At 40.7% G+C, this 144179-nt stretch overlaps 9 protein-coding genes across 18 annotated transcripts in view; 4 read left to right on the forward strand and 5 right to left on the reverse strand.

Annotated features, from left to right (window-relative positions):
* fyco1a (FYVE and coiled-coil domain autophagy adaptor 1a) overlaps window positions 1-14766 on the reverse strand; it is a 25614-nt gene extending 10848 nt beyond the window's left edge. Inside the window, exons 1-13 of one of the 3 annotated variants that reach the window (XM_017486661.3) lie at window positions 14664-14709; window positions 13714-14102; window positions 13503-13603; window positions 12512-12618; window positions 12111-12236; window positions 10393-10499; window positions 9060-9203; window positions 8714-8807; window positions 5567-8050; window positions 4753-4845; window positions 3105-3223; window positions 2054-2221; window positions 1-118 (exon numbers count right to left, since the gene is read on the reverse strand). The exon at window positions 1-118 is cut by the window's left edge and continues 35 nt beyond it. In XM_017486661.3, the coding sequence (XP_017342150.1) occupies window positions 1-118; window positions 2054-2221; window positions 3105-3223; window positions 4753-4845; window positions 5567-8050; window positions 8714-8807; window positions 9060-9203; window positions 10393-10499; window positions 12111-12236; window positions 12512-12618; window positions 13503-13554 (3612 nt within the window). In that variant the 5' untranslated portion in view covers window positions 13555-13603; window positions 13714-14102; window positions 14664-14709. Of the gene's footprint in view, window positions 119-2053; window positions 2222-3104; window positions 3224-4752; window positions 4846-5566; window positions 8051-8713; window positions 8808-9059; window positions 9204-10392; window positions 10500-12110; window positions 12237-12511; window positions 12619-13502; window positions 13604-13713; window positions 14103-14663 lie in introns of all 3 variants that reach the window. The other 2 variants (XM_017486660.3, XM_017486662.3) reach the window with 2 other exon arrangements.
* Window positions 14767-16408: 1642 nt separating this feature from the next.
* On the forward strand, window positions 16409-20537 carry LOC108275738 (chemokine XC receptor 1). Its single transcript, XM_017486671.3, has 2 exons — window positions 16409-16585; window positions 16816-20537. The coding sequence occupies exons 1-2, from the start codon at window positions 16582-16584 to the stop codon at window positions 17856-17858; spliced, it is 1047 nt and encodes a 348-aa protein (XP_017342160.2). The 5' UTR covers window positions 16409-16581; the 3' UTR covers window positions 17859-20537.
* Window positions 20538-27539: 7002 nt separating this feature from the next.
* LOC124628981 (chemokine XC receptor 1) lies at window positions 27540-41536 on the forward strand. Of its 2 annotated transcripts, none has more exons than XM_053686062.1 (3): window positions 27540-27631; window positions 38937-38971; window positions 39724-41536. In XM_053686062.1, exons 2-3 carry the CDS (start codon window positions 38959-38961, stop codon window positions 40743-40745), a joined length of 1035 nt encoding a protein of 344 aa, XP_053542037.1. In that variant the 5' UTR covers window positions 27540-27631; window positions 38937-38958; the 3' UTR covers window positions 40746-41536. The 2 variants fall into 2 exon arrangements, with proteins under 2 accessions (XP_053542037.1, XP_047016496.1); XM_047160540.2 differs by lacking the exon at window positions 27540-27631 and adding an exon at window positions 38468-38613 and having other exon boundaries at window positions 38875-38971.
* On the forward strand, window positions 27549-29208 carry LOC108262110 (chemokine XC receptor 1-like). Its single transcript, XM_017462755.3, has one exon. It carries the CDS (start codon window positions 27553-27555, stop codon window positions 28141-28143), a length of 591 nt encoding a protein of 196 aa, XP_017318244.3. The 5' UTR covers window positions 27549-27552; the 3' UTR covers window positions 28144-29208.
* Window positions 40003-67652, reverse strand: cc2d2a (coiled-coil and C2 domain containing 2A). 3 transcript variants are annotated; one of them, XM_047160538.2, is made up of 39 exons: window positions 67581-67652; window positions 67159-67288; window positions 66229-66304; window positions 65814-65870; window positions 63835-63915; window positions 63559-63697; window positions 62146-62237; window positions 61343-61444; window positions 60682-60771; window positions 60002-60202; window positions 59747-59903; window positions 58248-58384; window positions 56899-57030; window positions 55449-55658; window positions 55253-55359; window positions 55011-55151; window positions 54034-54190; window positions 53651-53898; window positions 52173-52350; window positions 51935-52088; window positions 51591-51738; window positions 51187-51325; window positions 50473-50676; window positions 50238-50330; window positions 49828-49919; window positions 48790-48957; window positions 48595-48700; window positions 47794-47903; window positions 47586-47685; window positions 46647-46745; window positions 45790-45966; window positions 45075-45278; window positions 44862-44951; window positions 44664-44777; window positions 44391-44525; window positions 44136-44258; window positions 43600-43658; window positions 42717-42894; window positions 40003-40135 (listed from the first exon to the last, which is right to left on the reverse strand). In XM_047160538.2, exons 2-39 carry the CDS (start codon window positions 67170-67172, stop codon window positions 40106-40108), a joined length of 4842 nt encoding a protein of 1613 aa, XP_047016494.2. In that variant the 5' UTR covers window positions 67173-67288; window positions 67581-67652; the 3' UTR covers window positions 40003-40105. The 3 variants fall into 3 exon arrangements, with proteins under 3 accessions (XP_047016494.2, XP_017342148.1, XP_047016493.1); XM_017486659.3 differs by lacking the exon at window positions 40003-40135 and adding an exon at window positions 41610-42590 and having other exon boundaries at window positions 67581-67651; XM_047160537.2 differs by lacking the exons at window positions 40003-40135; window positions 65814-65870 and adding an exon at window positions 41610-42590 and having other exon boundaries at window positions 67581-67651.
* A 1581-nt stretch (window positions 67653-69233) lies between these two features.
* Window positions 69234-75183, reverse strand: LOC108275740 (C1q and TNF related 7). Of its 3 annotated transcripts, XM_017486674.3 has the most exons (4): window positions 74452-75183; window positions 74060-74291; window positions 70989-71228; window positions 69234-70355 (listed from the first exon to the last, which is right to left on the reverse strand). In XM_017486674.3, the coding sequence occupies exons 3-4, from the start codon at window positions 71218-71220 to the stop codon at window positions 69727-69729; spliced, it is 861 nt and encodes a 286-aa protein (XP_017342163.1). In that variant the 5' UTR covers window positions 71221-71228; window positions 74060-74291; window positions 74452-75183; the 3' UTR covers window positions 69234-69726. The 3 variants fall into 3 exon arrangements, with proteins under 3 accessions (XP_017342163.1, XP_047016498.1, XP_017342162.1); XM_047160542.2 differs by lacking the exon at window positions 74060-74291 and having other exon boundaries at window positions 74573-75183; XM_017486673.3 differs by lacking the exon at window positions 74060-74291.
* Window positions 75184-75321: 138 nt separating this feature from the next.
* LOC108275733 (NACHT, LRR and PYD domains-containing protein 12) lies at window positions 75322-90168 on the reverse strand. 2 transcript variants are annotated; one of them, XM_017486665.3, is made up of 14 exons: window positions 90043-90168; window positions 88950-89094; window positions 85275-85385; window positions 85094-85177; window positions 84892-84961; window positions 84184-84385; window positions 82310-84092; window positions 82002-82175; window positions 80725-80892; window positions 80445-80618; window positions 78400-78573; window positions 78122-78295; window positions 77394-77564; window positions 75322-76186 (listed from the first exon to the last, which is right to left on the reverse strand). In XM_017486665.3, exons 2-14 carry the CDS (start codon window positions 89069-89071, stop codon window positions 76024-76026), a joined length of 3570 nt encoding a protein of 1189 aa, XP_017342154.1. In that variant the 5' UTR covers window positions 89072-89094; window positions 90043-90168; the 3' UTR covers window positions 75322-76023. The 2 variants fall into 2 exon arrangements, with proteins under 2 accessions (XP_017342154.1, XP_053542034.1); XM_053686059.1 differs by lacking the exon at window positions 90043-90168 and having other exon boundaries at window positions 85275-86232; window positions 88950-89089.
* An 852-nt stretch (window positions 90169-91020) lies between these two features.
* cpeb2 (cytoplasmic polyadenylation element binding protein 2) lies at window positions 91021-118333 on the reverse strand. 2 transcript variants are annotated; one of them, XM_017487989.3, is made up of 10 exons: window positions 117056-118333; window positions 113465-113728; window positions 109113-109203; window positions 107918-107968; window positions 102539-102703; window positions 102295-102384; window positions 99836-99954; window positions 98462-98576; window positions 97636-97817; window positions 91021-96491 (listed from the first exon to the last, which is right to left on the reverse strand). In XM_017487989.3, the coding sequence occupies exons 1-10, from the start codon at window positions 117992-117994 to the stop codon at window positions 96264-96266; spliced, it is 2244 nt and encodes a 747-aa protein (XP_017343478.1). In that variant the 5' UTR covers window positions 117995-118333; the 3' UTR covers window positions 91021-96263. The 2 variants fall into 2 exon arrangements, with proteins under 2 accessions (XP_017343478.1, XP_017343479.1); XM_017487990.3 differs by lacking the exon at window positions 107918-107968.
* Window positions 118334-141576: 23243 nt separating this feature from the next.
* Window positions 141577-144179, forward strand: part of ndnf (neuron-derived neurotrophic factor) — a 16395-nt gene continuing 13792 nt past the window's right edge. The window contains exon 1 of the mRNA XM_017488058.3: window positions 141577-142041. The gene's annotated coding sequence lies outside the window, so the exon portion shown is untranslated. The remainder of the gene's footprint in view (window positions 142042-144179) is intronic.

A 144179-nucleotide genomic window follows, 5' to 3' on the forward strand; every position in this document is an offset into this window, starting at 1 on the left:
GCTGTTGCAGTTCAGACAGTGTGTAGCCTCTCGGTCCACTAACCACCACTGTTCCTCCGCCCTCTGCTTCTGCTCAAACTCCAACGCATCAGACTTCTGCCACAGAATGTCCTTCTCTCTGCATCAGACACAGAGCCGGGGAATGAGATTATATATATATATATATATATATATATATATATATATATATATATATATATATATATATATATATATATATATATAAAGCATACAAAAACAGAAAAAGTTAAGGAATAGAAAGAGAGAAAGTAAAAAAGAAAGACAGCAAGAAAAAATAAGAAAGAATCAGGTAAACATAAGTATATAAAAATAGGAATAAAGTAATAATAGAAAGAAAGAAAGGTGAATGAGTACAAGAAACAATACAAATACAAAGAAAGAAAGACAGAAAGAAAAAGAAGCAGGTAAACAGATATAAAAAGCATATAAAATATGAATAGAAGTAAAGAAAAAAGAAAGAAAGAAAGGAAGAAAAACAAGGAAAGAAAGAGGTAAAAGAATATAAGAAACAATATGAATAAAAAAGGAAAAATGAAAAAAGAAAGAAGGAAAGAAAAAGAAAATCAGGTAAACATAAAAAGTATATAGAAACATGAATAAAAGAAAGGAAAAAGAAAGAAAGAAAGAAAGAAAGAAAGAAAGAAAACAGGAAGGTTTGTGGATGTTCCACATGTTAAATGTAACTAAAATACAGTACATGAATAATCACGAATGAAGCCTTGCTCTGTAACAAAGTAAAAATCTTTGGCAAATTGCTGTGGATTAAAACACATCAGGATGCTGTTTTTGGAAACCAATCTAATCTATAACGTTGCCGTGGTAACTCTCTCTCTATATATAAGTGTGTGAGGGAATAAAATGGCTGTAACTCAAGCTGGGTCCACTGCAGGAAATTTTCCTGACAACATCAAAATGGCTTGATACTAAACACACACACACACACACACACACACACAGCGCACTGATTACAGAACTCCATGGGATCGTCATATTGTCTGGTGCCATTTTAAGGCAAGAAACTTTGCTGATTGAAGAAATCTTCGCTGTTTTGTCCTCCCCATGGTGTCATTCTGATTATTCGGCTTTGTCTCAAATACGTTTTAATAACGCTTTTATAGTAAAAAGAAAAAAAACAACAACCAAAAAACAAGTAGCATACGCTCAAGTGCTGAGTCGAGGAGTGAGCGCAGTGTGAAACCTCTTATCACTACAGAATTAAAAGGTCTGTCTCTTTTCTTCCTGCTCAGAACACCAGAGTTCACACACAGTGTGTCTGTTAGACATGTCTCAATGACACACACATATACACACTACCATGAATTGTGTCTGTTAGAGATATCACAATAACTTAGACACACACACACACTACAGTGGACTGTGGTTCAGTCGGTGTTCCAGTTCATCCCAAATGTATTCAGGGTGGGGTTGAGGTCAGGGCCCTGTGCCGGACACTCGAGTTCTTCCACTCCAAACTTGGCAAACCATGTCTTCATGGAGCTCGCTTTGTGCACAGGGAGATTGTCATGCTGGAAAAGGTTTTGGCCTCTTAGTTCCAGTGAAGGGAAAGTGTAACGCTACAGTGTACAAAGACATTCTATACAATTCTGTGCTTCCAACTTTGTGGCAAAAGTTTGTGGAATAACCACAAATGGGTGTGGTGGCCAGGTGTCCACATACTTTTGGCCATAGAGTATAAAAACATAAAAAAAGAATGGTCAGGGAAGGAAAGAAATAAAGAAAGAAATAATCAGGTAGACATATAAAAAGTATATAGAAACAAGAATAAAAGAAATAAAGAAAGAACGAACGAGAGAAACGTAAAAATATATAAAACAGGAAAAATTAAGGAATAGGAAGAAAGAAACTAAGAAAGAAAGAATCAGGTAAACATAAGTATGTAAAAACTTATAAAAGAAAAGAAAGAAAGAAAAGAAAGGTAAAAAAAAAAAAGATTAAAAAAAGGAGAGAAAACATAAAATAAAGAGAAGAATGAAAGAAAAGCAAGAAGAAAGAAAGGCCATGTTGAACTTGCTTGATGAGCTCGATGAGCCGCTCCTCCAGCGTGGTCTTGGTGTGGTCGAGGTCTTCAATCTCGGCAGCCATTTTGATTTGCTCAGCTTGAGCGTCAGACTGTACCTTCTCCATCTTCTCCTTCAGCTCGTCTCGCTCCGTCTGCGCTAGCGCCAGAGCCACCTGCCCGCTGAGCCGAGAAAGAGGAAAAAAATGAGAGGATAGAAGGAAGAGAAGAACCGAAATATTACAAATGAAAAATAATGAAGTCAGAAAACAGACATTGTGTCAGTAGGAAACACTTTGTGGGAGGCAGACAGACCCTGCTGGGAACCCTATCCTCTTCTCCATCCTTTTCTCTGTGTCTCTACTTTGCATAACATCCAAACTTCTTAATCACTTTGATGACACGAATTCAGGAAGTTCACGAATATACATTCTTTCCTCGATTATCAGCATCCTGCTGCGTCAGTATCCTGCTTTAATTGCATTCGACTCTGACAGTTAGCTTTAAGAGCTCAATGCTATGCTAGCTCTCCTGCACCGTGCTTCGCCGAAAACTAACTCTCCTACTAGCAAAGCATGCGGTCACATCGCAGTTAAACATGCCTAAAGAAAACAAACGACGGCAGAACACCGCATCTTATAAAACACAATGTGCTAAATGCTAAACTTTCCTCAGGTTGTATTAACACACTTAACTAGCTAACCGGCTAGCCATGCATTATTATATTACGCTAGCTACCATTTTATAGCCTTGTCGATGTAAGACTGCAGATTTTACTAGCTAACACATGCTGATTGTGAAAAGATATACACTTGTAAAGGTTTTGCTGTTATAGTATCATGTCAGCGTGCTATTATGGTGATGAAGCACAATGTTTGATGAGCTGCTGCGAGGGATTCCCCCACCAGATTTTGCTTAGCAACCATAAGAGGCTACGTCCGGCCCGGTGCTGCTTCATCGTTACACCAGAGGAGATGCGAAGTGGAAATTTGGGAAGGAGAGGACGGGGGAGAAAATGCATTTGTACTCAGAAGTGTGTGTGTGTGTGTGTGTGTGTGTGTGTTACCATGTCACTCTCTCCTTCAGTTGATGTATTTCATCCTCTCCACAGCGAATCAGACTCTCGGCCTTGGTGATGTGCGAATCTTTCTCGGCCAACAGTCGAGAGCACTCTGAATTCACCGTCTGCAGAAACACAGACCAGGCTAAAGATAAGAAGTCTATTTGGTTGTTGTTACCCCGCTTTAAAAACTTTTACAGATGTCTTAACTGGATTAAAACAATTTTAAACCTTGACTGAGTAAATGATGTTTTATTCTACAAACTGATGTGTTTGCATGAAAAAAAAATTCTTAATCTATTTTTTCACACCACATTGTCCTTAATGGATAAACGTCCTTCACCATATTAATTAATGTAATTGTTTATTAGTTGTTGTTTTTTTTTTTTGGAGGGGGGGGGACAGTGGCTTAGTGGTTAACACATACGCCTCATGCCTCCAGGGTTGGGGGTTTGATTCCCGACATCACCCTGTGTGTGCGGCACTTGTATGTTCCCCCTGTGCTTCTGGGTACTCCGGTTTCCTCCCCCAGACCTTAGACATGTGTTGTAGGCTGATTGGCATTTCCAAATTGTCCATAGTGTGTGAATGTGTGTGTGATTGTGCCCTGTGATGGGTTGGCACCCTGTCCAGGGTGTCCAGAGTCCCCTGGGATAGGCGCCAGGCTCTCCGTGACCCTGTATAGGATAAGCGGCACAGAACCTGGATGGATAGATGGATATTTGGGGGTAGTATGCTCAAGCATCCTCTTCCTCATTAACTGTTGATCGAAGGAATTTTACATGTGTGCAACCACATATTTATACCCCAGGGAAAAAGTAAAAGTACAACCTCTACAGTGAACGCTCCACATAAACAGAATAAAAACATGTTGATGTTTAATGGTTCATGGAAGAAGTCTCCAGTGTCAGAGCTTTGTAACAGACAGAGGTAAAGCTCTAACTAAGTGTTCCGATATTTACGTAACATGAAGCTGTATTGACTTTAAGCGCAACTATAAACCGATAAAAAAAAGTCTTTATTTATAATATGAATTTTAATTGTTGTCGTGTTGCTGTGGTTAAAAAAAATGAATAAAAAGAAAAGAATTAAACACGTGGACGTGTCGTTATTGGAAAATATTCCATTTCTATTCATATGTGGACGCATTGCATCAGCCCGTCATTGATTATTGTCCTATAACAGCGTGACACAGTGTTTAATTCCTTACTTATAAACAACTCCTGGGTCATAATGAGAAAATAGTGCGCTCGAACACTCTATCATTACAGAATGGGCACTATTTTTCATCATCACACCATGTGACTGAGCCTTTCACACACAGACTCACATGCTAATGTCCTTCTTATTAGCTTATTAGCCAGACAAATGTATTATTAACCACCTAGACGGAACGGATATTCGTTTCAAGAGTCACATCAAGAATCATACTGCCATTTCAAGACCACAAGATCATAGGATGGTGAAAGACAGATTCGACTTTTAATTAACTTCAAGTAGGCTCTCTAAGGAAAAATATATTATTATTTCTAAGAAAAGCAGCACCAAGCACAGATGTTAAACAAAGAAAAGAAAAAAACAGCATCTTTTTAAACATTCTCAACAAATTTAAGCAGATTTTTTTTTTTTTTCATCAAAGTTTAAATATACAGACCTCAAGCTCTGAGACTTTGACCTCCAGGCTAGACGTCTTCTCGCTTTCAGATCTCAGCTGTGCTTTTAAACTCTCAAGTGCTTCATTTAAGCTCTGAGGAGAAAAAAACAAAACACTAAAACATTCAAAGTTTTTACAGAAAGCACAAAAATGTAGCACCTTGAGCAGGAAAATTTGAATATTCCCTGATCTATATACTGAATAAATATGCTGCGAATTGCCAGTTTATTAGATACTAGCTCTATTTCATTACTGTATATACTTATAGCGGTGGCTCAGAGGTTAAGGTTTAGTGGTTACGGTTCAGGCCTACTGATCAGAATGTCACGAGTTCAAACCTCCAGCTACTCCTAGCCGCTGCTGCTCGACCATCAACCTTCTCTGCTCCATGACTGACCCTGTGCTCTGACTTCTTCTCCTTAACAAGCCGGCACATGCAAAGAAACTAATTTCACTCTATACTACATGCATGTATACTCCTAATACTATTCCTAATAAAGTGGCCACCGAGTTGTGGATGTGGGAATTTTTTAAAATACCAATCCTATCAACTAATAAAGATATACGTTCTTTTTCTTATACTTCAATTCACTGTGGGTGAGATGGTAAAATAAAACAATATCCCAATATTGGAAGACATTTTTCTGATACACCATATGAGCTACTGGCAATAACTTGGAGACATGCTGTTATAGAAAAATAATCAACCTCATGGTGGTAGCAGAAATTCCATAACAAGCCTAGGTTCTTCGTTTTATGCATCCAGATACAGCCAACGTAGTTCCCTAGTACGTCTTTGAGAATCTCTGCTTACCTTCACGTGGTTTTGGTGCGTCATATTCTCCGTACTCATCTGAAACCTCATGGCTGCCGTCTCCTCACGTGCCACTTCTCTCTCACTCTCAGATTTATCCAGCATCTCCTTCAACTCCAGGACTGTTTCTGGAAGCTTCTCCACTTGAAGGAGCTCCTCTCGCAAACTGGCGTTCTCCTGCCGTAGTGCCGCCACGCTGGCGTTCAGCCGATCCTTTTCACGCTCTCCCAGTTCCTCCATCTCATGGATCCGGGTGCTCTCGGCTGCCCGGCGTTCTTCAGCTTCCTCCCGTTCCGCGGTCAGCTTGCAGATGGTCATTCCCAGCTCAGCCATCTCCATGTTGGCTCTGTGGAGTCCCTCTCTAGTCTCTGTGTTCTCCATGACCAGTCGTTCATTTTGGGTCTTTAGTACAGCCAGGTCCTCTTGAGCTGCAGTGAAGTCAGCTGATGTTTTAGCAAGCGCAGATCTTTCCACGTCTAGTTCGGACGATATCTCCTCCACGTGCTGCTTGAACTGTAAAAGTTCATTGACGTGATTTCGGTTCTGCTCCTCAGCTTGCATTTTAAGTTGTTCTGTCAAAGTCTGCAGCTCTATCCTAGACGCCTCTGTGATTACCAGCTTAGTCTGGACCTTTACTTTGTCCTCCTCGGAAAAAAGCAGTTTGGCCTTCAAGTCCACCACTTCCTCCTGAAGTCTGGACACTTCTTTCACATTCAGGCCCAGCTGCTCCTCCAATAGTGCTACTTTCGAGGCCATATCCTGGGCTTCCGTGGCATGGCAGGCAATCATCTCCAGCTGAGCTTTTTCCACTGCTTTCTTCTGGACCTCCAACCTTCCCATCATCTCCCTCTGCATCTCCAAGGCTCGCTCTGCCTCTTCTTTCTCAGCCTCCAGCTCTCCCTCCTGGGTTTCTAGTTCATCAAGTCTTTCTTGAAGCTCCTCACAAAGCTTCTCTCGATCCTCCAGCTGTGAGTGCTGTTCCTTTAGCTGCATGGTGAGGTTTGTCTCGTTATGTCTTGCCACCTCTAGGCTACTCTCGAGATCCCTGATCTGGTCAGTAGATTTACGTAGTTCTTCCTGTGCAGCTGCGAGAGCATCTTTACTCTTTAAGCACTCCTGCCTGAGATCAGTGTTCTCCTGCTCCAACTTGTGGACTACGCTTTCCGACTCCTTGATCTGCATGATTGATTTTTGGAGCTTCTTATCAAGGCTGCGGTTCTCATCACGCATCCGCTGTTCCCGCTCATCCACTGTCACTTTAGCGTCATCGAGTTGACCTCTGAGCTGCTTTTCAGATGCCCTCAGCTCAGCCAGATCATTTTCTAACACAGCCTTGCTTTCCATCAGCTCTTTATTGGTCTCCTTGTTCTTCTCGACTGTCTTGAGGAGCTTGTTGTTCAGCTCTGTGAGGTTGTTGCACTGTTCCTTGTATTCGTCAATCATCTTTCTCTGATCTTCAATGTGTGTCTCCAGTTTTACTATACTCCCACTCAGACCCTGTTTCTCTCCTGCTATCTTCTCAGCTACAGCCTCCAGGTGCTTGATCTTCTTCACACTGGAGATAAGTTCAGTTTCTTTACCTCTTAGTTGTGCCTTTAGGTTTTGCACCTGTCCTTCTAGGCTTTCTTGTAGGGAGCTCAACTTTTTCTGCAGCACCTCTTTCTCCTGCAAGGCCCTTTTCTTCTCTTCGGCAGCCTGATGCTCCATCACCTCCAGACAGCGCTGAAGGTCTTGCAGGTCTTTCTGAAGACTGCTTACTTCGTTCTCTCTCACTGACAGCTCCTCCTGAAGTTTGTCCATGGCATTACGTTGTTCTTCTGCCTGCTTTATGAGCTTCATACTCTTCTCTGTTAAAGCGGCCATTTTAGTTTCTCCGTCTCTCAGGGCTTGCTGTTTCATTCTGAGCTCCTCAGCCAGACGTTCTGCGTGCATCCTTTCCTCTTCACCGTGTGTTAGTGCTTCTATCCTGCCTTTCTCTGCTTCCTTCAGTCCATCCAGGAGTTCATGGATCTTTTGGGCCGAGTCAAATTGGCTGGCTGTCCTCTGCCCTTTCTCCTCAAGCACCTCGTCTAGTTTAGCCATTAACTCCACGTTCTTTTTTTCCGCAGCAGCTAACTTGCCCTGAATTTCCTGATCTGCTGCCTCTTTAACAGCCTCACGTCTCCTCAGGACCTCCAGATCTTGGGCTAGAGTCCGTTCCCTCTCTGCCAACACCTCCAGCTTGAGCTGAAGTTCCTGGTGGTTAGACTGAGCTGCTAATGAAATGTCCAGCTGCCTCTGCAGTTCAGCCACCACTTCACGGAGCTCTATGGCCTCGCTGCCAAGCTGTTGAACATGCTCCACCAGCTCACGCTGTTTCAGCTCTGACTGATCCAGCTCCAGACGAAGCTCGTCCACTGCGGTGATGGCAGAATCAGACAACGGCTCTGCAGACTCACTCAGCAAGCTATTTCCAAACTCTGGACTGCAGAGAAACTCCGGGGCCTGACAGAGTGATGATACAGAAAAAAAAGGTTAGTACTGGAGTGAGATACAGAAGATACTCAAGCATCTCAATTCTCCATCGAAAATAAATGAGATTTTCAATCTGAACTTTGACTAAAGTTGTAAGAATTTCAGCTGAAAAAAGTGCTGCTAAAAACAAATCCACAGGCATGGCCGATAATACATTTTGTCCAAATGTCATCAAAGGCAATGGTTCCCAACTCTGGTCCTGGACTAACTCTGCCCTGGATGTTTCCAAGATACGACTGTGTGGTTAAGGTGGTGGTCTACCGAAGACATGGCTGAAGACAACCAAACTGGCTGTGAGGTCAAATCCCAGCACCAATAACCTGCCATTGTTGATTCTCTGAGCAAGACCCTCAACCTTAAAACTGCTCAACTGTATCTTTAACAATTTGGATAAAAGTGACAGCTAAATGAGTAAACCTAAATCTAAAGGACTACTCGAGGGCCAGGATTAAAAATCACTGGCCTAAGAGAATAACGAGAAGAATTCTGGTAACTCCTGCCATCTACTGGAAACATGTAGTACTGACTTATATGGAAAGTATAACCATTTTTTTTTTTTTTTTACATTTGTTAAACCTTCTCTTTAGTCTTGTTAAAATTCCAGTGTAAACCCTGTGTTCTAAAGCACATCACCTGTGAGTATGAGCTGGCCAGGCTGTTAATGCTGGAGCTGCGGCTGGGTGCTTTCCACATGTGGCTTGGAGAGTTGGTCAAACCCAGAGTCCTCCTGTGGCACAAAACGTGAGCAGGATACCAGATTATTCATGCTCACAGATTGTACACAAATGCGGTGTTGTTCTCCAACTGCTGTGTAAAAGCGTGCCTCTCCAAAGTAACAGCAGTAACAGATGTGTACACACCTGACGCTACACTTACGTAACGTACACACTCCCTTGCACGCTCACTCACTCATTTTCACGTCTCTCCGAACCAGCTATACTAACACGTGATTGCGTATCGGGCCGTATGCTCTGCTTACCGTGCAAAAGTGGGCCAGGCCGAATCCAGGTCGTGGCCCCGGGACGCCACATCGAACTGGACTTCGTTGAGCTCGTAGAGAGTGTTAACAACGTCCACACTGAGATGAGGCTTCAGAAAGGGACTTCGGGAATAATACCAGTCACTGCGGATTAAACACAATTATCGGTTACGTGTGTAAGACTCGATCGGTTACACTTCCACCTGTAACCTGAAGCGTTTTTCAAATCACAATTTCACCCCAAATGTCAATTTTATGACCTTAGAAGCTTTTTAAATTGTATTTTTTCACTTTACATTTGCAAATTTTCTTCTAGATAATTAAAGAAGTGTAATAACCATAAGCATAGTCCATAAGCGTTACTTTTTGGGACACATCTATTGTGAATATTCCTGTACATGCTTCGATTTTGCATTGTCTCTAATTTAATACAACAATTTTTTATTACAAATTATACTACTAGACAATAACTTTAGTGGAAAGTAAACTCTCTGAAATAGTTATATGAATTTCAGAGCTCCTTAGTATTCGCTATGCCACCCTTTTTTTGCTTTAATGACAGCGTGCACTCGAGCATTGACACAAGTTTGATTCAATAGTCACGGTTACTGAACATTTACTTACTTTCTTTTAAAAGATTTTCAATGTGGTCTCAGACTTTTGGACCCCAAGGTATATTGTATAATTTTTTCGTGCTGTATTTCTGTTACCACATTGCAGTGCCGTACTGCAATTATCCCGAGTAGTTACACAGCCTTAAATCTTATGTTCGGATACGTGCGTTTTTAAAGAGAATCGCCCTTTCTTCGGTATAGGCAAAGTGTATGACTGGTATTGGATAAGTGAAATTAAAAAATGTTAAAAAATATGGCCATTTTTAGCCATAATCCTGATAATTATCAAGATTTAAATCATAATACAAAAACTGTATTATCTAGATGCATCCATGGATGATATGAACTATGGTACGTCACGTACACGACGTTACGCACCTCCAAAATCAATCCATACGCTTGTACTCGGCTGTTTACCTGCATGCGAGTATTATTCTACCGACACGTGAAAAGGACAGCTTCCGCTCCCGCTGATGAAACAGGGAAACGAATTTAAAGAAGTACAACTCGACATGGGAAGAGAAATTAACAAGGTAAAACAATGAAAGTGATCGCTTGCGTAAAGCCGAAGATTTACAGGAACATGGAACAGTGGTTTGACCAAAAACGACAACAACAAAAAAAAAAAACACAATTATGTGAAGAGAGGGTATCGCAGTTAACAAACGCAGGTGCTGCAGTGTTAATGAATGAACCCTTAGAAATATGGGTGTGGGTACCTGGTGACCTTTTGGTTCATGAGGCACTGCTGAAGGGTGTCAGCTAACCGCTGGTGCACCAGAGAGTATCGGATAAATGCTCTGCCTTTTCCCAGCGACGTCTTTAGCTGAGAGAGAGAGAGAGTGAGAGAAAGAAAGAGAGATGCAGAGAGGGTTGTTTCTATCACACATACAAAGTATATCCTTCACATTGAAATGAAACGATCCATCTCTGGTCTTCATGTTGATTTATCCAAACAAACACAGTCTTCACAGGTGAAACCCAGAGCGCAAACCAAGAGCAGATCAATCAGAGCTATTAATTCTTTAAACAATCAATTTAACAGGGCTCACCTGGGCAGCAAGAAACACCTGTCTGTCACGTTATACAAGATCGCTGGAAAAAACGGGTAGGATCAAACAAAAGGTGGCATGTTTTAAGTTGTTCAACATGTCTGAAATTCTGATCGGTTGTCTCGTATACATCCTTCGATCTCAAACCCAAAACTTTTTAACCGTATAGCAAAAACTAAAAGAATCTGCCCTGCCGTTCCAATACTTTCGGAGGGAACTGTATAATGTCTAATGCAACGTGTATTACAACTTTCCTCAGTGAGGAAGTAAAAGGAAGAAGCATATATCGTACGGCAACGTTGGGAAATTTACAGTTCTGTTAAGAAATACCAGGATTTCCACGAAGAAGAATAAAGTCCTAGCACTAAAGCATCGTTTGTAATAATTACAACTTATAAATAATCACGGCGATTCTTTTCTAAAACAGCAGCTTTGAGAGTAGTTCAGGCCACACATCACGGGCTAATGTTCATGCTCTTCTTCGAAAATGTTTTCGTTTTTGTAGTAAGAACTTACACAGGGGCTTGTATGGTAGATGTTCGACGTGAAGAGAATTTAAAAACGTGCATGGCTGTTGATATGTGAGACATTTTCTCTGAGGAGATTTAACGTACATTTAACATTGTAAGGAGTTCACGCTTCATAACAGTCAGAAGTAAAGCTGTAACTGGTAAGCTTTCAGGACAGATGAGTTTACACTTGTTTCATGGATGTTCCACAAGATTAAACGGAACTAAACATGGAGAGAAAAATTAGAAAGTGTCGCCCTTTAAATACATTTTTTTTTATTGTTGGCAAATTGCTGAGGTATAAGAGGAATAAAAAAACCCCAGGACATGCTAATTTTTAAAAAATCGGCAACTTCTGAGAGTTAACAGTAACTCCACTTCATCGCCCAGCCCATCACTGATTATTTTCCTATTACAGCACACCACACCAATGTCATGTTTTATTATTCCGTACATGTCCATCAGTTCTCAACAGTGGCTAGCTTCGCCCTTTTCCCAGGATTTACAGTTAGAAAATTTTGCGGTGAGACAAACAGGTTGCAGGTGTCCTGTTCTGTAATAAAGCTTGTACATGAGAGAACCTGGCATTTAAAGAAACGTTCCTTTGTATCAGCGTACAAATAAGGAAGAACCGATATTTCACGTTGACCTTTGCGTTTGAACAAGGCTACGCAACACGGAACTATAACAAACAAAGAAAGGTGTTGACGGAGCTAACCGGCAGGTCATCTTTGCATAACATTTGATATTGCAAATCTAACGCACTGTAATGTTAGCAAGTTAGTATTTCTTGTATATGTCACCCCGACCCATATAGTTGCCTAGGCTGTTGGTGAATAAACGGATTAAAGAGTGAATGAGTGAAGGAGGGAATACCTCAGGGATGGATTTGACAAAGCGAATGCCATCATTGGCGCCTTTTATTTTAGCCAGACAGTCGCTAAAGTAGTCCCAGTAATCTTTCCTCGTGCCCAGAAATGTGGTCTTCTCCTTCTGGTTAAACTGTGTGGAACAACAATGCACTGCTTTAATACCCAAAATAATGTTAATATAGAAGTTTATACTTTTTTCCTCTTCATATTTTCTCCACAGTTTGGACCCCAGCCAGCTGTACGTTATCATACAACAGCTGCGAACCACAGGGAGTAAAAGCTGATACGTACTTCTTCTGAGACACATAACGCCAGCCAATGACATCTCAGACATCGAACTGCTGATGTGTGTGGTGGAACAGTGTGTGGTGGTGGTGTGTGTGTTCTGTAGCAGAGAACCCAAACCTGTAGCAGGTACTCCAGCTTGTTGGAGAACTTTTGCAGGTTAGTGCTGTCGTCAGTGACTGGCTCTCCGTTCTCCTTGTACTCTTTGGTGAGCTCCGACACAGCGTCTGTTGAGCAAAATGTATGGCGGATTCGCTAACAGAAAAATACACAATCACTTTCAGGAAATGCTTTATCCTGGTAAGGGTCACAGCGGATCTAGAGCCTGGAACGCTGAGTGTGAAGCAGAAATACAGCGTGGGTGTGACGATATTCAAACCACGATTCACGTCTAGGAGGCAATTCAGTATAGACAATCCACAAATATTATTGGGAGGTGTGAAGAAACCGGAATACGCAGAAGAAACCCATGTGGACATGGGAACAGACACTAACCCAAGCTCAGGATTGAACCGAATCAACAGAACAGAGTTCAATAGGCTACTAAAGTGTAACACAAACAAAAACTAATAACATGTCGGTTACGACGACTGTCAAAGTTGGTGCTGTAGAAAATGAACTCAACACCTTCTGACCAATCAGAATTGAGAATTCAACAGCACTGTGATATAAACTGTTATATAACAATAAGTACTGCAGTCAGTCCCTGTGATCAGCGAATTTAAAAGATACAGATGTAATAACGCAACTGTATAGTGATAACAGAGTGATAAAGAGATATAATGCCTAACGAAAGGAATTGCACTTCTTTATGCCAAGTCTCTACGCCTCATTCTGACTCCACCCTCCTTGCTCTCTCACTTCCTCATTCTGTGCATCAGGTTCCATGCACGTACCTTTTATCCATCTAGAATGCAAGTGAGGGATGAACTCTGACCTCTCTCTATCTCTCAGGCTGCATGTCTTTTCCTACTTTCTGGGTTCATTGGATCTTATGTCTCATAACAAGAGATCACAGGAGTAAGTGGGTGAGGTTCACGTGCTGACTCTCTACCTTACTGTTACACTATGCCTCAACACGCGCACACACACACACACACACACACATTACCTTGCAGATCTCTGATAACCCTCTGCAGCTGGCCCTCTCCAGCTGTCGCCATGGTCCTGCTCACTCCCTGCCAACCGGGTCAAGAGGTCATGTGTGGTCTGCTAGTGAGGGCAGTGGAATAAAAACATAAAGTTATTTCTGTTAAAAGTTATAGAAAAGCAGATTCAAATTCTTCATGACTTCACAGATGAATGAATAAAAAGGCATCTACCTCAAATCAGACAGTTACTAAGGGTAACTTAGTGCCTCTTTCACCAGGAACGAGACCATCATGTGGTAGGAACGAGATAAGGACTTGATAAAACGTGATCATAATAAGTAGGTCGATAATCAAGAGCTACAAGGAGGAGAGGGAATTGATTCCTTTTGATTATTTTCAGCTCGGGATTATAAACTGTGCCGATATATCTAGGACTCACTACACCTTACGACTTAATTATGTCGTTATTATTGTTATTATACGGAATTAGAAGGGATGTCACAAAAGGGGCTCCGTTAGATATGGCACAGGGGTCGTAAATAAATCGTTGCAAATTGTTTTTAAATGTCAGCTTTTACACAACAGAGAACTGTTAAGTTATGTCGCTGCTCTTCTGACTTCTGCAGAGAAAAAAAAATGACTTAGGTGTTATTTTTGTTTACTTTTTGGTTGATGAATGATGTAAAAAATAAAAAATAGATAAAAATAAATTTGAAAAAAAGCAGCTAATATTTCTGCTTGATAGCCTGCGATGAAATTATTTTCTCTCAACATTTACTTTTATTCAAATCACACCACTGACATACTGAAACATAAAAATACTGAAACATTGAAACATAAAAATACTGAAACGTAAAAATACTGAAACACTGAAACATAAAAATACTAAACACTGAAACATAAAAATACTAAACACTGAAATACTGAAACATAAAAATACTGAAACATAAAAATACTGAAAAACTGAAATACTGAAACATAAAACTACTGAAACAGAAAAACTGAAAAAGAAACACTGAAATACTGAATATTGAAAGCCCTAATGTTTGTTTACAGTTTAACAAATAATACTTCCTGAAGAAGTCCACCAACTGGATACAATCTACATCATAAACCACCTCGTGGGAAGAAAATACACTTGTTTAAAGGTTAAAGATAAAAGTTCATAAACTTGAACATACTTTTGGAGAGGTCGAGCCTGTCCGATGTTTACAAACAGGTGAACAAACTTGCTAGTCTTGTCAAGCCGTTTGATTGACAGGTCAAAGACACAGACACACACACACACACACACACACACACACACACACACACACACGTGTCTAAAAGCAAACATTACTTAGGGTTAGGAACATTTAGGAACGAAATATTGTCTAGTACACTATACAGTGTTTAAATGTTTAAAAATGTTTTTTTTTTTTTTTTCGTGAGTGAAATTCTTTGGAAATACTGACATGTTTCTTAGCCCCAGTTTGACGCCCCGCCCACTGAAGCCTTTCAACCAATAGGAAAAAGAAAGCATGCTTGGTTGAACTAAAGCGACGTCATATGACAGCTGCAACCAGCAAAGTGTTGTTGTTGTTGTTGTTGTTGTTGTTTTAGTACCAACACAAGAAACAAGTAGAGGTTTCACAAACCTGACACAACTGCAACAAAATAATTCAATAAAAAAATTACACAATAGATTTTTTTTAATTAAAAAAAAATCACTGAAATAAAACAAATGAAACAAAAATTCAGAAAGTTCACTTGGAATCTTCACGAAACAAAGAGCTAAGCTTTTGGCATCGTTTTTTGGTCATATTCTTAAGTTGTTGTTGTTGTTGTTGTTGTTGTTGTTGTTATAAAACAGTAGGAAATTCAGAAATATTCAGAAATTCATCCAACTCTAGTGAGAACAAAATTTCAATAATAATAATAATAATAATAGTAATAATAATAATAATAATAAATGATGTAATACTACTTCCCATATACAGGCACTGAATACACAGAAGCCTAAATATTATTGTTCTAAAGGTACACTTTGTTCCACATTGATACACAAAGTTGATCTTTTCTTAACTGGCTTTATTTATCTATTTACTTATTTATTACAAAACCATATGCTTAGGTAACAAAACAAAAAAGCCTAAACTCTTCAAATAAACTGATAATATGATTAATGTCCCTGTGTTTTTTTGTGTAGTTATGCATATGTTTATAGTATGTATTTCTGTCATCCTTTCCCTTTTTTCCTGCTATATGTAATTTATCGACTTGAAGTTCAGGGTTCTGGGTTAGATTTTGCTCTCAGGTTCACATCTTCTCCACGTGTCTACGTGGGTTTCCTTTGGGTTCTCCGGTTTTCTTCCAGCTTCCAAAATCATGCTGGTAGTTGGACTGGTGACTCTAAACTGCCCATAACTGTGTGTGCTTAATGCGACCTGAGATGCGGCAAAGTGGATTATTTTTGGCTCAAAGTGTTTTATTCGTCTTATACCACAGCAATTTGCCGGTGATTACAAAGTTTAATGATTCAAGAACAACACATTGAACTTTTAACAGTTTCATATTTACATCCACTGTCATGAGACAGGTTACTTCCTGTTGTCACTTACGTTATAATAGCTACAAATAGCCGTTTCTTCATCAGCCACTTATCTTTTCTCTCTTTGTCTTGACGTTACTAAGACAAAAAACATACTGACCGTTACAAAGCACTAACACTGGAGACTGATCTATAACTCGATTGTATTTTCATTCCTACTCAACCTGAGTAGAGTGTGAAAAGCACACTCTTTCTGGCTTGACATATTTAACTTCCTATTTACTTAATAAAACATATGATATGGCTGGGGACTGATGCTTAGGGGCGGGAACATGATAACACTTGTAACCAACCAGTATAAAAACCCTGGCAACTGTTGGCGAGGTCAGATTTGTTCATTTTTTTCCAATCTAAACTTTAATATTTTTATTTTCCACATTCATCTTTTGGACAAACTTCAAACTATAAAAGAGCCATTTCATATTATTATTTTTTTTTTTAGTCATTCTTTGGATTTATAAGGAAGATATCAAGACCTTTGAACTGGAGCAATAACTTAAGCGCACAAAATGGGTATATTAAGTTATTTTAATCATTCTAACTGATCGTTTCATATGTATAAGCTCATCTGTAATTGAACACACATAAAGCATTGTGTTAATTCAGGGGTGGTGTAAATTTAACAGAACAATAAGTTCCTTTTTTTATGCATGAGGAGCTTATTGTAAGAGATTTAGCCTTTAGGGAAGCAAATGAGATAATATGTTTAAAATGTCTTTATTCGTAATGTTTTTGCTTTCCAGATGACAATTCGCAGTATGACTATGCTTATGTGGACAACATTAGTGACGGAATGTGTAACAAGGAAGACGTGGCCAAAATAGGATCCATCGTCGTGCCGTTATTCCTCAGCGTCGTGGTCGTGCTCAGTCTCGTCGGGAACATTTTAGTTCTTGTGATTCTCGCTCTATATGAGAATCTGAAATCGTTGACCAACATCTTCATACTGAACTTGGCTCTGTCGGACCTGCTGTTCACTTTCGGTCTGCCGTTCTGGGCATGTTACTACATCTGGGGCTGGACTCTCGGAGACGCGGCGTGCAAAACGGTCAACTTTTTCTTCTACGCTGGATTTTACAGCAGCATCGTGTTCCTGGTGCTGATGACCGTTCAGCGTTACATGGCCGTGGTGCACCCTCTCTCAGACTGGGAAAGAGGACAGGGCTTCGCTCTAATCCCCATTGTCGCTTGGGTGATGAGCATCGCAGTGGCGTTGCCAGCCCCAATCTACAGCTCTGTAGTTCCTGATCCAGCAAACGCTACACAACTCTACTGTGAGTATAATTCCACTGAGGGATATTTTACCGTCACGTACGAACAGAACTGGTTTTTTGTGTGCGCCTTTTTGATCATGGGGTTTTGCTACGTCAGAATCCTGCAGACCGTCTTCAAGACGAGGACGAAAAAGAGACACCGTACTATCAGACTCATCTTCTGCATCGTAGTCACGTTCTTTCTCGGTTGGGCTCCTTATAACCTGGTGATTTTTCTGCACACCTTTACTCATCATCAGATCGAGTTTTTCACCATCTGTGAGGTCACACATCATCTCGACTACGCCGAGTACGTCAGCAAGCTGCTGGCGTTTTCACACTGCTGCCTTAATCCCGTGTTTTACGTTTTCGTCGGCGTGAAATTCAGGAATCATCTAAAGGAGATTCTGCAGAAGATTCTTCAGACACCTCTGAACAAGGACATGCAACAAACACGAACTGGCACCATTCAGTCTCACGGCTCCTTGTGCTCAAACGGCAACAACTGCAGAGGCCATTCCACTACCGTCTGAGTCAGTGTAAATATATGCATGAATAATGTCAATGATTTATCTAATGCTTAAATATGTGGAGGCTGAAGCTTTTTTTTTTTTTTTTTTTTTTTTAAATACAAAGGATGTAAAGATGTATGTAAAGATGTAGCATATACAGCACTTAAAAAAATATTAAAAGTGGATGTCTGGAGTTTTTTTCCTTAGCTAAAAGCAAATTTGAGATTTCATTTTGATCCAGAATAACCATAAACTGCTTTTGAGACAACCTAAGTACATTGGTGCCTTATATAAAAACCCCACAATCGCTTTTAAAAAGGTGTTCTAATGTCATCTAGAGGGAAATCATAAACATGCATGACTGGGGTGTTAAAGGCATCTGATATAGTTTTGAGTGTACATTTCCATTGTGCGTATCTAAGTGACCATGTTGTTATTAGAGAACTCAAGACTTCCCATTTGATCAGCAAATAAATATACATAGATCCGATTCAGAAGCGATTCAATTAATGAATATAGATCCGATTCAGAAGCGATTCAATTCATAGACATAGATCCGATTCAGAAGCGATTCAAGTCACAGACATAGATCCGATTCAGAAGCGATTCAATTAATAGACAGATCCGATTCAGAAGAGATTCAATTCACAGACATAGATCCGATTCAGAAGCGATTCAATTAATAGACATAGATCCGATTCAAAAGCGATTCAATTAATAGACAGATCCGATTCAGAAGCGATTCAATTAATAGACATACATCCGATTCAGAAGCGATTCAATTAATAGACAGATCCGATTCAGGAGAGATTCAATTAATAGACATAGATCCGATTCAGACGCGATTCAAACTCAAGCGATTCAAACTGCTTCCTACATGAATATTCATGAAATCAAATTGCTTAGAACTAAACTTAAGCAAATGTTTTAGCTGAATGGTGATTAGCTGAGCACTCTTTACTAAAGCACATCCCCCTGTCTGATGAAAGGTTAAACCACATGATAACACATTTGTTGATGTCTTCATTGGTCATTTGGAAGGTAACTGGGTTCTTTCTTACTATACTTTGGATATATGCATTATATTTGAAAGAAAGAGAGAAACTGTACTCTCAATTTGTGCACAAAATGACATGTAGGTGTCCGATGTCGGTTTTAAATGTTAATGTTATTTCCCTTTTTATTGTTTTTGTATATATTTTAGTTTGTTTAGATGTGTCATTTCTAAAGCACTTTGGGCAACGTCAGCCGAGTCGATTTTTCCTCTATGAATAAATCTGACATGATTACTTTGTTCTGATTTCTTCCTTTCCTTCTGGCTGCCATTGTTCAACACAACACGTCAAACCGCAGCAAATCAGATAACAGGAAACCCGTGAAATGAACGAAACCACACAGCACGTGAGAAGACAGTGATAATAACTTTTGTCTTTTGTTAAACTGCCATGATCACTGATGGAGATGTAACACCAAGTGAAAATACTTCTCTCTAAACTGTAGTCAGCATGCATTATATCATGAGTCAGAATTAAATAAGTCAGAAAGCATACAATGGCTACCAGGCCCATCTACAAGGAGTGTTCCTGACCGGCGTGACAAGTTTAAACAACATGAATAATTCATGTCTGAACACTTTCCAGTCGGTCCTAAAATGGGTGGGTTCCTCTTGGCATTATGGCATGGGTTATCCAGGTGATTCTTACCACCTCTGGTGGTTAGGAGAGGAATAGACCTCTAATTATGTAGTTACGGGCGGGGGTTTGGTTCAGCAGGAGCCTACAGGAGGAGTTTGAGGGAATAAGCAAATTGTTGCTTATTTGTGGGTGCGTATTAAGAAGCTGTCTCTCTCTCTCTCGACTGGCTTGAGCAGACAGAACGGCTACTGTGACTCAAGCAACCACTCTTTACAAACACGGTGAGCAGAAAAGCATCTCATAACACATCGAATCATAAGGTTGGGCTGGGAGACAACAGCAGGCTTCCGCTCCTGTCAGCCAGGAATCTGGCACTAAAATGGATACAGAATCTGGATGGATGAAGATTTGGAAAAGAAAAAAGAAAAAAAAAACCCCACCAGCTGCTCTTTTTCGCACAAGTGAACTGGTGTTCCTAATAAAGTGGAAGGGGTGTGTGCATGTGTGTACTATTTCTGTTTTATAAAAATTAAAACGTGCATCACCTGTTAACGGTATCCTACACACTGTGAAGACGAACCGTGGAAGAACAAAGCAAGTTTATCAGTAAATTAAAACATATATGCCCGAGTTCAAATTTGCCTTAGTAGTTATATCATACACTTTCTGTCAAACTGTCAATCAAAGTGTTGTGTGTGATAATTTATGACCCTCTGTGCTTCCCTGACTGACAGGTCTGTAGGGGTGGTAACCCTATGGAGTTTATCAGATGATCAATCTGGCTCCTTTGTGTCTGGGGGTGTTGTGGAGAGGTGTGTGTGGGGGGAATAGCCCCCCTCCCAACAAAAGGTGTTTATGTTAATGAGTTTGGTTTTTGGTGGGGTGAAATACGTCTGAAAAGAAATAATGTTTTTAATATGGGGATGTGTTTGTGTTACTTTGTGGCGTTATTTCGTTTGTGTAAACACATTGTTAGAAAAGCATGATGTTTGAATGTGTACATATATGAGTAAAATATTTGTTTTGTGAAATAAATGAAAACAAATGTTGATTATGTTTTTAGGGATCCCGGTTTACTTTTGAATAAAAAATTTAGGAGTTAAAGCGTCTTAAAAAAAAAAAAAAAAAAAAAAAAAAGAATCTGTTTAAAATAATCGTTTGTATTACGTTCTAAACACAAACCTTTAGGATGTAAAAAATGATCAAAAGAGCTGTTTAAAAAGAATCCGTATTACTAGGTTTCCAAAAAAACACATAAAAACTTTAAGAGGTAAAAATGGTTAAAAGAGCTGTTTAAAAAGAATAGCGCATATTACACGGCTTCTAAACAAAGATCCTTACGAGGTAAAAATGTTAAAGTGCTGGCTAAAAGAATCTCCGTAATGTTTAAACTAGGAGAGAAGTATTTCCAGAGATGTCTTCCAGTCGCTGTGTAAAAGCAGTAATGAAGTTAAACTGAGACGCCTCACTCTCGCTAAACCCCGCCCACACATACGTGTTTTCAGACACGCCTCTCTCTCTCTCTCTCTCTCTCTCTCTCTCTCTCTCTCTCTCTCTCTCTCTCTCTCTCTCTCTAAACACACCCATTCACATGTCTTCATCGTAGCCAGTACGTTCTGTCAAAATGTCAATCACGGCGGTAGAACTAGAGGGTTAATTTATGGTTTGTGTTTTTCCTGACCGACAGTTCTGTAGGAACACCTAATTTATGGCCAGGGGTGGTAGGGGTGGTGGGGGTAACCCTATCCACTGTATCAGTGGGTCTTTTTGGCACCTGTATGTCTGGGTTGTGTCCTTCCTTTCCTGGGGGTGTGTGTTTTGTGTACTGTGGGGGATCTCCCCCAACAAATGTGTTTATGTTAATGACTCTGTTGTGAAACGTGTTTCTCCGTGAATTAATCACACACAAATGTATTCCTTTTTGTGGTATAAGAGAATGTTTGTTTCTGAACTTACTTTTGTGGTATTGTTTTATTTTGAAGCTTAAGGATGGTTTAGGTGAAAAATGTCTGAAAAGAATATTTAAGAATGTTTAATATGGGCGTGTGTTTGTGTTACTGTGTGGGTTATTTCGTTTGTGTAAACACATTGTTAGAAAAGCATGATGGTTGAATGTGAATATATATGAGCAGAATGTTTGCTTGTGAAATAAATGAAAACAACTGTTGATTAGGTGTTTGGGAGAACGGTGTGACTTTGAATAAACATTTACTGAAATAAAACCCCTGAAACAGATAAACCATCGATTTGTCCAAAGAAATGTAAAAAATGTTTTTACATATATTCTAAACATAAACCTTTAGGAGGTAAAACGTTTAAAAGTGCTGTTTAAAAGAATCGTGCGTTTTGTTTCAACTATAAACAAGATTTTGGAAAATGGTTCGCCAACGAGGATACTTACACAGAACTGCCGTTAAATACATATGATTTTGTCTATGCTTTGACATCCCATGTCCCCACTGGCTGACAGTCAAGTCGTGTACATTTAGGCCCTCTGTCACACTGTTTGATCTGAATGTGTGATCTTTCCTGGCAGTTGTCTGTCTGTGTGTGAGAGAGACGTGTGATTTCTGGGGGTTTTGCTGACCAGAATGCTTACAAATGTGTATATGTTAACGAATTAAGGAGAGAGTCGTGCGTCTCAGTGCTTAAATAATGGTTAAGAAGTTGTAGTTAAAACACAGAAGAATCCCTGCAACTATCTGTTACAATGGCTGCTCCGAGAAATCCTAATACCCCTAGAGGAATGCTGTGTATTCACCAACAAGAGGACCTGTTGAAATGAGAGAGGACCTGACTTCTGCTCCAAGAAAAAAAAAACCCAAGATGTTAGTTTGGCAATTTATTCATGAAGATATTGTAAAGACGTTGTTGTTTAACCCTGAGCAGGGCGTCAACAACTCCAAAGATCGTGTCTTAAGGCCGAGGGTTTTTTTAGGAGGTAGAAAAACATGTAAAGATGATGTTTTAAAAGAAATGGGTGTTTCGTCCATAATGGTAAAAAATAAAAAATGGTTGTACGGCAATGTGAAATAAATCGGTGGAGACATACTGAGTACATTTCTGTTCCACAGTCTATAAGGATCCCCACCATTAATGTAGTGTGAAAAATGTACATACCCCCCGTGACTACATTCTACATTAGTTAAGGTTTAAACATTTTTATTTTGTGATGGCAGAAAGACAAAACTGTTGTACATTTGGTATCTGGTGATTTTAGAATTAGACCCCAACTGTCAAATATGTTTTGACATAGAATGTGAATTGCTTTGTCAGGCAAAGAGCACGATGGTATGGAAAGAGTATGATGAGGTGATCTAATGCTTAGGAGTTCTACAGTACTTTGACTTGGGAACATTCCAACATGGCCCTCAGAGAGGCATTATCTAAAGTACGTACATATAATATAGATCAGATCACCAGTATGTCTTTACCCACTCCTGATCTGTAGTCAAAATGATTCGTTTATTTCCTTGTATGGGTTTTATGAGAGTGAGCAGTCATGTACACTATAAGCCAAAGTTATAGAAACAGGAGAGTTATTTGTAAAGGTTTCAAAATATTTTAACAGTTGAGGTATATTTCCAACAGAACAGAATATTAGACATTTAGTGTAAACTAGGGTAAAAAAAAATTCTCTGAAATATATCGGTGAAAATATTTTTCCATTTTTAAAGGCATCATATTAGAAACGATAGTACAGCCTTTGTTGATCAGTTACCAACTCATACTTTATAACAATCTGTTTAGGAGCATCTGAATCTGGCAAACAACTTTTATTCCATTTAGGCATGCAATAAAAGTTAATAAACAAATTAGGAAGAAATGACTTGTACACTACTGCTGCGGGTATCAAGTCAAACCATTTTGTTCAAACTTCAGTGTGATCCATAGAGTAGCAGAAACCTATGGCACCTTATGAATACCATGTGGAGGATTAAGTTGACTAGTCACTTACAGTTACAAAGGCATGTGCATTCGCACCAGCTTTGCCCACTGACACGTCTTCTACCATGTCAACATATAAGAAAAGGCAAAAAGTAATATGAGATGTATAAGAATATATTTTAACAAATATAAGACATTATAAGGAAGAAACATAATAATATTATTTAACAAGGTCTTCCAATCAGCCCTCTTAAGTGTAAGAGCATTATCAGTATTGTACGGCAGTTGGGACAGTAGTTAGTGGCAGTTGGGACAGTAGTTAGCTTTCAGATGTCAGATGAAAGACAACTTTTTGAGTCACAGTGATAAACTACTGGCAGAATATTTTGATCCTTCTTTTTCAGCATAAAGGACTGGCATTTATTTATGGCACAGCCGTATACTTGGTCAGAGGATTTAGGAATTTTTTTAAAGAACGGTTCGTTGTTTTTGTTCTTTTATCATAGCTTCAGTTTGTATACTTACTTTGGTTAGTGTCTCAAACTGTTTTATTAGGTGGTGACAGATTTGGTTAACAGGGAATGATGATAGGTGAAGATTAAGTTCATATGCATGTACAAAATAAAACTGTCTATATCTATATTTGTCTGCAATGTATCTGTTTAAGCACTACTTTATTAGCGATGAATAGCCCATTAACTAATTCATAGACCCCCTTTCTACCTTTTCAACTTCGTCATACATGTTTCGTTTCAAGCATTGTGTGCAGAAATTGCAAATCATTAATCTGAAGGTTAAGGGATCCTTAGACTTTTGCTTCTTCAGCGTCAACAAAGTCTAAACAAAGACTGTTACGAAACAGACTGGAGGCGGATGCAGGTGCAGGTCAGTCTTTATTACTTAAACCAGAAACAAATAAACAGGTAAACAAACACAGGGAGCGCGGTCTCTACTGACTATACTCACTCTGGTCCCCTAGCTACGACCGCTACCATGCTACACCTTAGCACATACCGGTATACTTCCTTCACTTGACGAACTAACCAACTATAATACTGCGCGAGGTGCGCAGTCACACGGGGGGTTTAACTAACAAACCTAATTAACTCAAAACATGTGCACCTGCGGCAAATCAGAGACAAACTTAACTCAGTGTCCAAGCGGGAAGTGAACGAAAACAAAAGAGTCACGTGACCAGTCAGCGGCCGTACCGCAGTGCCCTCTGCTGGCCGTGGCGTAACATACAGATTAAATACGTGTGAGCAGATGATGTAAACTATGGATCTGGTCCAGTGTTATTTTGGAACAAAGAGCAAGCTGAATTTTCTCAACATGAATGTTGTGTGTAGTATATCAGATTGTCTAGATGTACATCACACATCTGATGAACAAAGATTTCCTCTCCTATGCTGTAATGATGGCTGGAAACTAGGACTTAATGGCATATACTGTAGAAAGGTCATATAGAACATAGAGAAATCTCATTTAGCGCTTTGGGAGTGAAGTCACCTTTCACTTTGCTTTTTATTCTGATCACAACCAGACAGTTATATTGTTTCTGAGTTTAGTCTTTGTTTAGACTTTGTTGATGCTGAAGAAGCAAAAGTCTAAGGATCCCTTAACCTTCAGATTAATGATTTGCAATTTCTGCACACAATGCTTGAAACGAAACATGTATGACGAAGTTGAAAAGGTAGAAAGGGGGTCTATGAATTAGTTAATGGGCTATTCATCGCTAATAAAGTAGTGCTTAAACAGATACATTGCAGACAAATATAGATATAGACAGTTTTATTTTGTACATGCATATGAACTTAATCTTCACCTATCATCATTCCCTGTTAACCAAATCTGTCACCACCTAATAAAACAGTTTGAGACACTAACCAAAGTAAGTATACAAACTGAAGCTATGATAAAAGAACAAAAACAACGAACCGTTCTTTAAAAAAATTCCTAAATCCTCTGACCAAGTATACGGCTGTGCCATAAATAAATGCCAGTCCTTTATGCTGAAAAAGAAGGATCAAAATATTCTGCCAGTAGTTTATCACTGTGACTCAAAAAGTTGTCTTTCATCTGACATCTGAAAGCTAACTACTGTCCCAACTGCCACTAACTACTGTCCCAACTGCCGTACAATACTGATAATGCTCTTACACTTAAGAGGGCTGATTGGAAGACCTTGTTAAATAATATTATTATGTTTCTTCCTTATAATGTCTTATATTTGTTAAAATATATTCTTATACATCTCATATTACTTTTTGCCTTTTCTTATATGTTGACATGGTAGAAGACGTGTCAGTGGGCAAAGCTGGTGCGAATGCACATGCCTTTGTAACTGTAAGTGACTAGTCAACTTAATCCTCCACATGGTATTCATAAGGTGCCATAGGTTTCTGCTACTCTATGGATCACACTGAAGTTTGAACAAAATGGTTTGACTTGATACCCGCAGCAGTAGTGTACAAGTCATTTCTTCCTAATTTGTTTATTAACTTTTATTGCATGCCTAAATGGAATAAAAGTTGTTTGCCAGATTCAGATGCTCCTAAACAGATTGTTATAAAGTATGAGTTGGTAACTGATCAACAAAGGCTGTACTATCGTTTCTAATATGATGCCTTTAAAAATGGAAAAATATTTTCACCGATATATTTCAGAGAATTTTTTTTTACCCTAGTTTACACTAAATGTCTAATATTCTGTTCTGTTGGAAATATGCCTCAACTGTTAAAATATTTTGAAACCTTTACAAATAACTCTCCTGTTTCTATAACTTTGGCTTATAGTGTACATGACTGCTCACTGTCATAAAACCCATACAAGGAAATAAACGAATCATTTTGACTACAGATCAGGAGTGGGTAAAGACATACTGGTGATCTGATCTATATTATATGTACGTACTTTAGATAATGCCTCTCTGAGGGCCATGTTGGAATGTTCCCAAGTCAAAGTACTGTAGAACTCCTAAGCATTAGATCACCTCATCATACTCTTTCCATACCATCGTGCTCTTTGCCTGACAAAGCAATTCACATTCTATGTCAAAACATATTTGACAGTTGGGGTCTAATTCTAAAATCACCAGATACCAAATGTACAACAGTTTTGTCTTTCTGCCATCACAAAATAAAAATGTTTAAAGCTTAACCAATGTAGAATGTAGTCACGGGGGGTATGTACATTTTTCACACTACATTAATGGTGGGGATCCTTATAGACTGTGGAACAGAAATGTACTCAGTATGTCTCCACCGATTTATTTCACATTGCCGTACAACCATTTTTTATTTTTATTTTTTTTTTATTTTAAACGATTCTTTTAAACAGCACTTTTAAACGTTTTACCTCCTAAAGGTTTATGTTTAGAATATATGTAAAAACATTTTTTACATTTCTTTGGACAAATCGATGGTTTATCTGTTTCAGGGGTTTTATTTCAGTAAATGTTTATTCAAAGTCACACCGTTCTCCCAAACACGTAATCAACAGTTGTTTTCATTTATTTCACAAGCAAACATTCTGCTCATATATATTCACATTCAACCATCATGCTTTTCTAACAATGTGTTTACACAAACGAAATAACCCACACAGTAACACAAACACACGCCCATATTAAACATTCTTAAATATTCTTTTCAGACATTTTTCACCTAAACCATCCTTAAGCTTCAAAATAAAACAATACCACAAAAGTAAGTTCAGAAACAAACATTCTCTTATACCACAAAAAGGAATACATTTGTGTGTGATTAATTCACGGAGAAACACGTTTCACAACAGAGTCATTATCATAAACACATTTGTTGGGGGAGATCCCCCACAGTACACAAAACACACACCCCCAGGAATGGAAGGACACAACCCAGACATACAGGTGCCAAAAAGACCCACTGATACAGTGGTTAGGGTTACCCCCACCACCCCCACCACCCCTGGCCATAAATTAGGTGTACCTACAGAACTGTCGGTCAGGAAAAACACAAACCATAAATTAGCCCTCTAGTTCTACCGCCGTGATTGACATTTTGACAGAACGTACTGGCTACAATGAAGACATGTGAATGGGTGTGTTTAGAGAGAGAGAGAGAGAGGCGTGTCTGAAAACACGTATGTGTGGGCAGGGTTTAGCGAGAGTGAGGCGACAGGGCTTCGCTCTAATCCCCATCGTCGCTTGGGTGATGAGCATCGCAGTGGCGTTGCCAGCCCCAATCTACAGCTCTGTAGTTCCTGATCCAGCAAACGCTACACAACTCTACTGTGAGTATAATTCCACTGAGGGATATTTTACCGTCACGTACGAACAGAACTGTTTTTTTGTGTGCGCCTTTTTGATCATGGGGTTTTTCTACGTCAGAATCCTGCAGACCGTCTTCAAGACGAGGACGAAAAAGAGACACCGTACTATCAGACTCATCTTCTGCATCGTAGTCACGTTCTTTCTCGGTTGGGCTCCTTATAACCTGGTGATTTTTCTGCACACCTTTACTCATCATCAGATCGAGTTTTTCACCATCTGTGAGGTCACACATCATCTCGACTACGCCGAGTACGTCAGCAAGCTGCTGGCGTTTTCACACTGCTGCCTTAATCCCGTGTTTTACGTTTTCGTCGGCGTGAAATTCAGGAATCATCTAAAGGAGATTCTGCAGAAGATTCTTCAGACACCTCCGAACAAGGACATGCAACAAACACGAACTGACACCATTCAGTCTCACGGCTCCTTGTGCTCAAATGGCAACAACTGCAGAGGCCATTCCACTACCGTCTGAGTCAGTGTAAATATATGCACGAATAATGTCAATGATTTATCTAACGCTTAAATATGTGGAGGCTGAAGCTTTTTTTTTTTTTTTTTTTTAAATACAAAGGATGTAAAGATGTATGTAAAGATGTAGCATATACAGCACTTAAAAAAATATTAAAAGTGGATGTCTGGAGTTTTTTTCCTTAGCTAAAAGCAAATTTGAGATTTCATTTCGATCCAGAATAACCATAAACTGCTTTTGAGACAACCTAAGTATATTGGTGCCTTATATAAAAACCCCACAATCGCTTTTAAAAAGGTGTTCTAATGTCATCTAGAGGGAAATCATAAACATGCATGACTGGGGTGTTAAAGGCATCTGATATAGTTTTGAGTGTACATTTCCATTGTGCGTATCTAAGTGACCGTGTTGTTATTAGAGAACTCGAGACTTCCCATTTGATCAGCAAATAAATATACATAGATCCGATTCAGAAGCGATTCGATTCATAAATATAGATCCGATTCAGAAGCGATTCAATTCATAGACATAGATCCGATTCAGAAGCGATTCAAGTCACAGACATAGATCCGATTCAGAAGCGATTCAATTAATATACAGATCCGATTCAGAAGCGATTCAATTAATAGACAGATCCGATTCAGGAGAGATTCAATTCACAGACATAGATCCGATGCAGAAGCGATTCAATTAATAGACATAGATCCGATTCAGATGCGATTCAAACTCAAGCGATTCAAACTGCTTCCTACATGAATATTCATGAAATCAAATTGCTTAGAACTAAACTTAAGCAAATGTTTTAGCTGAATGGTGATTAGCTGAGCACTCTTTACTAAAGCACATCCCCCTGTCTGATGAAAGGTTAAACCACATGATAACACATTTGTTGATGTCTTCATTGGTCATTTGGAAGGTAACTGGGTTCTTTCTTACTATACTTTGGATATATGCATTATATTTGAAAGAAAGAGAGAAACTGTTATTGTTTTTGTATATATTTTAGTTTGTTTAGATGTGTCATTTCTAAAGCACTTTGGGCGACGTCAGCCGAGTCGATTTTTCCTCTATGAATAAATCTGACATGATTACTTTGTTCTGATTTCTTCCTTTCCTTCTGGCTGCCATTGTTCAACGCTTCAAACCGCAGCAAATCAGATAACAGGAAAACCGTGAAATGAACGAAACCACACAGCACGTGAGAAGACAGTGATAACAACTTTTGTCTTTTGTTAAACTGCCATGATCACTGATGGAGATGTAACACCAAGTGAAAATACTTCTCTCTAAACTGTAGTCAGCATGCATTATATCATGAGTCAGAATTAAATAAGTCAGAAAGCATACAATGGCTACCAGGCCCATCTACAAGGAGTGTTCCTGACCGGCGTGACAAGTTTAAACAACATGAATAATTCATGTCTGAACACTTTCCAGTCAGTCCTAAAATGGGTGGGTTCCTCTTGGCATTATGGCATGGGTTATTCAGGTGATTCTTACCACCTCTGGTGGTTAGGAGAGGAATAGACCTCTAATTATGTAGTTACGGGCGGGGGTTTGGTTCATGTTGGCTCAAATTTAGCCTATTACCCAAAAACATTTAAAATTCAACTTAGAAGCCAATACTCACATCTACCTCTGAGCCCAGTTGGAGATAGAAAAAAATACACCAGCTGTGAGTGAGAAGAAGTGTTGGCTCAAATTTAGCGTATTACCCAAAAACATTTAAAATTCAACTTAGAAGCCAATACTCACATCTACCTCTGAGACCAGTTGGAGATAGAAAAAATACACCAGCCGTGAGTGAGAAGAAGCAAGGGTCCAGCTTTACTGTTCCATTCCACCACACAAGATCCACACCGATGAGAATTCTCAAAAGTGATCCCCATACCCTGAGCTTAAGCTCCAGTATTTATACTGTACTTACACACTAAATAACCCATATGTTTCAAGAAGACTATGATCTCACTACCAATAGGGTTAAAAAAGAGCTCATTTACCTTACTCTTATGTTCCAGAAAAGGGCTATTTCACTTACACATAGAATTGAAACCAGGGGTTTTACGTTTATTTTATGACATTTTTTATCCACAACATTTCCCCCTCTGAGGCTATGAAGCCTCATACACTACCTTAATTAAGCGGGTATCTGTGGAGGAACTGGTTCTGCCGCACCCCATGGCCGTCCCCGCTAGCTGTCGGAGGATTACTCTAACGAAGCCATAATCCCTGCGCCAGTCCCCGTACTCAAATGGGTCCCTTACATTAACCACTTCTATGCAACACTGATCCGAATAGGAGCTGAGGAGGTTTTGTAGACCTGGTGGGAGACGTGCTAGTGTTGTGCGCCCCGGGGTCTCATAGTAGATTGGCAGCTGGAGAATGGGCCTTAGGACCCCCCTACATCCACTTTGCACCGGACATGTGTAGATGTACCTAGCCATAACTCTTAACCCTTAACTTACTTCTCCTTTTAACTATGTATATATATCTCATTTCGAATCTAACTACCTTGATTATACGTTTGTTTGCCTACATCGATTATAAGTGTGATTAACTGAGTTCCCCTAATCATTCAGTACTACTACTACTGCCGTACGTATGAGTGGCCACTACAGTAACTAACTACTTGATCTACACGTCCCTATCTTTCTCAACTAGGCCTGTCAGCCCACAGTTTTGTATTTGTCGGGACCTGCAGATTCTTGCTTCCCCTCAAAAACCAAACCCCAGTCTTTCGCAGTCAGGGGTGGGCGAAAAAACCTCTCACGAGGAAAAATTCCCACCCTGCCAGCACTATGTGCTCGGCAGCACCATTATACTTTTCTGTGCCTGATTGCGTCACACTTTGTTGCCCATCACATTACTTGTCATGTCGTGTCGCTGCTGTCACTGCTCATTGACCCCTGTCTGTCGCTGCTCATTGTCTCCCGTCGCATGGTCTCAATCACCACCCCCCGTTGAGGCGGTAACGCCTCACCCTTAACAACATACTGGCCAGAAAAGGAGGCTGAGGACATCACCATCCGCCGTGCGCAGGGGATCACACAGCAGGCCACCAGAGCTACAAGGAGAAGGAGGACGAATAGGGACGCTCCCAAGCAGGTCAGGGCAGCAGTCCAATCTCCAGAAAGAAACCAGGAGAGCCACGGCGGGAGGCGGAGACTAGACCCAAAGCCGGAGTTAGCCGCTTGCTCCGTCTGGAGGGCCTGTAGTTGGCCCAGGACCTTGGAGAGAGCTCCCTCAGAACCAGTGTGCAAAGGGATTGCAGCACAGCACTCGGGACCAATCATTGTACAGACACCTTCCTCCGGGGCTCGCATCTGGTCCAGGACAAAACGGTTCTGAGCAGCCATGAGGGAAGTGGCATGGAGCTGATCACGGACCAGTCCGAGAGCACTCAGCGAGTAGTTAATGAAGCGTTGCTCGTTGTACCACATGTAATTAATCCATGCCACGTTGCGGTTGATCTGCACGGCCGGGAGCAAAATTGATGCTACACCACTGCCAACGGCCTCCATGGCTCTGTAGCGAGCAGGAACGCCAATGGGGGTACCCCCAAAGTCAAGATGGATGGTCTCATCAGCAGCCCAGTCAGAATAGTTCGCTGCACCAGCGTCACGGACATACTGAGTCCATAGGGCCACGTCGCGGCGTGAACGGGACCGGCCGGATGACGGTCGGTCAGCCACCAACAAAACACGGGTCTTACCGTCCAACCTAACCGGGGTGCAGCATCCCTGCCATTCCGCAGGCAAGGTCTGGCGTACACGTTGGCCCCCGCAAAACCAGAAAACATCCGCAAGGGGAACAGTACCACCACTAAGATCAGGTAGGGGAATTTCCACGTTGGGGGTGCATGGGGGTGAATCACAAACAGAGGGGGTCTCAATTTGCAAATCATTAGCGAACAGGGAGACATTACATTGGGCAGACACATTTCCCACAGGATATACGCCAACAGAGGAGCAGAGGCAGACGGGAAAGAACGAGGGCAGAGACGGTTGGACGCGGACAAAAGTCGACACTTGGGTGGTTACAGGGTGAAACAGGCATGAGGAGCTTGCATTGTGCATCCACAATGGGCCAAAATCAGCAGAAAGGGCCCCAGGGAGGCACACAGTAGGACACAAAAAATCAACAGAATAGGGGTTGGTGAGGCATTCTGTGAGGTTCCCCATAAGCAGCATAAAATGGGGGGTGAGGCTACGATCATGACATACGAGACACGAGCGATCCATCACAGATCGAGCAGTATGGACCATCCATGCCATATACATGTTACTCTGCTCCTCCGTGAGCGAGGTGTTAGCGGTAGAGATTGAATAATATTGTAATTTCATTAATTTATGTGCGATCGGAGTTGACATCGGGGCAATGAGGAGGGGGTGGAGAGCCCGGGATGCAAAGGGTGACCCTGTACTATCATGGTAAGAACATGCCGTAGCCGAGCAAAGGAACGGTAGCCACAGGGGGCCAATCGTGGGCAGCTCGAAGGAGCACCTACTCGTCCGTGTCCTACCAGTAATTCTAAGATGTCCTACGCGAATCTCCACAGACCGAGCTGGGGAGAAAGTGAATGAGGCCAAATAGGGACTTCTCCCAATCAGGGACTCTTCATGGGCGAGTCTAAGGAGAGCTAACGCGCACATCGAGCTACGGGAACCTATAGTTGAGCCAGGGGCCGTCCAGGATCGAACATGCCTAATACGAGGATAGGGGGCTGTGCGGGAAGTAGCAGCCACTAGTGGGCGTAACGTATGATAGGAATCCAGGGCATTCCTTTTAAACATTGGGTCGTAGAAAAAGAAAAAGAGTGCTATTAGCCCTCCTGTAAAAATCACTTGACCCACATACGTGCTACCATTCTGTGGAGCTCGTCCCACCGGTCCCCTCCGGAACCGGGGGTAGGGGAGTGCGCAAGGATTCATGCGGAGACTGAAGTTCAGGAGTAAGCTCAGGTAAGTTCAACTGTGCTGCTAGAGACTGTAGCGTATCTGAGTTGATTAGGCTCAGAGGCAAAGCGGGGTCGTCAAGGTCCTGACAGAGAGTGGCAAACGTAGACAGAAAATCCTCCGTTGCTGGGGTTACAACTTCCTGTGGGCAGGTAACTACACCCGTCACTTCTACTCGGGGCGTGAGAACGGTAAGGCTACTAGCATCAGACTGAGACAGTTTATCTAGTTTTTCCACAGCTTGCCGCTTAGTCTGGGCTCGAGTGCCGTAGGCAGGGCTCAGGGATGCACCCGAATCACTGTCACTATCAGTGAACACCACTGCCCCAGTGGGCTTCCTTGTACTGACTAGTCTTGAGGTCGATGGTTATTCGTCGGTAGTGTCTTGCAGTAGCGGTCCCTTACCTGGTTCGGCGCTGCTGCAGTGGTTCAAGTGATACCAGTAATTCCTCCCCTCTACTTTCACAGCCGTGGGGGTTGCAGCGACCACGGTGAATGGTCCTTCCCGACGTCCCGCAAGGGGGCTCTTTCTCTTGAAAACACGAATGTATATCTGGTCCCCCGGTTCCACTAGGCGCAAGTCCTCCCGTACCTCGCTCTCTCCATGGACTGCCTCACGAACCTGTGAATACAAATGTCTATGGATTTTGGTGAGGGTTCGCACATAATCCTGCATTTCGTCCTCCAATTGTGCCAAAGACGGCCCTGTGTATGGACCTCGGGTGAATGCCATAGGCATTGGGCGCCCAGTAAGCATTTCATGAGGAGTCAAGTGTGTCATACGATTGGTCTGAGAACACATCTTCATCAATGCCAGTGGTAAGGCCTGTACCCAGTTCAGGCAAGAGCTCTCGCATATTTTTGCCAGTTTATTAACTAGGGTACCGTTTACTCGTTCTACCATTCCCTGGGATTGAGGATGATATACACAGCCTAGCTTATGATCTATCCCCAAGGCAGATGCCACATTGTCAATGACGTTATTCACAAAGTGGGTACCGTTGTCCGAACTCAGAAAATCTGGAATACCGAACCGGGGAATGACTTCGCGACATAAAAATTTAGCTGCGGTCCTCGCATCTTCCTTGGAAGTTGCAGCTGCCTCCACCCACCTGCTGAAGAGGTCTACTATTACTAGAATGTAGCGCTTCCCTTCTTTCCGGTTGTCTGCTCCCATGTCTACATAATCCATCATTATATGCCGGAATGGCCCCGTCGGCGGGGGAATATGTCCTAAAGGAGCAGTGAAGTTCTTTCGCACATTGTTCTTGATACACACTTCACATCTATTCAACGCATAGTCCACCATACTGGCCAGAAATGGGGACCACCATTCCTGATGGATTTTTCGGATAGTTTCGGTCCTATGGGCATGATCCAAGCCATGGGCTTCTTTGATCAAGAGTGGGAGGTAACAGTCTGGGGCTATACACAATCCTTCTATGCTGCACCACAATCCAGTACCCGCCTCTTTTCTCGCCCCCCGTTTTATCCACGCCGATACTTCAGCCACACCTGCGGTGTTCTGCAGCTCCACCAAGTGGGCCACATTGTCTACCTGCGGATGCCGCATCGGACTTTCCCCAGGCTGAGTTAGGGCCATCATCTGCCCCGGCCCTACGGCAGCTTTCTTAGCTGCCTATGTGCCCTGCATTTCACTACAGCTAATTTTGCGGGCAATGTCATAGCATATAGTAAATCTGAAATCGCGTCCCCGTGGGTCACGGCGGACCCATCTGCCCGCTGGAATCCCCTTTGAGCCCAGATTGGTCCAAACACATGGCAGACTCCATGAGCATAGGCTGAGTCAGTATATATAGTGCAACTCTCATTACGGCCCAAATTACATGCAGCTGTCAACGCCCGTAGTTCAGCTAGCTGGGCCGAGCAGTGTTGGGGGAGCGGAACACTCATCACTACCTCAAACGTCGCCGGGTTTCGTCGTGCTTCTACTACTGCCAACCCAGCCTTATTGCCCGTATCAGTACGATAACAGGAACCGTCCACAAAATACGTATGCTTAGCATTATCAATAGGGCAGTTCTCCAAATCTGAACGCGCTTTCAAAAATATCTCTGATACCGCTACGCACTCATGGGGTACACCATCTATCGGGGTTATCAGTTTATCGGCCGGATTCACCGTGGTGCACCATTCTATGGTGAGCTCCGGGGCTGACAGAATGGAGTCATATCCTGTTCGACGGGAGTTCGTTATCACAAAGGTCTGACTCGTTAGGAGCGCATGCAGTGCATGGGTCATATATAATGTAACTGGGTGCCCCATGGTGATTGAGGACGCTTTCTGATATGCAAATGCGGCCGCTGCCAAAGACCAATAACAGGGGGGCATCCCTTTTTCCACGTTATCGAGAGCCGTGCTGTAATAGGAGATGGCCAAAATTCTCAGTTACCTTAGGGCCTCAGAAACCATAATTCTCAGTTACCTTAGGGCCTCAGAAACCATAATTCTCAGTTACCTTAGGGCCTCAGAAACTTCACTTTTCAATTACCTAGAGGATAGAAGATGACGTAGACAAGACTAAACAACCGGGAGGGACCTCGGTCTTATCGTTATCTCGAGGGGGGGCAGTTTGACCCACCCTTATAACTGGCTCTCTTCATGGTTCTCTTAAAATTAAGGCTTTCCTTGCGAGACGAGAATCTTCACCATCTGAATCATGAGTAAGTTATATTTTTCCTGTATTTCTCGTTTATAATTTATTTTCATATTTGCACTATATTTCTTATTTTATATATATTTATACTACTTGAAAAGCGGTTTACTGTACTTCCAACTTCTTAATATCATTACAGTTCTACTATCCTGCATATCCTACTATTCTGTTTTTTATAGAGTTTCTCTATTACTACAAGATATTATTAAAGTTATTCATGTGTGTGTATGAGAAAGAGAGAGTGTGTGTGTATGTTGTGTCTACTTGCCCGCCCTTGACTGTACGAGCGTGTGTGTGTTTTTAGCACTCCTCAGCTCGTACACTTCTTTCGACTTTTTGACTAACAACCCATAAAGATCTTTAAAGTGTAATTCCAATCTGTCAATGTCCGCCTAATCCCGCTTCTATGTGTCTAGGTGCCCGTTTTTTCTTCTTCTCCCTTTTGCTGGATGATAGGTCTCCCTTACGTTTATTTTATGACATTTTTTATCCACAACAGAAGCAAGGGTCCAGCTTTATTGTTCCATTCCACCACACGAGATCCACACCGATGAGAATTCTCAGAAGTGATCCCAATACCCTGAGCTTAAGCTCCAGTATTTATACTGTATTTACACACTAAATAACCCATATGTTTCAAGAAGACTATGATCTCACTACCAATAGGGTTAAAAAAGAGCTCATTTACCTTACTCTTATGTTCCAGAAAAGGGCTATTTCACTTACACATAGAACTGAAACCAGGGGTTTTAATTTACACATAAAATCAGAACCCAGGCATTTCTAATAACCCAGAAAATAAAAACCCTGAGTTTCTAGTTACTCAGAGGATCAGAAACCATAATTTTCAGTTACCTTAGGGCATCAGAAACCAGAATTTTCAGTTACCTTAGGGCATCAGAACCCATAATTCTCAGTTACCTTAGGGCCTCAGAAACCATAATTCTCAGTTACCTTAGGGCCTCAGAAACTTCACTTTTCAATTACCTAGAGGATAGAAGATGACGTAGACAAGACTAAACAACCGGGAGGGACCTTAGTCTTATCGTTATCTCGGGGGGAGGACGATGACGTTTGACCCAGCCAGCCTTATAACTGGCTCTCTTCATGGTTCTCTTAAAACTAAGGCCTTCCTTGCGAGACGAGAATCCTCACCATCTGAACCATGAGTAAGTTATATTTTCCCTGTATTTCTAGTTTATAATTTATTTTCATATTTGCACCACACCTCTTATTTCATATATATTTACACTACCTGAAAAGCGGTTTACTGTACTTCCAACTTCTCAATATCATTACAGTTCTACTATCCTGCATATCCTATTATTCTGTTTTTTATAGTTTCTCTATTACTACAAGATATTATTAAAGTTATTCATGTGTGTGTATGAGAAAGAGAGAGAGTGTGTGTGTATGTTGTGTCTACTTGCCTGCCCTTGACTGTATGAGCGTGTGTGTGTGTGTGTGTGTTTTTAGCACTCCTCAGCTCGTACACTTCTTTCGACTTTTTGACTAACAACCCATAAAGATCTTTAAAGTGTTTTACCAATTTATCCACCTCTGACTAAAACCGCTTCTGTATGTCTAGGTGCCGGTGCCCGTCATCAGTCCCTTCTCTCTCCGTTACTGGACCTGGATCTAGACACTCATTACCAGCTTGTGCATCTCACGGCTGATATCATGATGCTACTTAACTATCTTCGCAGCACCCCCCCTAAGAATAGAGATCCGGGGTTCCCCCCTCTTCTTCGGTACAGAATCTGCCCCACGAACGTGCGTGTTGACACCTCGACACAGTCAGAACCAGAACCCCGCTCTAGCTTCCAATCCGAGGATGATGTTGTCTTCTCTGATCCGGGCCCCGACCATTCGTCCCTCTTCTCACCTACCAGTCCGCCCGACTCTCAGTGGTCCGTTCACTTCACCCACGCTAATTTCCCCATGTCCCCAGGATGCACCCCATTTTCTTCCCCCTCTTACTCTCCTCCGGACTACACACCCACCCTTCCTGTGAAATACCAATAAAATTACATTTTTACTCATACTCAATCTCCTTCATGTTTATTTCATGTCATTTTTTATCCACAACATTCAGTAGGAGCCTACAGGAGGAGTTTGAGGGAATAAGCAAATTGTTGCTTATTTGTGGGTGCGTATTAAGAAGCTGTCTCTCTCTCTCTCTCTCTCGACTGGCTTGAGCAGACAGAACAGCTACTGTGACTCAAGCAACCACTCTTTACAAACACGGTGAGCAGAAAAGCATCTCATAACAAATCGAATCATAAGGTTGGGCTGGGAGACAACAGCAGGCGTCCGCTCCTGTCAGCCAGGAATCTGGCACTAAAATGGATACAGAATCTGGATGGATGAAGATTTGGAAAAGAAAAAAGAAGAAAAAAAACCCACCAGCTGCTCTTTTTCGCACAAGTGAACTGGTGTTCCTAATAAAGTGGAAGGGGTGTGTGCATGTGTGTACTATTTCTGTTTTATAAAAATTAAAACGTGCATCACCTGTTAACGGTATCCTACACACTGTGAAGACGAACCGTGGAAGAACAAAGCAAGTTTATCAGTAAATTAAAACATATATGCCCGAGTTCAAATTTGCCTTAATTGGTAATTTGCCGTTTCATACAGGGTTTACTTCCTGTCTGTTCACGTCACTGCTGACATCAAGAACTTAGAATGCCATACGGGGAGGAAAAAAATAAAGGCTCTATAAGTTTCGGTAGATTTATTTTGGTTTAACCACAAACTCTTTTTTCCAATACAGTTACAGTAAAAGCTTTCTTACTACACGTCCCATATATACGCAGTACTATTCGTGCATGTGGATTACAGGTACGGTACGTGTATGCTTCAAATGTCAGTTTTGTATGTTAATCGTATGTTCTATACAATTTTTTAAATATAAATGAATATGTCGGCACGATTATATTTTTGTCTACAGCACAGATTTCACACATTTAATCTACACCTTCAGATCAAAAGCTTTTTAACATCATGAGAAACATTTCAGTCGAGTGTTTATAAACTTTTGTCTGGTAGTGTGTGCGCATTGATGTTGGGGAAAAAAAACACTAGTTTTCTGTTCTCTTTCAGATTTGAGGAAGAAGCACTTCAGCACTTATATTCAGGCTCATACAGCAGGCTCATTTTTCCAGTAATCCATTTGAAGAGGAACAGATGGATCTCGAAGGTCTGTATAAACAATACTTTTTCAAATGGGTATATAAAACTGTTAGATTTCCATGTATCCCAGGAATCTCAGATTATGCCTGTCAGATCTTCCGTCATGCCTTCCAGCCTGTTCTACAATTACTTCTATTAACTTTTAGTTCTGTGCTGCTATGAGCTAGAAAGTGTGATTTGCCTCAGAGCGTTTCGGATCGATCTGGAGAGCCTAAGCGAACACACACGGACACATGCATGTTCAAATAGACATCCGAGTTTATTCATGCAAACCAAGAGTATTTAAACACATTGATAACAAGCAGTGCGTGGACGGTTTCTACTGGTCCAGGTGTCAGACAGACAGTGCTGTGTGTTAAACAAAACACACAGCCATAATACAAAATAAGTCCCGTGTCATGTTGACATGGAAATATATAATAATATAATCAAGGATAGCAGTTAATCAGTTTATTTAAAGAGGTAAATAAATGAATATTCATCATAGGTATTTGATAGCAGTTCATAATATAAGAGAGTACATGATATAAGAGAATTTCCTTTCAAAAACTTCGTTTTTTAAAATTTTTAATCTATAGGCTATCCATCATTAACTGCACTTGTCGCATTGTATATATATGTTTACTGCCGATGCAATTCTGGGCATTTCTTTAAAACAACAAGGTTCATTCCTTCATGTATGAGAAGATATCGTAATGCAGAAACTAGGACAAAAACAACCTATTTTGCATGTTTAACAATACATGTTTTCCTTTACAGCTAGCAGTATGGCGAGCATGTTTGAATATATTGAAGATATCGATACCATTCCGGATCAACTGTGTCGCAAGGAAGACGTGGCCAAAATAGGATCCATCCTTGTCCCGTTATTCTTCAGCTTCGTGGTCGTGCTCAGTCTCACTGGTAACATCTTGGTTCTTGTGATTCTCGGTCTATATGAGAATCTCAAATCGTTGACCAACATCTTCATACTGAACTTGGCTCTGTCGGACCTGCTGTTCACTGTCGGACTGCCGTTCTGGGCGTGTTACTACATCTGGGGCTGGACTCTCGGAGACGCGGCGTGTAAAGCTGTCTGCTTGATCTTCTACGCTGGATTTTACAGCAGCGTCGTGTTCCTGGTGCTGATGACCGTTCAGCGCTACACCGCTGTGGTGCACCCTCTCTCAGACTGGGAAAGAGGACAGGGTTATGCACAGCGTTATGCAATCCCAATCGTCGGTTGGGTGGTGAGCATCGCGGCGGCGTTGCCAGCCCCAATCTACAGCTCTGAAATGCCTGATCCAGAAGACGCTACACAACTCTACTGCGAATATAATTCCACTTACGCAAAGCTCGTGATTACATACGAACAGAACTGTTTTTTTGTGTGCACCTTTTTGATTATGGGTTTTTGCTACGTCAGAATGCTGCAGATTGTCTTCAGGTCACGGAGCAACAAGAGACAGCGTACTATAAAACTCATCTTGTGCATCGCAGTCGTGTTCTTTTTCGGTTGGGCTCCTTATAACCTGGTAATTTTTTTACAAACATTTACCAATCTTAACATCAAGTTTTTCACCATCTGTGAGGTCACGCATCATCTCGACTATGCCGAGTACGTCAGCAAGCTGCTGGCGTTTTCACACTGCTGCCTTAATCCCGTGTTTTACGTTTTCGTCGGCGTGAAATTCAGGAATCATCTAAAGGAGATTCTGCAGAAGATTTTTCAAAGGCCAATCAACACGAGTACGCCACAAACACGAACTGCTAACGGTCAGTCCCTGGGCTCCTTGTACTGATACTGCAACGGTTACAGACGCAGTAATCGAGCTCTCTGATTCGGTGTAAATATCTTTAGAAAAGATTGATATATTTATTTGTGTAATAACTGGCACGCTGTCCAGGGTGTACCCTGCCTTGTTCCCGATGCTTCCTGGGATAGGCTCCAGTTTCCCTGTGACCCTGAAAAAGATAAGCGGTATAGAAGACGGATAGATGGATATGTATAATATCGAACTAAGTTTGTGCTGAAGTGCAAACTGTGACGTGGCGCTGAAACTTGTTAATAGTATTTATACGCAGAAGTACGGGAAAAAAAAACCCAAAAACACCTCGCTGATGAGACAGAGCAGATGAGAACTGACAGACCGTTCTGATCTCAGGACACGTCGTATCGTAAAGCGTGCTTCATCTCCTGCCAGCCACGAATCTGATGCTATAGTAGATACGAATACTCACCGAAACTGGACAGATGAAAATTGGGGGGGAATAAAACCCTCGTCAGTTTGTCTTTTTGCACAGGCGAACAGGTGTTTCTAATAAAATGGACGGTATAGTAGATGTCTGTACTATTTTTGTATTAAAGATTAAAATAATGCATCAAACGCTACTGTTCTCCTGCGCTCTGTGATTAGATAGAGGGAAAGAAGTGAATGCAAAGCCGTGAGTACGGTTAGCGCGGACCATGATTCCTACAGTGGCCGCAAATATTCGGGACCAATGAACGTACTTAGGGTTTACTTGCTCTCTGTTCACGTCACTGCTGAGATCAAAAACTTTCATAAAACAATTTCGAACACAATATGGAAAATTTTTTTTTTACTTTGGTTTAACCTTAAGCGCTTTGTTCCAGTACAGTTACAGTAAAAAACGCCTGCACATGCTTTGTGAGAAAAACACACGTTTTTATTTTTTTTTTTTTAGAGCTTCACACAGAAATGTTTTCAACCACACACACATCACACAGACAGGAAGTGTGCCGTTCATAAATGTGGGCGAATGACATTTTTCCTGTCTCAGGTAAACGAGGGTTAAAAACAACACTGTTTTTAACAGGCTGGCTGTTATCGAGAAAAAGAAATGTTTCTACATTTCCACAAAGCAGGGATAAGATTCCTCACCTACAATCATCTGTTTAAACGTTAATCGTAACGATTCGCTTATTGCTATAAAATAAGACAACTTGAAGAGGGTGTCAATCAACATTCTGCTTTTGCCATCACAAGCTGTCAGTTCACAAATCAAAAACTAAAAACAAAAAAACTAGATTCTACTAGAAAACTAAAGTTGCGGAACTACTGCCAGAGTCGTTCGTTTTTTCTTTCTTTCTATCGAGTACCATGGTATTTTATTTCAAATACTCTGGTAGCTTCACTAGACTCTTGACTCCTGCTCGATAGTGTTATGACACCAAAATAAATAAAATTTAAAAAAAGTTGTGCTTGTATAGCTTGATCACTGATATTAAAAATATATTTGAGATTCAAGTACAAATCTTCAGTATAAACACGGTCACAAAATATTCTTCTGTAACGGTATCTAATGTAATTATATACAAATAAAATGAACCTATAAGCAGACTATCTATAAGAAGTGACCATTTAAAAACGTCAATGTCATATAAAAAAAAAAGGAAGAGAAAGCTACATCCATTTCTGTGGGTAGGGTCGTGAGAGCTAGCGTGTGCGGACTAGCGAAGCGATATAAACCCACACGGAGAGTACATTACTGGGGTAAGGGTGGACGTACACGGCCAGCGCAAACTCCACGTTAGGAGCCTCGGCACTATGGACGCCTGTGCTGCGCACGGCCTCGATGATCGGCCGAATCTCAGAGAACGGAAGGTGCAGGGGAAAGCCGGAGATCTGACATAAGCAAAAAAAAAAAAAAAAAAAAAAAAGGATTACGGGATTAATTAATTAAGACAAACGCTAATCATTAATTATTCCCTACCGGGTCAACTGAAAGGCTTGGCTTGGTCTAATACTCACCCTGTAGTCTCCCAGCAGGCTTTGCAGCTCGAGCCGATGCTCCTCGGCGACCTCGCGGCCTCCGCTCCGTTCCAGTTTGGGCAGGAAGTGACGTAACGTGGACGTGCAGTACCGGTTCCAGCGAGTCGGGTGTCTCGGGCGCCATTCCATGATCTTCTCCCTCAGCACCTTTTCTATCCTATTACAGAACGTAATGTTGGGGAGACAAAAGCGTTTCTCAACCCTCAGGAGAACCCCCCCCCCCCCAAGTATTTTTAAATTCCCCAGGCTCTGTCATCAGGACAAAAATCAAATGATGGCGACCCCCAATATCCAATCGATCAGAACAAGCAGGCGGGTCAGATCAATCATCCTATCTGTTAATTCAGAAAGCTTACGTTAAGCTTACGTTAAGCGGAGGCAGCAGTCACACATGTACTAAAGCTAGCTGAGTTGTGGGCGTGGCTTTGGAGCAGCACTGAAAGAAGGGGCTGTATTGGTTTCATTGCCAAAAATCGCTTTTTATACCTTTAAGACAGAAACTAATGGTTTTTCCTGAGATTCTTGATTTTGGATGAAAAGTAAAAAATTGAAATAAAAATAAAAAAATAAAGTATTTCAACATCACATGCATTTAGAATATGCTGAAAAATATACTTTAGGGAAAATCCCAAATGGATTCGATGCTTTACGGTGTTTTACGGTGTTTAGAGTCGAACACAATTCCATACAAAGAGAGAGAGAGAGAGAGAGAGAGACAGCGAGAGAGACAAAGAGAGAGAGCGAGAGCGAGCGAGACAAAGAGAGACCGAGAGAGAGACAGCGAGAGACAGCGAGAGACAGTGAGAGAGACAGAGAGAGAGAGTGAGAGAGAGTTTGTGTGTGTTATGTTATGGACACATACCTGTCCTGTAACTCTGCTGTAGCTGCCTTGTCTGTCCGTCTGTACACCAGCTCCTCAGGCTTCACACACACACACACACACACACACACACACACACACACACACACAAAATCACAGACACAATTTACACCACAAAACTTCAGTTCTCCTCTCAAGGGGTGTTCATTAATTTATAGTATTTCTGACAGGTTTACAGTAATGCCCTCTTTCGTAGACATTATCGTTTCTATAGTAACAACTTGTACATGGACTTGCACAGCAGACGCTCTGCATTATCAGATTTACGGAATTGCCGATACAGTATGGCAAGCAGTCTCCAGTGTCGGTGACTTGTAAAACGTTCAGAAGTCCGTCACTGACTATTTGCCTGTAACAGCACACCCACAAGTGTTTCATTCCTCACTAAAACTCCAGAGACGTACGCCACTTTGTCAATTCGGACGAGACGAAAGCGATAATAATAATAATAATAATAATAATAATGACAGGACGGCAGTGTGTTGGTCTGAGCTTTTGATTTCGCTCTACCCGCTCACCTGTACGCTGGAGAGGCCAGGGTCGGGGAACGCTCTGGAGAAGAACGGCTTCCAGTACTTCGGCTTGGTGACGTCAAACCACATCCTCGTCGGAGTGGCGTAGGTCTGGATATTAAACCACACCTGCAGGAGAGAAATGACCAAAATGATCACGCCTGCATGGTTCTAAAGGAGGAAAGCCGGACACCAAACACCATGCCTTGGTAGATCTACTGTACATTTGACCTAAGAAATGCTGTGTGCGCGCGCTCTCACATTATCTGCGTTGACCAGGCAGCCGACAGTCTGTAGAGGGCAGAACGTGTCGTATTGTCCGTAGTACTGACCCGTACTGGGGTTCCAGATCACGTAGCGGTTGTGTTCTTGGGTCAGAACGTACGCTGTTGGCCCCTGCGACGGGAACCGTGCAGACATTAAATCACGACTGCGGCAACACTTCATCCTTATAATCGTTTAAAAATTCCATTCCGTAAACTCGCTTCGTGTCTCAATAGAATAATATATTTAGCGTGACGTGAAACCTCTCACCTCAGGGATGGCGGTTCCTATGATAAGCCATGCCTTTTTGCCCATGGACAGGAAGTAATTGCAGAGCAGGACGGCGTGCTCCTCCTCGTCTCCGGCTAGCAGCATCAGGACTTGCTAGGAACGTGACAGAACGAATTCTAGTATAGTGGTCGACAGCTCCGCGAGAAGAGAGAGAGCACTTTGTGGAAGTACACTTACGTCGCAGGTGCTCCATAAATCGCAGACGCCGGAGAAAGACACGCTGTCCGGCAGAAAAGGAACGAGGGACACGTATCGAGCGACCAGCTCCTGGAAAGAAGCAGAACAAAGAAAGATCTAGAGTGACCTTATTTTTTTTCTCATGCAACTGCTCATATTAAGTAGACGATCATGAAAAGACAGAAGTATGTTGTTTGTGTTAGCTGAGCTCACCGTCGCCTCCTGGGGGTTGTTAGGAAAAGCATCCAGCAGCTCCTGTGGAGGACGTAGCGCTCGGACGAAGCGTGTGACGAAGACGGTTTTGCCGTTCATATCCACCACGGTGGTGAGACAGGGTCGGTCCGGGAACCTCTTCGCCGCGTCCTTCTCGAAGCTCTCGCACGCCGACAGCAAACGCTCCGTTTCCTGCGTGTCAAACTTCACCGAGCCATAAGTATTCAGACCCTTTCGTTGTTGTGCACACTTCAAATTTACACACATAATGTACTTATAAACATGAACAGTAGAAAAGAGTCGCAGGACGACCTGAGAGCAGCAGGAACAAGGGTTTCGCAAAGGATGATAAGCAAGAAAGTGGGATTTGTGTTCCTTGAATCTGGAGCGTTTAAAGAGACGCTAAAGATCCAGGATAAAATGACTATCCAGACGGAGAGCTTTACTAAAACTGCACAGAGAAACTAATAGGTGTGTGAGAGAAGAAAAAAAAAACAATGCTGCACAGGCTGTACTGAAGATGCGTCAGTTACCTTTACTTTCTTCATCTAGCAAAAGAAAGCAGCAAAATAAGGACATGCAGAGAGAGAGAGAGAGAGAGAGAGAGAGAGAAAATGAATCTTTTACGTGTTGATGGAGAAAAAAAGCTATCCGAGTGAAGATGACCGTGAAGAAGACAGGAAGGAAGGTCGAACAGTGCTCTGAAGAGTTTTACCTTTTCTCTGACCGTGTCTCCAGGCACCAGCTGCGGTTCGATGGTGATGAAGAGGGTGAGGAAGGTGCCTTCGCTTAGACTCCGAACTGTATCGTAGCCGCCCTCGATGCCTAGGCTCCGCTCTTTACTGTAGCCTAGCAACACCGGGGGCGTGGCCACCTTAAACGTCCCGTCAATCTACGGTGACGAAATGAAGCTTTAAAATCGTTCCTAAAACGGTGGAATTATTCGTTTTCCTTTCATGTTTAATGATTCATTTCATATTTGATTCGATTTGATTAAAAATGACTCCACGTGAAGCTTTTACTGTGTCATCTTCTGAACGATGGCTCCCAAATATTTAACATCTAAATACATGCGTACCACTGTTTAATCTCAAGACTCTGAGATTACAGGTCTTAAATGTCCTCAAATGTTGCTGCTTTTTTTGGTAATATAAGTCATACTACGTAATGAGTATGAGTCAGTTTACACCATATCGTTTTAATATTTAGTTATTGGGTTGTTTTTTTTTTTTTTTTTACATTACTCCTTTAGGATCCATTTGCTGTGGCCTCAGCCTTAACTATTAATTTCTATTTTTTTTTTTATTTGTGGACCAAACTTGAATTCAAAGTGAGAATAATAAATGGAAATCTGAAATTCTCAGCCTTCTACGGCTTTTGAGGAGAATTAAAAAAAAAAAACAATACCAATAAAGAAAATGACAAGTGTTTAACTCTAAAATGTAAGAAAACCCATCCAATTATAGAAAGATCAAACTGAGACATTCAAAATCAATCCCGTGGCTCCTCCGGGAAGACTGAGTCAGCTTGAGCCTCTTTTCAGATGCAGATCTGAGATTTACCATAACGTACCCGTGACTGAAGATAAATTGTGCTGAAAGGAATCTTTATGGATCCCAGCCAGTGTCTCTCAATGCGTGTGTGTATACTGTTTCCTCTTTCTCTCTCATCCTGAAACAAAGGGCAACACACACACATACCTCTTTCAAAGAAGTGAAAGTGAAGTCTTAAAAAGGCAACTATGGCCAAACTTGAAAATAACTTTTAAAAGTATTTAAGGAGACCATTTCAGTGAACTGAACTGAGCGCTTGGAAAGAAAAAAAAAAACCCAAATACCGCAGCAGAACTTTTCATAAATGTATGAAAATAAAATGCTCGTAGTTAGCGACTCCAGATTTCTAGATGTGAATTAGTATGGCTTCCGGTGCAGATCCTCTGCATATATATATATATATATTTTCACCACATTTCATAATAACAATCATAATCATAATAATAATAATAATAATAATAATAATAATAATAAAGTCATTAAAACTCTGGAGTAACACAAATGGAACTATGGGAATTATGTTGTGATAAAAAAATCCAAAATAAATCAAAATAATTTAATATTTTAGCATCTTCAAAGTAGACATGCTTTTCACCTAGAATTTTACAGAAATGTATTGGCGTTTTCTCGACCGATTTCTTGAGGAATTTCCCAGCTAACTGTGCTAGAGACATTACCTCCAAAAAGGAGACTGATTATTGATTGCATGTATTCCTTCTCGTCTGACGACTTCGCTTGATTAAAGAAAGCGGAATGTTTAAAGATGGACAAGAGGAGAAGTGCGCGTTTATTCTTACTCTTCAGAGTCTGTACCACGAATCTGACAACACGAAGCAGCGCTACGAAACAAAACATGACCGTGTCTCATTTATAGCCGTAAAGTAATAACGATCACTGAAGCACTAAGAGTTAACCGCTAAGTCGGCGTTCAGTCACGTCAGCTCCACGTGTCTCTCACCTCGACCGCCTCGTCATACAGGACCTCGTCGAAGATGCTGATGAAGACCTCGTCGCGGACGGCCTGCAGGCTGGACGTGCTGTAATCTCCGTTTGGAGCGCTGATGGAACGGAGTGGACCGTAAGCGTTTAGAAACCGAAATGGTCCGTATAGTACGTGCTTATACGCGGCCGTGTCGTGGCACGTTAATAAAAGATTGCAAGGTCACCTGAACGGCAGCACCAGTTCTTCGTTCCAACAGGGGTTCGGCCCTTCGGCTGTGGACGTCTGCAGTACCGTACGCTGAAAAGAGACCTCGACGAAGGGCCGGATCTGGGGCTTAACATGCACACACACACACACACACACAGACTGACAGTCATTTGGACGGATTATAAACCGGCACCCTGCAAAAGCTTTCAATTTTCAAGAAGGAAGTCACTTGACCTGTCGCATACATTCAGTAACCATTTCTCTGCGTCTCCGAGACACCAGGACATCAGTCACAGAGAAATTGTACAGTATTGTTGGTTGAACTAGATATAAATATATCACTTACATTCTACAGGAAATACAGGGAGCATCTAGAACTAACACAGGTAACACTTTCAACGCATGGTATATCTGTAATAAACTACGAGCGTATTCGCATTCAGAAGGCAGTGTACGTATTGTGAGAATCCTTTATGTAAATACGGGATATTTTATAGCTATTTTATTGCGCGTTATGGATCGTAAACACGACGTGTTATAAGTGTGACACGTTATATCACCGAGTCGATATAATGAGAGCGATGTAATGTGCTGGAATGTAATGTGTAATGGGCGTTATAACATGTTATGACATGAAATGGAGTTATAAGTCGTTATAACGACGGCCTGCATAGAAAGCCTTATTCTGATACTACTCTCGCGCTCTCTCTCTCTCTCAGTAAAGTATAACTGTAACAATATCCCAGCCATAAACGAGGAAACCTGCTGAACTTAATAATAAATAAATAACCGACTGTGGACAGTAAAGGCGATTTACCTGTCCGAGGGGCCACTCGCTAGCCTGGAGTACAGCCTGAGAGGACTGAGCCGATGTAAACGGCTCAGCGTAGGAGCGAGCGCTCTTAGATGCCGCTGCAGGTTTGCTATAGATATAAAAACAGCACGGTTATGCAAATACTTGAGGAAAGAGCAGAAATGCTGCCTTACGTTACGTCCGTTAATCCGCGTGCACCTGGCGTGAGGTTTCCGGACAGGGATGTCGTAGCCTCTGATGATGTTCAGCAGCAGCCTGATGTCTCCGTCCGAAAGGTTCTGAGCCGTCACTTTCTTCCTCTCTTTTCTCCGAGGCTTCAGAGGACGCTTGGGCTCGGCCAGCCTGAACAGGTTCAGGCCTAAAATCCTGACGACGTGAACAAGAGTCACAGTGTAATTCTGATACGTACAGAGGTAAACGGACCTCTAACCATCTCACGGTGAATACGCGGTGAATACGAGGGACCGATCGAGACGATCTTATTTGCATAAGAAGAATAATAATTCATAGGTAAATACTAGCCGGTGGAGAGGTTTGTGTGGGGGGATAAACAAAACAAGATTTAGTGTGTAAATGTATAAATTTCTTAATAATTTAGCAGCGCCTCCATTTGTTAACAACCAAAAAGACCACACGTTATTGCTTTTTCCTCTACATTAAAGTCACCAAGCATCACCATAGTACTATATACTATATATATAGTATCAAGTTTCTTTATGCTATATATATATATATATATATATATATATATATATATATATATATATATATATATATATATATATATATATATTAAAAACACTCCTGAGAGAGGAAGAGAGGAAAACACACGTAGGGAATTAAAGGAAGTGGGAAAATATGAAAGCAGAAGAAAATATTCAATAAATGAATTTACACCAGAGTTCACCAAGATGAAGTCTCATCAGAAGCCCGTATCCCTTCGGTGGAATGATTTTTCCACCAGTTATGTCTAGGGACCTAAATATAAATACATTTGCATTCATGTCTATCGTTAAAAAGCGTTATACAAATCAAACCGGACAACACCACAAAGAGGAGAAGAAAATGAAATAAACGACTGAACTAACATGCTCCAATGAGCTGTAAGACACGTAAGTGCAGAACTGTCTTCACATCCTTGAGCAGCTGACTTGAGTTTAGTCAGGATAATAAACAGGAAGATGAATAAAATGCTAAAATGGCGGTGAACTAGTGGGGAGAGGAAGGGCGATTTACCCGATGCTCGGGACCTCCTCTTCCACGATCAAATCCGACAGAGTGTAACGATGCCTCGCTATGAGGAAGCGGTTAATGACGGACTCCTGCACCTGAAAGAAGAAGAAGAAGTAAGAAAGTGGGTGTACGACTGGAACAGTCAGGTGTATCGCTTCCGCAACCCGGAGAAAACGATTCCCAAACACCTCCTCCCAGAATCCTTCACCATATCGACGAGTTTATTTTTACTGCTGTATGCGAAGTTTCCGCCACACATATAGCTCCAGGTGTTTTCTTTATTAGAACGAGCACATCGAGATATACGGTATATAAACCTGTGATCTGGATTGCAGCCGGAACTAGTGCCAAAGCTGATGATGTAGGAAATGAATCAAAACCTTTAGACCAATCAGAATCGAGTCTTCACTTACTTTCTGTAAATACTTGGCCGCCAGAGCTCTGTGTGCGTCCATGTGCTCCTTGGTGTCGACTAGCTCTCCTTCCTTCAGCCTGCGCTCGTAATCCTGACATATTCAACAGAAGAGAAAAAAACGGTATCCATATATAACATCTCAGCCAGAGAGTGCAGAGAAAATGGCAGCTGTGAAATATGAACTGTGCTTGAATAAGGAATAAGGGTTTGATCTATAGAAGTAGAAGTTCAACCTCAAACACTTTCTCCGGGATCTCTCTCTCGGTGGAAGGCACGGATTTAAAATGGCGGAACTCGGCCACCTCCTGGCTCCTCAGCCGGAGCAGGCGAAAGCGGCGCGAGCGCTCCAGCTCCTCTTCAGACAGGAAGTTAAACTCCTCCTGCAGCTGCTCCAGTCGGAAATAATCCGGAACTGCTATCTCACCTCCACTCGCCACCTGGAGTGACAGAGGTGAGATGGTGGGTGTGTGTGTGCAAACTGACCTCTTTCACATTCCACCACAATGCCTTGCATAAGTATTAATGCCTTGCATAACCATAATCACAAAATATCTAGCATCTGGCGATGAAAAATATAAATTTTCATGATATAAAGTTGAATTAAACAAAACATTCAGTGCTCGCATAAGTATAAGTATTCTTTTTGTCAGCTTTTCACATCTGGATTCTGATATTTTTCATCTTCACTGAATTAAATGTAGACTCTTGACTCTTTCAAAAGTCATCTTGCTACAGATTCTTAAACTTCTTCCTCGTACATGAATGTAGAGCTTCTCGTTAACGAATTGCGGAACGTCGTCCGTCAAAACTATACGAACGGTCGGTTTTATCTACGGAAAAGAATCAATCCCGTGCTTGAAGTTCGACACGTTTGCTGTGTTTGTAAACCTAGCAGGAACCGCTTTAATCGGCTAACGTCGAGCTGACTGCTGTGCAAGCTCACGCACTGAGAGCAGCTGCATTATGGAGGAGTTGTTGGGGTCGTTGGGGTCGAGGCGAGATTCGGCTGCCCACTTCCCCAGCTTCTTCATGTCGTTTAGTCCAGACGCCCCGATGCACGCTATAGCGTCCATCTGTCTCAGACCACTATAGAGCGAGAGAGTGAGAGAGAGCATAAAAATGTGTTAGTATTGGATATCTGAGTCAGATTTAGCACTTTCCTATGCTCATCAAGTTTCGCTGTTTTTGTTATGGTTGCTATGGTGATGGAAATGACTTCTCGAACACTGACCTACACTTTCTCCATATCTCTGTCAGCGAGATTCAGGCGTAGATGTACTATTGCGCTCCAGAACGTGTGGGGTAGAAGTTGCTGACTGTGTGTATTGCGTTGTGTCTGTTAGCCTCTCACCTGTGTATACCTGCGCCGGGCTGCCCAGAGGCCGGAGCCAGGGGAAGGTCATCCTCTCCTACAGCCCACGACACACAGCAGGACAGCTTCCCTGAAGTCAGCAGAGTCTGCTTGTTACTGCCGTCAGCCATGAATGAGAACGGCACGTCTGACACGACACACATCCAACACGCAGTATTTTGAACGTGTCACATGTGTAAATGTTTAAAATGCAATCATGCAGTTTTTAATTTGGCTTAAAATAAATAAAAGGATCAGCTGATCAGTCTTTGCGTTCACTGTGTGTGTGTGTGTGTGTGTGTGTGTGTGTGTGTGTGTGTGTGTGTGTGTGTGTGTGTGTTTACCACTGCCGACACCCTCATGGTTAAACGCGACCCTCTGGTTGCTGCTGAACTCCATCTCTTCAGATGAAGCACTTCCCGTTAAGACGGAAGTTTCCGGAACCGGTACGCAAGCCTCCGCCAACAAATTGGTGGATGATCCGGCGCGCTCATATATCTGACATGCAGAATATGTAAAGTCAAACTATACACACACACACACACACACACACACACACACACAAACTTCAACACACACTACCTGCAGCTTGATGCTCTCGGGCCAGTTCACGATCTTCAGGTTGAACATCTGGCCGAAGTGAACCCGGAAGTCCATACTGAGCGAGCGACTGTCGGTTCTGGAAACTTCTTTGTTGTTGTACAGCACTTTAATGAAGAGAGAGCGCTTTGCTACGTCCTCCCTCCGTGCAAATTCACCTCTGGGAACAAGAGAAGACACAACACATGGGACACAGCTGGGGAAAGAGCTGCAAGCTCCGTTAATAAACAGGAAATTAATAGTAATACTTCTCAACAACTTTATAAACATGGGCTATTTCCTTCCATTACCATAACCACATGATATGGAGCTTTTTTGGTTCCTTGGTTGCTCTAATGCTTCATATAAAGACCAGGATTTTTTTTATTGTTTATAAATCAACCTTTATTTTGTTGGTTAACATATCGAACCGTCATATAGTATCTCACGTATCTTCACTTTGTTAATTAACTTAACTTGTGTTAACTTGTCTGCTTGTCTTTTAACTCTTCCTTTTGTAATTCCAAAATCGGAAGCTGACCACATAAGGTTCCTCTTTTTTTTTGAGTTTTGCTTCCTTTCTATTGTTCTTAAAATCTTTTCTTGTGAATGAGCAATTCCGCTGATTTCTGTAAAACCGCTTCGCGAGAAAAGCATTACATTACTCTTCTCTATGTTTCAAACCAAAACTTCTGTTGACATTATAAACTCGGTGGCATAATTGCCTATTTGTTCCCGTTCGTAAGTAATATTAAAGAAGATTTATATTTAAACAAAGTTCGATTGGAAATCAATACTTTTGCTTAATTACTGTCAATTACACTAGTGGTCAGATGTTTAGACACACTCATTCTTTATTATTAATTTTTCCCCCCACATTTTATACTACTACTACTACTACTAATAATAATAATAATAATAAAGCCATCAAAACTCTGGAGTAACACAAATGGAACTAAAGGAATTATGTTATGATAAAAAAAATCCAAAATAAATCTAAATAATTTAGTATTTTATCATCTTCATAGTAGACGCCCTGTTCGCCTAGAATTTTCCAGAAATGTATTCTTGGCGTAAACAGTATTAAAGGAGTTCCCACCGACGCTGGACTGAATCTTTCGCTCCAAGTCGTCTGTTTAAAAAAAAAGATTATTTTGTAAATAAAACGTTAGTTTTCTAATGAAAGAAACGAATACGTCGGCACGATTATATTTTTGTCTACAACACACATTTAATCATACACCTTCAGATCAAAAGCTTTTTAACATCACGAGAAACATTTCAGTCGAGTGTCCACAAACTTTTGACTGGTAGTGTGTATTTATAAATAAAATACTCGACGATAATAACCAAAATATTTTCCCCATCAGTCCCAATCATTTCCATTTATTTTATCTGAATTTATTCATGATATTTTTAACATCATGGGTGTGTGTGTGTGTGTGTGTGTGTGAAAGAGAGAGAGCGATCCCTCTGCTTACCGTGGACACTGCTCATTAGGAGTGACCGGGCTGGAAACAGTAAGTTCTGGAACCAAAACTGATTCTCCAGGTTTCCTGCGGATCTTCGCAGCTTTCACTCGGACCTGCTGCTCCAAACCGGCCATGTCAGGTTTTTCTGGAGGTTCTGGTTTCGCTCGCGCCTCTCCCAGCTCTTCCTCACTGTGCTCGTCCTCTTCTTCCTGTGCCTCGCCTTGCGACTGCTGTCTTCTCTTCTTCTTTACGGCTTTCTAAAATCGATAATACAAACGGCTTTGCTTAAAAAAAAAAATGAAGAAAAGGACGACACTGCTAGGTTAACTGTAACCTTACTCTCATCTTTTTTTTTTAATGCTGCTTGATTAATAACGGTGCCGCAACGGTACCTGTTTCCTCCTCCAGGACCTCCATTCCTCCAGATGTCTCCGGTATTCAACCATCTTCCTCTCATAATCCTCTGCAAGCTCAGTCTGCAGCTCGGCCACCTCGGCTAAGATCTCCGCCTCGTGTTCTCGTTCGTCCCGTCCTCGCTCCATCTCCTCTCTGAGGGGACAAGAGATAAAAATTGAGGAAAACCCTCCAATTTATATACAGTTAAAAACTTAAATGTCATAACACTACAGCTCTCGTTTGAGACCAAGACCATATGTAGTGAGAACAAAATCCGATAAGTCCGACGACCAAACACCAACATTTTAACCCAATACTTTTCCACAAACACCAATGACCAGTGCTTTTTAGCATTTGGTATCTGCTATATGAATGTTTAGTGTTTGTTAGAAAGTGCTGTATTAATGTGCTTGAGTTTGATTAATGGTGTTAGATTTGTTGTAGAGTACTGGATTAATGTGATGGTGATTGTTGAAAAGTGTTGATAAATTACAACAAATACTAACATGTGAATCCAACACTCAATGGTAAAACTCAACAATCAAACAGATTAATCATTAGTGTTTGTTGGAGAGTGTTGAATCCATGTGTTGGTGTTTTCGGGTAGTATTGGATCAAAGCGCCGCCGTAAGTACTCTATGGGTGTGTTGGTGCTTGTTGGAAAGTGCTGGATTAATCATTAGTGTTTGTTGGAGAGCGTTGTATCAGCGTGTTAGTGTTTACTTGGCGTTTGTTGGAAAGTGCTGGATTAATCACATAGACTGTAGCGTCGAGTCTGGTTTACTTTTATTGAAGAGTATTGGATTGATTTGTTTCTCTTTGCTGAATAGTTCATGTTGGATTCATTTCGGTGTTTATTTCGATGAGGATATTTGCTGTTAACTGAACAACAACATCGCGTATGTTGATGTCTTTTCACGAACGCTGGATTAGCTCTGTTGGAAAGCTAGCTGTCTTTAGCTGCTGTACGCACTTCCTGATGTAGAGTTTGTAGGGTGTGTTGGTGAAGCCCTGGAATTCCCGCAGTGCTTTGAGCTCTTTCCAGACTTTGATGATGGTCTTCAGCAGAGTTCGGTCCCTCTCTTGCTCTAAGTCACGGAGCTGACGAGTGTGCCTGAAGAAACGCGCGCAAAACAGACAATCGGTGTACGCAATTAGTCTTCATGCGATATTATATGCCGCATTCAAAAATATCAGAGGCTCAAATTTGCTGACCTTATTTCCTGTTTGTAGTCCAGAATTATTTGCTGACTCATCAGACTAAGGCCTTCTCCTGTATGCAGCTCCAGCATATTGTGAATCGCGTTTCTCAACCCGTTCAACTGAAGTCATGCATGCAGAAAAGTAGGCTCTGTATTATTTAGTCAATTTCTTATCGTGAAAGCCATGGTGATTGAGCAACAGATATTACCTTATCTGTCAGGAGACAGACGAAGTTTTTATGCCGTCTGCTGAGGTACTGGTCATACAGCTGGGCCAGCCGAGCCCCCAGCACATGCTCCCTGCTGAACAGAGGATGGTGGGAAAATATGAGCCCGGATACATCGACGTCCAGCTGGTAGTCTCCGTCTGGGACTCCGACTCCCGCCATGTAACGGTTGACGCGCTTGGATTTCAGCGCCTGCACGAAGAAAGACCAGGAACATGCTGGCTACCTTGACAAGAATTCGCGTCGCTCCAAATGCCATGTGAGAGCAAACTGAGAAGAACTTTAAAGATGTATGTATGATTTCTCTGTGTGCTTTGGGAGCACTGCATAATATGCGAAAGCAAAATGATATTAAAGTTGTAATAACTATCTGAAATATTACGACAAATCAATGTGCGTTCTGCCGATGGGAAACCGGTACGGGTTGGTACCGTTTCAATTACAATTCCACGAGAGGGAATTGTTTTTGTCGTGGGCTTCTCAAAGCATTACCTCAATGGACCCGAGGGCATTTGGATCTCTACTCTAATCTCTTATCAATTTTGAAAATTGTAGCCAGATGATTCTCTCTCTACGCACATATAGAAGCATCAGTGCTTCCGTCAGACCTACGTGTCCCCGGCCTGGCCTAAAACTGTCCGCTCTCAGCCCTGCACTAACGAAGAACCCAGTCCTCATCATTACATAATTGCCCGTCTGGAACCACTCTTAAGCGTCACCGCCACAAATATTACTGGCCGTCACCTAGAAACAGCTGCGTGCGAGCGCAGGAATGCCTGAGCTGGGTTTAGACTGTTCGATTACAGCATTCCTATAAGATAAATACAATAAAATCTACAACAGACCCTGTGTTAATGCGCACACAGAGAGACATTCTCCATGCCAGGTTATACTATGAAGATCATTCACTATGTTCTGCAATCGGATAAAATGCCATAATCAGGTAATAAGGATATTTATCATGTCCATCACCATTTTTACGTGTCCACATTACCATTACTGTAGCTACTGTTCTGTGAGTTCCACATAATTCAACTCCGTCCTCCTATTGGTGGATTTATTTTGAGGCTGAAAAATTGTACAATATGATGATTTAAACAGAATCTCCATTTCATCATGAATATATCATATAGTAAGCATAATCAAGCTTTATTCCTTGCAATCTAACACACACACACACACACACACACACACACACACACACACACATATATATATATATATATATATATATATATATATATATATATATATATATATATATATATATATACACACACATCATCATATTGTACAATTTTTCAGCCTGAAAATAAATCCACCAATAGGAGGACGGTGTTGAATTATGTGAAACTCACAGGACAGTAGCTACAATAGTAGTGATCTGGAAACGTAAAAAAACAACAACATGGTAATGTACTCATCAGAATACCTTTCTGTAGACAGTCTGTAGTGCCGGATCTAGCTCCTGCTCCAGATGGAAAAGGGGCGGTCTTGATGAGGACTCTTTGATTGGATTAGGCAGAGCCATGATCCGCCCATCATCACCAAACCACTTCATACCCTGAGTGGAAAGAAACGGACATCATGTTTCTGCGTAAATGCTACTGTATGGGCGTTAATTGTTTTACGAACATGTAAACAATTGGGAAAACCAAATTGCCTCTGAATACAATAAGTATCATAAATGATCGGGCTGGGTTTGTTTTTGTTTTTTTTCTTTTCATCGCTTGCGTTTAAACTTGACCTCTGTGTGACTGCTAAGACATTATACAGACCTGATTTCCTATAAATGGCTTGTACGCAGAGAATCGTAACTACGCATTTGTCGAACACTATGAGATAACATACGGTTATGAATATTGGGCTGATTCCACTATTGTGTGTCAATTTGAGCCCTAAAATCTTTTAAAAAGACACTTTTTAAAAATCATTGAATCTCTAAAACATGCAATTAATTCATTAAAATCAATCAAAGAACGTGTTAACCCATCTCAGGCAACAATCTAATGTTTCAAGGTTTCTTTGCTCTTAAATGAAGAACAAGGCTGAGTTTAGTCTTCTTTTTTATGGTAAAGAGTTTACAAATACACAAAACAGAGGATTTTTTAAAAAAAATCTATTTCTTATATTAATACTGTATTTCAATCTATAATTTGAGTAACAGACTAAAAGTGATTTCGTCAGTCAATTTCACATTATCACTGACAATAAAGAGGAAAAAAATAGAAGGTGAGAAATTCATTTTCTTCTTATCATGATCCTGTTGAACATGTACGTAACTTGTGGAATATTCTGTATATTTCATGAGTCAATGTGTTGAGGGAATGAACTAAAATAGTTTTTTTTATAAACTATAGCGGATGAGTCATGGAAATAAAAATGACCAAGTATGAGATACATGAGAAATAATCTGATTTTTGAGTATTTAATGATATATTTCAAGGTAATGTGTATTTATGGTAGGAGAGAATGGGCAAATATCTAGACTATGCTGTTGTATAGATTTATTTGTACATAGTTTATAACAAAATATTCACATTGTGAAACACACACAGAGCAGAAGTCTTTTTTTTCCCCATTCTTAAGACAGATATCAGAACCCATATGGTGCGAGATTAAATGCCACAAGTTATTAGGAAAACCTGCTTTACTGTGGGATCGTAATGTGGCACGATGCTCTGCAGGTGCTTCTGTTTTCATAAGGAAGTGTCCATCAGTCTCATGAATAAGTTCCTGTTTCTCAAACACACAGAACTTTCACACTGTTACATCGGTTACCTGATCTTGCTTCATGACGCGGTTTTCCAGAATGTTCTGATTGGTCAGGGAGACGTATGGTCTCTCCCCTACGTAAAGACCCTCCTCCTCCAGGTAACGGGGACGCACATTCTCCGGGAGCTTACTAGAAGCAGGCACTGAGGTACAAACACATGATGATGCCAGTCACAAACATCGCGATTACTGATTCTGTTGACATCGTCGGCTACAATGCTGTGAAAAAGTATTTGCCCCATCCTGATTTCTTCTGGTTTTTGTGTATATCTCATACTACATAGTATTAGGTCTTCAAATGAAATGCAACATAAAACAAAAGGCAACCTGAGTAAACACACAATACAGTTTTGATTTTTTTTTATTGAAGTTATCCAACACCTATGTCGCTTTAAACTTAAAATCTGGTTGGGCCACTTTTTGCAGCAATAACTACAATGGTGATGGCAGTGTGAAACAAAGCATCCCCACACCACCACACTTCCTCCACCATGCTTGACCGTAAATATGATGTTCTTTTTATGGAATTCTGTGTTTGGTTTACGACAGATGTAACGGGACTGCTGTCTTCCAAACAGTTCCACTTTCGACTCCTCAATCCACAGAACATTCTCCCAAAAGGTTTGGGATCATTAAGGTGTGTTTTGACAAAAAAAATTCAGACGAGCCTTAATGTTCTTCTGGGTTAGCAGTGGTTTTCACCTCGTCACCGTTCCATAGATGCCATTATTGCCCAGTGTCTTTCTGATAGTGGAGTCATGAACAGGGACCTTTGTTGATGCAAGAGAGGCCTGTAGGTCCTTTGATGCTGTCCTTGGCTCTTTTGTTATTTGCTGGATGAGTAGTCACTGTGCTCTTGGAGGAATTTTGGAAGGTTGGCCACTTCTGGGAAGGTTCACTGCTGTGCCGAGTTTTTCCATTTGGAGATAATGGCTCTCACCGTGGTCCTTTGGAGTCCCAGAGCCTTTGAAATAGCTTTGTAACCCTTCCCAGACTGATGTATTTCAATCACCTTCTTCCTCATCATTTCTGGAATTTCTTTCAACTTTGGCATAGTGTGTTACTGCGTAAGACCTTTTAACCAACTTCATGCTGCTGAAAAAGTTCTACTGAAGTGTTGATGTGATTGAACAGGGTTGGCAGTAATCAGGCCTGGTTGCGTCTAGTCCAGCTGAACCCTATTATGAATGCAGTTTCATAGATTTGGGGATTAGTAACTACGGGATTAGCAAATACATTTTCATACAGGACCAGTTGGTATTGGAGAACTTTTTTGCTTTAATAAATAACATCATCGTTTAAAAGCTGTATTTTATGTTTACTCAGGTTGCCTTTGTTTTATCTTAGATTTTGTTTTCATTTCTGAAACTATTTAATATGAGACCTACACAAAAACAGAAGAAATCAGGAAATATTTTTTCACAGCGCTGTACATAAGGTGTACAATCTGTATATAGCTTTTTTAATTCTAATATACAATTTCAGTATAAAAGGGGAGACTGTACCGGGCCTCATACTGGGGATGAAGAGAAGCTCGTTCTCTCTTTCAATGCGGCTGTTGTACTCAACATACTCAGCCTTCTTCACTTCCAGGAAGTCCTGAGCCGACTGAATAACGAACAGATCCTCTTCTCCATCTCCGACCAGCGGGGCGTCTTCATCCTGAGTTACAGGAGTTTTGTTTTGTAATATTACTTAAACAGGGCATGTTATTTTATTCCCGATATCTATTAAAGGTAAATAAATATGACGTGCTCCACCCTATCTGTGGTCTCCTCCTCTCCTTCCTTCTCAGCTTCGTGCTCTTCCTCCTCCTCCTCCTCCCCTCTTCCGTCTTCCCGTTCCCTCGCTTCTTTCTTTGTTTCGACCTTGGGGTGACGTTCTTCAGGTTCAGGTTCAGGGTCAAAGTTGAAGGTGAAGAAGTTGTACGCTTCTTCAGCAGTGGGCAAACTGCTTTCTGTCTGTTCGGTGTAAAGAACAATCATACAATTTACTCACACTAAAATTCTTACCAGAAAACAAAGCAAAGAATTACATTTAGTTTATAATATTTAAACATGGCTGCTGTAGTTAAAAAAAACAAAACACACTTTATTGGAATTCCTGTTCTAGGAAAACAATCAACAACGAGGTGGTGTGATGATGCCGAGTCACTCTTACCACTCTGAAGTTGATTGTTCTCTCCGTATCAATGATCATAAATTTTTAACTCGTTAAATTCTAACATTTAAAAAAAAAATTTTTTTATACACATAAACATGTTTACGATTAACCTTATTAACTACAGTGATGTTGTAGAAGTGAAAGTACAGTCTTTCTTGCACTTGGGTATCAGTCTCGATTTCATTTCTCTGAGTATACCATCATGTGTGTGGGTTTTTTTTTTTTTTTTTTTTTTTAAAAAATCATACCATTACAACAATACAGAATACTTCCTCACCCTTTTGTCTCTGGCGACACGTCTGGCAGCGTCCCGGAATTTCACCCTGGCGGCGAGGGAAGCGTCACCCTGGCCGAGAATGTCGTCCGACTGCAAGGTCAAAACGTCACTTCAGATGCATCATAAAGCTCTCGTTAACCTCTATAAAATCAATATGACTGAAATGCTTCATAGTGAAGGAGAAGCCTGAGAAATGGTGCCAGGATAAGCGAAAGGAATAAATAAGATGGATTAAGGAACCATATTTAGATCAGCGTTTCGGGTTCTGAAAGTGGGGTCTGGGGAGCCCTAGGGGATCATATTAAAACCCTATGTTACGGTAGTGGAAATCACAACTCACCGTTATCAAAGCTATTGTATCGATCATTACATCTTTATGATTATGGTATTAGCGAGTTTGACTGGTCATACGAATTAAATACATTGAATCCAAGCTTCGATAACGCACTCAGTAACTCACTCAATAACTAGAAAAAGGCTGCTCATTCTGATTTGGAAAAATCTGGAAAACTTGCGATAGCTAAAATGTTTACGAAATATTGAGCATAATATTTGAATAACTGGACCGTGCATGGGGGATATGAAATGTATTTTAACGTGAAACAGATCCCTAACTGAAAAAAAATGAGGTAAAGGAATTGGACGTAGCGAGCAGATGTACTTCCTGGTCGAATCTGGTCAGCGTGACTCTGTCTCTGAGGCTCTTCAGACGACTGGCCGGCTCCAGCGAAGCCTCCTGCTCCAACAGACTCGCAGCTTTGGACTGAAAGAGCAAATACATCACTGTTGAAAAGCACTGACGCTGGAGACTCCTTCCTTAAATGGTAAATAAACTCCTATCTCCTTACAGAAAACTCCACCACAGCAATGATTAAACATTTAATACATGAATAATGAAGTTCTTTACACAAACGATAGCGTTAATATAAACAGTCAGAGCTGATGTTACAGAAAATTAATCACCTCCTTATGACCAATCGGAATCAAGAATGGTGGCATTAAAAACTTTTTAAATGAACATTGTTGTCCTGAGGGTAATTTGAACACGCTGTTCCACAGCTAGCAGATTAAAAAAGATTTTAATGTGGAAAGAGAAGCCTGGACTGTTTCCTAAAAACCTTCATTTGATTAGAGCACAGCTGGATTGCAGAGAAAAATCCGAACGTGTCGCATTACTCCTTGAGTGCGAGTTACGTTGCTTACACACACACACACACACACACACACACACACACACGCAGCGTGTTAACTGGCCGTGTTAAATCTGTTTCACAGCCAGTGTAGTTTTGATCTTTCCATGTCACAAGCAAATACTCCAAAGCGCTCAAGTGAATGTTTTCATCATTCCTTTCTCGTTTTTCTCATCCCTCCTTTCGGTTTGCTCCAAAAAAGCTTTTCAGAACGCTGACTTTTTGACTTTCTGAGGTCACAGTTATTTCTGGCTGTCGTTTGAGTTTAACTTACCCTGGCCTCTCTCAGCTTCTCCCTCATACGCTGCCTCACGGAGCTCTCTGACAGACTGGAGTCGGCCCTCAAAACGGGGAGAGGAGGGAGGCCTGAGATAGAGAGAGACACACAAAGTGTGTGAGAGAGAGTGAGAGAGAGAGTGAGAGAGAGTGAGAGAGAGTGAGAGTGAGAGAGAGTAAGAGAGAGAGAGAGAGTGAGGCAGCTGCCAACATTACTAACAAGAAACTCCAGGCAGGAATGGAGGAAAGCCTGAAGTTCACTACAAAACAATAGGGTATGTTGGTGGACGGGATAGTTCTATGCCGTGTGTTAAGTGTATTAAGATTTTTGACCCTTGAATCCCAGTTTTTTGAGAACTTGCTACTCCCCAAGCAATAATGAAATGTATAAAACATATAAATACAAATATAGATTTTTTTTATATATATAAACCAAATATAAAACCAAACAATTAAAATAAACAAGCCTTTGCCCAGGGCTTTTACTGCCAATAATTAACAGCCTAATAATGAAAAAACAATATACAACCACGTGAAACAAAGTCTTACAGGTGGGGGTGTAAACCTCTTAGATGACAATTTGATATTTGACAATACAACTGAATCTACTACGATAGGACTTTGATACATAAGGGAACTGTTTAATATTTGACACTACCACTGAATTGGTTACAATGCAAAACAAAACTAGAGATTTACTGATAATATTTTTCCCGATATTTAAGCGGATATCGGTTGTGTATCGGTCGCTCTCTAAACAAAACGATTTGGTTACGATTCATAAGGTAATGATTTGCTATTTGCTGATTCCACTGAATCTGACATGATACAACACGATACGATTTTGGATTCATCAGACAACAATTTAATATTTGATGATACTGAATCAGTTGCAATACGATACATTTTCGGTTCTATGATTCAATATATCTGATATCCGTGAATCGACTACAATGTGACACAATCTCGAATCATACTCCAACAAGTCAATAGCTGACTCCACCACTGAATAGAATATGACATGATGCTATTTTGATCCATAAGGCAACGATTCGGTATTCGACAATACCACTGATTTGGAAGCAATACAATATGACAACATTTCGATCCATAAAACAACGATTCATGTTTGACGATATTACTTACACCACTATGATACAGTACAATTTCGATTAATAAGGAAATTAAATCAGTACTGGGGAATATTAATACTTGATGATAACCACTGAATTGATTTTGAAAAATATATATCTTAGACTTTATATTGAATTCTTGAGAACGTTCTCCGTTAGTTTTTGCTAAACTGGGAAATAAACTGTACACACAGACCTCTGCTACACAAACGAATGAATCCTAACTGTAATAGTGAAGCATCCTAGTCTAATCCTGATACAGACTAACAGTCCCTCACCTCTGTGTACTCGAGCCGAGCGATCTCGCTCAGCCCACGCATCTTCTAGATGCTCCTCCTGCAACTCCTGCACGACCGTGACCCCCTCCTCCACCGCCTCGTCCTCTGGAGGAACCTCCACCGGCATCTCTTTCAACAGCTGGAACAAGAAAGCAGAGGTCCAAGCTTAATGGACAACAAGAAAGACAACCGACGGACATATTGCTGTAAAGCTATACGCAGTACAGGAAGTGGCTTCACTAAACCTAGTGTGGCACAATGCCATGGCATTTGTACCTTCTTTTTCTTCTTCATTCTCTGTGCTTTCAGAGAGTGCCGCAGGGATTCACCCGGGTCCTCCACTCTGCCGGTCAGTTCCTGGTGTAGTATATAATGAAAATCAGACACTGCGTACTGTAAACTACAGCAGTTATACAGTCCCCTCTGAAACTATTACAACGGCATGACCAATTGAAGAGTTTCTGCTGTAGACTGAAGACATTTGGGTTTGAGATCAAAAGATGAATATGAGAAGAGAGTTTAGAATTTCAGCTTTTACTTCCTGGTATTTATATGTAAACGTGTTAAACGACATAGAGCACCGCACAATTTGTATCAGACTACCCAATTTGTAGGCGAGCTAAAATATTGGAACATGTGATGACCGGTGTTTCTGTTTACCCAGGTGTGTCCTGTTAGATTGACTAATTAAACAATAAATAACTCTGAACATCTACTCTTGGTTTTAGAATTCAATTTCACCTGCGAAGGCTGTCCTTGGGACAAAAGCCAGCGATCTTGAAGCTGAAAAAAGTGGGAAAATCTATCAGAGGCATTGCACAAACATTGGGCGTAGCCAATACAACAATTAGGAATGTCCTGATAAAGCAAGAAACCACTGGTGTACTGATCAACTGACACTGATTGGGTCGGCCAAGGAAAACAACAACAGTTGATGGCAGAAACGTTGTGAGAGCTGTGAAAAAACCTCAAAAACAACAGTCAATGACATCACCAAAAATCTCCACAGGGCAGCGGTGAAGGTATCACAATCCACCGTTCAAAAAAGACTTAGAGAGCAAAAATACAGAGGCCATACCACAAGCACAAACCACTCATGAGCAGTAAGAATCAGAAAACCAGATTGGAATTCACAAAGAAAAACAGACATGAGCCGCAAAAGTTCTGGAACCAAGATGAACCTCTACCGAAGTGATGGAAAGGCCAAAGTGTGGAAAAAGAAAGGATCTGCTCTTGATCCAAAACATACAAGCTCATCAATGAAACATGGTGGCGGTAGTGTCATGGCTTGGGCTTGCATGGCTGCTTCTAGAACATTCTCACTAATCTTTACTGATGATGGAACTCATGATGGTAGCAGCAGAATGAATTCAGAAGTCTACAGGAACATTTTGTCATTTTGCCAATTTACAGAGAAATGCATTCAAATTAATTTGGAGGAACTTCATCATGCAGCAAGACATTTATCAGGAGGAAAATTGGAAGGATTTAGATTGGCCAAGTCAACCACCAGACCTTAACCCAACTGAGCAGCATTTCACCTTCTGAAGACGAGACTGTTTTATGTCGTTTAACACGTCTAGATATAAAAACCGGGGAATAAAAGATGAAACTCCCATCTCATATCCATCTTTTGATCTCAAACCCAAATGTCTTCGGTGTAGAGCGCAAACGAATGAACTGGCCTTGCTGTTCCAATAGTTTCAGACGGGACTGTACAATACATTACAGGTACATTTATATTTCTTTTCAATTTTCTCGCTTCACGAGTGTTAAACTCTTAAGCTCTTCCCGTTTCAGTGGGGTATAAATACGAGGTGAAGCAGAGGCCAAATTCCATTAGTTCCTCATCAATACTGGGAAGATGAAAGAATATTAGTGAATACGCAAAACGGAACAAAAGTGTGTAGTTCAACTTCATAAATCGTTGTCTGAAATTTTAAATTGCTGAGTTGTCAGGTAAAACAGAATTCCAAGCTCTATATTATTGTATTCCTTTGTATCAAGAGCTCTATTAAGAGTTCGGTAAACAGAACACTTATCTGTGCACCATGAAACAAAGAAAGTCAAAGATTCATCTCACGCTAAAACACAACAACCAGTGAAGAAGGAAGTAAAGGAGAAAAAGCAAGGATTCGGAGCATCAGAGACAAGCAAAGAGCAAAAGGAGCGGTTCTAGATCTCGTTTGAAGTTTGAGGTATGAGTAAAGAAGAATCTATCATCTAGAACGTGACACGAGGAGAAGAAAACCAACCTCCACCATGGTGTGATCATTCTCCTTAGTGGTACCGGAGTCAGGGGGAACCAGAGCCTAGCAGGTAGAGCACACAGCGCATGGTCTTACCACAACGTGCGTGTGTGTGTGAGTGAGTTGATGCTTCCCAGAACCTTAGTGAGCATGTTGAGTCATGCTTTCTATGACTCTACGTTCTCCTCAGACAAAATGCTTGTTAAAGTCAAGCTGCGTGAAGGCGAAGTTCAAGGTCTGGGTTCTGTTTAATATTTACGTCATTAACTGAACGTTTCCCAATTCATCGACTAATATGCAGTATTTACTACATGCGGAGAAATTTGACAGCAGACGGCAAATAGTTAAATATTTACAAACAGTTTGTTTATCAGATTTCAGAAAGAATACCAACAAAACCCCAGCGAGTGAGATTGCAGACCTGCGTGTCATCCCGCACTTTCACCAAAGACTCCTGCAGCGCCCGGCGTTTCTTCCGCAGCTTCTCACGGATATCACTAGAATAAAAAGAAGGAAAAAAACAATGCATTGTTATATTCTGAATAACAAATACGTTCAAAGATTTAGCACACAAATAAATCTTTTCCAGTATAAGCTCTATGACGCTAATCATCAACAAGTAAAGAATAAAACACTTGAGGGCATGCTGTTATAGGTAAATAAAAACTTTGTGGTGGTAACAGTAACTCTGCTGCATCACACCCTCCTGTTGTTGATTATTTTCCTATAACAGCATGCCCCCAAGTGTTTTATTAGTCTTACACTGCAGAAAATTTAAAAAAATACTAATTCTTTTGAACGACACTAGTATACATATATATCCACAAATCAAGCTAGTTCCTGTATTCACTTACATTACAGCAGCAATTAAACAGTCATTCCCTAACCATAACCATTCTCCACATATAAGACACCTGATCCAACTCTAATAATCAAAACCTTCATGGACTGAACGTGGTGTTAGACTTGAGTCTTGAGTTAGGACTCGAGTTTAACGATCGAGCCATGATTCTGTCATATTTGTGACATAACGAGACAAAGATTTGCTCTCTATGCTCTTTAGAGTCATTTTGGAGAATATATAACGTGCAAAATTGTTCACAAAAATGAAAAACGGGTATTTTTCCGATCAAACGACATGTCGGGGAGCAGTTCCGCGGTTCTCGGTTCGACCCTGAGCTCGGGTTAGTGTCTGGCTGGGGTTCTGCATGTTCTTCTCATGTTCACATGGGTTTCTGTCGGGTTCTCGCGTTTCCTCCCAGCCCCAAAACCGAACCCTGACCAGGATAAAGCAGATACTGATAGACAGTAATGACGATGATTTTTTGGATGACCAACATGATATAATCACCTGGAAGTAGACATAATGAAGGAAGTTCCAATGAAATGTGTGTGTGTGTGTGTGTGTGTGTGTAATAATGTGTTATAATTCAGGAGAAGCTTGATTGTCAGAGTGGTCCATGCTTTCTAGCTCCGCTGTGCTGAATGAGAGGAAGAAGAGAAACATTTAGCAGTAGCTAAACTATATACAAGATGGTTTTATTATTAAAAAGCTTATAAATGATAGGAATAGTAATTTATGGTACCTTCAGAACACTACAACAACACAAACATTTGTATACACAAACTGCTGCATGCAAAACAACTACAACGTACTAAATAGCATGTTAAATAAAACAGCAAAGGGTTTTATTCATATATTAAAATAAAAAGACATTTTAACTTCATTTCAGTAAAACGTAAAGCTCAGCAGCACTAAAATAAACCTCTTACCGCCATCACGCCATCATCGCTGCTTAGTAACGGAAAGAAACTACGGCGCAACCAAACCTGAAAGCAGAAGCAGCGCAACCGGAGGAGGAACCGCGGTTTCTGATTCGCCAGATTTGTTGACGTAATGAGTGACGAGTGCGCAATGATTGGGTCGCTTTACACCAACACTGAAAAATTTGTGTGCGTTTTTGTTTGTTTGTTTACACTCCAGTTATCGCTTGAGGCGTATCTTAAAGAGCAAATAGATATTAAAGATTAAAATAAACTATAAAACGAAGGCAAACCATTTTGGATGCGTAAAAATTAGACTAATATTGTAGCAAGATACTAAAACGGGCATACTAAAATGAATTAATAGGTCAAAAGTAATAAAGTTAAACTACAGACTTAAAGGTGCAATAGTCAATATGTTTCATTTCTTACTAGTACAAATCATGTGGACAATGATGTAGATAAGATTACAAATAATATTGTACGGCATTGTCTCGAACAAGTGTGTTACGTCGCTGAAAGAATCCTTGTTTAGAAACATGGCTTCTGGTCCGGAAAGTTTGTTTGTGTTTGGATTGGCCTCCTGTCAATCATTTCATAGACACGCCCCAACACTCCTTCACATCCTCGTAAATCATTATGAGAAGTCGCATGTTTATAGACTTGTAACAGTCTGTGTGTCCAAGTGTGCTGGAAAGTGATGCAGTGTGCTCGAAAGTGATGTAATTACGGTTGCTAATAGTACCTCTAGTTAGCATGAACCGCCATAAATTTTAGGGGCGGAGCTTTGTGTACATGGGTGGAAATGAGGGCGGGCTCAATAAGTAAAAATAAAACTTTCACATCTTATAACTTTACTCATTCAACCGTTAGATACATATCGTACCTAATGCACCTTTAAAAGTACACCTTTAAAAAAAATATCTTCTTCAGATATCTCAGAAAAGTTTTCCAAAGTTTGTGAGGTGGCCATGGAAATTTAATCGAACTCATACAGTCCTGCCAGAAACACCATTTCTTCTTTCTCAAATATGTTATTAATATTGTTTAATTTCTCATCAAATACAACTGGACAAAATAACATTATGGGTGTTTTTGTTTTGCTACAAATAGTCACATAGAATCCCTTCATTTCTAATTCTTTGTATATACACTATAGGATTTAATAATTATTTCCACAGTTTAAACCTTATTATTATTATTATTATTATTATTATTATTATTATTATTATTATTGGTGTAGGCATTCTCACTTTATTTAGTGGTATATACAATAACATTTTATATACTGTCGAACATTTGCTCAAGGCCAGGGCGGTGCGGTGGGAAGTGTTGCCATCTTGCAGCTCCAGGGTTTCCAGGTTTGATCCTGAGCTATGTCTGTAGCTTCACAGGAGTTTTCTCTGGTGTTTCCAATTTCCTCCCACTTCCTGAAAACATGCCTGTAGGTAATTTGTCTTGCAATCCAGTTCTGATCTGTTTAGGAAATCGAGTTTGTCCAAGACAGTAACGAATCAAAACTTACTGAATAGATTTTTCACAAAAATAGAAAAGTAGAGTTAGTACACTTTACAGAAAATTCAGTTGTTCGTTATCGCAGGCAGTTACAAGCTTAAACAGAGAGAGCTGCTTGTCGGAACGGACAACATTTGGAGTCATACACACACCTGTAGTATTTTTATTGGACAGAAAATGCAGATTCCAGAAAAAAAACGATCATGAGAAAGAGAAAATGGCCTTATACATTTATTTTCTGCGAGTATAAACAGGACTCTTTAGGCCAGTGGCTCATTTGACATGCCTTTCTGTCCATAAAGATTTGTTTTTGTAAGAAAATGTGTACTGGAAATATTAACCTGGCACTATATACACATCAAGGGTCCGCACCACCGTCACAGGAGACAACCGGGGAACTTGTCCCGGGCCCAGGAGGATTTGGTAGTCCACTGACATGCAGAATAAAACTGCTTGAAATACATCTATTTGTTCAAAATAGTAATAAATGGTCAAAAATGAAGACCTATGTATCGTTTGCGATCATCACATAAGTTAATATCTCCCTTTTGTTATCATTTGTTTATGTTAAAAATAAAATTTTAGTCCGAGCCCGTAGAGTCCTTCATCTTAATAAAATATATTTAATCCTTACAGTGATTTAAGAATAGTCCTCTGATAGTGCATCCAGGTAACTAGTATCTGCATAGAGCAGAAACCCTGAAAAGAGGCTGTCAGCCCAGCTCGGATCCGAAAACAGACCGTTCTGGTCCTTAAAGAAGATCTCCAGCCACACCTCGTCCTCTGGGTTGAGGAATATCACCGTTGAACCAGAAGCGACGTCGTGATTCCCCGTGTTGGCATCATACGTCTTAATGCGATAAATCCCGTTCTGCACCAGGCCGATGGCTAAGTGCTTATTGGCCAGCGTGATGTCGTAGGAGAAGTAATAGATTCCGGGGTATGCGCATATGAATTTGCCTGTCTGAGGGTTGTAATGGCCGCCCTCGTCGAACAGGACTTTGTTGAACTTGATTGGCGCTTGCTCAGCCGGGTAGCTGCTGGTGATGGCCACGGAGAAGGCCGACTTGGGTACCAGGCTACCACAGAGGCACTTGCCTTGCAATCCTCGTGGGCCTCTTTGGCCCTTTGCTCCTCTCAGTCCAGCCCGTCCTTGGGGTCCTGTATGTCCCGGGTCTCCGCTCTCGCCCTCTGGGCCTCGCTTACCCGTCGGACCTCTTTCTCCACGCTCGCCGATTTTGCCAGTTGGTCCAACTTTTCCTTTAATTCCTATATAGTTCAAAGACAGGACAGTGAGACTACCTTCCATACCTCTCTGGGGTTATTACCACTGTACATGCTATACCATTCCTGAGAGAGCCACAATTCAATGGCTCATTAGGTGCAAGCTCACAAGTTCTAAAAACACCATCTATTTGGTTCCTGTTTGGCACAACTGTCAAAGATTTCACCCTTGTCGGAAGATCAAGAGTTTGAACCCTGACAATGCCAGTCATCCATACATATGTTCACACTAGCAAACTTACAAAGTGACTGGCTACCATTTATTTTCAGTGTGTGTGTGTGTGTGTGTGTGTGTGTGTGTGTGTGTGTGTGTGTGTGTGTGTGTGAGAGAGAGAGAGAGAGAGAGAGAGAGAGAGAGAGAGAGAGAGAGAGCCCTAGAGTGCAATAAATGACAGTTGAATTGAGATTTTCTCATTTATGTGCAAACAGAGAAAACTGATATCTACGGGAATCAACACGGAGCAAACATTTCAAGCTGATTAACTGAAATACTTGCCAGATCTGATCACTGGGGAGGGCAAATGTTTGTTCATTGATTTTCTGGTCTTGTGCTGCATTTCTTTCACTTCTCTGCAGAGTGTTAGTATAACTGGCTGTTTAGTTAAGCCCTGTGCCTACCCGTTTCCCCCTTCTCGCCTTTCTCGCCTTTCCGACCGTCCCTGCCGTCTCTGCCCGGAATTCCAACATGGCCTTCAGCCCCTGAAGGCCCGGGCGGTCCCGGCTTCCCCGGCGTACCCGGTAGACCTGGGACACTGCAAATAAATCGCGGTGAAGTGGTCTTCGCTTTGGCCTCCAACAGCTGACCGACTACACACTGGCACAGACACATGATGCCCACAATCGCCCGCATCTTCAGACCTAGAAATGACATAGACACGACATGCCTGTAAATGGTAAATCCTTCTCGGCTAAGCATCCTTTAGGGCTTTACTGATGAAGATTAGCTCTTCTTCTGAGTACAAAGCTAATGTAGCCAAATCACACATCACACTCCAGTCTAGAGCTTTATAGCAGGCACAATTTTACCTTTAAACATTGGGAGTTGGGGCCTCAAGGGGTGGAATGAAAGAATTCAACCACACATGTATTTTCTAGTAACAATTTTAGCTTAGATAGACTTCCATAACTTTTTAGGTATATTGGTCTTGTAGTAGTAGTAGTAGTGGTAATAGTAGTAGTAGTAGTGCATAGGACTGATTCACAGAAATTCTGACCAATCCCGCTTACTCCTACAGAAGGTTTTATCAATCCCGCCTGTTCCCGAAGGGTTTCTCACCAATCCCACTCACCCCCTCAGAAACTTTGACCAATTCTGCCTAATCTATTCTCAGATCATTTGAGAATCAGGGTTCATATGGTGCAAACGATCTCAGCCATGTTTTCTGTTTAATTTTTTCTCTCTCTCTCTCTCTCTTTCTCTCTCTTCCATGGTATTTTACAGCATGGGAAAAAAAAAAAACATCTTTCTGTTGGGAAAGAACAGGATTACACATCACACTTAGCACTTTGGCTAAGCCACACACCAAGGCCAGATGTGTGCTCGAACGGGTAGAACGATGTGTACCGGAAGCCGAGTTTGCCTATAAAATGCAAACACACACGCACAAACAGTCAGGGATTCCCTTACTGGCCTGCGTTCCCAGAGATGCATGTTTTCCCATGCATCTCTGGACCTCGCTGTTCTCTGGATTAGTGCTGTCTTGAGTTGTAGCGTCGATCATTTGCAAAGCTTTATCTGGTGATACAGTCCAGAACCGGGCTGCCGCAAAGACTCGGAGAGAAAAACACTCGGGGGTGTTTGCAATTTTAGGGTGTATATGTGGAAATAACTTGTTATTCCTGGGAGATGTTAGCAGCCATGTGCTGCGCTGAGGTCACAGGATATCGACATTGTTGTTGCTCCCGCAGTCACAATGACATTTAATATGAGAAACTGATCTCAAACATAACATATAATGGGCAAGTTTTGGTGTTCGCTCCTACGAACAAAAGACTAACAGCTTATTTTTGCTAATCCGCAACCTCCAGTGACACCCAATGTCATACTAATAAGAAATCCAGTGTAGAAATAGTCCCAGACTGCAATGCAGCTATACAATGCCGTTGCAACGAGAGACTCGATTCAGCTACAAGATGACAGCATTTATTATCGAACTAACCTGAAATGAAATAGCCTAGATCACTGTGGCTTGAACGGCCTTAAAGCCCTGAACATTTCTGGCGTTATGTGTCATAAGTTTGTTCATAAAGTATATGTAAATGGTTGTGTGAATTCTAATGAAACACGGTCTGGGGTAGAATATGTGATTGACGAGCGCATAAGAACCAACTTCAGCCACTTGAGGTTTACAAATCAGTTCTAACTGGATCAGAAACACGCTGGATCACTGGCTCTGTTTCCATGATATCATTCAGAACAAAACCTTTTAGTTGGACTCACTGCATTACTCGCTATGAAATGATGAACGATGAGGTGCGGCAGCTGTGATCCAGAAAGTGATTTATAAGCAGGATGGAAATGCAAAAAAAAAGAAGAAGAAGAAGAAACACGCTGTGTTGACAATGGACCGTAAAACAAGAGTTCTCCGTTTGTTATAGATGTTAGACTGATGCACACAATGAGCCTCATTTATCATCTGGCTATGACCTAATTTATTCAGAAAACATTTCCAGGAGCATTTACACAAGAAATGTGGGATTTTTGTGAAAATCCAGTTAGTTTGGAAAAACGCCTTCGAAGTTTGTGTAAATTTCCGTGTAAGCAGACACAGCTCAATCGTTCGACTTTAAATCACACACTTGCTGATGAGTTACTGCAATTTTATATATACGGAGTACACGTTGTCAAATCCAATTCATTTCAGTTACAGACGTGAAAAGAAATCCAATCTGAAACAAAGACATGCGTTGAGACGAATTAATCCAGCCATTCGATTCGGACAAAAGAAATGGCGCCCTGTAAAAGGAGGAAGACTACAGGCCTCGGCATACTTGACGTGGAGACAATGCAGACTCACGTGAAAACAATCGACGACTAGGTGGTACGGCATAGTTCCGAAGCGTTTTATACCACGCCCTCTTTCCTGAAGAGTTTCCCCATGGTGGGAAAACGTACTGGCTGATACAAAGCACTGACACTGGAGACTCCTTCCATAAAACGTTAAATAAACAACTTCTCATAGAAAACGTCACCATATCAACATGTTTATTTAGCAAAGGGAAAATCATAGAGATGGTGATGTTTTCTGTAAAGAAGCGTTTAACTCTCAGTGGTTTCGTATTCCCCGCCATTTACATTTACTCCAGTACTGAAGGTGGCGCTATTCAAATTTCATGACACTTTTTACGATCAGAATAAGTAGATATAATCGTCATCCAACAGGGGCAGACCTCATTTATATCGACCAATCACAGGCAGGGTCATGTAGCGGGCTCGTCCGTACAGTTCGCCCCAGGGCCTGTACACAGCATTACCTTTTAGCCATCGTTTTGTTTTCGTTCCCTGTCCGCTTTGCCTTTTATGGAGTTTTATAGGCGTGACGCAATGCAAGGGTGCCGTGAACATGTTTAATTCACAGCTTCGTTAGCATTTTATCGACATAAAATCGGTGACACTTTTGGTCAGTCTGGCAGGAATGTTTCATTCAGTTTGGCCTACGAAAACATTTACACACAACTGTAGTACTCACTTGATCAATGAGGCCCAGTGTGTCCATGCATTAAACAGCACGCGTTTCTGACAGCTCGTTCTGCCATGCAGCCGTGCATACACAAGCACGAGAGGGCTGTACAGAACTAATGCCTTCCCTTGAGTAATTCAAAAGACTTCTCACTGCACACCAATCAACTCAGCCAAGTTTTCAGCGTTCACAGCCAAGCACGATTATGCAGCACTTGTAGCGGAGCTCGTCATCGTTAACACTGTGTAATAGATAAAATCACTTCACACTATTACAATCTGATCAGAGTCCGGGCATTGCAATTTAAAATAAGTGTTATGCAGTTTCAAGTAGGGTTGAAGGTTGCACAGTGTTGTGATGTGATTCATAAGGGAATGAATGCCAAAAAACCCCCCGAGTACCTTTTTTGTTTATTTTCCCTGTAAGCTGTAGTCTAGTCTTGCTGCAGTATTGATTCCTACGTAGACAGTCCGTTTTTGCTCTTCTTATGTAGTCATGGGCATTTTAGCAGCTCCCTCTGACCTGTTCTGTCGGGACTCTTCTTCTCCTTGGTCATCTAGGTTCTGCAACATCTGTTTATGTGGCTCGACCGTTTGTTCAGCCCACACTGGAAAAGCAAGCGTCTCCAGAGTTCTATCAGCTGCTGTAATCTCCGCATCTGTGTAGCAGAACTCTGCCCTTCCCTTACTCCCTCTCTCCTCTTTTAGCTTTTCCTGTTCGTGCATGTCTAGCTTTTGATGCCCTGCTTTGACCCCTCCCTGCTCTTCGATCTCCTCCTCTTTCTGCGTCCTCGAGCCAGGAAGACGGACGGAACGATCATGTAAGGCTAGTCACTGATAATGAAGCTCACGCTGATATGACTGGTACAGTCCAGATGACTCGCGTTTGCTCTTTTAGAGTATACATCAGAGTAGTCAGGCTGGGATTTCTGAGAGAAGTGCAATAAGAGCAACAGTTATAGGAAAATAAAAATCAACGACTAGGTTCTTGTATTGCTCTTAGACCGTAGCCTCTTTCCTGAAGATTTTCCCGGGTCGGAAAACTTTCTGACTGTTAGAAAGCAAGGACAATTAATGTTGAATAAACATCTCCTCTAAGAAAAAATGTCATCATATCAACGATTATATGTTTATTTAACAAAGAAAAATCATTCATATGGTGAAGAAAAGAAACGTCTAACGTTTACCGAAGGAGTCTCCTGTGTCAGTGAGTTTTCCGACATGGGAAAGTCTTCGGGACTTGGAAAGATGGCAAGCTAGTTTTTGGTCGTATTAGCTTACGAACAGGAACACATTTATTTCGTGGACGTTCCACAACATGAGAAAAATGAAATAACACAACATAAAAAAATGCAAATTAAAAAACCATGACGTGTTGTATAATAACAAATGTAAAAAATTGCATTCATCAGAAAAATCCTGTGGTATAAGAGGAATAAAACCCTTCTGACCAATAAGAGTAACTCCGCGACATGTCAGGCTGCATCACACTACCCTGTTACTGATTAGTTTCCTGTAACAGCGCAACCTCAAGTGTTTTATCCCTTGCATATTCCTTGAAAAACTCTTAGAAAACTCTCCTTCTTTTAAAAAGATATTATTGTTTTTATATATACATACAAAGTTTAAAATGAGACCTTCTAAAGAATTTTAGCATGTGTAAGTTTGGGTTTTAACCGTTACATCATGTAAACTTCTAAAAATTCTTCCCCAAAAAGCTTACACAAACTCAGACACGGTATTTCCAGATATGCCAACGGATGATGGGAAAGAAATGTTATAAATGGACACCTCTGAAGAAAAATGACAGTATAATTCCAGGCCTAAACTCAATGTTCTTCCCATTTTAGTGTTTAAACACACATGTACCAGTTCATGAATATCTTGAGAATGAGACGATTAAAACGAGCTATAAAAATCATGCAAAGACACCGGTAATTGAGATAAATGAAAAATGGGGTTCAGCAGTTCTTATCACAGTGCAAGATTTATGTTTGATATCGAGCACAGGAAACTGGCTCTGGTTTCGCTGAAGCTGTTGCCGCTCAGGTCCAGCTCTGACAGGCCTGTGGTGCTCGAGCTTAGTGCAGGGGCCAAGAACTCACAGATGCTGTTCGTCAGGGAACAGTTAGCCAGTCTGCAAAGTAGAAGATGAGAGGACAACCGTTATACAACAGGTACACTGTCAAGAAAAACACAAAACACGTAGTAATGTTTAATATGGTAACGTGACTGTACATGACATGGCGTTAAGAAATTGGACTTCAAAGGCAAAAATCTGAAAGTGAACATTCGAGAATTTTTTGGTTTGCAAATGAGCAAAACTGGATTTTATCCTTAAGGGCGAGTTTGAATCTCATCAAACTCCAAAAAGAGCAAAACTGACTTCCTGACGCTCTTCCTCATCGATCACGGCGACGCTAGCCAGTCACGAAAGAGAACAGACAGGTTTTTTTTTTTTTTTTGCATATTTGCATAGTTGTTTATCTTTTAAACTTATGTAAATACTGTTCTGCTGCTACGTTGACTACGTTTACGTGCATGTCAACTTCCGTTCTCGAAAGGTCTATATTTACAGGTTGTAGAAATATAAAGAATACGACGTTTATACGCGTACAAACATGGGAATATTCATGTATACATGGTTGCTGTAAGTATGTCAATCTGTGCTTTTCCTTTCCTGCTGTTATTTCCTGGGAAATTCAAGATGCTGCCTTTGGTACGTACAATACCAGACTGAGCATGCACGTATTTCTCCTTTCAGTGGATTTTCTGAATAAGGTGTTTACATACAACACATTTCCGATTAAAACAGACAGGGGCGGGAATCAGAATTTGGGAAATCAGAACATTGTCTTAATCTGAATCAGACAATCTGATTGCGGCGTTTACGTGACTCGATGTTAATATTGTCTAATTCTATTTCTATTGTGTCTTGTCGGTTGCTGTAACACTGGAATTGATCCCGTTTACCCACCTGGGATTAATAAAGTGTTATATTGTCTTATCTTACAGCGCTTTCCTTCCTCTTCCGCATACATGAGCTCAAAGATGTCCATGACTGGCTAGGTCGGTATGATTGACAGGGAAGAGGGAGTAACATCACACCTCCCACTCACAGAGCACAGCCAGTTTTGATTGCAAAGATAGCTGTGGCATTGTCGGGATTCAAATTCACAATTACCAGATAAGAAAGTGAACGCTTTTTTTTTTGTTACACCAGTTTAGTACCTTTTTTACTAATCGCAGAGTTAATAAGTCATTAAAAGTTACTAGATCAAACTGGTAGAATGTTCAGTGGTGAAGAGGAAAGAAAGCTAAGCTGAAGTTGGATTCAACTCTACCTCAGGATCTTCAAGGAGCAACGTCCACTCTGTAGCCCAGAGAAGAGCATCCTTACTCCCTCATCTCCGAGTTCATTATTGCGGAGGCTCAACTCTGTCAGACTCGAGCTCTGGCTAAGGGTTTTGGCAAGGGAGGCGCATATTTCTGAGCCAAGGCCACATTGGTCCATGCTGTGTGAGCAAATTCAGTCATCAGTTAGAACCGTTTCAGTCATCATTTATCATTAAACATTTTCCTTTAGCGGTACTGGATTAGAAGGGCTTTCTGAAGACTAGAGACGAGTCGCTATGGGCTGCGACGTACGATATACTTTGTAGCATTCAGCTAGTTTGTTTGGTCAGAGTTATGATTATGCTAGCTAGCATTTGACAGATGAGGAATAACTCTGTTGTAAATTAGCCAATTAGCCTCAGCTAATGTTCGCTAATGTTTCTTGGTTCTTTGGTGACGGAGGCATTCATTTGGCATCGGTAACTAAAATCAGTGCGTGATTAAAATTGAGGCAGATAAAATTGGAATCTTTGTACTTTGACTTTTATTAGAGGATTTATGTACAGTTGTAATTGTGCTTTTATCCGAGTAAACAATTCGGCTATACTTTTAAACCTCTGGTCATTTATAGTGGCGAGCATTTTCATCCTGTCTATTTTACCCCAGCTATTTATGATTCATACTCTGACTTCCAATTCTTACAGCTGCAGTATAAAAACTGATGCACGGTGCTCACCACAACGTTTGAAGAGTGCAGGTGGACTGTCTCACAGCTGCACACAGCTGCTCCATCGCTGTCTTGCCAGGGAAATTCTTACTCAGATCCAGCTCTCTCAGGCATGTGGGGTTTAACGTCAGAGCCGAAGCCAGGGCTGAGAATCCTCTCTCGGTGAATCCACAAGACGAGAGCCTGGAGAAGGAGAAAAGTCTCTCAACAACTCGATCTCCTCATGGACAGATACAAAATGCACCTTAATAGAAGCCTTATGATATATTAAGGGATATTAGATAAACCTTAATTCCTCTAATTTGCATGTGGGTTTATCCAGTTCATAAGCAAGTTGTTTGACTCCTAAGTCCTGCAGGTCATTCTCACTCAAGTCGAGGGATCTGAGACGCCAGGACATCGAGCCGGACGCATATTCTAGCATGTTACAGCTTTTCCAAGTTATGTTGCATTTCGCCAGCCTGGAAAATAATTCAGAAAAAGACATTCAGGGAAAAAAGCAATAAAGGGTAAAAGGAAGACAGAAAATGAGAATGTGGGGAAAAGGGGAAAGAGAATGTGGGGAAAGTAACTATGAGATAAACAAATACAGAAAAAGAGAATACGGGAAATGGGAATACAGAAAATGGAAAATAGGAATAATGACTGAATAAGAAGAAATGGGAATAAAGAAATAGGGTATATACAGGAAAAGGAAACATGGCAAATGGAGGTACAGGAAAATGAAATACCGGGAAAATGGAATAAGGGAATGGAAAACAGGAAAAGCAAATACGAGGAAAGGGAAAGGGAAATATGGGAAAAGGGAATTAAGGAAAATTGAATAAGGGGAAAGGAATAAAAAAGGAAACACAGGAAAAAGTGAAAGGGAATATGGTGAAAGCAAATACAGGGAAATAGTAATAGAGGAAATGAGAATATGGTAAAGGGTATATAGGAAAAGGAAATAAGAGAAAAGGGAATATGGGAAAATTGGAATATGGGAAAAGGGGGAATGGGATGTGGGGAAAGGAAATATGAGTCAAGTGAATACAGAACAAGGGAATACAGGAAACTGGATTACTGAAATGAAATATAAGAATAAACACATCATGGCACAAAAGGGAATAAAGAAATAGGGTATATACAGGAAAAGGAAACATGGCAAATGGAGGTACAGGAAAATGAAATACCGGGAAAATGGAATAAGGGAATGGAAAACAGGAAAAGCAAATACGAGGAAAGGGAAAGGGAAATACGGGAAAAGGGAATTAAGGAAAATTGAATAAGGGGAAACGAATAAAAAAGGAAACACAGGAAAAAGTGAAAGGGAATATGGTGAAAGCAAATACAGGGAAATAGTAATAGAGGAAATGAGAATATGGTAAAGGGTATATAGGAAAAGGAAATAAGAGAAAAGGGAATATGGGAAAATTGGAATATGGGAAAAGGGGGAATGGGATGTGGGGAAAGGAAATATGAGTCAAGTGAATACAGAACAAGGGAATACAGGAAACTGGATTACTGAAATGAAATATAAGAATAAACACATCATGGCACAAAAGGGAATAAAGGAATAGGGTATACAGGAAAAGGAAATATGGCAAATGGGAATACAGGAAATGGAAATACTGGGAAAATGGAATAAAGGAAAAGCGAATACAAAGGAAAGGATTGTGGGAAAGGGAAATATGGGAAAGGAGAATTAAGGAAAGTAGAATAAGGGTAAAGCAATAAGAAAACGGGAATGCAGGAAAAGGGGAAAGGGAATACTGAGAAAGCAAATACACGGAAATAGGAATAAAAAAAGGGAAAACTGGGAAATTGGAATATAGGAAAAGTAAGTAAGAGAAAAGGGAAAACAGCAAATAGGAATATGGGGAAAAGAAAATATAGGAAAAGGGAATACAGAAAAATGGGAATATGGTAAAAGGGAATATAGAAAAAACAGAATGTAAGAAAAGGGAATGAAGGGAAAAAGGAACACAAGAAGGGAATATATCTGGCAAAATACACAGATAACTGGCTCTTGGCAGCTCAGTTGTACCAGGAGGCCCAGCAGCTCATCAGACTTAGAGCATCTGAACTTCATCATAAACTGGGAATTAATGTCTTGGACTAACCTGGAGGATACATCATTCATTTGGTCAGCTCTAGGCTCAGAGCATGCCTACAGGCAGAGAGGGTATGATCTTTTTTAAATCTTCTCTGTCTCTTTGCGACAGAGAGGAAATGGTGAAATTCAGCATGTTGTGGCTCTGGGTCCCTGAAATTGTCTGGAGAGTTTCCCAGGTGATCTGCCACTGGGCACAATTCTGACCGAATCAGACCGAAGCTGACTGTAATGCCTTACCTTAGGGACTGAAGTTTACAATTTTCATTGCTCAGTAATTCAGGAAAGACTCCTGCTCCCATGTCCCCTATGCTGTTGTCACTCAGATCCAGATGTTTAAGGTGACATGGTGTGGCACTTACTGCCGAGGCCAGAAAAGCACACCATTCCTTTGTGATGTTACAATGTGCAAGCCTGTATGAAATACATCACGGCTACTATGAGAATGTATGTTGAGATGTTGGAATTACAACAACAACAAAAAAATTTAAGGAGCTGAAAGGATATTTTCATACATCACCTCAGTGTTTCGATCTTGCTGTTGGGCAGTAATGCCAGGAGCGCAGTAAGAGCATCACTTCCAGTAAGATTGTAGCTCAGGTCCAGCTCTCTCAGGTGGCCAGGGTTTAATTGCAGAGCAGAAACAAGATGAGAACAGCCAATTCTTTTGAAACTGCAAAATGCAAGTCTAGAATTGGAGACAAAAAATCCAGTAATAAATTTATATACTCAATTCAAGCAAGAAATAAAATAAAATAAATAAAATGGTCTGAATACTCACTTAAATGCACAGGATCGAGTCTAGGTTTGTTTTCGGAAGGGGACTCATCATCATACCAAGTTTGATTTCACAAGGACAAATTCATTCTTCACTGAGGATCAGTGGTGTGATTTGCACAAGTATTCACCCCAATGAACTTTTCCACACTTTGTAGTGGAACTGAAATGGATGTCACTGGGATTTGATGTCATGAATCTCTTGCTTCGCTGACTAATCAGCTCCTTACCACGCCACTGCCTTTTGATGGACGGCCTCCACTAGACCAGAGCCCACTCCACTAGACCAGAGCCCACTCCACTAGACCAGAGCCCACTCCACTAGACCAGAGCCCACTCCACTAGACCAGAGCCCACTCCACTAGACCAGAGCCCACTCACTATATATATATATATATATATATATATATATATATATATATATATATATATATATATATATATATATATATATATATTTATAAAATATTTCATACAGGTTGAAATCCATTCAAAAATTATGTGACTTATGATGGGGTTTCACAGCAAAGGGGATGAAATACTTATGCAATCACAACATTTATGTTTTCTTAATTAGTTTTTTAAAAATGTTTTTGTAGTGGCTTGCTACAGTTCAGTTTTCAACACTGTCCTAACTCACAGCACTAGCCAAACTTGGAATTTAAGTCTGATTGGGGTTTAATTTCCCAAATAACCAGGCTCAGAAAGGCATGAGGGAAGATACTTTATATAGAGAAGGCTGTCAGCTGAACGTAAAAGTGTGACATCATTGCGCTATATATATATATATATATATATATATGAATATATAATTTTTTACATATGGGGACTTATGGGGGCTGCAGTCCTGGCAGTCACCACTAGGGGAGATGCAACCCCACCAGCCCCACTGAACTACCAACTCACCCCATGCCTATTTGTTATCAGATTGTTTCTTTCCCAACTACAACCCATAGACCATGGAACAAGTTGGTAGGGGAACCCACTAGACAGTGAGAAGTACATAATGTAAGTTCTTACTTCAGCACCTCCAGTCGACAGTCTGGACTCTTCAATCCACGGCACAGTTGTTCCACTCCTTTGTCCTGCAGGCAATTGTCAGTTAAATCCAGCTCTGTAATAGCGCAAGAGTTCGAAAGGAGAATGCTGGCCAGTGAGTGACAGATGTCTTTTGTAAGGTTGCATGAAGACAATCTGAAAAGCAAAATCACTGAAGCTTTAAACACCACCATTACACCTGCCAATATTTTGTCTCTGATCTAGCTCTCTCATCTAATTACTGCAACGTGAAGGTGTAATCATCATTAGCAAACATAAATCATACTAACATGACAGTCCTGGATGCCTTGGCTACGGGTTTCAACCGTTTGTATCCTTCGTTTGACCTGACATATTTCCTTAGGTCAAACACCTCCAGCTTCTTCTCACTGGTCAGCAACACAAAGACCATAGCTGACCACTGTGCTGGCGCGAGCACTTCTGCCGAGAGACACTTCGTGTTTAGGTAGGTTTGAATTTCCTGTACGAGTGAATGATCGTTAAGCTCTTGCAGACAGTGGAACAGGTTAATAGTGCTCTCGGGCCTAAGGTTCTCCCCAAGCTTGAGCTTTATGTAGGTCACGGTTTCCTGGCAGGTCCGATCGGCGCGCGTATTCTTCGGCAGTAAACCATGCAGCAGGTTATGATTGGATTCCAGAGACAGACCGAGGAGGAATCGGAGGAAGAGGTCCAAGTGGCCGTTCCTTGAGCGCAAAGCCAAGTCCACCGCGCTTTTGTGCAAATCGAAAAGTGTTGAATCAAGGCAAAGCTTCTGGAGGTTATGATCTTGAAGCTGGTTAAATTCAGTCGCGCCAGCCCAGCATAGGTGCACAAACAAAGCTGCAAGATATTCCTGGAAGCTCAAATGCACAAAGCTGTAGACCTTTCTCTGGTATAGCGCAAACTCCTCTCTGAATATCTGCGTGCAGACTCCAGAATAGACGGATGCCTCTTTGACGTCAATGCCACATTCCTGCAAGTCTTCTTCATAGAAGATCAAGTCACCTTTATGGAGTTGCTGGAAAGCTAGCTTTCCGAGTGAAAGAAGGTTTTCCTTGGTAAAGCAAAGCTGCATGTCTTTCCCTTCGGTATATTTTTCATTTCTCTGTACTGTCTGAAAGATCAAAAAATGGGTGTACATTTCAGTCAGCGATTTGGGCATGAGATGATTCCCTACTTCGCCCAACCGCCTCTCAAGCACCGTGGCAGAGATCCAGCAGAAGACAGGAATATGGCACATGATATGAAGACTTCTGGAGGACTTCACATGATGGATTATCCTGTTGGCCAAACTTTGGTCTCTGATTCTCTTGCAGAAGTACTCTTCTTTTTGGGGGTCATTGAATCCCCTCACCTCCGTTACTTGGTCGATGCACTTAGGGGGTAACCGGTTAGCGGCTGCTGGTCGGGAAGTGATCCAGAGCCGAGAGCATGGAAGCAGATTCCCTGTTATAAGGTTTGTTAGAAGAACATCCAGCGATGTTGGTTTCATTATTTCCGAACATCTCTCATAGTTTTTGAAGTCTAGAGGAAGTCGACATTCATCCAGTCCATCAAAGATGAAAACCACCTTGTAGTTTTCGAGTTCTGAGACCGGGAAGTCTTTCATCTCTCTGAAAAAGAGCTGAAGAAGTCCTTCCATGGTGTGTCGCTCTTCCCTCATGAGATTCAGCTCCCGAAAAGGCAACGGAAACAAGAAATGTACATCTTGATTGGCTTTTCCTTCAGCCCAGTCCAGGATAAACTTCTGGACGGAGACAGTTTTTCCGATACCAGCTACACCGTTGGTCAGGACGGTCCTGATGCATTTGTTTTGGCCCGGTAGCGGTTTAAAGATTTCGTTGCATTTGATTGGCGTCTCATGCGCCACCGGAACTCTGTTCAGTGACTCGATCTGTCTCACTTCATGTTCGTGGTTGAGGGCTCCACATCCACCCTCTGTGATGTAGAGCTCAGTGTAAATCTTATTCAGAAGGGATGGGTTTCCTTGCTTAGCAATTCCTTCAAACACATGCTCGCTCCTGCGCTTCAGGTCGGATTTGATTTTTTTCTGAAGCGCGTATACGCGTTCAACTGAATGACAAGGGAAAAAACGTTCATTGTTGAACAAGCAGCCTGTGGTTTACTTTATATCTACGTTTTATTTTAAGAGTGTCCGTCTTACATTTAGTCAGCTTTTCAACCAGGTCTTGCGCTTTCATGTCTTTTAAAATGTGCAGGGCGGTCTTTAGAGCTGCTTCTCTGGCGTCACTGCCGTCCTCCTCTTCTTCTGAACTTTCCACAGGTCCAGCGTAATCTGGGCTGAGAATCCGGCTGATTTTCTTCATCTCCCGTTCCATCAAACTCATAAACTTCTTCTCAAAGCTCTGTTATGAACAATTAAATCCATACAATTAGACAGGAATCATACAGGAATATGAGAAAGGGGAGGGGGGTGGGGGCTTTAAAAAAAACTTTAGTAGTAGTAAGTAATAAATAAACGTGCGCGCATAAAATGACTATGTGTGACGGCTGGTCATGATATTAGACGTGAGACTAAAACCTAAGATCTATCAATAGTCTGTGTTCGGGTTTATTATATTACAAGGTCTCATTGATGGCATAATAAGAATGATGTGGGGCAAACTATAGATAAATAGGCAGCTGCATACATGAGAACCCCCCCCCCCCCCCCCCCCCCCGCCCCAAGTCTGTAATACCATACTCCTCCAAATAATAAACACAGTAAACAGAAAAGGCGTCTTTCATTGAAAAACACTAAACTTTGGTCTGCCCTTTTGAGTTATCTGTACTTTGATTGAACAGTGTGTGCTTAGTCTGTCAATGTTTAATTCCTCCTCCAAAAGCATAAACAAGCTTTGACAGCTTTTACCCTTAATGTAGCAGAAAGATACAACTGTTCACGCTGGTCATATTGTGCGTCTGAGCTTCCTGGCTGGTCCCTAGAAAGGAAGACAAAGAGTAAATTGAGGATAGATTGACTAATATTTGCCAGTCATCATCATTTATAGGATAACATTGCATGTCAATGGATGCAACCATAATGCAATCTTTCATCAACAAAGAAGTCTGACTCTTTGAAAGAGGCTGGTGGTTCCATCGAATGGTGACTTTTGACGAACAGGCAGCTTGGTGCATGTGATCTTTCCTGCGTTCCCCTATTTAATAAGAGACAGAGAACAGACACGTGTAATATAATGTTAAAAATCAACCACTAGAAGGAAAGAACTATTTAAAAACAAATATGGATGGTACATTTGTTCGATAGGAGCTCCGTCTTTAAATTTGATTGGTGGATCCATCGAATGGTGACTCCTTATGGACAGACAGCTTGGAGGAGATGAGTTCTTTGTCTCTAGAGAGGCCCTTAAACATAGAACAGAACTGATTTATTTCCAGTGACAAACATTATGTAGCTGATGCTGTTGCCATTTTATCAGTGAACATTGTAGGTGTATAATCACTGACCAGTCCATCTGATGTTATGTACCTCGTCTATTAGTGGGAAGGGACCACCACTGAGAGGATATTATTTTGTTGGTGGATCAGTGTTACGAACAGATTTAACCAGTTCATTGACAAAGAATGGAAGCAACAAGTGGGGTCTGCAGCCAGACATCTTTGATTTGCCCCCCAATGAAACTACTGAAAAGCTTGCAAAGCATGTAAGCAATGGACGCAAGACAACCCAAGAGGTTGAACAAACGAAGAGGATTGTCAAACACAACTGGTCCCTACACCTTCTCTCCACATCTGAAAGGCCCATGTGCTTTTGTCTGCATCTGAGAAACCTGTATGCCGGTATATCCCATTTCCGGTGGAAGGACAGCAACATATTCCGCCTTCCTAGTGTGCCCTAAATGTAATTCCCTTAGACCAACTTGATGGCCATCAAGAAATGGCCTACTTCTTCCTGCAGACACGATAGTGTCCTCAGTGCTGATGTGAGTGTATCCCGTACAGCGCTGCTTGCATTGCATTGGTTTATGTAATTGTATGTCTACAATGTGACCTATATGATATGTGTACATGATAATGTAGCTATGATAAACTGTTGACTCAGAGCCAATAGGTAAAGGAAGAGATGGATATATTGATATAGCATTTCTCAGGAGTGTTATCCGCTTGCTTTAGGTTAACTGGTAGCTCCATGGACCAGTCACTCTTCATGGACAGGCAACTGGGGACCGGAGAGCTAGCTCTTTCCTCACCACTGGATGGCAGTAAAAAAAATAGCGTAGTGTTACGACATTATTAGTAGGCTCAAGTACACACGCACATTAAAATGATTTTTAAATTATACCACAGTTCTAGACCACATAAACGAAAACATTTGATTAAAACCTGACAAGTGTGTTAAACAAAATATGACCTCTGGATATGCTACGAATAAATTAAATTTAAACATTTCATTTCACTGAAAAACCATTTAATTTCCTCAGTGCTGAAACAGATCAGTGCACTCGCAGTGCATTATGGTTAATACACAGTCCCTCAGGGTATCAGGAAAACCTTTTTTTTTTTTTTTTTTTTAAATATATCGTGTGTTCTTTAAAATATCTGGCACCCCAGTAAATATTTAATAGTAACGTTAGCTGAGCATGAATTTAATGGTTTGGACAGAATCAGGAATTTGAGGTTATTTTACATCACTCTTCACTTCTGAGGTCTGACAGTCACTCAGATAGCATCTGAAGTGATTGGATGTGTGTAATAATTTCAGTTCTCTAGCCAGGAACACGTCATGCGTGAATAAAACCGAGAGGAATGTTATTGCTTCCAGACTGTTGTCTTTGGGTCACAGCTGGGTGGTTTTTCAGCGTTTATTAATACCAAATGATATCCAGAGTTTTTGCTCAGTTGAGTTGAGTCAGAACTCAGAACTTTAGAACACGTTGAAGAAAACGTCCGAAATTGTACATAATTGTGTAATCCTCTAGTAACAAAGCAGAATTATCTAACATCCAATTAATGACAGGATGTCTGGGAGACCAGCTGTTGATGGTGACGATCTGACTGGCCTAACTTTGCAATAATAGTTATAAAATGATTCAAATGAATCAAAATCAGCTGGTGCGGTGCCTCCAATCAAGAAAACTTTGAAATATCAATAAGATACTTGCATTTTCTTAATAAAATAAACTCTTTATTGTCCAATAGGTGTGTCTGATTATTTCAAACTACTTTAAGAACACCCCTTAAAATCGCACCTTAAGAAATCATTAGGAATTTATTCACACAGAAGCAAATAAGAGAAAATAATAAAATAAAATGAAACAAAACAACACTTACTCATAACACACTCCTCAAAAACAACTAAATATTGAATCTCTCTTTTAAAAAAAAACTCTTTTGAATCAATTGAAACACTTCAATCAACAATGACTCACATGAATCATCATATATATTCCACACAGTAAAATCCCTAGTGTTGAATTAACACCCAGAGTGTTTAAATGAGTCCAGTGGACTTACATAAACATTGTAGGGTATGAATTCAACACTGTGGGTGTTATATTAACACTGGTGATTTTGCTGTGCATTAACATGAATTCAACTCCATGAATCAATTTCCTGAATTGCCGAATCAATCCGTAGAAAAACTTAGTTGTTAAACGTAAACTCTAATAAACATCACACGGAAACTATCCGCTGAGATAGTTATAGTTATATAGGTGCAATAAACTTAGCTACAGTCTCCTTTGCTCCAAGCAACAAGCGGGGACTTCATTGTCCAATTGCTGATTAAGCAAATAAACTCAGCTGACTCGAGTAAACTGCCTAATACATGAACCAAAGAGAATAATTAAACTTCTTAACACCCTCTGAAATAGTATGTATGTGAGACAATGAGACATTTCTGTTCTTTTAATTGGCAAAGCTCTAAAAAAGTTCATGAAACCTCCCTCTTTCAGCTCAAGTCTAACTCTCAATGTTTTTGAAAAATTCAGCTTAAATGGGCTTGGATGGCTGTGCGAAGAAGGGAGGGGAGTGGGCATGGCAGGGGAGGAAGAGGGGGCAGGGCTTCATAACACTCACAATAAAGATGGATAGTGACAAAAAGTTTGCAGTGGCAGGAGTAGGCAGGGCTCTGAAGAGGCAGAGGACTTCTCTCCTACTGAATCTCCAGGGCTAAATGGAGACAGCAGTGCAGGTCCTCTCCCCCTGGTGTGACATATAGCGGAAAACAAAACAAAACAATGCCGGAGGCAGCACGGATGGGAGAAGTGTCGGAATGGTAGCTAGCTAATAGGCTTGTGCTTTTCACGAATAAAAAGCGAAGGCTCGTCCCTTCAAGGCGGACTCTCTTTGCATAGTTTTGCATGCGACATCCCGTCGGCTTAATAAACAGTTTAATTAGCTCAAAAGGATAGTAAAACTGTCATGGTTAAAAATTAGACACATACCGACACACCGACGCATCATCGATGTACTATAGTACATTGCCACGTCATCACCTGTGACGTGCGACATGACAAGATTTTAAACCCAGAAGACGGAAATAGCGGAAAAAATCTCAAAATTAACCAGTTTTGTCCTACAATTAAAATTAACGGATGTTAAGATTGTCTTTTATGATGTGCGACACAAACGGCTCTGTTAAAATCTCAGAAAATGTAGTTTAGTGTTTCATGACGCTTTAACCATATCTCCTCAAATCCCCCGCATGCTCTCCTCTCGTCCCTCCACACACAGGTTTTGTTAGGGTTCACCTCAATTTCTGATTGGCTCATCACATGCAATCGATCATGTCCATACTAACATTTGATTTGTTAGAAGCTTCCAGAACGAGGAAAAACTAATTAACATGAAATAAAAATATTGTGTGAAAATATGAAACAAAACACATTAGAGAAAAATGATGTTGAAAATACTAAGTGGGCTACATGTGCATGTGGTACATAAACACAGAAACACACTGTCTCTTACCTTTCTGCACCAAGAACTTTCTCAGGCTTTGTTGGTGAACTTCCTTCATCTTCGTAGGCCAATCGCTCTTCAGGTACATCATCGCACTTCTGATCTTCCATGAGGATACTTCCACTGTCCATCCTCCCTCACACACCTGCATCACCTGGAAGGATAAAATACAGTCACACTGGTTATATCATTTGTAGAAAATGGGATTCCACGTTAGTGACTGAATGGCTGCAAGTTCAAATCCCACAATTGAATGAGCCGGTCCTAAACAGACCATGTACTTTGCAACAACAACAAAAAAGGAAACAAATAAATAAGTAAAGTATAAAATGCTTGGGGTGTATGCTATGTCTATATTAGAATATCCCTTTTAAAAGAATCAGTAGTATCGAAAGAATCGACACAGTAGTATCGATTCACCTATTCATACTCTGTATTTAGGCTTGCACGCTAGTAATTAGTTTATAACCGATTAAAAAATTATCACAATATCTTATTAATACAACTGCTGATTGATATATCATATATTATAACACCTTCAGTATTTCTCAGTAAACGCTCCGACCTTGTTTTACCGGGTACCCTGCTTGTGAATCGATTCATTTGGTTTGGTTCAAAACCGTTGTACAAGAATGACCAATCGGGAATATGTCCCTCACCTCGAGCGGTTTCGGAAACAAACTTTGTCCCTTCCTCATCACAAATGTACAAACACGAACAAAGATACTTGCATTCTACTACGGAAAAGAAAACCGATTCGTTCCCGCTTGTGAATCGATTCACATGATTCATTTAACAGAGTAATTCAGGTATACGTACATCAGTTTCTAAAACCAACTTAATTCATTTACACATCCTTACAAACGTTTTGTTTCCTACAGCCAGCCGTATCAATATTCCAAACTTATTAATGTACAGACAGTGACACAAACATATTTGGCTTATACTGCATAACCGAAATCTGTATCAACACTGAGGTGGAAACGCTGAGCTCGTGTGCTTCAGTAAGCACATAGGCTAATGTTTGTTGGCATGTTTAGCCTAATAATGTGTCTTTAAACGGAATTATCTGATGATTAAAAGACCGCTGGAGGTTACTTACTTGTCAGGTTCTTCACAAGACGTCAATTATTTAACGTGTTTCTCATTTAAGTTTCGGTTTCGGTTCTTGTCCCTTTAAAGGAGTTAACTCTTCCAGTACCAAACCAAGTCCTCCAGTACCAAATTATCTTTTACATTACTGAAGTACCTCTTCCAGTACAATAGCAAATAAACTTTCACTACTGAATTAGCTCTTCCAATACTAAATTCTCTTTGAGTAACTCTCTCCCAATAACAAAGTAATTCTCTCCCAGTACCAAAGTAACTCACTCCCAATACAAAAGTAACTCTCTCCTAGTACTAAAGTGACTCTCTCCCAGTACCAAAGTAACCCTCTCCCAGTACTAAAGCAACTCACTCCCAATACAAAAGTAACTCTCTCCCAGTACTAAAGCAACCCTCTCCCAGTACTAAAGCAACTCTCTCCCAGTACAGTACACCTACAAGTGTTTTATTCCTTACTTTAATAGACATATGTATAACTGCTCTATTGTCTATTACTCATACAGACAATTTAGATTAAAAAGATTGTAATGCGACATTTGGCTGATTTTTATTTAAATGGTTAATAATTTGTCAAATTAATTAAAAAAATATTAGTTCTTAATTATGAAAAACCTCTTAAACTACATATCAGTATGGTTTGTAAGTACAAGTATTATGGTTATATATAAAACACAACTCAAAAATGTTTAGCCTGAACATATTGGTCTTTCTATTATTATATCTATATTATAATTATATTATTATAACCATATTATTATAATTCAGTTTTGATTAATATTTAAACCTAGCCTAACATTTATATTTGTTTTGGTACTAGCTGTCATTAAAATACTGAGACCTTTTCTTTGACACATAAGTTTTTTTTTTTTTTTGTTTTTTTTTGTGGTCCAAATACGTCCCTTACGTCTTATGTCCCTTTGATTTCAAGCCCCTATAATACATTTATATATTAAACCATTATAAAGGCTCCAGCTGTGTCCGAACAGAACGGCTCTTTATTCATGAAACTGAAAAACGAAATAAAGATTGTAATCAACACCCCATTTAAATACAAAAAAATAAAAATAAATAAAATAATAATAATCAAAATAAAAATCAACATCATATTCATTTTGCATATCAAAGATCCATTCAGTAATAATTACAATCAGAACACTTCATAAACCGCTCGAGCAGATCTGTACACAGACTCTGCTTTAGAAACTAGTAACATTAACAATATTACAAAGATCTCAGCTTGAAAAATAATTCAAATGAATAACATCTTAGCAATTAGCATCATAAAATTAGATATTTATATATTTCCACATAAAAATACAAAATAATGTTAATGACATATATGAAAAATTATTCCAAGTATTTTCGCCACTATTAAAGTGAAAAAAAGAGGAGTAAAACAAGATGAAATGAAATAGAAATGCATGAAAAAAGTCTCCTTTTGATTTTGTTTTTTTTTTCTTAGCAAAAAACGCTATCCAAAATAAACTACAATCATTTACATCAGTACAAAGAGATCTGGGTTATTAAAAATAGTCGCAATGAAAAAAAGGGGTTTCATCTTTTTTCCGACCGTAAAAAAATGACAACCGTGAATCGGAACTCTGCAAAATAGGCAATGACAAAAATAAATCTGCGTTAAAAAGGTATACACTGTAATTCTCACTATTCTTTTTATACAAACGTTAGAAACAGTATTGCACGACACGACACAGATCCGAGGTTAGTCAGCCTTTCAAAGTGTGTTCAAGTTTCTGCACGTCAGTGAGGGGGAGAGACAGAGAGGCTCAAGTGTTTTCCATGAAATTAATAATAATAATAATAATAATAATAATAATAATAATAATAAAAACCTTCAAATAATAAAATAACTGAATATATTAAGTTTTTAATCACGTTAAAACGTTCAAAAGCAACTATATGTTAATTAATCTATAACTATACACATAATTGCAACTGGGTGGGTTGAGTTAGCTTGTTTTTTCTTTTTTAAAATATTTCCACCAAAAACCCTGCTGAATCATAAATAAATGGGGGGGGGGGGGGGGGGGATGTGACGAATAAGTGAAATAGAAAAATACAATCCAAGCTAGAAAAATAGAAATAAATACAACTTCGTACAACGAGGAAAAACAAAAACGGGGCAAATAAACAACACACGTTGCACAGCAAGAGGAGGACACAGTACTGAGCACAAACTCCAGCTATAGCGGAGCGTTAAAGGGATCACGTGACGGTGTAAATGTTGTCTGGAACGTTCCTTCACGGACTCTGGGACACTCGTCCTAACGTTATTTTGATCTTTTTATTTTTATTTTCCTTCAACCATCGTTCACGTCCCAAATATACATGACTGGATCGCACGTTATTGTGTCCGACGATTTGATCAAATAAGTTAGCACAAACAAACATTATTAAATAATCCGTTATAGTTAATAAAAAGGTAGTCTCGAAGACACGGAATAAAACATTAATATTAAGGAATTATTTTTTTCTTTTTACATTTTTTTTTTTTCGTGTGTGTGTCGGAGTGTACAGTAGACTTCAATATAATGATCCGATAACATCGATGTGCTACGGACGTAGAGTACAGTAGTGCACGTGATCGTGTGACGGTGGACGTGAATAAATACTCGGCAATAAATAAGAACACGTGAATCGCTAAAAAAAAAAAAACGCGAATGTTCGGATCACAGAGCAAGCGAAGGGCACTGAACATATCACCGACGCCACAAGCACAGCGAATACAGGAAGGAGCCTAACTAGCTAGCTAGCTAGACATGCACAGAGCAACTACGATGAATACAGTACCACAACGTGGCGTAACGCGCAGGCATCCGTTGCTTCCACACAGACTGTCCCTAAAACACTGTCTACGGAGTTGCACTTCATCACGGAGACGAGACGACGGAATCGGCGCAGGTCGCTACGAAAAAACTTTTCGTAAAAAAAATTATATATATGTATATATATATATATATATATATATATATATATATATATATATATATATATATATATATCTCAATTGGGTTGCATTTTTTCCCCAAAGTGAAAACGACAACAATCCTGGTTGTTTGTTTTGTCGACATTTCTATCCACGTTGATGTTTAGAGAGAAGAAGACGAGAACATCAACCATCACAGAAGACAAATATCACCTCCGCATGCTCTCGTAGCTACATAAATAAACCTAGAACCGACGTCTGGTTGTAGCGATACAATTTACCCCTTGCTAGAACGTCGGCCATTTTGAGAAACGATCCCGAGAGTCGTTTTTCCACACAGTGTTGTCTCACTGGAAACGTCGCTTGGTTTTTAGCGTAATGCAGAGGCCTCGATTTGCTCATAAGAAAATCCTAGCAGGGAAAAAAATTTTTTTTCAAATATATTAAAATATTACATTTCGCTTTTCAGTTTTGAAACGGTTTGAAAACAGCGAGGCAAAACGTCAATGTAAGCGCAAGTTAATAAGGAAAAATGTTCATCTTTTTTCCAGGCGTCGAAAATTGTAAAAATGCTACGGCGAAAGTGTAAAACGTTGCCACCGCTGCACGATACTTGCAAACGGAACATTTAAAATACGCGTGTTAAAACGTAGCATGAAGTCAGCTACGTTGTCTGTCCTTCAGGCTATGTAGCATGCTAGTTAGGCACAAGCTTTTTAATCATTAGCCTTTTAGGTAGCTAGGTAGCTTTTCTAGTGATTCTTCTTTGTGACTCAACCCAGAGTCAACTGAGTCGAGTTTACTGCTCCAGTGAACAACAAAGTTTTATAGACAGTGTTAACGTGGATTCTGGGGGGAAAATAAAGCCTAGCATTTTGGATACATTAGCTCATCTGTGTGGTAAAAAAACAAAAAACATCAGCGGGCTACTCAAAATGCTAGTTATAATCTTTTATCTTTCTTGCGATTCTTCTTTTGACTCAGTATTCAATGAGTCAAGTTTACTACTACAGAAAACAAGCTTTCTCGATTATCTTTACACGTTAGCATGAATTCCGGTAGCATTACATAATACAGAATATAAATAGCTCTTCTGTGTGGTAAAAATAAATAAATAAATAAAAAATCATCTACCTATTGAATATGACTCAATATTCAATGAATTCTGGTAAAAAAACAAACAAACAAACAAAAAAACTTAGTATTTTGGATACATGAACGCATCTGTGTGGTATTATACATCGTGTTTAGCTTAGCAACAGCTGACCTGCGTGAGTAGCAGGCACTGAAGGTAGAGATATTCGAACGTTCCGCTATCTACATAATTTCTAAACTAAACGCCAACGTGAACGCACACTACACACACACAAGACGTACGAGAGCACTGGACGGCACACTGCTTCTTCACGAAGCGATACCGCTAAATGGCGCTAACCGACGACGCTAATGACGCTATTTGTGTAAAGAAAGTTACAATATCGAAGCATGCAACGGTTTTTAGTACGCATTTTCAACACGATATTCCTTTATGCTCGCCGTTATTGAGATTATCTTGTACTTGAGAGCCTTTTCGAAATCTCTCATGCTACGTAGTGTAAGTGATCGATAAAACGAATCTTTATGTGTCTTTTTTGGAAACAGGTGCAAAGACACGCACAAATACACACACACACACACACACACACACACACACATGCATGTACGGTTTCACATTCCCTTCCTCCACGGCCGTGTGAGAGCGCACGCTGCATTTCGATTGTAATTGTTAACGTTTGTAGTTAAAGATGCCGTTACATATCGCAATAATACGTCTAGTTATTCATTATAGCAGCAAAGCGTTTCGTTTTATATATGTAGCTCACGATTAAACTGCGAGGTATTAGTCTTCCAGCGGGTCAATGATAGAGTGACTCGATATTTTTCGGATTTTAACTATTAAAGGAAGAGATTTTTATTTTATCGCAAACGAAGTCGATCAGCCAAGGCATGTTCGAACCAAAAGTAACACAAAAAGTCAGAACGTATAGGTTTTAGTTTAAAACGGAAAAACTTTATCATCCACTTACACCACACCTACTGAATTATCAAATCTGATCGCTCAGGAGGTGATTCACTTTCGACGACAATTTTCTGCTTTACGGGTTACGAAAAAAAAGATGCGTTTTTGTTGTTTTTTTTTGGCTTATCTTTTGCCTTATAAGGGAACGACTTACATTTACAGCCGCTATGACGTAAGTGATGACACGTGCTAACTTGTTTCGTCTACGTTCGGCGACGCTACGTAAATATATATGGGAAAAAATGCACAATGTCATTCTTTAGTAAATAAAATTCTGTCTGTAGTATAAAAGGAATAAATCCGTACATAACGTCCGTTACATAATGTCCAGTTACAATTACGCTCTCAAACTTTAGGAGGCGGAACCAAAGGGGGATGAACGATAACAAATTGTGGTAAAGGGAAAAAAAGTGTTGTCTAAGACGGCGGCAAGATAACGGTTTATTGTTTGTGTAAACAATAAAGAATAAACCGCCTCAAACGTCTGATATTTTGGACTTGGCTGATTGACTATATTTGAAATAAGCTAAAAAAAATTGCATAAATTCGATATTTGTTTTCCCCCCGAAACCATTCCAGAATTTACTAAATAAAGGCGAGGAGATTGTTTTCTTTCGCTACCTTTGGTAAAGACCCTTGGCAGGCATCTATTCGAGCAGGGGAGCTTACAGATTTCTACACTAGTAGCTCAGCACGGGTTCGCGATTTTCCCCGCTGTAGCGCTTACACCCTTACACCACGACGGTGCGGCTCCCCCGGATTACATCATCAAGTGTTTATCCAGAGACAATTGCGCACTTTACCCACTGGGGAGGGAGGGAGGTGGGGTTGTTTAGCAGCAGACAGACAGACGGACAGACAGACAACTGCCCTCTCATGCGAAAGACATTCTCATATCTACTTGTTAAATCTGACATATAAAAATAATTCGGGAAAAAAAAAAAAAAAACCTACAAATCTCTTTTCGGTTAATTTCCTTTTTAAAAACTAAACCAAACACCACAAAGTACCACAAAAGCCTGAGATGTAGGGACTGAGGGTAGGTTAAGGGAGCAAAAGTGTATGATTTGGTGAAACAAATGAGGCATGTAGTGTTTCTGGCTGCTACAAAAGATAAAGATAAATATTTCCATAGATCTCTATATACTGTATACTGTTAGGTGCTCTATACTGATAGCGCAGGCTCGAGGCGCGTGCACTTCCTCGTCGCTCGTTAGTTCCAGCGGAAGTGAATCTGGCGCGGCCGGTCGGCTCCCTCTTTGACCAGCGGCTTGTGGAACTCTCGGCCGGCACGGGAGTGGATGTTCGCCCAGCAGAACTCGCAGTAGTACTGCAGACATGTGACGTTGGCGCAGAAGAAGGGCGCAAACTTGCCTCCGCAGCGCGCCCCCTGACACTCGTCACACAGTTGGTCGTCCAGAACGTACGGCTTCACCTCCACCTGCGAGACACAGACTTCAACTTAGACCGACTGAGTTTGCGGAGCGACTCTCGCTGGTTAACGTCGAACATGACAGACGACACATACGGAATAACACACTTGGGGGTTGTGCTCTTACGGCAGAATAATCAACAATCAACGTGGGGTGGTGTGATGTGATGTACCCCGAAGCCACGTGGTAATACTTTCATCAAGCAGCTTATTGTTTTCCAGTTGTAATTATGTCCAGAAAAGCGCGTACCACAACAATCCGCCAAAGGCCACAATTTATTACGAAGTCATTACGTTTTTACGCATTGATAGCTACGTTTAATGTTGCCGAACGGCCGCGAATCAAGTTAGTTCGCGTTATCGCTTACATTATAGCAACTATAAACAGTCGTTCCATTGCCAGCCTCGCTTTTTCTCGTGCTCTTGAAATGAATACATAAAAAAAATAAAAACTTTCCCGTGATGGAAAACTGTTACAAGCTGTCCGTTACAAAGCACTGACACTGGAGACTCCTTCCGTAAATATTCTATGAAATTAATGCCTCCTTACAGAACGTATCGTCGTAACTTTGTTAAACAAGAGCAACTTTTGTTAAAGTATAGCTGGAACTCATGTCAGAGCTGCAGTTAGCAGTTAGAGGAAATGAATCAACACCTTCTGACCAATCGGAATGGAGAATTCACAGTAAGTAACTCTAAGTAGGGAAACTGGGTTCCGCTGGGTTTAATAAAACAAAACGGCAAACGATAAGCAATGTTCGAGCAGTTTCTGCTAGTTAACTATCCTATTTAATCATTTAGCTGCACCGCTGGATATGAACAGGAAGCGTGCTGTGTCTGTATTTTGCAAAATGACATTTGTAAAGTCAACTCAGTTACGGCTGATGTTTGCGCAGCTTTCCAGACGGGTTTTATTTGCTTGTTTATTTGACTTATGTGGAAGATCGGGTTGATCCAAATCACCTTGAATCCTCTGTGAAGCGGTGACTTTGTTAAATCCCTTTCCACATATCCAGAAAGCTACACGTTATTAAGTGCGGTTTACATTTACGACAGACTCTAAAATCATTCGGATCTATTCAATAGATTTCACTACCATGAGCCTCTACTTGTTAAACACAGACGGAGGACGAGCCCCGATCAGCTCTCGTACCCGCTTGTCGATGTCTCCGTGCTGCAGCTGGACGAATCGGGCGCTGATGGCGGCGATGTAGCTCTGCTGATTGGAGAAGGCCACTCGGCCTGCCCCTTTCGGGTACTTCAGCTCAGGGTCGGTGTCGATCCCGGCGTAACACACTCCGCCGTACAGACGGTCCATGATCATAGCCAGCTCGACTGCGGAATAAAACGAGACGTTTCAGACGGAAGCCATGTTTAAATATCAAAGGGTCTTCGAGTTGATATTTCAGGATTTCACAGTTTTCTACAAGATCCTGTATAAATACAATATCGTGTGATGATTATTAAATCATTATTATTCCATACTTGGCCCGTGACCCTGAAAAGGAGTAAGCAGTAGAAGATGGATGGATGGATGGATGGATACCTGGGTGATTTTTTTTCCTCCAGACAGATTTTTTTTAAATCAGGTGTGTTCTAAAATCCTAAGACTGATGTAAGAACACCATCAACTATGCTCTCATGAGCTAAATCAGCTGTCGAGGACACGACACTGTCTTGTAAGTAGTGTCTGAGAGGTTATACTTTTATCCTTAACAAGATATCATTTCCAGGTTTCTTGAATATTAATGGTTTGCGCTGAATTGATGCTGCGAATTTAACATTCCTACTCCTCGTGAGATATCAGATTGAAATAATCCAACAGGTTAATACTGTAACTCTATACAATGCTTCAGGCTGTACTGTCATGGTGTGCCACCAGGGGGCGCCGTCATACCAAAAGTTGACCGGATATGCCGAGTCATGTCTCAACACCAATAAGATAGTTCTGAAATCAGGAGAAAGCCCAAAGGTTTTACCTGCTCTCAGAGGACGGGGCACTCCGCCTACGAAGATGGTCTTACGCGGGTCAAGAGGTTGCGAGCCGTCCATCACAAAATCACTGTCACTCAGGTTCCACGGGCGGATCTGGACCTGAAAGACGCCAGATTACATTAATAAAACAAACAAACAAACGAAAAAAAAAAACAGAACTATGCAAAGTTTTCCATTTTAAATGAGAATTGATTTCTAGAAACTGGCAACAAATTCGATTCAGAACAAATTCTATGCGTTCTATTCTTTGGAACATTTCCTAAAATGGCTGCCAATTTATTACCGTTAGACATGTGACAAACACATTACAGACCTTTATTATGCAGGAAGGAATATTACATCGGCAATATTATGCAGGAAGGAATATTACAAGTCAGAACCGTTCCTGTAATGGGATCCGGACCCTGACGCTGCCGGTCGATACAAATAATTCAGTTATTCAGAGGAAATAGCGGAAACATGACACCGGTTATGATCAGTGAAAGGGGTTATGGACTGGAGTGTGTATTAATATCCTATAAGTATTATTGGAGTGCTATTATATAGTAATGCTGCGTTCAGATGGTGTCATGTGTTAACTAAGGAATAAAACAGTGCAAAAAAAAACCAACAACATCAACTCCTCTGTCCTGAAGTCTGCTCTGTGTCTGGGAAGCGTGCAGCCAGACCTACACAACTTCACACGTGAGTCAGTGTTTTCTGATAGCTCAAAATGTGTGCTTTTTTGCATAAAACTCCTCGAATTGGTGAAATCGCAATCGCATGGAATACTTTTGCGCGGTCTTTCACAGTGATGTTTGTCGGTAAATGAGACCTTTTAGATGTACTCGTGTTCGACGCAAGACAGCTTTGGCTGAATGCTTGCCGTGATGATGTCACGTGACGCGTCTCGGCCCGAATCTGCACAAAATCTGTGGGAATTTTGCATTCATCTCTGATTAATAGCTAGTTCTGTCATTGGAGTTCGTGAATATCAAGCTCATGTGCAGCACCTATACTTCCTGGTTGCTTACATACACATCACTGAGGTTATATCTGCATGTAATGAGACTTTCCCTGACCTTTACTAGACACATCATCTTTTTTTATTTATTTATTTATTTTCATTTAATGCAATTGCTCCTTTTTAAAGTGCATTTTCCAGTTCTTTCCACTGCCGGTGCTCATGCACTCCGGTGCTCATGCCCTAGCAGGTGGATTAGTTTAGCGTGGTGATTTATGGGAAACCACTGCCGTGATCTAATTTATATGAGCGATGCCGGACACTGTAGATGCGTCCAGGTGATTGTTTCCCTTGGATCGTTTTGAGTAAACTCGGTTAGGGACGAGTGCTAGTAAATGTGGATGTTCGGACTCACGGGCTTGTCTTTGATGGTGGGGCTGGACACACACAGGTAGAGTTTGCCGTCCTCCTCCAGACAGGCTTCGATCAGCGCCTGCACTGAGGTCTCCTCTTGGAAAAGCAGGAAGGCGTAACCTTGGCAAGAGAACAAAAATACTGTCTTTCAGCAGCTGTTAATATAGGTAAAACTGATGTGTGTATGCATGTTAAGGAGATATATATATATATATATATATATATATATATATATATATATATATATATATATATATAAGAAGTATCCAAAACTATTGGAACAGCAAGGCCAATACTTTTAAGCACGTCGTACTTTTTATCTATAGTTACATTCGATGGCGTGGAACATCCGCTACACAAGTTAGTTCCTGTTATCACTTGTGTTGTAGCAGCTATAAACAGCTGTTCCCTCACTAGCCTCTCTGTTTTCTTTCTCTTGAAATGAATAAGGGGAAAAAAAAAAACATAGCAGACTCCTTGGGCCATAAAGTTTATCTCTGACTGTTATGAAGTGCTGACACTGGAGACTCCTTCTAAAAAATTGTTAAACGAAGTTCTCGTAACAGAAACGATATACAGTATCTCACAAAAGTGAGTACACCCCTCACATTTTTGTAAATATTTGATTATATCTTTTCATGTACAACACTGAAGCAATGACACTTTGCTGCAATGTAAAGTCGTGAGTGTACAGCTTGTATAACAGTGTAAATTTGCTGTCCTCTCAAAATAACTCAACACACAGCCATTAATATCTAAACCGCTGGCAACAAAAGTGAGTACACCCCTAAGTGAAAATGTCCAGATTGGGCCCGGTGTCATGTGACTTGTTAGTGTTACAAGGTCTCACGTGTGACTGGGGAGCAGGTGTGTTAAATTTGGTGTCATCGCTCTCACACTCCCTCATACTGGTCACTGGAAGTTCAACATGGCACCTCATGGCAAAGAACTCTCTGAGGATCTGAAAAAAAAGAATTGTTGCTCTATATAAAGATGGCCTAGACTATAAGACGATTGCCAAGACCCTGACACTGAGCTGCAGCACGGTGGCCAAGACCATACAGCGGTTTAACAGGACAGGTTCCACTCAGAACAGGCCTCGCCATGGTCGACCAAAGAAGTTGAGTGCATGTGCTCAGCGTCATATCCACAGGTTGTCTTTGGGAAATAGATGTATGAGTGCTGCGGTTGAAGGGGTGGGGGTCAGCCTGTCAGTGCTCAGACCATACGCCATGTCCCAGAAGGAAGCCTCTTCTAAAGATGATGTACAAAAAAGCCCGCAAACAGTTTGCTGAAGACAAGCAGACTAAGGACATGGATTACTGGAACCATGTCCTGTGGTCTGATGAGACCAAGATAAACTTATTTTTGTTCAGAAGCGTGTGTGGCGCAACCAGGTGAGGAGTACAAAGACAAGTGTGTCTTGCCTACAGTCAAGCATGGTGGTGGGAGTGTCATGGTATGGGGCTGCACGAGTGCTGCCGGCACTGGGGAGCTACAGTTCACTGAGGGAATCATGAATGCCAACATGTACTGTGACATACTGAAGCAGAGCATGATCAGTATGCAGTATTCCAGCATGTAAACGACCCCAAACACACCTCCAAGACGACCACTGCCTTGCTAAAGAAGCTGAGGGTGAAGGTGATGGACTGGCCAAGCATGTCTCCAGACCTAAACCATATTGAGCATCTGTGGGACATCCTCAAGGTGGAGGAGCACAGGGCCTCTAATAACCACAAGCTCCGTGATGTCGTCATGGAGGAGTGGAAGAGGACTCCAGTGGCAACCTGTGAAGCTCTGGTGAACTCCATGCCCAAGAGGGTTAAGGCAGTGCTGGAAAATAATGGTGGCCACACAAAATATTGACACTTTGGGCCCAATTTGGACATTTTCACTTAGGGGTGTACTCACTTTTGTTGCCAGCGGTTTACACATTAATGGCTGTGTGTTGAGTTGTTTTGAGGGGACAGCAAATTTACACTGTTACACAAGCTGTACACTCACTACTTTACATTGTAGCAAAGTGTCATTTCTTCAGTGTTGTCACATGAAAAGATATAATCAAATATTTACAAAAATGTGAGGGGTGCACTCACTTTTGTGAGATACTGTACGCCTGTGATTTGCCTCATAGCCAGAACTACAGTGGGAGCTGCTGTTATAGAAAATGAATACCTACAGAGCCTCTAAAGGGACCTCAGTTTAAAAAAAAAGCGAGAGAGAGAGAGAGAAGAAAGCACAAAAACTATTATATTTTTATATATCCTTTTCTTTAAGAAAAAAATATCATGAAAACAGAAAATGATCTCATGCACACCATTTTTCTGTTTTAAATATTTTTTTTACCGTGTATATATTTGGGGTTATTTTTTCCCGAATGGTCCCTTCAGGGGCGCCGTAGAAGTCAAAGGCATTATTATTATTATCATTATTATTATTTATCATTATTTTGATTACCTTTTGGAGGAAAGTAAGATTTGCTCTCTGCCTTATGTGGCCAATCAACCACCAGGTGACCAAACCGCCGGAAACTGGAGGTGATCTCATCTGCATATGTACAGACAGAGAGAGAGAGAGAGAGAGAGAGAGAGAGAGAGAGAGAGACAGTATTAAGATGTGAAAATAAAACTAAATATCTAAAATGTGTAAGGATTGAAACACAAGCTGATTGAAACTGCTCTACAAAACACTCTACAGTCACCTTCGTCTATATCGGGTGGCAGGCCGCCCACAAACACTTTCCGTGAGAACCTCTCGATGCGCTCTCCGTTCTGATGCGGATAACCGGAAGATCCCAGAACTCCGCCCTGGTTACCGTGCCCGTCGTCAAGGAGACCGTCGTCTATCGGAAACAGGGAGGAGCGTCCTGTAGAAAAAAAAGAAAAGAACATTGAACATGAATGATTTATTCATCACTCCACGTACACCAGCGATGAAGTCTGTTCACACAGTTTACAAATTTACCAACACAGCACAGCGCATGCTGATTTAACGTCACGTGAATAAATAAATAAATAACACGAAGTAACCTCATGGGCTGAGTTGTTTCTAACCACATAATCACTGCTAAAGCTAAAGCCAGGTTTAAACGTGAGCTTTAGTAAACCCAGCAGTCTCAGCGCTGTTGAATTTAATACATGACCGGAAAGACAGATGTCACGTGACACGTGGGGGAAAGGTATGGCGGGCGTTACACGGTGCAGGAAGTGAAATTTTACCTCGTCGTCTGCTGTAACTCCTGGCTGCTTGTAAACAGAACAGAGTAGAAAAAGCTGTGATATGAGTGAAGCTTCGCCTTACAGGAAAAGTCAGAAATCTATTTCACACGTTTTCCCCACTTCACCCAGATGTCCGTAAGCCAAGACACGTTCGGTGTCTGACGCTCGCGTGTTTTCACCGGCGCGACGAGGCTAACGGAAATCTCTCTCAAAATCAAACCAACAACACATTTTTATCTGTACATTATTATTATTATTCCACTTTAAGCGATTACGTTAAGAGTCACTGTGAATTCCTCGTTACCGTAGAAACGATATCATACTAGATAAACCTGCGAATCTGAATTACGGCCTGCGCTACCGTCAGAGCTGCTCGTATAGAAAGTTACTCGACATGTCTCGACCAATCGGGATTCGACAATTCGACATAGCAGTGGTGTAAAGTATGACACACCGCCTGGTGAAGTTTAAGGTTCAGTAAACATAGACATTCGGCGCTTTCTCACCCAGTCGTTCATTTCGAAAGCTTTGGACCCTTGTCGTTGAAAGAAAAGGCGGGACAGAAAGGCACGACTTGTCAGAAACGCATCGAGCGAACATGGCGTGACTTACCTGCTTTGAGTTTGAGGTTTGGGGAAAACGTGTAAAATGGACTTTTTCCCGCTCATTTGCAACCCATGAACAGGCACACAGTGCACACACACATATACAAAACAAACATATACAAGACCATTCACAAGACTTCTTGATAGACATTTTTGTCAATAAATATATTTTAGTAGTACAGTGGGATATGATTGTGGAAGGAAGAGATGGGAGTACATCGAGTTATTTCTCGAAAATCTTTATTTTGCGTAGTGCTACATCTGTCACTTGAATGCTTTGGGTTCAAATCCCAACACCGCCAAAGAGCCACTGATGCACCCACCTACACTAGACTGCATTCTGCTTCGCTTGGAAGTCGCTTGGAACTAAATCCAAAAGAATAAATATATGTTATTTACTTTAAGGTTTTGTAGTGTGTGCAGTTTTTTTTTAGTTTTATTTTAGACAAATCTAAAGCTAATATGGCTAAGACACATGGCTGCCACACTGGTCTTCCTTCTTCACATTACGCTTGTCAATACACCCGGTATTTATAGAAAGACATTTCCATCTAAATGTAAGTAACCATGTATGTTTTATTTACAAGTTAATAGATTGGCACCAGTTTGTCCATGTATTATCTTACATTTCAAATAAATAAATAAATAATTTAGCTAGGTTAATGTGGTATCAAAGTTGGCTATCCGATTTCTCTGAGAACTTTAGATGGCTGGATTGGACTCTTTATTCAGCCGCTCCAGGAGGACGAGATTTGAGCTACCGTTTATTTACCTATTAATAAAGTTTGTTGTCTTATTAGTTATTAATAATAATTCCTTCGATCGTATATCTTTATACATTAATATTAGAGAATATGGTGGTCTCAGAATAATCCAGAAACGCACCATTTGCAACACAACTGATAAGAGCGATGCTAGTGACTGAGTTTAAAGGGGATTTGAGCGCATGCTAAGGGTTACACAAAAACATTCCACGTCTCTCTCTCTGCCTACAGCCAGTCATGTGAGTCGACATCATGCAGCCGGTCACATGACCACAACTGAACTCTCATGATTCATGTGACCTCCTCAGTCATGTGTCAGAGTGAAACACACTGTATATGTTTATATTCAAATCTGTCCGACTAAACTCAGCTTCAGGTGTTGCTCTGCGCTGTATTTTTCGTTGTTTCTGTGAGACGTTTAGCGGTTACGTGTCGCTCTGAAATCACAGTGGGACACCGTTATTGCTAGTGCGGTTACACGAGGAGAAAAGAAAAATCGATGAGAAATCCAATGTCTAAAATAAATAAATAAATAAAGACAGAGACACAACAAAATATCATATATTGATGTGCAAGTTATTTAGGCGTGTTCTTTTACTTCGTCTTAGCTTGCCTTTGTGTTCATTTCACTTTACTAAAGAGAACGAAACAGACCCACACACACAAGCACACATGATCTCTCATTAGGAAATAAAGTGAGCAGCTGCTGCTGACATGAAACACGGCAGTGTAAAGAGCTAAAAATACAGACTGGATCCAGAGATTGGACAGCTTAAAGCGAGCCAGTCTCAGCCAAAGCAGACGTTCTGCGTCGTGTTCCAGCGCTGCTATAAAAGGACAAGGATTGTTTGGCCAAGCGCACCGTCTGACGAGAAAGCTGATTGGCCAGCACAGGATTTCCTTAACCGGTCGCACGAAATTAGGGAAGTTCTCCGGATTCTCTTTTTGTTGTTGCTGTTGTTGTTGTTTGGAAGACGAAACTCTTGGTCTCTGGAACGTTCCGTTTGTCTTTAAGGCTGTCTAGTGAAATACTAAGGCGGAGCCATGAAATGAAAATTAACCAGGCACTGAAGCAGCCTTTCTTCTTCTTTTTCTTTCCCTAGTGACGCCATTTTAAGAGCCATTAAAATGCTTGAACGTAAATAATTACACAGTCCACGGAATGTGGATTAACTGCATAACTATATAAAATATATATAACACATTTCATTGTTGTACGCACTAGAGCTGGGCGATATGATAAAAATTTTATATCATGATACTTGAGGACAATTTGACGTATCTATCTATCTATCTATCTATATATATCTATATATATATATATATATATATATATATATATATATATATATATATATATATATATATATATAAACAGTAGTAAAATACACAAAAACATGTTAATTTTCATAAACATGTTTTTTCAATTACGTCGAGTCAACAGCATCCATTCAGTACCATTTAATTTGTAATGATTAAAAACGTAAAAAAACACATAACTGTACCAATGATATCTCAGAAAAGTGTATCGCAAAATCGTTTGTCGCGATATTGATAGTATATTGATAATATCACCCAGCCCTAGTAAGCACATGCGCTCACCGCGTTTCAATCAGAGGCCTGGGATTGTGCTGTGCGCTGCGACGGTTCAAAATCAGAAGCTGTTGTTGAAAAGATCTCACATCTCAGCTGTTAATACCGCTACTGTGATTCAATGCACACGAGCGCACGTGAAGTAACGTAACACAACGCAACGCAGCGTCCCATAAATAAGTGCCTGCAGCTTGTACAAGGAGCATTCATTTCCATGCTTTATTGTACTTTGTTTAATAAATAAGACATCTTTTTAAATACTATAAACGTGTATTAGTGCTGTTGAGGACCTTTACACTAACCCAAACAGACGTATCGAGCGCTGTTGAGGACCTTTACACTAACACAAACAGACGTACTGATCGATCTATTTCGAGTAAAAAGCATCGAAGGATGAAAGAGGCGTATGAACAGGGAGATCTGATCCTGGAGAAGTGCGGTTCCTGCCAAGACGGCTGATAAATATGGTGCCAGTGCACCAGATTAATTACATTGAGGTTTTCAGACTTCAGAGGGACAACACGTCTACTGAAGAAAAAGCACTTTACCCTAATTCGATTTTTTCCCCCTCCTGCAAAATTCGATTGTAATATTTCTCTCGCGGACACTAAGTGAGCACAAGCAGAATAGGACAGGATGAAATCAATCCAAGATCAACAAAATGGTGGGATGAAGGCTTTCTCAGACACCCCCCGGTTCAACCTTTGACCTTTCGACAGTCTTCCCCGGTGGCCCCAGGTGGCTGCAAATGATAAGGCCATGCTATAAAAAGCGTCTGCTTAAAATGCGTCCCCCGCTGTGACCCGTATACAGTGTCTAAATGTGCTTGTGGAAGTATTTAAAGGAATATGGTTTCAAAATAGAAAAAAAGAAAATGTCTGTGCCAAACCTGAGGGTTAGAATACATTTCCAGCAAATTCTGAATGAAAATCAGGCCGGAAACATACAGTCTAAAATAGAGCTCACGGAACAGACTGATCTTAGTGCTATTTGGGCGTGGCCTAATATTCTAATGAGACTCCCAGCCTGTTATACCACTCAAACAGAACAAAATAAAATAGTGCAAACCGGAGTGTCACTGTGGTTCAAGCGAGCAAATTAACTTTCGCTTGCTGGTTTGCTTTTGTTTGATGGTTTCCTTTCGTTTGCTGGTTTGAACTTTTGTTTGCTTGTTTGCTTTCGCTTGGTGGATTGCTTTCATTCGATGATTAGCTTTCGTTTACTTTTTGTTCACTTATTTAGCTTTCCTTCACCAGTTTGCTTTCATGCACTGCTTTGCGTTCATTTGCTGGTTAGCTCTCGCTCGCAAGATTATTGCTCTTTCACTGATTTGCTTTCACTCACTGGTTTTCTTCCGTCCTGTGCTTTGCTTTTGTTTGCTAATTTGCTTCCATTCCACTCCTAAAGATTTGATTAGCTGAGGAAAATGCCTACAGTTTGTCAATACATATGTGTATATATATATTTTTTTCTCCAAGAGAAGGGTGAATTATAATAGTTTATTAGTATAATAGTTTTGTAGTATAATAGTATAATAGTTTTGTCACAAACATTTTAAGCCGTAGTTTTCATCTAAATGAATCTTACAGTACAACCGAAGAGTAAAACTCCATTGACGTCTCAGCTTATTATTCAGTAACTAACGTGAATTGGATAACATTGGCTGATGAGAAAGTGAGGAATGAATCTGGACTCGTTTTAGGCATTTAGGCAAGTATCATTACATCTAATCCTTTTCCTAATGCCAGTAATGTCATACAGCTGTATTAAACTACACCACACAATGAAGCGCTGCAATGTAAACAGATACGCTGTAAGTATAGATACAGTGTTATTGGGTTACAGATGATGGGGTCAGTAGGAAGGAGTACAGAGAGATGTGATTGGCTGATGCAATTACCATTGAGCACGAGCAGGCCATCGGCGCCAGGATGTGGGCATCCCATGCGGCCTGAACATGAGAGAGAAAGAGAGAGACACACAAACGGAGAGCTGAGTGACACACTGGAATGAGCTGCCATGAAGATTCAGATTCCCACGACTCGACATATTAGCGACAGTGTTTAATAGTACAATGTTTTAAACGCAATTCTATTTTCAGGTTTCTTCCTCATGCCATCTCGGGGAGGGTTTTTTCCCCACCCGCCTCTTGGTTCTACACCTACAGCTATTGTTGTCAGTGCTACACAAATACAACTTAGTCAGAGTACTAAGAACTTCTCATCACAGAGCACTGAAAATACACAAAGAGTGAGGAAAGAGAAAGAAGCACTGCAACACCCTGCCACACCCAGAGAACCTAAACGCGCATTGACATAAAAAGCTCATTCGGAATCGAAAATCTTTCGGACTGGCGAAAATCTCTGTCGGTAATATTTGCCACCGCCAAAAATCTTACTGTCAGCTGATCCCAGGTGATTATTTACAGAAACATTACTACTAGCATGCAAAATAAAAACGACTGGCCTTGTAGCCCAAATACGTTTCTTCCAAAGCCACGCCCCCAAAAACACACTCTCGGGACGCCTTACGATGCCTGACTAGCTATACCTTTTTTGTTTACATGTTGTGTGTCATGTCGTGTTTGTTTTTCTCGTCTTTACAGTGCCTGAGGTGCCACAGAGATGCTCCTGTTGTTTTCGCAATAGGAAAACCTGCCGTAATCCTTTTTTCGTTTTGTTTGCGGTAATCATACACACACACACACACATATATGTATATATATGTATATATATATGTATGTATGTATGTATGTATGTATATATATATATATATATATATATATATATATATATATATATATACATACATACATACATACATACACATACACACTACAGAAAACCGAAATAAAGGTTCTAAAAAGGGATGAAAAATATGCACACAGGTATATTCCTTTCATCCCTTTTTGAAATGTTATATATACTGTATATATATATATACACATAAATAAATAAATAAATAAATAAATAAATAAATAAATAAATATACATATGTAACACCTACCATCGCGGAGGCTTTGAAACTATCAGTCATAGTGCACAGGAAGCGCACAGGAAGGAGGAAGCGGGAAGAGGGAATCGCGCGAGTCTTACCTTTCAGAGGCTCCTGCTCGGCCCGGATGATGTCGATCAGAGAACTCTCCAGCGAGTGCATGTTCAGACTGTCGTACATTCTGCTCCGGTCCTAATGCGGAGACACGGAGATAGACAGAGAAATAGAAAGAAAAAGAGTCTTGTAATATTTGATTTGTTTTTCTTCTCGTTTATTTACCATTTTTTAACATGGAAGGAGTCTCCAGTGTCAGCGTTTTGTAACAGTTAGTTTTTTTTTGTTTTATTCATTCCAATAGAGAGAAAAATGAAGGGTTTGTGAGGGAACGACTTTTTATAGCTGCGATAACGTAAGCTGCTCTTTTGGACGTCCCACACCATTAACTGTAACTGTAAACGGATTTTTTAAAAAGTGCGATTCTTTAATAAAATTGATGTGGTGTAACATGACGTGCTGTTGACTCTGCTTCAAGTCTCTAGTGCATGCTGGGAGATTCCTCCTGCGCTGGTTCACGTGAGCGGTGTGTTTATAACAAGTGGATCCCCTTTTTTCCTGGAATACGAGGCATCCAGGAATGCTGACCTTTAGAAAACCCTGTGGACAGTAAGTGTGTGTGTGTGTGTGTGTGTGTGTGTGTGTGTGTGTGTGTGTGTGTGTGTGTGTGTGAGTAGAACGGATAACATCTCTTTCTGCTTTGCTATAAATGTCAGCAGGGCATCCTGTGCATTTGTCCTGACAAAAGCAATTCCGTAGATGCGTGTGGACAGCGAGGGGAATGTTTACTGCACACACACACTCACTACTCTCAAGGAGAACAGGACACACACACACACACACACACACACTGGGTGCTGACATACTGTATTTGAAAGCATATGCATGTGTCAAGCATGACTGTAAATAACTCCGCACTTGGCCTGCGTCCTGCCGTAGCTGTGTGTCTGATCGTTTTACTGCATTTCCAGTGTCCCACTTTTCAGATTCAACCAAGCTCTGGATTATGTTACGCTGTCAACAAGCGCCTGGCTGCAGGGTTTGCGCCATTTCCAGCTGAACTACATTATCATAAATCGCACAAAGCTAGCTAGCCAGTTTCTGTTCTTTTTTCTTCTCCTGAGTAGCAGTGTCCCTGAGTTACCATTAGGTCCTGATGGTGCAAATCTTGAGCAGGTACCAAACGGACAACTGGAATCTTTGACGACGGATGAGTGACCAATGTTACTTTGTGCCATTACGTAATTACTACATAGAAAAGTTCACATTATTAGTAGTCATATACTTACAGCAAATAGAAAACTAACAAACAAACAAAAACAACAACACTTCTTTATGCACTAAAAAGCAGCCGAGCACACCACAATCCGAGCCAAGGAACCGATCTGAGATTCATCTCACGTCGAACCGGTTATTTACAAGGAGGAATTCTGCTTCCCTGAGGGAGGAATGAGTGAAACGAAAAGAGCAGAGATTCAATGTACTTTTGCTAGCAAGCTAACAAACACTGACCTATAAAAGTAAAAGAAAGGCTAGTGGAGGAATGTTCCTCCAGTGGAGGTTTACAATCGGGTTAACTCACGATATGCGATAACCATGTGTCCCCCTCTCTAGCACCCCCTAAACATTCTGCACTTGCACATCCACTGCTGCATGGAAGGTGCTACCTAGCAAAGCTAAACATAGCCTTAGCGTTAACACCGAGCTTCCGAAGATAAAACGGCGAGAAGCTGCCGAGCACAAAGGAGAGGAGGAGAGAAGCAAGCACTCTGAGCCTGGTGCTTTTATTACTGACAGCTTTGAAGCCATCTGGAGTTCGTGAGCACTTTGGCAGTCCGGTTATCAGACACTCCACACATTGTCGTTTTTGTTTTCACTCGCGCCTTCTGCCCTTCCTTTCCGACTCTTGGACGCGTCGGGGTCACTTTCTCTAGTCGTGACGCACGCAGGACCGCTCAGGAGAACGAGGCAGGAAGGAAGGACGGCCACGAGGAACGTGCGGAATTCCAACGCGCAGGAAAGGCGCGAGATCGAGGAAGAGGAAAAACGTGAGTCGAGACAAACCACGTCGACGACGCTGCAACTCAGAAACAGAAAGTAATGACACGACGGTCCAAAACACTCGGATCGGCTAATTTTAGAATTTACACGCAGCGGTTAGCATAACATTAGCTCGTTTTGGCTAATTTTAGTATTTACACGCAGCGGTTAGCATAACATTAGCTCGGATCGGCTAATTTTAGAATTTACACGCAGCGGTTAGCATAATAATAGCTTGTTTTGGCTAATTTTAGAATTTACACGCAGTGTTTAGTATAATATTAGCTTGGTTTGGCTAATATTAGAATTTACACTCAGCGGTTAGAATAACAGGAAATCTTTGACGATTAAAGTAAAGAATTTAGGTTAAATGAAGCGTCACTATCCTGCGTGTATTCTGCACAAGCAGCGAGATGTGTCGTTTCAGCGAAGATAGTATTAGCTGCCGCACATACGACATTACATAAATACAGCGGCATGTTCTTTCTGCTTTTGTAAAGAACCGAGGTACAGAGCTTTTGTAAAGAAGTTGCGAGCTCTGATTTTCACACGATGGTGATACCACCCCATAATGCAATGCAGTTCTCTCCTCTGTGGATCAGCGTGATTGTGTAAAACACTAAAAACAGGCCCGGTCGAGCCAGCTGACTGCATGAATACAGACGAGTGAGTCCAGGTGCTCATGCCTGCTTCACGTGTAAATGAGGTGGCCTTTCTATCAACACACACACACACACACACACACACACACAAACAATGGTTAAGCTCTGAAAGATCCACTTACACACCCACACATACACTCTCTCACCCTATCTCTCACTCTCATACATATACTCTCTCTCTCTCTCTCTCTTCCATGCCTTGCTCATTTATTACTATTCTTTATTCTTCTGCTTAAATCATTTGTTTAAAATTTCCCAATAAGTAATGCATTACATTAAAAATGATAATAATAATAAAAACTCAACATTCCAATGTTTCAATGTTCTACATTTAATCACATGTCACCGTGTTTCCCAGGGGGCGTGAAGATTTAGGTCCTCTATAATTCGGTGCATCATCAGCCGGCAGACCACAGTCCAGTCAAGTATTTCTCCAGACTAGACTAGCAGAGCACTTGAAAAAAAAAAAAAGGCCGTAACTCGGTGATTCTAGTTTTCTAGACTTGAACCAGCTCAGTTTCGCTAAAGGCAGCTTATCAGATCAGACACTAGCTACAAGGCTAGAGATATTCTGATTAGCGCACTGACAACGTGGCTTTTTAACAATGAGAAAAATGCAATTATACAGAGAGGCGTCTGTTCCAAGTGAGGTATGTTTCCAAAAATAAAGTAGCTCATCTGTCAGAGTCTGTGGAGCTGCTGTAGTTGAAAGTGCTAACGTGAAGCACCGCTGCGAAACAAAACAAACATAACCACACACTGTCATGTTTACCACCATAAACGTATTGCTATTAGCTAAGCATTACAAGATAAATGTTGTTGCGATTTGGTCACGCTAGTTGCATATCCAGACTTTGTCAGTCCGTACACGATTGTGATTATTGCGTCCAAACAAACGTTTGATTTTGATGAAGATTTTTTTTTTTTTTTAAATTAGTGATGCAACTTACGAAGTTGTTTTTTTTTGCGCCCCATTTTACGGAAAACCACTTGTCTCTGCGAAATCGCAACCGCACGAAATTTTAGCCGTACTCATGTTGTGTTGCGATGCGTCACCGACGCGTCTTGGGCCAAATTTTCTCGGGTTCGCTTGATTTTGCGTTCATTTCTGCGACCGCAATATCGCACAATTCTGGAGGGACTTGATTCGTATGAGAGGGATTTTTTTTTACGGAACGTAAATATTCTCCCGAATAAATCGCTCTTTTACAACGCGTGAAAATCGTACAGCGTAACGTAAAGTAGCGTAAACACCGGGTCAGTATGGAGAAGGCTGAAGAATCAGAAGGTTTATGTTCGCGCTAAAAGGATGTTACGATCGTCTTTGCTTAGGAGAACGAAGCGATTTTTGTTTTCCTTCTGTGGTTTACGTGGCACAAACGCATCGTGTTGAGCTACCGCTAATACTCACGCTGCATCCGTACAACCTTTTAAAATTTGGTCCATAGACATGTTTTCAAAGGAGTATAGATTCTATCCAAAATCTAACACAAGCCTAAAGCTGAGCTGATTCAATTGTACTGAATTACTGAATTGTTAATTTGGTACTTGAAAGAGCTCTTCAGTTTGTCAGAACATTAAGAGCTTTTATTTAGAGATGTGTAGGGTTTCCTTTTCAGGAAAAGGCTCCAAGTAAAACCTTGAAAACCTTTTCTCTCACACACAAACGCAAACACACGGACACACTGGGTTTGTACCTGCAGAGGCAGCAGTGTGTTGCTGTTGTTGTCGGTGCGGAACACGTTGTCGTCGCTCCAGGTCTTAGGGCCGAGCGAAGCTCCGGAGCGTGGGAACTTGGGCGGGGCGATGACGCTCCCGCTGCTGAACGGCTTCTTCATGGGCGAGATCTGGCTGAGCGAGACGGGCACGGCCATGCCGACGCCGCGCCCTCGATGGTCCCTGCCCCAGGACACGCCCGGAGAGTTCCAACTGCTGCCCCACAGAGACTGTTTCATCAGGGGCTGCGAAGAGAGAGAGAGAGAGAGAGAAGAGTTACACTAATCCGCTGAGTGACGGAACAAGAGATGGAGGGAATACAGAGATAAAGAAAAAAGCAGTGTGAAACTGAAGACAAGACGGAGTGAGACAGAGGGAGAGAGCCGGGGGAGGGGAAATGAGGTAAGAGAGAAGGGGACGAGAGTGCAGGAAAAACCGAGAAATAGAGAAACGGTGGAAGATATTACGAGGAAGAAAAAAAACATATGAGAGACAGCAAGGAAGAGAAAATAAGGGAGGGACAGAAATAGCAAGGAAAAAGGAAGAACGTTAAAGAGAACGCAAAATAGAAAGATGACGCGAGATAGAGAGACAAGAAAAAAGGAAAGGAAAAGAAACATAAAGATCTGTATCAAGTCAGTATGGGTGTGAGTGTTAATGAGAGTGTGATATGTGTGTGTGTGAGTGTGTTTGTGTGTGTGTGTGTGTGTGTGTGTGTGAGTGGTGCAGAGAGGGGTTTAAGAAGCTTTAAAGCTTTTCCTGACTCTATACCCCCCCACACATCTCCACACACAGACAGAGAGCTTACAGATAATACACAAATATACTCACTTTAATCTGTGCACATATTTGCACATCATATAACCGGGTGTGTGTGTGTGTGTGTGTGTGTGTGTGTGTGTGTGTGTGTGTATGGGTTTTTCTCTCTGTGTACTCTTTCCATCTCTCCTGTGCATATTAACCACACCCATCTACACAACCTACAGTGCCTGTGTGTATAATTAGATACCGGGCTGTGTGTGTGTGTGTGGACAAGATGAGTGTTTTGGTGTAAATGACTGATAATGGTGTCGCCGTCTAGACGTTGGGAACGAAAACATGAGCTGCCTCCAGAACTGCTGCATTTCAGGAGGGAGCCGTAACGCCTGTATTCTGAACACGCACGCAACACACAACTCGAATGCCTCAAAACAGCTAACACTAATAAAAAGTGCTTATTGTGTACTAATATAAAGGATAATCTAAAGGTTTCGGACAATATACGGCAGATTTGTACTTAATAAAGATGTGATAAGTTCAAATACTAACCGTTTTAACCGTTAACTGTTCACTAAAGCTAGCTAGCATGTAACTAATGCTAAAATAAGGAGCTGTCATGGAACTATATTAGCTGAATTAGCATTAAACAGTGTTCACTTTAACAGCTCATTTGAATTTAGTTTGAGTCTTTTGATGATAATAGATTATATAGTGATATTTTAGGCATTTGGTTATTAAAAATTGGATAACTGTTCACTAATGCAAGCTAGCTTTCGCCGTCTTGCTAACGTTACAACAAGGGGCTGTCATGCAGTTAAATTAGCTGAAAATATGTAGCTAGCTAGCTAATACACCCATAAGTCTTAATTTAAACAGATCATTTGAATTTAGTATACACTAATGTTGGAAAATATATATTTTATAGTTATTATTAATTACATAGGCCTAACATAGGCATAACCAAGCTAGCTAGCTTGTACGGTCTTGCTATTACAACAACAACAACAACAACAAAAAGACCTAGTTTTACAGAAAGTAATAAAATAAACACTACCATGAATAAAAGTATTAAATGCAGCTAGCTGGCTACACTGATGAGCTGTCTTTTCTAGCTAAGATAAATAGCTAGCTTGATAGTTAGCCTTTCTGACTCTATAAAACAACGCATTTAGTGCGGTAGTACACATCCAGCTAACAGTAAACTACATCAGAACGTTCGGCAGTTTTAGAAACATTACAAATACGTTCAGAAAACAAAACTCCAGCGCTGTGTGATGATCCTAGACTCAGGTTTGCATTCGACTAGGTCTACTAGGGCTAATTATTTACTAAATAACTGAACCAAAAACTGAAAATTACTAAGATATCCAACTATAAAGTTGGATATATAAAGTTGGATAAAGTTATGGGCTTACACAAGTACACACACACTCACTGTACAACACAAACACACTTACACATCCTAGAGGCCTTTAAATAACATCACAATGTCTACTGTAATAGAAAATTATAGTGACTTATGTCTATATTATAGTGACTATAGTGAATCATAGTGAATTTTATCAAAGAATGAAACAGCATTTTATAATCACGATACAATTTCCCCACCAATTTAGGTTTGTAAACATGGAATAAATAGAAAAATAATTTAAAAGGTAAACGACCTTGTCCTTCGCAATATGTTTGCTGATCGCCATTTAACCCTTTAAAGTCTCAGCTTATTATTATTAAGTAATTACTTTGAATTATTCAGTAACTATAGTGACTCGTTTAGCGATTTAAATTATATTACTGTGATAAATATTTGCATATGGTCCTATCTGATATTCGACTTTTCCTGGATGACGGTGTCCATGATGGCCCCGATCACGGCCATGGCACAACTTATTCCCAGATCTCCGATAACGATAAAGAGTGACAATAATATATCATGGCGATAGTTACACTATAATTATCAAAGGATAATCGTATTGGCCGCGTTTAATAACAAAATCCCTGTGATCTATTATTCAGTACTTATGCACAGATGAAGATGCTGATTAAATGAAAGGTTGCCAGATTGGCCGGTTTCCAGCATAATTATCGTTTTTAATCCGACCCAACCCTCTGAACCAGCCTACGACTGCACAATATGGACAAATATTATAATTACATTGGCACATACAGTGTAGACTGGTTTTTCTCAGAGTTACTCATACGCCATGTCAGGGTGTGTTCCTTCCATTTTCTTAAAATGTTATTTCATCATGGAAACGAGTTCAAGTAGCCGATACGATTAGCTTTTTAAAAATACCGTGCTAGTTGAACGTCACGGTTTATCACTTAACCAGTTAAACCTGCACGTCTAATCGGGATGCGCATTTCATTTATTTGTATTTATTAATCATTATTGCGGTAGTGGTCTTCACATTACTAGTCAAAGGTGCATATAAATGAGCACTGGAACTAAATTAGGTCGGATTGTAATTAAGACGCATCGCAGATTCAGACGTTTGCTTTAATTAACTGCATTACATTTAATTAATTATATAGGCGCAATATGATGTTTTTATCCGTATCTTGCTGCTCTGATGCCTCATACAGTGATTCTGTGCAACGATGTCTTACAATGCAGCTATTAAACACGTATTAATGGATTACTGAGGCGACATGGATGAAGCTCGCCCTTTGCACCACATCACAGCACACAAAACTGATTTGCATACTGCAGTACTGCGATACATGTATCAATATTAAATCCTAATAATATCGCGATATTGAACGATATATCGTGCACCCCGTAAAGTGGCTCGCTCGGTGGTCTGCTGTGTCACCTGCTGCTGGTTGTAGCTGTTCCTCTGCTGCAGGAAGGTGCCGTGCTGCGGGCTGAGCGGGGAGCGGCGGCTGGGCGCGTGCTGCGGCGGAGCGCCGCCCATCTGCGGCGAGAACGGAGCGCCGAACCCGTGCGCGTTCACACCGGGAGAGAAACTCTGGAAGAAGCCGGGATTCACCGAGGAAGGGATTCCTGGGTAGAATCCTCCATCGGGCTCGGTACCAGGCATGATGTGACTCCCGTTGTTGGATACCGGCGGCGGGGGGGAGCTCGTGTGCACGGACCACGGTGCACCGAACCCGGGGAGGGAGGGGGAAGCAGCCGAGGTCTCATGATGCGGGAGGCTCGTAAAGGCCGCTGCGAGATGCGCACTTGCGGGCTCCATTCGGATCTGGACCTTGTTGGGACTCACGGATGCACTCGAGGGCGTCGCAGCATCGGTCAGAGCGTCTTCCGGGAGCTGACCGGGGCCTTCGGGGGCGCACTCGGAGTCTGCGTGCGGATTGTCGCTCCTTTCTCTCTCAAGGTCACGCAGTGACGCGACAGCACCGAAGCGGCCTTGTCCGGCCTTATAGTCGCTGAAGTCGTAGTCCGTGTGGGGATGACCGTTCCCGTGGTCGCCGCCGGTGGGTTGCGATCGCTCGGCCGCCGCGTTTCCGGCCTCGTCGCTCGACTCGGTGGACGCGACCTGACGCCGCGAGGCTGTCACCCCCGCGAGCTCATCCTGCATGTTTCGCCGGGGCGCGGCGGCCGACGGTGAGCGCGGGGACGCTGCTGCGCTGCTGCTTTTGCGCGAGACAGACTGCAGAGACGCGGCGGGGAGGAGGAGGTCACCGGTGACCGGGGAGAGGCTCGAGTAGGACGATCTGAAAGCGCCGAACAGTGCGCTGCCGCTGTCGAGACTCGCTGTCTGTAACAAGCCGAAGCCGTAATCACCCATTTATTTGCGTCAAAACACGGGAATAAAAACAGGAGCTCGCGAATATCCGCGGGCCTTTTTCTTTTCTTTTCTTTCTTTTTTTTTTTATCCAAGAACAAAAAACGGGAGCGCGCAGTGACCTTTAACTTCCCATACAGCGTATAGAGAGAGAGGAGGAGCTGTAGGGGGTCGGCCGTCGATAAATCGTCGAGCCGCGTTTAGTCTCTGATTATATTACAATCTGCGGCTATTTATATTTTATTATTATCATTGTTTTCTTTTTTTATCCGGACCGTTTTTTTCGCCGACCGACTGCGCATCCCCCGCTTCCTCGGCGTTACCCGGCCGCTCATCTGATCTGCTGCGGCAGCGGATTAAAAACTCATCCGCTTGCGTCATGGCAGTCATTTACATTAACCACGCCCACTTTCCCGCGTTGAACCGAACAGGCACTTCGCCGCAGTGTTCACGTCACCTCATGAATTATTCATAAGGTGCAGCAGCAGCACAAGGCTTTGCCCTACATCTCGGGCTGTGTCCTAAACCACATGCCTAGGCTAGTGTTTCTCCCCAATGCTTCGGCATATTATGACAGAGCAGTAGGGGAGACGTTTTGAGCTCCTCTGCGTGGCCAAATGTATAAGCAGACATGTTTGCAGTCCATGCTTAAATGCACGTGACCTGAACAGCCTACAGCTCCTTTAATGTCATTTAGCTGGACAGAAAAACAACATGTGCTAGCCTGTTTAAAACGTTAAAATAGGTGCTGCTATTTGCATGTTTGCTTCTCTGAACCCATCTCTCTAAAACCAAATTCAGACCCTGTTTCCAGTTCATACGAAGCCATATGGTAACCCACAGCACGTGCTGAATAAGACGGCCCAATCCTATAAATAGCTTCTTTTTTTTTTTTTTTTAAATCTAACCGGATGACAAGGTGATGGATTCTCCATGAAAGCTTAAACAGCAGCATCATCCTCACACCATCAAAGAAAAGCACACCTAGTTTCTAAGCAACAGCAGTCTTTTACAAAACACACACACACACACACAAAAAAACCCCCACCAAGATCTGCATGTTATGGCCCTTTCAAGTCAATGTAGCTTTTAGTTTAGCTTAAAGAAAGCAAACGTTTCACTGGTCAAAAATTTCTATCCCCCTAACCAGCATCGAGCCCAGGTCTCCATTGTGCTAATAGTACGATTCTAATTGAGCAGGTCAAGTTTGATGAAAAGTCAGAAGAGGCGAAAAAGTAGAAAGAAACTGAAGACAGTCTGATGTTGCGTCTGATGGGGCGAAAGCCAGCTTGAACTGCTCCTTTGTGTGATTAGACAATAAGAGCTATTTCATCAGGTCACATTGTGCAATAATTAATGTAAGCTAATCATTGACACACACACACACACACACACACACACACACACACACACACACACACACACACACACACACACCTGAACCGCCCTGTGATGGTGATAAATCCAGGCATGACCCATTTGCAAATCAAAAAGAGTTGAACCGAATGATGGTCAGGCCATCAGGAAAGTTTCAGCTGTTGAAGAGATAATGGCATCAATATAAGGATATAAGGTACAGTAGGCTAAAGATGTTATAAATAAGCACTTAAGGTACTTATTATCTATTAAGTAAGCAATTAAACACAACACCTGTGATGTTTATATAAAATAATCAGCAGCTTAATAAAGAGGAGGAGCTGTTACCACTCCGAGTGTTTCGTTCCTCTTACACCACAACAACTTGACAACAATTTCCCCTTTTTATTTAACGAAAGATTGATACGTTCGTCCACAAAGCATGTGACTTCCTGTTATCCCTTACGTTACAGCATTTACAACCAGGCACTCCCTCACCAACCTTTATTTTTGTCTTAATTTTTAAGTTAATAAAAATAAATAAATAAATATAAAATAACCGCAGCTTGGCATGCTCCCGAGAAACCAGGAAGTGCAAACCGTTCTGTCCTGAACACTGTTCCGTCTTGCTGACTGTAACTGGAGACGCCTTATATAAATATTTCATAAATGTCTACCTACGGAAAGCATAGCCAGAGCAATGTTTAATATATTTTTATATATTTTTCCTTTTGTATTTGTGTATTACCAGCCTTAGACAATTCAGGCTCTCCAAACGTCCTGATGTTCAGAGGAGCGTGCGGTTTTTCAAAATTAGCGCAGGTTTTTCGCAGATTCGGGCCGAGACGCGTCACCGCAACCCACTTTCATCCGAAGTGCTCTGCGATTCACGTGCGTCGAACGTGAGCACAGATACTAGGTTTCGTTTACCAACAAACATCACTGCGAAAGACATTGCGGAACGATTCCGTATGATTGTAATTCCGCAAAAAAAAGAAACACAAAAAAAAAAATACTCGACGAGTTGTGTCGCAAATTTTGAAAAAAGCCGCACTTTTTTTTTTGGACGCGACAATCACAAAAATACTCCCTGAAATCCTTTACAGATGGATTAATGCACTTTTTCGTAGATTCTTCTTCATGGACTCAATGGTACTACAATCATGGAATAATTCATGTAATTGGGCCAAACAATCTTCTAAATGTATGAGAGTCAGCCTTATAACTCAAGGCAGCAAATATGTTTGGGCTAATCGGCTACATCTGGGATACATTTTCAGAAAATTGGAATACATAGATTATATTGTTAACATTCTAAAATCTATCAAGGGGAAAAATATGCAATTTAACATTGCTAACAAGACCCAGGATCCACATTAACAACAATCACCTGACTCGAATCCAATTGAACAAGATTTAAAGACGATACATTTAGAAGAATGGGCCAAAATCACACCTCAATACTGCGGCCGATTCATTTCGTCATACAGGAAGCCCCTTGAAGCCGCCATTACAAACAAAGGCTTCTCCACTAAGTATTAAATACATTTCACTTAGCATGTTCAATAATTTTTTCCCGTGTCATTCCGCTTTATTACACATAACTTCATTCATGGGCTTTAACGTTGCGAATTCTTTATATTACCGGATTTCTTGAGTTAATACCGAAGTCTGGTGAAAATTTCATGTGAATAACCTCATTGGAAAATATATTTACTGAAAAAAGTGTTGATGCGTCCAATGCTTATTTCCCCCGCTGTGTATTATAACTTCGCATTAAAATACATTTGTAAAATGATGACGGGTCATGTGATCATAGTGCGCGATCCGATCTGAGGTTCTGAGCGGTCAGTCTTGGCCTGCTGGATGTGTAATATGACTGACTGGAACATGATGAGCAGAACACACACACACACACACACACCATATACGTACAATCTAATTTATGCATTGTCATCCTATAGAGATGAGATAATGTCGTTTTTACCTACAAGTAATGACCAGCTGGCCTTTTCATTTTGTGTGTGTGTGTGTATGTGTGTGTGTGTGTGGTGCGGGGTGGAGCGACGCAGACACAGTAGGAGGATTGAATGATCCCGATCCCGTTAGTGAGCAGAAGTGCTATAATATAACCACACGGCCATCTGCCTTCTCACAGCTCTCTCGCCGCTTTTACGGAAAAATGAACGTTAATAAATAGTCCGTTTTAGTGGAAATGACAACAGTGTGATTAACACCGTTCTAACTTAGCCAAAGACAATTAACGCACAATGACGTAAAAGTGCATTTTAATTAAGTGTATGTTAGTATACTAGATTTATACTAGAAAGAGCAATACAAGAAATGCCTATGTGTATGAAATATATGTCTTGGTTGGTAGGTTATTTAATTAATATCTTTATCGTGGAGACAGTCTATATTTCTGCACTCACCGGACACTTTATTAGGGATAACTAATACTGGCATTCAAACTATACATACATACATATATATATATATATATATATATATATATATATATATATATATATATATATACATACACCATTTTACACTTTTCATTAAGAAAAACTTAAGACAACACCGATGATTACAATTAAAAACATCAACTGAACGTTAAAATGTCACAAATGTGGCGGAAATTTTTGGTAGCTAGCATGCAACTGATGATGCTAGCATGTATGGTCCACTTACACACTGCTAGCATCGTCAGTTAGCATGCTAGCTACCAGGAATGTGCTGCATTTGTGACATTTTTGTGTTGAATTGATGTTTTTGTAATCGTGAACATCTTCATACAGTGTGGTCTCCACTCAAGACACTCCTCCAAGACACATGCGCTGTGTGTGTCCTTTTTTTCATTCATCCCCACCTCCTGTAGAACCATAAACACACACACACACACACACACACACACACACACACACACACACTCACACACAGAGGCACACAGATGGGACAGTCTAACCGGTCAGAGGGCAGGTGTGGCAGATCAGACCGGTGCTGAGCAATCATTGGATGTGATTAGTCTGCGTAAGTTCTGGGTGGAGTGAACCTACACACCCATATCACTGTGCACTGTGTATGGGTGCTTAAATATTAGCTGTGTGTGTGTGTGTGTGTGTGTGTGTGTGTGCGGGGGCTGTTATAATGGGGCAGGCTGCCAGCTGCCACACCCCCCCCCCCCCCCCCCCCCCATCCCAATGTATACACTTCTTAAATAGAGGAGGGGGAACGTAAGTGTCTGTGTGTGCTTGTGTGTGTGTGTGAGTGTGTATGTGTGTGTGTGTGTGTGTGTGTGTGTGTCTGTGTGTGTGTATGGGGGTTTCTACCACTTTTCAGTGTCCCAGCTGCCCAGGTCTGTTGGACAAACTGAATATGACACCTCAGTATGAGGATGAGCAGCATGCTACACACACACACACACACACACACACACACACACACACACACACACACACACACACACACACACACAGTGCTAATATTTAAGCGCCAGCGCACAGTGCCGTGAGTGTGTAGGTTCACACCTTAGCTGTAATTTAATGCAGTGTTTGTAACACTTCTATATTTAACTAAAGACTAAGATTTTGTTTTTTCAGCCTTACTATACAAAACACACACCCACACACACACACACAGACACACACACACACACACACACACACACTGTAATGATGTTAGCCTGAATGCACCTGTTCCTCTTGACTGGACAAAGCTGGAAGGTTTATGGGCGATTACACAGGCTGACACGCCTCCTAGATATAGATTTGATCATTTGATTTGGATTGATATATTTTCAGCCTGCTTTGCTCATATGTCCGTAATGAACATTAATGAGGTAGATTGTTTGTTTACTCCATCATCCACCCCGGCCCCACCAAATGCCTTTAGAGGAGAAACTAAAAGTAGATAGTCTAAGCACACATACAATTGTCCGGTCAAGGTACAGATTTCACACAAGTTTCATGTTTTCTGGAGTGTTCTGAGTAGATGTTTGGTGTTTGGAGGAAACCTTGGCATGAACCCAGACTTAAAACAAAACCACGTGAAAAATTGAAATCCGTTACCTTTAGCTATTCTGGCTCTTATGACTTTATAACTCATCACAGTTCACAAATATACGTCTAGGGGAAACAATAAATAAATCTAAGCCGAAGCCATAGAATTAACGATATTATGAAATTGGGAGTTTGTGTGTAGCTGTTCCTTTGTCAAAAATAGTCATAAATAAACCATACATCCACTGTATTATCTTATTAGAATGCATACACTAGTCCAAAACAGCGCGTTTAACATGTTTGCTTCGCACCTCCATGGTTCCATGTTGGAGCTTGCATGTTCTCCCCGTGCTTCGGGGGGTTTTCTCCAGGTACTCCAGTTTCCTCCCCCGGTCCAAAGACATGCATTGTAGACTTACTGACATTCACAAATTGTCCATTGCGTGCGAATGCGTGTGTGATTGTACCCTGCGACGGGTCGGCACCCCATCCAGAGGTGTCCCCCAGCTTCTGCCCCGAGTTCCTGGGATAGGCCCCATGCTCCTCTGCTCCCCTGTGTAGGATAAGTGGTATGGAAAATGGATGGTCATGACAACAAATCAGAACCTAAACTCGTGTCTAGATTTTTCCGGTTGTGTCTTATCAAAAAGGTGATTGTTCTTATTTTTTATTTTTTTTAATTACTGAAGAAATGGGCTTCCTGTAATAGATCCACCATGCTACCAAGTGTTATACGTTGTTATAGCGTTTATTATATAGATTCGCTTAATACGTAGTTCAAACAGTAAACCGTATCCTGTGCTGATCATTTTTTTCTTCTCCTGCTGGACAGGAGAGGAAAAGGGAAACCAAGAACTATTACACCGAGACAGACGGAGAACTAAGGTGAGAGAAGGGTGGGGTGAGAAAAAACCCCCACGAGGGCGTCTCGTCTATTTGTTTTTATACGTCGGTGTTTTCATGGAGCACCTCTACAAGCGTTTGTTTGTGGAAATGTGTACGTAATGACCGCTTTTTTGGGGGTTAAGTGTAATCAAGATGATGAGAATACATGACAGGGACAGGGACAGGGGAAAAGCACCTCGTAAGGGGTCCAAGCACCAAGCACTATCTTTTTTTTTTTTTTTGTTCCAAAAATAACATTTGAAACTAATCTCATGTGTGTCCACGCAAGGTGATAGAAGATTGACAGTGAAATATGAGGGAAAAGAGGGAAAGGTCGTGGGGATTTTAAAGACCCTTAGCAGACAGGAGGCCCAAAGGGACCCCGCGGAGCAAAGGTAGCAATAATTTGTAGGGGAGGTGGGGGGGCTAAATGCAATGAACCTGTCAGAAGATCCAGAATTCCTGTGGGTTCAAATTCTACGGCTAAACCGTACACGTAGACACCTCTGGAGTATGTGAACATCTGCGCCGTCATATGTGCAAAATGAAAATGAATAACTATCTCTCTCTCTCTCTCTCTCTCTCTCACACACACACACACAGAGTGCTATACTCATTGTAGTCGGTTATGCTACAGTAGTTTGAGCAAAATTAGGAAGGTTGTGGTTTGATTGAGTGATTGATTGGGAGGGGTGAAAACGTGTGTGTGTGTATGTGTGTGTGTGAGAGAGAGAGAGAGAGAGAGAGAGTGTGTCAGTGAGGTGTTATCGAGATGAGGACTTCCGAAAGAGCAGAAGGATGGGAGGTCAGAGGTCAGTGGAGATAATCAACTTCTCAATCAAGACGAGTCTTAATGACAGTGATCACAAGATATCTCTCTCTCTCTCTCCCTCTCTCACACACCCACACACACACACACACACACTGTGATAAGCATCTTCAATGCCATCTACCTCATCCTCCTCATTATCACCTCCGTTGATCCCAATATCATTATCATCAGGGTCGTTATTGCAGTACATCAAGGCGATGAAGGTGGTTGACTCAGCTGTTCCTTTGACCTCATTAACACTCCGCATCTGTTTTTTTCCCTCATACATACAGTACACTTTTATGTAGACATCTTACATACGAACCTGTAATTATATTTGCATTATGTAAGTAAATATGAGCTTGTAGAATAAAAAACAAACAATTGAAATCAAGCAGATGTAAGCGTATTGTTATTTCCCAGATTCGCTCTTCAGACGACCTTAGGCTTCCAGCAGGAGGTCAAAGGTTAACAAGTGTCTTTCAGCTCCTTCTCCATTCTGCCGGTGAGCAGGTGCAAAGAGACACGTGCATTGTGCGTAACAGGTTTCTTCTGTCCCATAGAAACATAGATAAACAATGAACCACCAAACACACTCTTATTTTGGATGCGTGCCAGGAAAAAGCAGCTGAAAGAAGCAGCAACGGACGCAGGATGCGCAGGACGGAGAGGAGGAGGAGGATTCTCCTTATCTCTTTTATCTCATTTATGTTTTGTTTGAAAGGGAATAAATATCGTCTCGTCCGGCATGAAATAACACTGTCTGTGAGTAAGTGTCCTGCGTTCTTATTCTTGAGAAAATACAGGCTCTGAAAATGGCGACCTATGATGCAAACGCGGAGCCAAACGTCAGTGTGGACAAAATGGAAACGACAGATTTTATCCAAGAATTTAAAACGACGATGCCGCAATATATATATATATATATATATATATATATATATATATATATATATATATATATATATATATATATATATATATGTTTTAGAGTTTGTGTATTTTAGTAGGGATATCAGTTTTTCTTGAGCATCAGCCGTTCTCGATACCGATCTGACACTTGTCTCGATTTTTAACACTTGAAGCACTTAAACACAGCATAAAAAAAAAAAAAAAAAAACGTTGCTTAGTCAGGAGACTGTATTTTAAAGATAATTTTATTAAATCCAAATCAGCTTTATCGGAAAGGGTTTAAACAACGTTTTTCATGCTTGTTCAATGAACCGTAAATAATTATCCCACATGCGCTTGTTGAACCGTCCTTAAGACATGAACAGTTTACAGGCGGTAGACGATTAAGGACACAGTTACAATAACTTGGGACACTAAAGAGACCTTTCTACTGACTCTGAAAAAAACACCAGTAGAAAGATGTCTAGGGTTCCTGCTCACCTGCGTGAACATGCTGTAGTCCTGCTGCAGGGAGGCATGAGGACTGCAGATGTGTCCAGAGCAATAAACTGCAATGTCTGTAATGTAAGACGCCTAAGACAGTGCTACGGGGAGACAGGAAGGACAGCTGATTGACCTTGCAGTGGAAAATTACATGTAACCCCCAGATGTGATGGAGAACTTGAGAATGCCTTGGTGGAAGAGTGGAGGAACATCTCACAGCAAGAACTGACCAACTGGTGCAGTCCATAAGGATGAGATGCACTGTAGTACTTAAAGCAGCTGGAGGACACCACATACTGACTGTTACTTTAAATATTGACCCCCCCATTGTTCAGGGACTCATTATTCCATTTCTGTTCATCAAATGTCTGTGTTCAGTTTATGTCTCTTTTTATGTTAATACAAATATTTACACACGTTAATACATTTGCTGGAAGTAAAAGCAGGCCAATGTGAGAGGACGTTTCCTTTTTTGCTGAGTTTATATATAAATATATATATATAAATAAGGAGTGGGATATATTTATTAGCCAGCAAGTGAACAGTCAGTTCTCAAAGTTGATGTGTTGGAAGCAGGAAAAAATGGGCAAGCGTAAGGATCTGAGCGACTTTGAAATCGCGATGGCTATAGTATAGACGACTGGGTCAGAGCATCTCCGAAACAGTTCCGTTGATTATTTTCTCATCACAGCACACCACACCCCACCCCGTCGTGTTTTACTCCTTACTTCAATGACCAAGAAGGACTTCCATCCAAAATTACTATTCTACAACGCCATTTGTACAGCCTACTGATACAGCGTCAGCACAGCTACTCCGTGAATAAATGAACGCAAGATTCAGCAGGTGAAGCTGGTGGATTCGGTTTGGATTTGAACCCGAGATGCGAGACAAGCATCAGCTGTTACTGTGTTACTATAAGCGAAGGAAAAACAGGCCTCTCTCTGAATAATACAGCGAGTAACCCAAACCTCTGAGTGTAAATTATGTATGGCTGCTTTCCTACACACACACACACACACACACACACACACACACACACACACACACACACAGGTACACATATACAGACAATAAAATACACAAACATCAATCCCAATATATAATAATATTTTTAATAATCTATAGGAATGATTATAAGACCAGGTTTTACCCGTGTCTAAATCTATATATTTAAAAAAAAAAAATCTTTTATTCTGTAGGATAGACAAAAAGGATTTTTTCTCAAATTTAAAAACAAATACTACACACAGTGAGTACATTTTTTTCACTTCTTCCAGATTTACAACTACATCTATTTTCTTATTTAAACAAATAAATTAATTTTTTAAAAATATATACCTTACTCCTTTATTTCAGCTTGAAATAATATTTTCCCCTCAAACAGTATGTGGGAAAATTCCTGACACCAGTATTTAGGGGGAAAATACTGATATTTCCATTATTTTTGAGGCAGTGATTCATATAGAGTCCAGAAAAGGAGCGTTTTTAATCTAGAACAATTTTAAAGCATTATTTCAAATGTACAGCTGATCTGTTTGTCAGGTTGGAGCTTAACTGGAATTTGTAATGTTTTGTCTCCCCCTATGGATGAATAATGGTATGGTCTCATATTCTCCCAGACTGCCATATCACATTTTACATCGCCTTTGAAAATCTTTTTCATTTTCCTGTCCAAAAAAACAAACAAATAAAAAAGCCAAAAAGCAAACAGTTGAAATCAATGTTACCTCCATGTCTTATTTCCCCTAATACCTGATTACACACACTCAGACATGACATTGATACACTATATGGCCAAAAGTATATGGACAACTGACCATCACAACTGTACATGTTGTGGTTCTTCCCTATCCGCTGCCACAAAGTTGGAAGCACAGAATTGTATAAAAAGTCTTTGTACGCTGTAGAATTACAGTTTCCCTTCACTGGAACTAAGAGGCCCAAACCTGTTCCAGCATGACGACGCCCCTATGCACAAAACGAGCTCCATGTAGACATGGTGTGTTAGAAGGTTAGGTTGGAAGAACGTAGAAGAACTCGAGTGTCCTGCACAGAGCCCTGACATCAACCCCATTGAACGCCTTTGGGATGAGCTGGAACTCCAACTGCACCCCAGACCTCCTCAACATCCCAACACCAGTGCCCGACCTCACAAATCCCCACAGCCATGCTCCAAAATCTAGTGAAAAATCTGGAACGGGATGCTCAACAAGCACATATGAGTGTAATATTATTTTCTCTCGTTGACATTTATAGCCAAAGATTAGTCTTAGTAGCCTATTATTAGAACTTCAGAAGCCATATATACACCGTACATCAGCACGTGAACTAGACCTGCTTGATAGCAGATTATTTGTTGGTTACAGTCCAGTTACCTAGTGTCTAATAAACTGATAACTCATTGTATATGAGTATGTGTAGGCTACGATGACAAATAAACTTGTGGCCTCATAACTACACCTACTGAAATGTAACAGTAAAGCTAGGACCATTTCCGAAAGATTTATAGTCTCTGAGATTCTGATTTTAACCCAGAAATAGTATGGGTAAGACATTGGACTGCTGATTGGAAGGACATGAGTTGAAATCCCAGTGCTGCCACTCCTGAACCCTTGAGCAAGGAGTTCAACTGCTCAGTTGTGTAAATGAGATAAATGTAAGCTGCTTTGGATAAGTGCCAAATGCCATATATTTGAACGTTGAAAGGTTTCTTCTCCTACACACCACTAGAGGGCAATCTAAGCCTGAGTAACCGCTTTCCATCACCATGATCATGAGTCAAAAATCAGGTATTAAGTACAGCTTCAAGTTCTTCACTCAGTTAGAAAAGTATCGATTCCTAAACCAACTTGAAGTATGAACGGAAAAATATAAGAAAGATTCACGAATTTCGTTTTAGCCGATTTAATTTACCTATGGTAAATCAGTGCCTCTTTCACCAAGGAACCAAGGAATGTGGGAAAACGTTAGCTAAGGCTAATGCTGAGTTCCTGGTGCCTTGTAAGTTGTAATTTGCAAGTTGTAATAATTATTTCCCCACCTCGGTACATTGGATGTGGAAAGTGGAAAAAACATGGACGCTTCCATGAAAGTGTGTCTTTTGTTTGCTCTGTCAGAGCACTTAAAGCTCATAAAAAGCTACTTTAGCTGCACATGTACAGTTACAGGCCTGAGTAGCTATTGGTTCTGTTCTACTGTTGGGAAGTTTAACATTCACACAACATCTTGTACTGAAATTGCAGCAGAGCAACAACAGCAGACAACGAATAGCTTAGCAACAAGATGGCCACCTAACACTAGTGATAACTCAAACGTTGAAGATGACCTTCTCAATACAGTGACTAGTATGGTCAGTGTTACAGATATAACCAGGTCCCGTGTCTGTATATTAACTGATCTAAAGCCAATATTGTTTTAAACACATTTAAATATAGAGAAGGGGCAAGTTCACGGGCACGCTTTTCACAGCGTGAGTGGCCATTTTGATTTGACGTCACTCCGTAAACAGGGAACGAACTGGTAGTCAAGAACATAGACATATATAGACGCCGCGTTGGCCGCTTTGGCCCGTTGTGTTGATAAGTCAACGCGTCCACCATTTTGACCACATATGAGTGGGGAAACTGAAGACAGGTGGTTTATCTCCATCTCTAATCCTGACAGTCTGACCTGTCCTGTCAAAGTCCTCCAGCTTGAAGTGCTCACTGCACAGCACGGAGGACTCGCTTGTGGAAACACCTTCCCTTCTTACAGCTACTTCCCACTGCCTGAACTGTTTCTCTTTGGGGATCCTTCAGAGTGTGAGAAAAGTTAGCCAGCCAACTAACTACAGGAAGACTCACAATATGTCAGTCGCTCAGCTGAAACGAGGAGCTTGTCATAAAACTCGGTTTTGGAGAAAAACGGCAGCGTAGATGAAAATCTCGATTATGGGCAATTTACCTTATAATATAAACTCTTACATAAGCTAAAACGTATTACTGTTGCCCGGACCAATATGGTGGTGACGTTGACGTACGATCCAGCGGAATTACAAGTTACAACTTTGCCTCGAATGCAGCATAAGTAACAGCAGCTTTACTGCTAATCTCTCACATTTTAGCTAGCATGCTAGGTACCTTTAACAAATTATTAGCTGGTACAATACAAACTGCTGCGATTTCTTATAAAGTGTGCATAGCAGCAGAAAGATTTATGTGATGGGTATTTGGATTCATTCTGGTTAAAATTCAGCTTTGTTAAGAATTTAGATTCTACAGACACTGTGACAAAGTAATGGCACCTCTGCAGGTTCGCTGCTCTCCTGTTCCTAGTCTAGGTTGCATTTCTGAGTTTCTGTTTTTGTTTCTTGTCTTGACTTAACCTTGTCCACATGAATAACTTGCATGAATTCTTCAGACAATCTCGTGTGCTCGCGCGTCCATCCAGCCTGCCACGGGTTATGACCGTGATTTGTGGAAAAGCCTCACTAAACAGACTTTACACTTACGTCCAAATGTCTTCAGTGCACCAGTGTTTCAATATCCACATATTTTGTGCACTTGCTCACAGCTGCCTGCACATCAGCCCATGTTGTTATTGGATCATCTCTCGCTAAAGTCTTTTTTACTGCCTGGGTGCATTTTAGGGACAAACTGCGGTGTTGTGTTTCAGCGGATCCTATGGTGACCACAAATCTCATAAAGTCTGAGCATCTCACTGGGATAACTGATGTCTGAAACTCATAAACATCTCGGACTCGTTCCGTGTGTGTGTGCGCGCTCGACTGGAGTGCACTAAAATGTTTGGCTTGTACTGAACATAAACTGTTTTCTTGCTCTGTTTCCCATACAGACACATAAACTCTTCTGCTTTACCACACAATCTCTCATGTGTGAAGCTGGAAATTGAAAAATAAGTGCATCATTGATTAAAAAAAAGAAAAGAATGGGTCTTGTATTTTGCAATCGTCTACATAACCCCACCTATTACACAGCTGCTCAAATGGTTTGACATGGGATGTTAATTTGACATTTTTATTACCACGTAGAAGATAATGAAAAGTAGTCCATCAATCTTTATAATTAACGTTTGATCTTCAATGGCGTCACTTTGGTTAACACTTTCCTACATTACTCATAATGCGGTCTGACTACCTGCTGATTGTGGTATCTGTGGGATTTAGCCTTTGCTTCCTCTCTACCTAACGAGAGGGATGCAGCGACGCTTTAATCCTTTTTTTCTGTCCTGCTTTCTCACCTCCTCTTCTGTACATTTTGCTCAAACCGATCAACTTCCAGAGCTTCAACTAGAACCCTATTTCCTGTATGAACGCCGTCAAGCTCGTCAACTCCTAGATCGCTTTGGAGCTTAATGTCCACACTTTGGTTTACACCGACATCACCACTACTTCTCGTTATGATGATGTTGGATGTCGCTAACAAATGGTGAGTAAGAAAGGAAGCTCTCATCGATAATGTTGAAATGGTTCAAATTTTGTGATGTCAGAGTAGGACAAACTACCCCCTTCTCACAGGAATAATGAAAATACAGCACCAACCAACCAAATTAGCACCAACGTCATTAAACACATCATTAATATGTGCAATGTGGACCACCTACAGTAACCATGTTGTCAGGTGCGTATTATTACGGGTTTTTTGTAACACTGTCCATATTTTATATTCACCGTCCAGTTTAGTTGCTACCAAGTTTGGTATGGTGCTTGTGTTTGTCTAGATGCAAAGTTTGATTTGTAAGTCACCTGGTCCCAGAATTCCAAGCGAGGGGTCATCCAGAGGATCGGCAGGGAATGTCCTGGTGCTGGAATGTTTGGACACAGCACTCCAAACACCTCGGTGCTCAAAGCTGTCATATTGACTGAGGACCTACGGCTTAGTACAGTGTATTCGCTGATGGATTGCCGGGATAATGTGTTTCTAAAAGGAGAAGCTCACTAACTCCACGTGAGAGCTGCAGGTGTTGATGCTCGTGTTAACATTGCTTACTTTTGAACACACTTTGTGTTCAAAACACAGCCTAACAAAACTAAATTATGGCCATCGAACAATATTTTAAAAAAGGGAACCTATATACGGTATATAGACAGAATTGAATTTGATTTGATCAATATTTAAATTGCATATTTCAGAAGTGCCAGTTCCTGTTCTGGTAAAAGTGTATAGGTAGAAAATACTATAAAATATAGAAAATGTTTTTATTTTTATTTTTGTCTATCTATCTATCTATCTATCTATCTATCTATCTATCTATCTATCTATCTATCTATTTCTGTGTCTGTGTGTCTATCTATCTATCTATCTATCTATCTATCTATCTATCTATCTGTCTGTCTGTCTGTCTGTCACTGTGTCTGTCTGTCTGTCTATCTATCTATCTATCTATCTATCTATCTATCTATCTATTTATCTATCTATCAATCTATTTATTTGTTTTGGTTTATAAAATTGGTACCAGTTCCAGATCTCACAGTACCACTTGGATACAAAAAATCTATCAATAATTGAATAAATATTTTTTGTTTCTTTCTGTCTGTAGTTTGTAATTTTCTTGTATGATATTCATTTGTATGATATTTATTTGTATTGCTTTTAATTATATTTTAAACAGATTCTTTTGGCGAGGTACCAACTCTTTTTCTAGCAGTACTGTATAGATATAACATTTTGGATTTATTTTATTTCATTGTATTTTTTCAGTTTATTTTCTTGAGGTAGCAGTTCCAGATCTCACAGTACTGTATAGAAACAAAAACTTTCTTTTCCCCAAATTGATTTGCTAGATCTGCTTAAAGGAGCCATGAACAATTAAAAAAAAAACAACAAACAAACAAACAAAAAAAAACAACGTTCCCGAACTGCCTGTCACTAAAAGAGCACAGGCTTTGAATAGAGAACAGCTGAGATGATTCTGAAAACCACATCACTTCTCATTAGATCATAAAAGAAGCTCCTGTCATGGTCCTCTCATTTCGCTCTCTCGCTCTCCATTCTTTCTTTCTTGCCTCTGACCCCATTCGCTTTTCTTCTGTCTTTGGTGTGCTTTCATGTTCCTTGTAGTGCTTCTTTCCACGGATGCCACCATGAACATGAAGGCCTCTGCTCTCAGATGTTCTGATGCTATCACGGACCACTTCTAAGAATGTTTAGATGCCTCAATTTGACATATTCTGTCTTTATAAATACACATGTTAGATGTTTAGATGAGTCAATTCAGCATATTCTGTCTTTCTAAATACACACTTGGCACAGAGTCGCTCTTTGCTCTCACATGGAACTGTTTATGATGAAACCTTCAGATAATTCTTATCAGATTGATTCCTTTTTCTTTGAGCTCGGGCTCTTACAAACACGCAAACACACACTTTATACCTGCTGGGAGTATAAGTAAGAGCGTGTGTCGGTTTGCCTAGAAACGAAGTTTGTATGGCTCTCGCTCTTTTAGCCTGCAGTCTGACTCTGGCATCACTGGCATGCAACAGCTTGATTGGATAACGAGATAGAATTGCGCTCTACCAAACTGCACACTTATTGGATAATCGAATGAAGTCAGACGCTGGCGTCCTGCTCGTCTTTTCCCTTTCATCTGGACCCAGTCGAGGTTTCTACCACTTTGTTGTTTCCCCTCGCAGTGTCTTCTCATCTTTCCCAGGAGAGAAGGAAACTTTGAAAGAGCGTCTAATTTTGGAGCCGGCTAACCGCTCATGTCAACAGACACCGGAGCAATGTTATCTCTGTGTGAGAGACAGCAAATGTTTATGCTTGCCTCCGAGGCTTGTGTGGCTTACTGCCATTACCTGGAGAGTTTGTATGTGTGTGTGAAAAAAGACAGAAAGGGGAGATTATCAGTGCATCCTGAATGCTAGGGTTCTGCTTAAAATTCTTTCCCACAAGCAGCACAAAAAAAAAACCCCCAAAATGTTGAAGAAAGGTGTTTTGAACAGTGTACATAGATACGGAATCCCAAAATAGAGTGACTTATAGAGAGAATAACATTGTGCAGTTTGATCAGACTCTTTTTGTGGCAAATACTATGTTGTTAATATTATAAACATGTTATCTAGAAGCTATTGAATATACTAGATAATATTTAATCAGTTTTTACAGCAAAATGTTGCCTAAAATTGTCTTTTTAACCAGTTATTTGAATGTTATTTTTTAATTTGAAAAGGACTTTTACACTGGGATTTATAGTGCATGCATATATATATATATATATATATATATATATATATATATATATATATATATATATATATATATATATATATGGCAAATATTTCTTCTGAATTGTGGACGTATTGCAGTAATTTGTTTATTTACTTACTTACTCACCTATCTACCTTGCAGTCCCGCCAATTTTTTAATTTTTATTTTATTTTTTTTTTTTTTTGCGATTTTGCGATTGCAGAAATGAATGCAAAAAAATCAAGGAAACTCCACAATATTCGCAGGAGCTTGCGATCTTTCAAAACGACTGCAGATTTTCCGCAGATTCGGGCCAAGACGTGCAATGTGACGTCATCACGACGTGTGTCCAGCCACAGGCATCTTAGATTCACATGCCTCGAACGTGAGTACGGCTAAAAGGTCTCGTTTACCAACAAACATCACTGCGAAAGTTCAAGTAATTTTCTGAAACCCCCCCCCCCCCCCACCACACACACACACAAAAAAAACTCAAATTGTATTGCAAGTTTTGAACAAATCCACAGCAAAATCGAGCATTTTTGACCATAACAATCACAAAAAAAATATCTGGAAATCCTGTACGGACTTACTTACTTACTTACATTCTTTCTTTTTTTCAAAGGTACCCTGTTCCTGTTCCTGACAGTTAAAACATTTATGAGGTTCCTACAGTGGTGTCCAAAAGTCTGAGAGCTCATTTAAAATCTTGGAATTTTTATTTTTAATTAATTTAAAACTGGAAATAAAATGAAGTTGGAAATTACATTAAAAAAAAAGAAAGGAAATAATCAGTATTCAATATTCAGCATTCTGCACTAATTGTATGTCACTTTAAAAGTAAGCAAATTTTTGATATTGGTTCTGTTACCTTCAGTGTATAAAAGGTCAGATTTTGCTAAAGTTTTATCGTTTCCATTGAAGCAAGTGTTTTTGCTTCAAGGGTTTTGCACAGACCCATGGAGTCCATTCCTGCTCAAGTGCAAGCAAATACCAAAATGCTAAGAAATTCTGATGTAATGTAAATTACATCTGATGTAATTCTGATGTAATTCATATGTAAATATGTCTAAGGAGTCCACATTTCACTCAGGTGATTGTTGATAATATAACTTGTAATGCGAAAGTTTGTAGTAAATTTTGGAACCCTGTTGTACAATGAGCCTTATAACACATTTATAAGCATTTCATAACTCTTTAATAAATGAATGCTGAATAATTTAGAATATATTCTACTTATGTAGAAATGACAGGTTTTTGTATAGTATGTGACTTTTTGTCTTCATATGGATTTCAAGGTTCTGCTTTTTAAGATTGTTAGAGTGATTTAAATAAAAAAAAAAAAGAAGTCATTTTGAAAGTCATTGGTTTGGTTTCAGTAACAGAACATTCTTGGAGCTTTTCAATCAGTAAAGTATCCATTCCCTTGCTATTCATTGATCTGGATATCTAATGTATACATTATTGCTTGATAACACTGATAATAGATTGGATAATTGTATTATTACTTCAGTTTGAGGACATGAAAATCATTCATTCAGGTGTATTCCTGCCACACACCCACTGTTCCTGGAACAGACTCTGGATCCACCATTGACCCTGACCAGTATCATGTAGATAATGGTGAGAACGCAGTCTAGATTGGATTCCAGTCCACTGACTCACACCTATGGGAAATTTACATCACGAATCCACCTACTAGCATGTTTTTAGAAAGTGGGAGGAAACCGGAGAACCCAGAGAAAACCCATACGGACACGGGGAGAACATGTCGCACTCCACACAGGCGCAGGATCTCAGAATCAAACCAGGGACACAGTAGATGTGAGATGACGACACTACACGCTTACGACATCGTCTTCTTTCATACAAGTCCATTCACTTCTTTTTTTTAAAGGGTGCTCACTAATGTGCTTTGCTTGTTCAGGTTTTCATATAGTAAAACCTGCACTGTGGGGTTGACAGGGGCAGTGGGGGTGAAGGTCAAAGGTCATGTATTGTCTCCATTGTGCCCATAAGCCAAAATGGGCAGGAAGAGGAAACCATAAACACTGTGCAGGCCGTTTACAGAAATACAGGTTGCCGTGGAGATGGGGTTGAAGGAGTTGATCATTAAACGGTTCGAACCGTTAGCCTGAACGATGAGCATCCTGTCGTTCATGACTGGCATTCATCAGAGATGAAGGGCTGGGCTACAGAGGTGGGATCTGTTTGAGAGGGAAAAGCAGACACAGATGGAGGATCGTGTGTGTGTGTGTGTGTGTGTGTGTGTGTGTGTGTGTGTGTGTGTGTGTGTGTGTATTAGAGTGTTTGTGATGGCTAACACTACCGCCAAATCCCTTCTGTCTCTGTTATCACTCAAGTGGTGTGAGAAGCTTCTTCCACATTCCATTACACTAAGATAAGATATCAGTTCTTCACTCTCCTCAGAGCAGCGCGCTCCAATTAGGCTACACAAACCTCTGAACGACTTCAACACAGTGTCAGTGCTGAGCCACAAACACAGACATGCAACTCATCTCTCACGGGAAGGAGTGGAAACCGAGACTCAGACGCAGGTGCCGGGCCCGTATAATTCTTCCTGAAGTAGCTCTACAGTCAGTAAACTTGGTTAAAGCAGAATATATGGACACAAAGTGTTCAAGACATACAATGGCAATACATACACTTTTTTACAATATACTTTTTTTTTTTTTTTTACCCAACACAGTTATTTCCTGACTACATTACGACAACAAAACCCAAACTGTTGTTTTATACGTATGTATACTGTACAAACCGTCCATAAATACCAAGACACTCTACACTCCCCATTGATCACATGCTCAACCTAGCTTTCCTAAACAACCTTAGTTTACAGGAAAGTACGTTTTGTTGACTTTTCCTGAGAAGTTGCTGCTCTATTTCCCGTGCGAATTATTCCCCAAATTATTTCGATCCGACTGCAAAAAGCGCCCTTTGCGTTTCCATTTTCGTGAACGACAACATATTTGCCTTTTGATCGTACAGGTAGGATTCTGCCATAAAAACGACTCGGTTTGCGTTTGCACTTCCTTAGCATTCCGCGTCTGCCGTCACCGAGGTACACCAGTAAGTCAAATTCTGTGGCGACAATTTTGAGCAGAAAATCCTCTACTAGTTTTTAAGAGATAGAGATAATCGCAACAGTTCTTGAGGACACTTCAGTCTCAAGTGATGTCTTCTTGTTTTTGGCTGAAGTGATTCTTGACTGGCTGGGGAAGTTTGTGACATTCGTAAACACCGGTTTTATTGCCACTGTCTTTAGGAAACTTTGATAAAGTGAACGACAGGCTTAGAGTCAAAGAACACAGGGCTGTTAATGGACCAGGACAGACGGTACAGACGGTAGCAAACAGAGTCATATATTCTTTTTTTTGTCAGACCTCACGTCCGTCAAAACTTGTTGTACCTCATTGACAAACAGCATTGTAAATGCAGTTTATTTTCAACAGGGTTGACATATGAGGATGAAGTGGAGGCTCATTTTCTTTCAAAATGTCAGAATGATACACGTTAAGACGCTGTAAACTAATTTGGTGACGGAATGATTTAGTGTATTTATAAGATCATGCACACTCTATAAGAAATCCAAATTCATAATGGAATAAACAATTTGCATGAGCATTTTAATTGGATTAAAGTACAAATAAATTTTTCACACTCATAGGCCTACTAGGGCCTTATATCCAGCTTGGAAGCTGACAAAAAAGTATTTGAACGTTGTTGGGGTTTTTTTAGATCTGAATTTGGAGAATTTGTATTTAGGGTTCAGATTTTTTTTAAATCTCAAAATTATAACCCCTTAATTTCCACTGATTTATTTTCATTGCAAATTCAATTCAGTTCAGTTTTATTTGTATTGCACTTTTAACAATGGGCATTGTCCCAAAGCAGCTTTGCAGAAATATATAAATAAATATAAATGTATGACTTAATCCCTAATCTTACTCTAGCAAATTTTCAACAAAAATGTACATTTATTAAATGCAACAAAATGATTTAAAATTCTAATACAAAATTCATATTTAAACCCTTTTGTCAGCTCCACAAGCTCCACAGCCATATTGGCTTAGTTCTTACATAAATTTATAATCATGGCATCACTACTGGTCTAATATCATGACATAAAGACAAAAAAACACTCGATCCAGTTTCCAGTTCTCCACATTTTCAATCATGAGAACCTTTATCACCAGATGGCGCTGGTGCACCTAGGCCATACACGGAAAAAAATCCATGAGAGATATAAAATAAAATTAAAAATGGAATAGAAAATGAAAATAGAGATAGACATCCTCTTAAAGAGTTAACAAACAATGAATAAATCAGCTCGCTTGCGCACAGTCACGGTTTGTAAATGTTATGTCGTTATGTGCGAGGCTACCATAAACACTTTCCTCTGTATTCAAGTGTCATAAACAGCCTTTATGGGTCCTGAAGAAGTCATAGCCTTCACAAGTCATAAATACAGACATAATTACCTTCCGTCAGGGCCAGAATTTGGTCTGGTAGGCCTTATCTTTGATAAATATTTACTTTCCTTGGGTTACATACAAAAGAGTGCCACTGAGGGGGTTGCGTACCTTCGGGCCTGCTCTGAATATCTGTGTGAGAAACAACATTAGCTACTGAGACTTTTCTAACGCAGTCAACAAAAAGTTGATCTTATTTCATCTCAAATTTACCTGTGGTAAACTGTTACAAGTCTTTAAAGTATTTAAACTGCGCCCTGAGACACATGACATGTTTATATTGAAAGATTCGTGATTTAGTGGTTTTGGTGCTGTTTTATTGGTTGGTGCTGTATTTTTGTTATTGTCGTGAGAAGTTAGCAGTTGTCTGCTACGCTGATGCTAGTGCAGTTCCAATGGCGCTTAATAGGAGAACATTTCACTGATCTCAAACATACGCCATAATAGTCAAAGTTTACTCTTAGCTACTAAAGACAGAAGGGCATGTTTAACGTCATATTAATTAGAAAGTTCTGACATAGAAAGCTACAACGACGTTGACGGAAGTGCGAAACCTGAAGCCATTTGTGTTGGAGCAGAACGTACAGATGAAGAGGATTCCATTACCAAATAAAACTTTGACGCCATGGACGATCATGTGTTAATGATAAAGATTAGTACGCAAATCGTTCAGGGTGGAATTTTTCCTTTAAATACGCCTACGTGGCATCTTTATTAGGCTAAAACGTCTTATCAGTTATTGCAGAAATATTTTGGCTCGAAATTCCACTAGATTTAACTACAGAATGTTTCGTTTCAGAGTTTCAGAGGTTAATTTCTTAGAATTATGAATGATATGTCATAGGGAACATTGAAGTACAAGTATAAAAATGCATATCATATACCTGACTAGGGTGCTTTGAGGAAAACAAGGCAAAAACAACGTTCCTCACGTAACCCTAGCATGGCAAACTGTTGTTTGTAGAAACGAATTTAAAAAAGGCAAAGAGACAAAAGAGAGGAAGACAAAGAGTAAGCAAAGAAGACGTGGGAATTTTCTCTTCCTCTGTCTTTCTTTGCCCCTAATTGACTTTCTCATTCACACACAGAGGCCCTGTAAATGGCTCCATTCCAAACACCTCCCTACTCCCTACATAGGTGCACTACATACCGGAGGCTATAAAATGGCTTTTTTTGCCCTATATGGCCAATATGAAGCCATTTGGGATTCACACTGTATCTCAGGAGGCTTGTTCTACCTGCAGCTGGAGGGGAAAATGGCTCAACTTTTCCGTTTACAGTAAACACTTACGGGGGATCCCCAGTCTCATAAGAACGCCCTTTAATAAGGCAAAGTGTATAGCAGGCATGCTGACTAATCTAGATTACGGGTTCTCTACACTGCAGCTCATCACAACATGTCTAGTTCAAGCACACAAAATACCACTGGTTACTTCAAAAAAAACCAACAGAAGTTTCCTGGACTTGTAAGAGCTTATCACATTGTCTCTCAGGGGCCATGGTGCAAAAATTCTTGACACATGAATGATTCCCAAATGAACCTTCTTTTTTTTAATTATTTAAAAAAATTTTTTTTTTATTACATTGCATTCACCACTGAAGTTCAAGTAGAAAAGAAAAGAAAAACAAAAAACAAACAAACAAACAAAAATAATGTCTCAATTTAAACAGAGCACTCCAGAACAATTATTTTTTTTTTGCTTCATTGTTGGTGGCTAAAACATACATTATACCAAAATGATTTCAAATTAAATTGAAGGTTATTTAGGAAAAAATAAAAAAAGAACCACGGCAAAGATTCTTGAAAACTTGCAGGAAGAATTATGCAAATTTATTTTATGGACATTATTTAAGGTGTGTTAGGAAACACATAGTCAGAACACACCATCAGGGGTGCACCTTTCGTACATAGTAAGGTGCATGCGGTGTACTTTTGGCTTTTTAACACTATACACTGTACACTATATCCAGGTGTCCGGGTGAAAGATATATATTAAAGGTATAAAAGAAAAATGTAGCACCTCAACAACAAGCAAAGGTACAGTTTAGTAGCATTTTTCTTTCCTCAGCATGTATGACCCTGAGAACCACAAACAGCTACACTAGCTACAATGTTTAGTAAATGTATAGTAATGTCAATAAAACCTTTACAAGTTTTATATATCTTTTTTTTTTTTGTAAAGAAGTTTAATTAAGATTACTGTTTATACTTGTTTTGATGTAGATGTTTGTTGAAGTTTGGATGAAACTCTTGATTGCAAGAGAGTTAATTAAGCTTTTACCTACAGTATAGAATGACTATAACAACTTTGATAATGGTTGAAGATGTAAATGACATTTTTCACCAACCGGTCATTTCTTTTGGTAGATGGAGTTCGGCTAATAGTGTGTGTGTGTGTGTGTGTGTGTGCAAGAAGTGGGCAGGCTCATGGGAGTCGCTTTTGCGAGCGCGCGGAACCAGACCTCGTCAGCTCTCTACCCTCTCTCACTTCAGTTCAGTCCGAGTCTGAATAGCAGAGGGGAGGCACGCAGTGCCAGGAAAAAAAAACAAAACAAAAACCTCAGGATAACCCCTCTGTCTCTCAGTTTGGAGTTTGGAGCGACCACAAACCCCATCAGACCCGCAAGCCGCGCGCGCCGCACCGCACCGCACCGCATCACGCAGTGTGCTAAAGAGACTGGAGGAATCTACTGCACAAGAGCTTCAAGGACAAACTTTACTGTCATCACACTTCTCTTTTAAGTTCAGTTCTAGACGGGAATCGTTTGTTTGTTTGTTTGTTTGTTTGTTTTAAATAGCTACATTTGAAAGTAATGAGTTCGAGTTGAAGATCTGCGCTCCTGGAGGGAATCAAAAGTAACAGACTTTTATCCGGGAAGCAGATTTAACATTCATCTGGGCCACATAAAGCAGAACAAGGTAAAGATTTTCACAATATTTCACTGCACTGAGCCATTTGCATTACTTTCATAACTTTATTGATGTATGTATGTATGTATGTATGTATGTATGTATGTATGTATTTATTTATTACATGCATGCATCAGCGGTTGTGCAAAACCAAAGGAACCTTTTTGAATTCTTATTGACGTTTGGGTTCTTCATGGAATGCCCTATACTTTGTTGTTTTTTTTTTGTTTTTTGTTTTTTTGCAAGATTGCAAAGATTCCTGATGCACTTTTCAGACGTCTGCATTCGAGACATTGCGAGGAACTTTTTCTTAAGATCTTCATTTCGTGTTTTTTTATTTATTGCTTTTTTTTATACCTGATTTTGCATTTCTAAGCGCTGCTTAAAATCTCGTAAAATTCCTTTATTAGGAAAACTTTGGGCATGTCGAGGAAGGGGGAAAAAATAGCTCGGGACTCTCCGAGCATTAAACTGCTCGCTTTGAAACTCATGCCAGAGCGCGAGGGAACCGGGGTGGGTTTTTTTTTTCTTTTCTTTTTGCGGTTTTTACAACTCCGGGAAGTTAAAGGCGTATCTACAAGCGCGCTTCAATCAAGCCCGAGCTCGCACGCGCTTTTAATTTAGCCCCCTGTGCACTGGGTTGCGGTTTCAGATGAGGTGGGGGAGATGAGGATGAAGGAAAGAAGAAGAATAAGCAAGCACAGCCTTTTAAACACAGGTGAAACTGGACGCACGCGGAAGGCAGGGCAGGAAGCGCGCGCCCGGTCTACTCTGTGTGCGCGAGGCAGCAGCTCAGTGTCTCTCACGCGCTCTCACAGGCGCTCTTGACAGGACCGTTAATGCCACCAGCCGCGACGCTTCGTGCTGATATTCTTTCAACAATATTGAGCCTTTTAAGCCATTTGACACTTTATTTATCCTTTCTGACACCGTTTATGAGACAAACCGACGATTTTAGACAGTTTTTAAAAGATTTGACAGAAACTTCTAGAGTCTGTCAGTGAGTTATCGGAATTTTTTAAAAGGCTGGCTAGCTAACTATCGCCTGCTAACGCCGGTCTCTCTCTCTCTCTCTCTCTCTCTCTCTCTCTCTCTCTCTCTCTCTCTCTCTCTCTCTCTCTCTTTTAAATGAAACTTTTGTCATTTTACCACTGATTTAATGTTCCCCTTTTTGTACACAGTAAAATCCTTTAGAATACTTACACGAGTAGTTTCACCATTTGCTGTGGGAAAATGTTGATATATCTTTGTGTTTTTGAGAAATTAAGAAATTTCTAACAAAAAAAAAACACATTAAAATTGGTTAGTCAGTCAGGGTTGCCAGATTGAAACGTATATTTTCAAACTGTGTAGCATAAAAAGAAAGACTGGTATTAAAATATAACAAAAATGATGTTAAGTCATTGTGGTAAGCATAATACTATGTTGGAGGTAGACAATTGTAGAAGAACCTCATCAAGGTATATAAAAGGAAACTAAGCACAACTGTTCAACTATTGATGGTTCATTTGTACTGTTTTTTCTTCCCCAAAATACACAGTCTTCTTTATTTCTGACAGTCTAACCCGGCTCAAATCTTAACTTTGATCATCTCTAACAACGAACCAACACAGAACAAATTAAAAGTTGAAATATCACCTGCAGGTAAACTTGAATCATGGTATGAGTCCATTGTTTTCATCGAAATCATAATAAAAAAAATACAGGAAGCTAATTAAGATCACATCGGTTGAGAATTTGGCTTATTTTTTTGTTCATTTTTGGTGTATTTAATGGGGGGAAAACATCAGTTACTTGCAAATTGGTCTATTATTTGTTTTTAGTTTGCTATTAGTACTACTGGAATAATTAGTTAAACATTAATATTTGATTTATTTATTTGCCTACCTGACCTGGCCTGGTAAAAGGGATATTTTCTGTTTGCTCCGTAAAGAAAAGAAGACAGAGAGGAGAGGATTTGAATAAGTGCATTTAACAGTGAGGCCAAGTCATTGTTCCTGCATTCTCTCTCTCTCTCTCGCTCTCTCTTTCTCTCTCTCTCTAGTCTCTCTTTCTCTCTCATTCATGCTCTTTCTCAGAGAGGCAATGAAAAGTGGAACAAAAGTGTGAAAATGGGAAAGGCCTGTGTCACATAGCGTATCTAAACC

Source organism: Ictalurus punctatus, chromosome 15 (assembly GCF_001660625.3).
Source record: "Ictalurus punctatus breed USDA103 chromosome 15, Coco_2.0, whole genome shotgun sequence".
NCBI classification, from domain to species: Eukaryota; Metazoa; Chordata; class Actinopteri; order Siluriformes; family Ictaluridae; genus Ictalurus; species Ictalurus punctatus.

Excerpts from the sequence above, each read along its gene's own strand:
- cpeb2 (XM_017487989.3), bottom strand. The coding sequence starts at position 117,994 with ATGGGTGATTACGGCTTCGGCTTGTTACAGACAGCGAGTCTCGACAGC. Across the intron at positions 99,955-102,294 it reads ATCTTACTTTCCTCCAAAAG|GTTACGCCTTCCTGCTTTTC; the intron begins GTAATCAAAATA and ends TCTCTTGCCAAG. Across the intron at positions 96,492-97,635 it reads ACGGAGACATCGACAAGCGG|GTGGAGGTGAAGCCGTACGT; the intron begins GTACGAGAGCTG and ends TGTGTCTCGCAG.
- cc2d2a (XM_017486659.3), bottom strand. Across the intron at positions 46,746-47,585 it reads TGTATGACGAGGCGGTCGAG|GATGAGAGAGAAAGAGGAAA; the intron begins GTGAGAGACACG and ends CCTTTGTTTCAG. Across the intron at positions 45,967-46,646 it reads CAATTTATCTTCAGTCACGG|ATTGACGGGACGTTTAAGGT; the intron begins GTACGTTATGGT and ends TCGTCACCGTAG.
- LOC108275733 (XM_017486665.3), bottom strand. The coding sequence starts at position 89,071 with ATGGACAGTGGAAGTATCCTCATGGAAGATCAGAAGTGCGATGATGTA. Across the intron at positions 85,178-85,274 it reads GGAGCTCCTATCGAACAAAT|GGGAACGCAGGAAAGATCAC; the intron begins GTACCATCCATA and ends CTTATTAAATAG. Across the intron at positions 80,893-82,001 it reads TGTCGACTGGAGGTGCTGAA|ACTTGCATTTTGCAGTTTCA; the intron begins GTAAGAACTTAC and ends CTCCAATTCTAG.
- LOC108262110 (XM_017462755.3), top strand. The coding sequence starts at position 27,553 with ATGAGCATCGCAGTGGCGTTGCCAGCCCCAATCTACAGCTCTGTAGTT.
- LOC108275740 (XM_047160542.2), bottom strand. The coding sequence starts at position 74,606 with ATGACCAAGGAGAAGAAGAGTCCCGACAGAACAG. Across the intron at positions 71,229-74,572 it reads GAAGAGTCCCGACAGAACAG|GTCTGAAGATGCGGGCGATT; the intron begins GTCAGAGGGAGC and ends TGTCATTTCTAG. Across the intron at positions 70,356-70,988 it reads AGGCGAGAAGGGGGAAACGG|GAATTAAAGGAAAAGTTGGA; the intron begins GTAGGCACAGGG and ends TGAACTATATAG.